This window comes from Mauremys mutica, chromosome 2, assembly GCF_020497125.1.
Source record: "Mauremys mutica isolate MM-2020 ecotype Southern chromosome 2, ASM2049712v1, whole genome shotgun sequence".
Taxonomy (NCBI): domain Eukaryota; kingdom Metazoa; phylum Chordata; order Testudines; family Geoemydidae; genus Mauremys; species Mauremys mutica.
Genome location: NC_059073.1, coordinates 287352100 through 287480150, shown reverse-complemented (window position 1 = coordinate 287480150; position 128051 = coordinate 287352100). Strand labels below are relative to the sequence as shown.

The window sequence follows — 128051 nt, the reverse complement described above, 5'->3', positions numbered from 1 at the left end:
GCTGCAGAGAAACCCTGGGGACTGTGGACAAAGCTGCATGTGGACCAGGCTGTGGGACTGCCGGCCATCATAGCCAGGTTCAGGGCTGTGCGGGGTTTATGGGGGAGCAGCAGCAGCTGGGCAGGAAGGCGCGGCAAGTGACCCAAAGCAGAGACACTAAAGCCTGGCTTGGAAACCCACAAATGTTTCTTTGTTGAATGGAGACTGGACTGACTCTGGAGAGCCCTGACTCTCCCTTGTTAGTTTCTGGTTAGTTTCTTTTCCTCCGCTGACTAATATGCTTAAATTCAGCGGGTCGCCACGTCTGAGCCAGTCTGGAGAGCCCTGACTCTCCCTTGAGCTGGCCTGAGCCCAGTCCAGAATTGTTCTTGCTCACTTTGAACTGTAGCTGTTTAAACCTCTGTATCTAGGGTGTCTGCAACGTTCCCTGTCCTGCCACCACTAGTAAAAACCTTTCCTTCAGCCATGTGTCTGAGTGATTATTGGGATCCATCAGGGCTAGTGTCTGCAAGGCCAAGCTGCTGAACCACCCGCAGTATTTGCCTCCAAGATAGGGACGGCCCCAGTCCTGCAAACACTCACGCACAAGAGTAGTCCCACTGGCAAATCTGCTTGAAGGTGAATTTTTTTGAGAGGTTGAACAAACTCGGTTCAGCTATTTTTGAGACTTTTCCCTTGCCACCATTTATTGAACAGCTGTGCAGCCAAAACAGCTGGGGTTAGAAGGTTCAAATTTGGAAGCTATTCCTCATTGTAGGAAGTGCCTTTGTTCTGGTGATCATTGGTTTAGATATGACTGCAGGAGGGTAGCTAAACAGTTTTAGCTTCTGGAATTTTTTCCATCTTTTTGGAAATTTTGTACAAAAAAGTGTTGTGTGAAATTTAAAATGAACAGCAACTTGTCAAATAGTGCTTGCTCTTAAATTTTCCATTGCAGTTAGATAACTTTACTGAATTATTTGTGGTATTACACAAACTTCTCTGAGCCTACTGTACTTGTGGTCTGTTTCTTGGATGCTGCATAAGGATCCATATAGAATTTGCACTTGGAGTGCTTAGCTACATAGGGCAGACAAGGAAATGTTTAGACATGGCCTTACAATACCTGAAATGTATCTGTGTAGGGCTCAAACCATTTGTATGAGGCTGGTTCATAACTGCATATTCTGCAGCTGCTCTACACATAAAGGGCCAGATCCTCATCTGATATCAATCAATATAGCTCCATTGACTTCAGTGGAATTAAGTCGATCTGCACCATGTAAGGAACTGACCCAGAACTCTCAGTGAGGCCTAGTGAAAGTACAGAATACCAAGGAGAGAACACACTGGACAATAGGAGTAGAAGTTTCATAGCTAAATCTGAAAACTTGCATTACAAAGAAGATCAAAGCAGAATCCAGTGTGTTGCCTGTAATTGTTTAGTCATGCAAAGACAGTTTTTTAATTTCTTCTTTCTGGAATGATAATATTGCAGTGCAGAATAACTTAAAAAGTACTTTAATTAGCAAATCTTCGCTGCTGAGCAAACAGGCAGTTAGGAGCAAAAAGCCAGCAGGCAGTTACCCATTAAGTAAATTCAAACAATGAAAAGGAACTTAATTAAAAATATCCTTGCCAGCTCTTGATTTAGGAGTTCAGAATTTTAAACGAAACTAAATGGCTTTGGGGTTGGTTCTTTCATATGGCAATTTGAAAAGCAACGTTAAAAGTCAACATCCAGGTTTATCATCTAATCTGTGGTTTCTGTTGACATGGAATGAATCAAGGCTGTCTCTCCAGACAAGGATCTTAGAGAGCAGCAGTTCACTAGATGTTCCATGGTTTGGATGTCTTCTCCACATTGTCATATCCAGCTGTCCTTCATTTTCCATTTGTGTAGTAGGTAATTACATCAGCTACCCTCACTTGGTTTAGCCCGCTCGTTGAAGCAGTTTACCAGAGTGTGGCCGCTGTCATATGCAAACAGCTACTTGGAGCCACGGGTGAGAGCTGGGTGTAGGTGGGGGCCAAAGCGGATGAACTAATCCATAAGGAGCATGACAGGTTTCTCCAACAGAGGTGCTACCCTTCCCTAGTATCCCCCATACACCTCATACACTATGAGGGTAGCCGATGGGTCTTTTGCCCTCAGCGAGATAGGGAAACTGCCTTTCTCTAGCATGCAAAGACTGTTCCAGTGGACTTGCTGGGGGAAATCAATTTGTGATTCAGTGGCCATGAAGGTGGTTCAGCAATGTGCTGTGGCACGTGGAGAGCATGACAAGGCACGGAAGATGTCCTGGTTCCACTGCAGCTAAGGAAGTCGCCAGCCATAACGATTCTTCATGCCGCTGGAATCTGACTTCCACAGCCGAGAGAGTGGGACTGCCCCTGTGCAACGGTTTTCTCGGACAGAAATTTCCCGCACAGGTTTTATCGCAACTCTCATCCCATGAACATCTTATCAAAACTCCTCATCATTATAATTCGATCATTAATTCAAGTCTTGCGGTGATGGGGGCCTGGCAAAGCAACAGATGGAGATGAACTGGCAGTCGTAGCCACAGTCCTGCATGTAGGCAGCCTTGGGCCATTCAGCTCTGTCCCCAGGGCAGCAGAGAAGTTCGGCAGCATCCTAGACGACTGAGCAGCCCTTTTTAGGGTAGCACTGTGTGACAGATTTCTGTTACCAATCTGCCCAGGGCGTCAGATGATCAGGCTGAGGCCGCAGGATCGTTAGGGGAGGAGATGACGGAGCATATTGAGTGTCTAAGTTTTAAAGCTTTATTAATAAAATAATAAAACAACAGCGGAGAGTGCTGGGGGTTCCCCACGTCACTCAGAGGAAAGAAGAAAGCGTTAGTGCCCCAAGCCCTAACCCACTTTCATACTCACACCCGCACTACTCGAGGCTGGCCAAGCCTAGGGGTAACATAAGAAGAAGAGGTGGAAGAGTGGACGGGAGTTCTTGTCCCGTGCACGGGTCGTCCAGGGTCCACTGTTCATCTCAGACTTGCTTTGGCTCTCAAGAGTGTTTTTAAGTCCTGGGTTCTTTTGGGGGGTGTTTCGTTCAGGGACCTCTGTTCCTTGTGCTCTTTGTAACAGTCCAAAGCGGCTTTCTGTGGCCTCCTCAGCTTTCCCAAAACACACCAGCCTCAGGGACGCGAAAACGGTTGTTTCCTCCCCCGCTGGCCTTCACTGTCTCGCTTGTTTTTGCAGCCCCTTCAGTCCTGTTCAGCTGAATCCTCCCTTCTCGTGGCTGGTCGGGGTGGAATAGGCCCTCGCCTTTCTTCGCCGGCAGCTGAGAGTCAGATGTGTGCTGCAGCCTTGGGCTGGAGTCAGCGTCTTATCTTCAGAGTGAGCTAACTGAAGCGTTGAGTTAACCTGTTCTCTGCTCTCTCCCTCCCTCTTCGGCCTCTTGCAACCTGCAAAAGAATCTTTCACTCCACACTCACACCTTTGACCCTTCGTGACACACTTTGCAATGCCTGCACCATTGTTAGCAACATACAAGGCTGATCTGCCTCCCCATGGGACCCCCTGAGGGAGGGGGCCACTGGGTTGTGACTGAGGGAGGGGGCACTGGGTGGTGAAAACTGCGGGGCTAGAAAAGGTGCCCAAAACATTGTCTGCCCCATAACATCTGGCCAGACTACCATGGCTGGCAGATCATCCTACACCGATTGAAAAACAATAAAGAAGAAAAGACTCACTCTAGAAGCATGGAATATCCACACCCTTATGGATGGAGGCGATGCACGAAGGCCTGAGAGAAGAACAGCTCTTGTTTCCAGAGAACTTACCCGCTATAATATTGATATTGCAGCACTGAGTGAGATTAGACTGGCTGGAGAAGGTTCCATCAGTGAGCTAGGAGGCAATTACACTTCCTTTTGGAAAGAAAAAGCAGAGGATGAAGACAGAATCCATGGAGTCGGATTTGCAATAAGACCGTCACTTCTGAAACAACTTCCTCACCTCCCTGTTCCCCTGAATCCTCTACAGCATGTCACTGTCATCAGTGCCTGTGCACTTACACTGACCAGCACAACGGAAAGCAAGAAGCAATTCTACTCTGACCTGGACTCCATCATCAGATCAACCCCTGCATATGACAAGCCCACCCTGCTGGGAGACTTTAACGCTAGGGTTGGGAGAGACAGCAGTGACTGGAGAGGTGTGATAGGATGAAATGGAGTGGGAAAGATAAACAGCAATGGACTCCTCCTCTTGGGTAAATGTGTAGAACACAGTCTGTTCATCACTAACACTATCTTTAGGCAAAATGATAAATATAAAGTGACATGGATGCACCCACAGTCCAAACAATGGCGCTTGATCGACTATCAGAGGGGTAGCCGTGTTAGTCTGGATCTGTAAAAGCAGCAAAGAATCCTGTGGCACCTTATAGACTAACAGACGTTTTGATCGACTATGTTATCACCCGCCAGCGAGACATCCATGATATCAGAATTACCAGAGCTATGTTTGGTACAGAATGCTGGACAAACCAAAGATTGGTAAGAGCAATGCTGACCCTGCATGTAGTCCCTTCACAGTGCATGCGTCCCATACTTAACAGAACAGCGAAGCTCAAGCACGCCAACTATCAGGTGCAGTTTCAGCAGTCACTTGATGACAAGCTTTTTTCATGCCCGCCAATCACTGGCAACCCAACAGAAAAATGGAAACAGTTGAAACATGTGATTATTGACACAGCTAAATCAGAGCTGGGGCCAAAGAAAAGGGTACACCAGAATGGTTTGATGAGAATGACAAGGACATCTCCAAACTCCTAAGTGACAAAAAGAAAGCATTTGTTGAATGGCAGAATAAACTCACCTCCATCTCAAAGAAAGATAGGTTTAAATACCTACAGTGCAAAACCTAGTCTGAACTAAGGAGGATGCAGTATGAGTGGTGAGAGAGAAAAGCTGCAGAAGTCCAGCATTACACACACAAAAACAATGCAAAGATGTTCTTTGACTCTCTCAAAGCAGTCTATGGACCATCTAACTCTGGCACAACCCTCTTGAAGTTGGCAGATGACACAGCCCTCATCAAAGACAAGGAAGGAATTGTACAGAGATGGGCTGAACACTTCAGTAGTCTACTCAATAGACATCCAGTTTGAGAACCCCTGCTATAGGGTCTTCTGAAGCATTCAACACTGGCCATTGTCAGAGGCAGGATACTGTATTGATCTGTTTGGGAATGACAATTCCTATATTCTGCAGCAATAGCAAAATACTCATTCAGGGAGTTCAGAAGCCTTGACCTCACTTAATTTGATACTAATAGATCCTTATAGGGGGCAGAAAGACATAAAATTGTCAATATGATCTAGTGAGAACCCTTGTTTATGTCCCTGCATAGGAACAATTTGATGATTAAGCAGAAGCTGAAAATAAAATAAGATGACTGGTATTTAGTTGACACTGTAAATTCTAGATCCCCAAATATATGCAACCAACATAAGAGTCATTGTCTGAAGTGTAGTCTGGGCTTCTGTGTGTTTGTTCCAACACAGAGCAATACTAATAATGCCTAAGAAATTGTAATCAGTGCTGCCATGTTCCTTCAGCAGATTGCATTTGTTATAAATGAGCAATAATTGCTTAGGCTCTTAACATCTGTTGCAAATGTACTTTTTACATAGAATTCCATTGTCTATGGCAGGAGCTGCAGCATCTTTCACTTTAATCATATTACAGTATGGAAGCAATTTTCAAAGAAAGAAATGAGGTTTCTAACTGTAACTATGAATTATTATTTTTTACAGTATGCACATAGAGCTGATTCTGGTCTCACTGAAGTTCATGACAAAACTCCCTTTGACTTCAGTGGGATCAGGATTTGCCACATAGGGAGCAGGACTGGACCTTTGATATTGCAAGAAGGGACTTTCAGTTTCCTTGGTATAAATCCAGGCATACACTGGTGTAACTGAGGACAGATATTAGCCTTAACCGTGTGTTAATATCCTAATTTAGCTACAACTAATCAGGAGAGTGATCTTGGAGTCATTGTGGATAGTTCTCTGAAGATGTCCACGCAGGGTGCAGCGGCAGTCAAAAAAGCAAACAGGATGTTAGGAATCATTAAAAAAAGGGATAGAGATGGAGAATATCTTATTGCCCTTATATAAATCCATGGTACACCCACGTCTTGAATTCTGTGTACAGATGTGGACTCATCATCTCAAAAAAGATATACTGGCATTAGAAAAAGTTCGGAAAAGGGCAACTAAAATCATTAGGGGTTTGGAACGGGTCCCATATGAGGAGAGATTAAAGAAGCTAGGACTTTTCAGCTTGGAAAAGAGGAGACTAAGGGGGATATGATAGAGGTATATAAAATCATGAGTGTTGTGGAGAAAGTGATTAAGGGAAAGTTATTTACTTGTTCCCATAATATAAGAACTAGGGGCCACCAAATGAAAGTAATGGGAAGCAGGTTTAAAACAAATAAAAGGAAGTTCTTCTTCACACAGCGCACAGTCAACCTGTGGAACTCCTTGCTTGAGGAGGTTGTGAAGGCTAGGACTATAACAGGGTTTAAAAGAGAACTAGATAAATTCATGGAGGTTAAGTCCATTAATTGCTATTAGCCAGGATGGGTAAGGAATGGTGTCCCTAGCCTCTGTTTGTCAGAGGGTGGAGATGGATGGCAGGAGAGAGATCACGTAATTATTACCTGTTAGGTTCACTCCCTGTGGGGCACCTGGCATTGGCCACTGTAGGTAGACAGAATACTGGGCTGGATGGACCTTTGGTCTCACCCAGTATGGCCATTCTTATGTTCTTATATGTTCTAACCCAAGGGTTTATCACAATCCAGGTAGTAATGAGTGAAAAAAATCCCATGGCCTGGATCCTTTATTTGGCTATAATTATTTCTGTAGCGTCAATAAGAGAGCTAGTGACTCCAAGTATAAACACAGAGCTGTCACTAGCTGAAGGTAACCTGTGTCTTCTGCATGCAGCTTGGAAAATGTATCCCGATTGAGTAGTGTGCCTCTGTCAGTCAAATAAAGATACATGCTGCTATTCTGTAAAGGTGAATATAGATCAATTGGGATATTAGCTGTGTTATAATCCCCTACAGTCCGTTTTGGTTATTTTGCTCAATGCTGGAAAACATTTATCTGGAGGTACCCGCTAGTCCTTATGAGAGGAATAATGAATAAATAGACCTTTTTACTATTACCAGTAATAAATTAAATGCTAACAGTGTATCAAAGAACAAACCATGTGGAAATTCAGCCATGCAGTTATTAGGGTCAACTGGAATCCTACTATGTAGCCAGATCTGTAAAACCTAATGTCACTAGATGTGTGTCTGAATGATATAATGGTGGAACAGCAATAAAAATAAATACAAATATCAGATTGTACATATCCTAAAGGTGAATGCAATGGCTTTGCTCTACGGTGTTTCATTTGTTGTTTATTTGATTAAGTGAACAATGTTCCAAAGCCTTAGTCACATATTCTAAGCATGTTACAATATCTTTTTGTTGCAGAGACTTCACCAACCTCTAAATTATGTACATTTAGTTTAGGAGTGGGAGACATGTTTGCTGTACCAAGGCTAAGATAAATAGCTTCCCTACGTGCAAAAAAAGCCTAACTTTAAATTATCTAGCCAGTGATTTATTTGTAGGAGGAAGCCAGGAATATTTAGTTCCTTTGCTATTTTCCCCACATTCTTTTAAACTGAGCTTGAATGTCAGTGGCCATCATCTGTAGATCAGGACAAACTGCATTCCGTACAAGAGAAGCAGGTTTAAAGTATTTTTTCGGAATCAGATGTAGACATGGCTAAGTCTGATCTAAACATCCAGGCCAAAGTTTTGATCAACACTCACTGAGGTCAACTGGAGTCTTTCCATCAACTTCATTAGTCATTGGATCAGGCTCATCATTTGTTCAAGTTCAGATGTTTTCCAAGTAGGACTCAGCCTCCTGGAGTTGATGAGGGACCAGATTCCCTGCTGGTGGCACACCATTGGGTCAAATTCCAACTGCAATGTAATTGAGAGAAGAATACGTATTGTAATCTCCACCTAATGTACTAAATACAATTGCTCAGCCGCTAAAACAACATCCGCCTATACCTCACTTTGTATCTTCTCTTTCTGATTTATCTTACCAGTTTCTTCCCACTCTCTCCTTTGCCAGAGTACTACCTCAATCATTCTGCACCCTCAAAGGCAGGGCCGGCTCCAGGCATCAGCCCAGCAAGCAGGTGCTTGGGGCAGCCAATGGTGAGGGGCGGCACATCTGGCTCTTCAGCGGCAATTCGGCGGTGGGTCCCTCACTTCCTCTTAGAGCGAAGGACCAGCCGCCGAATTGCCACCAAAGACTGAGGCGGCAGCGGTAGAGGTGATCGCGATCGTGGCTTTTTTGTTTTTTTTAGGGGCAGCAAAAACCCTGGAGCCAGCCCTGCTCAAAGGCTCCCTCCATAGGAAATTTGTCCCCCAACATCTGCATGATGCCCCTTACTATTAGAGAAGATCTTCTGCTTCCTTGCATTTGTTGAACTGGAACTGTGTTGTGACACAGATTCACTAAAAACTTCTCTCTGCACACCATTTCTTTGTCCCAGTTACAGCAAAATAAAGGATTAAACAAATGATTGTGCATCTTTGCAGCATCCTTAGGGAACAAACCACTCAAAGGAAGAGTGCTGAACAAGCACACTCAAATGGGAGAACTCTAGAGCTAATATGAAAACTTAGTGTGAGACACGTGGTAATTAGGGCAGCATGTGGCAAAGTTTAAGCCAAGCAAATGCTGAATTCAGTTGATGTATCCTCTTTTTCTATTCGTGGGGTTTTGAGATTTTTTTCCATTTGATTTGTTATTTGAAATGATTTTCTGAAAACTTTCTTCCAATCAGTCTCAGTCTGTATATTGCTCATGAACAGCTCATTGTTGGTATTTGATAGCCAAACACTGAACTGGGTTGGCTAGAATTGATTGGACATACAGGTCAGAGGTATTGGGTCTGTACCTTGACTGCATTACCTTGATTCTTAGGCCTGGTCTACACTACGGTGGCGGGGGGGGGACGTGACTTCAGCTACGCGAATACCTTAGTTCGAATTTCCTACCTGTCCAGATGCCGCGGGATCGAACTCCGCGGCTCCCCCGTCGACTCCGCCACCGCCGTTCGCGGTGGTGGAGTTCCGGAGTCGACAGGAGCACGTTCGGAGTTCGAACTATCGCGTCTAGATTAGACGCGATAGTTCGAACTCCGAGAAGTCGAACTCTCCGCGTCGACCCGGCGGGTAAGTATGGACCTACCCTTAGACTCATATTTCTGAAACAAATACTGTTTGTGAGTTCAGATGTCATGTTCTGGGTGAAACTGACTCCACTTGCATTCGTTCCAAACAATGCTCTCTCTAATTTTTTACATCCATGTGTGGAATGAATTTTGTTATGTGCACCAATATGGAGGTGATGTGTGGCGGTGGTGGGGCCGAGGGGTTCGGAGTGTGGGAGGGGGCTTAGAGGCTTAGAGGTGGGTGTGAAGGGCTGTGGCTGGGGGTGCAGGCTCTGGGGTGGGGCCCGGGATGAGGGGTTTGGGGTGCGGGAGGGGGCTCAGGGCTGGGGCAGAGGGTTGGGCTTCGGGTGCAGGGAATGAGGTCTCTGGCTGGGGGTGCAGGCTCTGGGGTGGGGATGGGGATGAGGGGTTTGGGGTGCGGGAGGGGGCTCAGGGCTGGGGCAGAGGCTTGGGGGGTGGCGTGGTGAGGGCTCCAGCTGGGGGTGTAGGCTCTGGGGTGGGGCTGGGCATGAGCAGTTTGAGGCGCAGGCTGCCCTGGGGCTGTGGCAGGGAGAGAGGACTCCCCCCAGCCCTCGATAGCCACAGCAGCCCAGGGCTGAGGTCGGGGAAGAGGCGCCTCTCCCCGCCTTGGCAGCTCTGGGGCTGGGGCCGGGGGAGAGGCACCTCTGCCCGCCACAGTCCTGCATGCCCCAACTTGCTCCCCTCCCACCCCCACCTCTCTCTTCTCCAGGCCCCTGGGGCTGTGCGGCTTTGCGGCCCTTCATAGCCTGCTGCGCGGATGTGCAGCTTAGAGGGAACTTAGGTCCCAAATACCTGAGCTCTGTGCAGGAAGACTGAGGAGTCCTCCACTGCTGTTCCAGCTCACAGGAACTGCATGTTTGCATGTGCTGCTGGAGCCATGTAAGTGTAGATTTGTGGCCATTTCCTTGGCCCATCCCAGCCTAGTACCCACAAAGTGGCCTTCTGTTGGGTGTGGGCATGCAGAACACTTCTGTAGCATGCAGAGGGTGTGCAGGTTCCAGGGGTGAAAGTAAGAATAAATTCTTACTGGTACAGGGACCAGCTCCGGCCCCCGGAAGGGGCAGGGGCCTTGGGCGGAAGGGGCGGGGTTGGGGGGGTCAGCCTCCCCCAGCCAGCCCATGCACGCTGCCTGGCCCCCACCGCCCAGGGCTCTGGCGGCCATTGCTGTGGTGGCGGTGGCTGGGAGCCCCCGGCCCCTTTAAATCACCAGCCCCAGGGCAGTTGCCCCTTTTGTTCCCCCCGTCAGGGGCCCAGGGAGGGAGGGGGCAAAAGGGGCAACAATGTTAAAGTGCTGTGGCAGCGCTTTAACATCTCTGCCCCTTTTGCTTCCCCTGTCGGCGGCCCTGCTGGTCGGGTCCATACCGGCCGGGTGGGGGAAGGGGCAGCGACGTTAAAGCTCTGCTGCGGCCGTGCTTGAGGCAGGGTCCTTTGCAGCAGCAGCGCTTTAACGTCGCTGCCCCTTCCCCGACCCCGTTGGCAGCCCTGACGGTACGGACCTTACCAGCAGGGTCGCCAACGGGGGAGGCAAAAGGGGCAGGGACGTTGAAGCTGTGTACGGGCCGGTACCGGCTCACTTTCACCCCTGCCAGGTTCCCCAGTGTGGGCACTCAGCAGGCAGATCTCCCAAGCAGCCCTTACATCAAGCTTAAGTGATGTGGGGAGTCTTGAGCCATGAAAATGTCACTTTCTGTGCATCGTCTCTGTTTGCTGATTCCCTGAGCATTCGCACCAGGAAACTCATTTGCTAGAATATTTGTGGGCAACGTGCGCAGGGTGTAAAAGTCCAGCTCCTAGGAACTAGTTCCTTTCACGTCTTCTTTTTAAGATGTGTCACTTTGTGCAGATGGTAAAACCTGCTATAAAGCCGTTCCTTTCCCCCCAGCAAAGAAAGTGGCAAACTGATTAGCATCAAAGAGATGAGTCACCTGAACTCTGCATACTCTCTCCCAATGTACACTTGCAGTATTGACAGCCCCAAGTGTTTAAAACTCATGAGACTAGGGTGACCAGATGTCCCGATTTTATAGGGCCAGTCTCGATTTTTGGGTCTTATATAGGCTCCTATTACTCCTCACCCCCTGTCCTGATTTTTCACATTTGCTGACTGGTCACCCTACATGAGACAGACCCCAGAAAATCGTGAGATTGGCTTAAAAGTCATGAAACTTTTACAATAATAAATGCTGGGGATTTTTTTAATTTGATTTCTGTTTTTGAGCATTTAGGATTCAAAGTTCCAAGCTTAAGTCCAGGAATGAGCCATGTAACCCCCACTCTTCTCTCTCCCTGACAGCTGGAGGATTGTCTAACCTTCAGACACCTTATCTGGAAGTTGTAAAAATGACACACCTATTCCATAAGGGTAACTGTAGATGTAAACTGGACTGCAATTCAGTTGATCAGCCAGATTGGCCACTGCAATTGTTAAACTACGGCTTTTTCCTTCAAGGGGCTGCTTCACTGGGAGTTGAGGATGCTGAGTAGGATTGCAGGATTGAGCTTTTAGTCTGCTGAACTGCTGTTGAAAAGACCCACGCGTATGTGACAGCCTGTGCATGTGTTTACTTCCTGCGATGCTTCAGATAAAAGCATCACACATTGATTCTTGAGTGAAACATAGATAAGAGGATTTTGTGTCTTTTCACTGCATCAAATCACTTGAATGAAAGGCTTGTACTTTCTTCTATTATTTAGAGACATTCTAGCTTAGGCAGGGGCTTTTTTAGCTAGTACAAGCTAAACAAGGATGGTGCTTGTAAGGAAGACCTCCAAGGAAACTCAGAAAGTGGTGTTGGTGATTCAGCAGCGGGATGCTCTTCTCAATTAGTCTCTACTGAAGCAGGTTTCAGAGCGGTAGCCGTGTTAGTCTGTATCAGCAAAAACGAGGAGTCCTTGTGGCACCTGAGTTTTAGCCCATGAAAGCTTATGCCCAAATAAATTTGTTAGTCTCTAAGGTGCCACAAGGACTCCTCATTGTTTCAACTGAAGCAGTGCCCCAGCATGGTGTTAGGGGGAGCTGCCAGAGGTGCCATCTTTCAGATGGGGATGCACAAGTTAATGAATACTTATGTTCGTCAAATAGCCTCAGACCAGTGGCACATTAACAAATTTGCCACCCCTAGGCCCACAAAACCCGCCCCCTGCGCCAGCTCATCTCCGCTCCCTCGCGGCAAGCCTGTGAGGGAGGCGGGAGAAGAGGAGTTGTGGCGCGCTCGGGGGATGGCAGCAGTGGAGCGGAGGTGAGCTGGGGTGAGGAGCGGTTCCTGGCCCTCGCCCCGGGTTACTCCCTGGGCCCGCGGGCCCCAGCTCACCTCTGCTCCGCCTCCTCCGAGCGCGTCGCTACTCGCTTCTCCCTCCCAGCGCTTTCGCATGGCAAACCTGGAAGGAAGGAGGGAAGCACGGCGCAGCACGCCTGGGGGAGAAGGTGGGCCGGGGATTTGGGGAAGGGGCAGAGTTGGGGAGGGGGCGTGAGCAAATTTGCCACCCCTGCAAATTTGCCGCCCTAGGCCTAGGCCTTGTAGGCCTAGGCGATAATACGCCGCTGCCTCAGACAGATAGGGTTGCTTGCTCTGGTGTTCTTGCCAGATTCTGATGTGGGTAACAACATTCTGCCTATGGACATTCCCTCTGCAATTTTAACTGGACGTTTGTTTGTTTTTTCACTTCTAGTCCTAACTTCTTGTTTTCTGTGCACTGTTGTATTACAAACAAGACTGCATTTAAGTGGCAGGCAAAGTTGTTTCTCTCCAGGAGATCTAAGCGTTAAGATCTTTTAGGAAGGAAGGTGTTAAATGAGTGTAAAATCTTATATTCTTCTTATTATACAAAGCTCTGCATAACACTGTTTTTGTACTATTAGGGCCACCAGTTTGAGTCTTTCTGGAGATTAGTGGGAACAAATTGTCCTGAATCTAGGTAGAGGAAAGTTAACATTAGAAACAGACTGCTTTCTGAAACCAAGTGAGAGATCTTTTTGGCTGTGGAGGAGACAGATAACCTCTCTACTGAATGAATGCATTCAGACATTATCTAACAGTGCTGCGGGGGCACTCAGATGCCTGGGAACCAAGGTCATTGCAACCTGCTTTTAATTATTATAGTGTTCATGCTGGTACAAAGTAAGTACCAGACATTGTACAAAGTGTACATGCTTTAGGCCTTCCAAAAAGCCAAATGAGGAAGCAGTCGTAGTCAGAGAAGTGTGTAAGAAGCAAAAATACAAGCACCATAGATTTTTAAGGCCAGAAGGTACCATCCGTCATGAACCAGGCTGTGGTCAGTGATGCCCAGTGGTTGGAGCAGAAGGCAAACCTACCAGTTGGGGTAGGAGCCAGGCCTAGTGTGTATAGCATGGTTTGGGCTAACAGAGGAAAGAAAAATCCCTGTTCACTGTGGACAAAGAAGCCGAGCTTCAAAAAGTCCAAGCAATGGCTGCTGCTTTGCATCCATGAAAACTGGACAAGAGCCATTTTAGGCATCTGTTTTTCACCCTGGTTGTTACTACATCACTGTCTAGGTCATAGTATGGACTGGGCCATTCCTCCCAGACGTGTTACCTCTGCTTCAAGGCACCTAGGAAAAATCTTGAGGTTTTCAGGGGGAAAGAATGAGACACATTCTTCAAACAAGCCATCGAGATCCCTAGATGTCAGGTGACTAAAGATTTATTCAGACTAACTCCCCCACAAAGGCTCATAAAACCAATATTAATGCTTGTTGACTCTGATAAGGCTAACTGACATAGCATGCTTCATTTATTATACTGCAGTTAGCCAAGCTGGTAAACATAAGGTAAGTTATGTTCACTTAAATTACCAGGCCAACCTGTTTGTTTTTACAATGTAAGGGCACAGAACAGTGTAATTTACTGCTGAAGATAAACGACAAATGACATGAGTTTTGGCTGGGAGTCAAACACCTCCACAAGGGCCAACCAGTAGAGGAACTGGATTTAGTCCTTTACCCCTAAATCAGAGGACTTTGCCGCTGTCAGATGGGGAAGAGAGGAGTTGGGTCTATGCTGGAAAGCAACAATTTCTATATTTTGCTGTTTCCTCTGTTCTCTTCCATATGGCATTGTGTTCACAACCCCACTTTTTGAATTGGATGATCCCTGTCATAATCAATATCAACAGAAACGATGGCTGGATCATTGCTCACATAAATCTGCATTTTTAAAATGTAGTGCATACAGTGCTCACAACTGCTAAAATATTCCAAACAGATGATCATCTGGGCAGCCGAGTGTAAATGAGATACAGCAGAGAGTTAAAAAGAAGGGGGTGCGCTGAGAAATAAGCTGATGTAAGTGGTGTGCATCTAGTCTTAAAACTAGAAATGGGACATGGAAGGACAGAAACAGGGAGCACAGAGAGTGTCTGGGTTTGCTGTTGTTCAGGAATGAAAACGGCATTAGAATGGATCCTTCATGGGGGAGAGGTTATCCCACATCTGCCTACTGTGGATCACCTCTGAAGCATTTGGTACTGGCCACTGTTGGAGACAGGATATGGGACTATATGGACCATGGATCTGATCCAGTCTACTAACTATACCTTTACATTGGTCCAAGACACATGTTCACATGGTCAATTGATTAGTATGACTTTCTAAATCAGCGATATGGAATCCCTAACTTTCTGTTGAAACAACCATCACGTATAATGGGGAAGGAGAGGGGGAATAAGCCTGTAAGGTAACACCCTGTATCAATGGAACAAATCATTTGTCATTAAATCAGAGATGAGAGAGATTCACAAAATATCCCGGACACGGACATTGTATAGGCTTGGAAGGAGCAGGGTTTAAATAATTTGTAAATTGTAACAGTTTGAGGAACAGGTAGTGATTAATTTGTGCCAGGGCTGAGCCCTGGTACCTCTAGACTTGGCACTTCATAGTCCCAGCATCTCTGGGCTTGCCGTGTCAGTTCTGAACATAAAAAAAAATAACTTGAGCCACGGCACCTCTTTCATTACAAATTAAGCACTGGGAACGGGCTCATGGAAACAGAGTCCAGGTAAATTCAGAAAACAAAAAAACATATGCAAGAAGATCCAGCTTATATTTAATATTAATAATTGTATTACTTTTAATTGATCCACTGAGGCATGCTGAGTAACTGCAGAACTTATTAATTCTACTTTCTGCATCCTGTCTAAGATTAGCCTGTAAATGCATATACACATAAGTAACTTTATTCTGTCTGTGAACAGATCCATTGACCTCAGTGGGACTACTCAAATAAATAAAGTTAAGAAAGTTTGTGTTTGCAGGGTTGGGGCCTTAGGTTGAAAACTTTTGGGACAAGGATTGTGTCTTCCTTTGTGTTCCATAGAGCACCTAGAAAACTTTTGATTGCTGTAAAAATAATAAAAACAACCTGTTGGATAGCCATTTTTTGTTAACAAACTCCCAGAATGTAGAAAACACACAGATCCAGCTCCTTTATTTTGTGGTTTGCTTTCAACGATGTTTTGGGAAGCAATGGTGAAGGGACTAGGACCAGAAATGATGATCATTGTAATACAATCAGGAACTGGTCTCCATGTTTGTGCTTGTTTGTCAGACCACAGCACTCAACAAATGTCTCCTGCACCAACGTGTGCAGGTTCCCAGACTTTTAGCCTTAGCTCTGGGTGTCCCAAGTGGCAGCATGGGAAAGAAAGATGGGAGCTGCTGAAACACCTGTTGAAGACTTAGATCCTGAATTTACCCTACCTCCTCCAGGAGGTCAGACTAGATGATCACAATGGTCCCTTCTGATCTTAGAATTTATGAATCCTCGATCATTACTAGGAGAACATCAGCACAATGTATCAGATAGGGTCGGTAATGCACACTTTCAACATCATGTCATTACCAAAAAACACATAGAATTAGGCCCTAATTCTGCAAAGACCTACACTCAGGGTTAACTTTACACACCATGAGTAGTCTTAGTGATTTGAACAGAACTATTTTCAATGCATAACATTAAGCTTGCATGGAAGTCTTTGTGGGATTGAGGCCTTACATACTTTGATATATTGGAAATTATTAATGTCTACTACTTAGCTACCTATCTAATATATAGAGGTGATATCCATATGATAAAAAGTATTTATCACTCATCTTTGACCATCTCACCTGAACTCTATCAGTTAATCCATCTTCCAGCCATCTGATCTAATGTTCAAAGCCCATGAGGAGCTTCAAATAGGTGCCCTTTAAAAAAAAAACCTACTAGAGAAATAAGAACATAAAAGCTGCCAAAGTGGGTCAGGCCATGGTCCTTCTTACCCAGTATCCTGTCTTTGACAGTGGCCAGTACCAGAGCTTCAGAGATAGTGGACAGATCAGGGCAATTTTGGAGTGATCCATCCCTGTCTTCCATTCCAGGCTTCTGGCAGTCAGTGGTTTAGGGTCACCACAAGCATGGGTTGCTAATAGCCAGTGATGGATTATCTTTCATTAATTTATCTAATTCTTTTTTGAAGCCAGTTATACTTTTGCTCTCCTTCTCACACCTATAGAATTTCCTCCCAAAATTACACCTGTTCAAGGACCAAGATAGGCAAGAATAAGTCCTGGGCCAGAGCCAGGTGTTCCCTACATCAAAATGTCATGCTTTCGAAGTTCAATATTTCATTACTCTGTAGGGCTAGAAATGGGGACTTTATGCCATTTGTAAGGGGAGATTTCCCATTTTCTTAATGGCACCTACAGCACTTGCTTCTAACCTTAGAGGGAACTGAGATAATGTACCATAAGGGCCTAACCCAACATCCACTGAGTCAATAGGACTTCACTGGGCTTTGGATTAGGTTTATAAGACATAATGTATTAACTATACTTACAGAAGAAGAAATAAATAGCACACACTGGGTCAGATTCTATGCTGGTATAAATTGGTGTAGCTCCAGGAACTATGCTGATTTACATCTGCAGAGAATCTGGCCCAGTGCATACGTTATCAGAACTATAACATTTGCATTTCTTGACTTTTTTAGTAAATGTAACTGAATACATTTAACAGTGTATTAACAATCTATTTTTTAAAGAAAGAGAGAGGGGAAAAAAAGAGGAGAAAAGGAGAGGAAATATCTGGAACTACGTAGCTTGTGGAGTTTAGAAGATATTGCCCTCATGCAATTTCTAAGCATTGTAATGGTGTTAAATCAAAATTAATTTGTTTTTCAAACAAAGCAAAACCAGTAGTCCTCAATGAAGATTATGTCGATGGCTCATATTCAAACTTCAGTTATTTTTATTATAGCCAAGTCTAAAAGCGTGGTTAGTGTCAAGGTGTCCTGCAGTGATTCAAGAATGTAAGTACCAACCTCAGGTCAGAATGTTAAGGACCAGGACACAAACTCCAAATTAGTTGTGAGCTCTATACTTAGATTTTACCAGTCAATTAAGTGTAAACTCCTCAGGCACTATAGCAACCTAAACATGGAGTCACAGACAGTCCCCTTGTGTACTCCGATTTGTCTTGCCATACAGGTGAGCCTATCTTTGTGATAGATGGTCCCTTACAGGGCAAGTCTACACTACAAAATTAAGTTGACCTAAGTTACATCGACATATAGCTACCGCAGTAATTCAACTGCTTTTGCATGTCTACACTACGCTCCTTGTGTTGGCGGTGCACGTCCTCGCCAGGAGTGCTTGCACTGATTTAACTGTCAGTGTGGGGCGTTGTGGAATGGTGCTGTAATGAGTTGCCCCCTTTTCGAATCATGACATCGTACTGTTGGGGAAAAAGGGAATTAAAGGGGGGGTATTAAAGGACCCCTGCTAATGACGGAAGTTTGGATTATCCCTGATTAAGGTCTGTCACCTATGGTCTCAGTGAAACAGAAGGACAAGATTAAACTTTAAAAGACAGTTTATTAGGTACAGGTAAGTAAAGAACACTCGGTGGTTTGGAATCAAGGGCACGAAGCCCAGGCCTTCCAGCCCTTACAGATGTTATGGACTAACAGTCAAGAAATCTATACTTTACAGATGAGACGTCAGTCACAGAGGGAAGGTCGTGTCCAACCGATTGCCTCAGCTCTGGTGCAGTGGAGCAATTCAGACCTTCTACTGTGCCTGGTGATGGTGATGTGCACAGGAGGAACACGGATCAAATCGGCTGCTGGACCAGAATCCCTCAATCTCAGGTAAGCAGGGTTGAGTTGATATGTTGCCTTTTGGAGACTGCTCATGACAACTGATGACTGACGCAGACATGGGCTGCCACCATGATGGACAGCACCCTATAGCCTGCGAGGAGCTTATATACTCTCTTGTCTCTAGGCAGAACTGTTGGATCATGTGACCAATCTTTTCCCACCTTACAGAAAAAGGTAATACCCAGTCCATTAACACCAGACCTAGAGTCTGTTCAGGCCCTTTCTTCAGGGAACCATTTACTGGTTGCACAAATGATCTTCAGGAAATCCCCAAATTCAACAGTTCAACATAAATCCAACAGCTACTTTCCCCTGGAGCTTCCTTGCCAGAGTCTCTTTGCTTTTGGTAGTTCTTCCCTAATCATCCCCCAGTCTATCCACTTGAGAGACCAAGTGTTCTCTCAAACTCTGCTACAGGGTCTGTCACAGGAGCCAACCTGCACTGTAGCTCTCCCTTCCCCACCAGCTGAGTTCTGACTCTTCTCAGCTGGGTCTGATAATCCCCTCTGTTAAACCTAAACACCTGTTCTTAAAAGGGTTCCACCCAAGGACAGGGCTGCCTGACCCAAATCCACCTAGCTTGTAAAGGGGCAGACCACTCTGTCACACGTGCATTCCAAATAATTTCAATAGATGTGTATATGGCCCCCATTGCAACATCAGTAGTTCACTCTCCTTTTCCTCAGCACTCCGTGAGTAGCACTCCTAGAGGCACCTTTAAAATGTGCTATATTTGCTCAGGGAAACCAGGGAAGTAAATAACACTTATTTACTTTCTCAACAACAGTCAGGATTTCATAGACCTCTATTGTATTCATTTCCCCTTTAGTTATCTCTTTTCCAAGTTGGAAAGTCCTAGACTTGTTAATCTTTACTTATATAAAGTTGTTCCAGACCCGATTATTTTTGTTGCTTTTTTTTTCTGTGCTTTTTTTTTCAGTTATGGCTGTTGCACATTAAGTGAATGTTTTTAGGGATCTATACACAATGATTACAGAACCTTTTTTCTTTTGGATGGTAGCAGCTAATTTAGACCCCATTCTTTTATATGTATACTTTGAATTATGTTTTTCCAACGTGCATTATTTTGCATTTGTCAGCACTGAATTTCATCTGCTTAGTCACCTAGTTTTGTAAGATCCCTTTGCAACTCTTTAAAGTCTGTTTTGGATTTGACTCTCCTAGTTTTGTATCATCTGCAAATTTTTGCCACTTCATTGTTTGCCTTTTTAATATATAGATCATTTAACAGTACTGCCTTTTCCCAGTACAGACCCCTGGAAATGCCACTGTTTACCTCTCTCCATTCTGAAAACTAATCAGTTATTCTTGCCTTTTGTCTTATCTTTTGAGCAGTTATTGATACATAAAGGACTTTCTCTCTTATCCTATAACAGCTCACCTTGCCTAAAAACCTTCAATAATCCTCTCAAAGAATTCTAATAAACTATTTTGTACTATAATTTCTTAACTGTAAAGATGAATGCAAATTTCTTTAGTTCTTCTATATTGGCTTTAGTCTTCTTGGGTGTTCCAAGGTGCTAAGGAAGCCTTAATTACCCAGTGGCCTCACTAGTTGTGTAGTAGGCTTCCTGCTTTTGATATACTTTCAGTATAGAAAAATCTCAAAATCCGAAAGCAGCCTCCAGGCTTAATTCTCTGAGGAGGGGAAAGTTTTAAAAAAGCTTTTGGAAAGTCTAAATTCCAGTATTGGCATAGATAATGGTGCAGATTTAATCAAAGTCTAGCCAGAGTAAACTTTACTTGAACAACTTGAAGTCAACCTCTGAAAAAATGTCCTGTACAAAAGTCATGTTAGAGCTGTTTACTCAAGCACCATTTATTTCACTAGGACCAAAGGGGAGGGGGGGGAGAGGCTAAAAGAAAGCAAAGTAAAAGGGAATAAAAAAAAGTCTATTTAGGTAACTGATTTTCCAGTATAAAAACTCTCCACAACTCAGTAAAGGACTATCCAGTTGCTAAAGCCGGTAAAGGTGGACGATAAGAAGGAAAAATGTGGAAGATGGGGAAACCTGGCACTCTATGGTAACAGAATCTGTCATTCCCTTTGAGGCCATAAAAAACACTCAGGGAATGTGGACATTTCATGTACCAAATAAGGCATGTATTTCTGTATAGTATAAGGATTAACATCCAAGATATTAACAAAAGGGTGGCAAGAAACTTCAGGAAAACATGCTTTAATAGTTAAGAGGGAATATAATCCAACTAACAAAAGGTGTTTAGGAACCTCAAGTGTAACACATAGTGCATATGCATTGGTGGACAATGTATCCCAAGCAATGAATACCAAAACTGGGGAATTGTGGGACCCACATACACCACATAAAGAAACCCCTCAGACATACCAACATCATCAGGAAAAAGCACCTCAAGAATATATAATTCAAGGGGCTTAGTTTAAAAATAAAACTAAAATTTCAGTCATAAATACAGGATCAACTGTAAAACTGTATAGCATCACTAAGAATATGAAAATGTGTCAATAAAAATGTAATTGCTGCACAAAGAACACATTTCTATGGGGTATGGTAACAAATCTGTATTTAAAGTGTCCAAACAAAAGTACCCTAAAATAAATGTGCTTTAAGATGCCACACCTCATATGGAGACAATATGTAATACATGGAAGCATAAACATGGGTTAATGTGATATTTTTGTGTTGATTTGGTTACAATGTTCCTAAACATATAAAATGGTTAATTTCAGATTGTAATTATAGTGTACGTATATATATGTATACACACACACACACACACACAATGAATCTAAATGTAAGATTTCAGTAATCTTAGTCCTTAAGGAGTGGATAATCAACAGTCTGTCACAGAGTCATCAGGCTAATGTTCTAAAATTGCTCTCTAAAAAGCCAGTCAAAACCGTGGTGAGGCATGCCTCCCCTCACAGTTGCCGGGGCAAAAAAGCCTAAGTGGTCTTGGCTTTCCCATGTCTGACCTCGGGGCATTTGGCATCCCTGCAGTGAGTCCGCCTGAGCGTGGCTCCTGGGGAAGCCAATGGGCTCTGTGCTTCAACTCTGTAGTCAGCTCTAACTCTCAACCAACACTGTAAAACGGAGGGTTTATTAATTAACAGGCACACAGTGTGGAACGGACTTGGTGGCACGGCAATCGGTAACTTTTAGCAAATCCATCTTGGACTCCCCACCTCTTTCCCAACTACAGACTGTCCAGCTTCTAGTGACCCGACCTCCAGCACGCCCATTGCTTCTCCTTCTGGTCTTTTGCTGACTTCCTGGTCAAAGTGGCACCTGGTTGCATCCCCCATCCTAGGTTTTAGGTTACGAAGAGCACCTTCTATAGCTTACGTACAGGCAACTGGAGTAACCTTACCTGCCCTCAAGAGTCTTATTGAGTCACATGCCCTTGTTCCTACCACCTAAGCATTGGTGCAACACACAGGAAAACTAAGGCACCACACAGTATTTATGCAAAACAGTCAAAACTCACATAGACTCACTTACAACAATAAGTGGACCAGGTAATATATGCCAGCACCTAGAAAATAAAACAGGGCACTGTGGAATAGTACCCGAAGGAAATGGATTATGGGTGAATACCCAACGTGAAATAGAAACAAATAATAGAAGCCCAGTAAGAACAGGGCACCTTAATCACAGAAGGAAATTGAAATTTGGATTAAAAAGGAGGTAACATCACCATAAATTTACAATTAAAAAAAAAGGGTTGGTGGGAATTATATAAAATAAACCAACACATATGTTGGTATCAAAAGAAAAAGGGTAATGTAGTAATAAATAACCTGGCCTATGGACTAAGGAATGTAATGTACTCGTGAAGATATCACTCATTTCCAGTACGAACAATATCAATGGCACCCTCAGATAACTAAAACCTTTATGACTTACCCTAGATTAACATTGCCAAATTTGAGGAAAATAAAGTGAAATGATACAGATTGGGATATGAAAATACAAACTAATCAAGGCACACTATACTAAATAGACTGGTTAACTAGACTGTAAAAGGTATGCTTGCTCGAAAGTATAAAATTGTTGAAAAGGCTGTAGAAAAAAGAAGATCTCAAATGTGTGCTTGGTATAATGTTGTGTCAAGTAACAGCATAAAATGGAGTTAAATGGGCAATGTTATTTTGAATTTGTAAAACTGCAGGGTTACTCCTTACATGTTTCTGTTTTGGATGCCAAATTGTAAGCAATATTAAAAAAAAAACACCCCAAAAAAGCTAATGAAATACAGTTAGTGGTAATGGAGCACAGTAAAAGGTATGCATAGCTTAGAATTGAAATTGAAGAATGCTATAGCCAGTTGAAAGTCACTTTTTAGGAAGAGTGCAACCCCACGCTAAACTATGACAAGGGCATTGTGTTAACATCCCTCTTTTGGAATAAAGTGCTGTGTGATCTTCAATGACCAGAAGTGATCAGGACATTGGTTTTAAGTTTTCATCCAAACACATGCCATTTCCAGCAGCACTGCGCCCTCTAACATCTCCCTGGGGCATTGATTTAGTATGGACTCAGAGCAGGGAATGCTGTTACCTATTATATCATCAGCACTTATGCATCTGCTGTTGAGTCTTGCTTTTTGGGGTACTCTCAGATTCCTAACTAACCTCTATGATAGAATAAAATATATACAACATATTATAAATGTCTGTTCATTTCTGTTTGATGTTGGCAGATGGGAAACAATCACATTAAAGGCTAATGTAGTGCACTGAAGAAGACTGCCTGAGCCAGGCAAATAATCCACATTAATGATGATGTCCAATGCAATAGGTAAACACAGACTTGGAAACACTTTGGGCAAAATTCAGTCTTGATGGAAGTGGGTGTCACTCTGATTGAAAGATTTGGCTTACTGAGGTACTTCTCTCTCATACACAAATGCATTGTGGTACCATTTTAGAAAACCATATGCAAAATACTTTGCATGCCCTGTTGCTTCTTCTGGGAATACAACTGCGTTGTACCTGGATAAAAGAGCTGGAAGTTTGGAATAGGGTTGACACACTGCTGTAAGGGACAGCTATTGCATACATTTTTCTAAGGTCAGTATTGTCTTTTTGTAAATCAAAGGATGAGGGGGAAAAAAAAGTGGAAATTAGTTGCTTTCAGACTGTAAACCAGGGCTGAAGTTGGCCCACGGGGGTGACATGTTTGATGTGGAAATGGGAGTTGTCAGAACATCACTGGGAGGATGGTTGTCAACCAATGATTACTTGGTGCATCCGGTGACTGCCAAAGTTGGTATCAATTAAAACTGGCAACAGCAGATTTTTCTCTAACCACAGACAGTGTCTGTCAACACTTCAATAATAATTATACATTAGCTCAAATTCAACAACACAAGTTCATATTATTTTACAGTTTTTACTCAGTCCTGACTTGTGTAAACCTCCCAGCAGGGTACAAATCCAGGGAGCTCCTGAGCACCTGCCTCTTTCATTACTCCCAGTGAGTCACAGGTTCCCAATAGTTCTCAGGGTTTGGCCCACTGGTGCCTGAGCAAGGATTGACCTGAGAAGGGACTTTGATCCTGTCCACTGACTTTAAGACAGTAAGATTATTTCTAATATTTGACATTGTCATTATCAGTCAGGGAATAAAGCCACATTATTTTTCACGATATTATGTTCACTTGTAGGGGTTATTCAATTTGCTCTTTAAATGGTCTCATTTAAGCAGCACCAATGAATGGAAGGAGGCAATTTTCATAAGCCAAAAAGACACTAAAGCCCCATCTAAAAGGGCTTGTTTTGTCATCTTCAGGGATTTTTTTGTATTTGACACCCATGAAGAATTGCCACATGAATTTACCTGATGCAGCCTGTAGCACTTTGGTCTGCTAGTTCCAACTGCCTTGCAGACTTCCTGCCCCAAGAAGAGCAAGATGTGGCCAGAATGTTTTGCCTTTGAGTCCAAGTCTGGACACTTCTCTGATGATGACAGATTTTCTATCAAAGACCTCAATGACTGCCTCTGCTTCTCTGGCCCCCTGGTTCTGATACAGGATTGAAGTAGGACATGCTCCAGTTGGTGGCATTGGCCACCACATCCCTGTCATTGTCCAAGAGACCCTGGGGGAAACTTTCTGACCTGCACAAAGTTCTAGTTAGAGCTGGGGGAAGTTTTTCATCCAAAACTTTTTGGGGTGCAAAAAATGAGGGTTGACAACACCGAAATGTGTCATGAATTTGTGTCCATTTCACTGAATTGTTCATCTCATTTTCCTCCCTACAGATCAAAACATGTTATTTTGACATTTTTAAAATGTTTGGATTTTTTGGGTCAAAACCACTTTTTGTTTTGGATTTTCCTTCCATTTTATTTTTTAGAAACCATAAAAATGTAAAAAAAAAACACACACTCAAAATGAACAAAATGTGTGACCCAAAATAACTTAAATTTTTGTTGATTTGCCAAAAATTCCTAAAAAATTGTGTTCATGTTGACCCAAACCATTTTTTTTGAATTGCCAGCAAACAAAAAAATCATTATTTACATAGCTCTAGTTCTTATCTGATTCAGGGATATGCTTAAAATATGATAAAGTTGGGTCTGCATTAGAAGATTCAATGTGTTCCTCTGACATGGGCAAACAACAAAGCTGTAGCAAAAATTGCCTTGGAATCTTTAATTACCACAAATGATCGAGAACTGAGGTTTACACATCCCATGAGTGCCCTTACCACTATGTTCTGCAACTGGTTCAGTGTTGACTCACAGGGGAAAGTACTACTATACCTGCCGAAACCCTACCGGTTTCCTTGAACACCATTTCTTTTGATCTCTCTCCTTCAAGCACTGATCCAATCTTACTCTGATTAGTTTATGAAGACTAAGGACATAGTCCATGGGTTGATCTTTTTCTATCAATAACACAATGTGCTTGTCAGCAATAAGATAAAGCTAACAGCTCAGCTTTTAATCTTCGCTGTTGGATGGACTCTGATGATGCTGTTCAGCCACTCTGTTAATTCTTCTTCCACAGCTACAAAATATGGGATCATCAGCTGCTCAACATGGTGGCAGATATTTCCTGTGCCATTTTTCTCTGATTTTTAAATGGCCTGACCATAGTAAATGCCACAATTTTGGGGTTTGTGGCCTGACTCAATAAGCCTGCTTGACTTCTTTGGGAGCTTTGTCTCCTAAAACTATCTGTACAGCACCCAGCAGTCCCGATCCACAACTAGGCCTCCTATGCAGTAAGGTAATACAGTAAAATAATATCATTTAAGCATGAGAATTGCTAGAATTTTAGATTGACCCCACCAAATAGTCCTGAATGCAAATTTTTATCTTGTGTGTATGAAATAAATTTACCATTTTAAATAGACACAGCTTTAAAAATTAAATTCACTTTCATTCCAATCATGCTTATTCCTCAGAGCTCATTGTGATCTACGGACCAAGTCACGTGCCGTTTCTACCTTCCAGGATGTTTGATTTATCCATGCCCGGAATATCTGATGGAGCACACCACTAATGTTGAACCGTATTTTCAGGCATATGTAACTCAAATAATAATTGAACCGATTTTGTTGAAAACTTTCCTGAATAATTCACCTGAGACCGAACGTGGAAAAAGTCACCCCTTCAGAAGTCTGGCTTCAGCTCTCACAGGTATTTAGGCACCTGACTCCACCACCCTCAGACCAATGAGCTGATGGCCAGATTTAATGGGATCCTGAAAATGACACTGAGGACTTCTATGGATCAGCATCCCCAGGACTGGAACAAATGCTTACCTACCTGCTGTTCATTTATAGGGAAGCGCCCTAGGTCTGTACAGGGCTCTTCCCTTCCCCAGGGTATAGTGAGAGAGTGAGGGGACCCCTGGAGTTGAGGAGGGCTGAGTGGGCAGGGATGGCCTCCCACGGTAATGTGCTGACCTTGCCAGAGAGGCTCCCTGAGCTCACGGGTTTTGTCAGGGGGAGACTCCAGGGGAACAGGCGGGTGGGGGAGTTGGGCGCCTCGGCACGGCCCCGGGGAACGGGCGGGGGAGGAATTAGGCGCCTCGGCCCGGCCCCGGGGGAACGGGCGGGGCGGGGGAGTTGGGCGCCTAAATCCCAGGAGGCTCTGGCCTCAGGCGCTGAACGTTGCCGAGACTGGGCTGGGCCAGGGGCTGAGGCAGCTGCCCGAAGAGATCCGGCCCGGGGCCGCCGCGGCGGCGGGGTGGCTCGGGAGTGCCGGGCGGGCTGAGCTCGAAGCCCTCGGGCCAGGGAGCGCTTCTTGGCAGAGGCCCTCCGGGGCCTGGCCCTTTAAGAGCCAAGCCTCCAGAGGAGGACTCACCTGTTCCCCCCCCCCCCCGTTCCCGGCATGCTCCGGGGTGGGGCGGACTCTCTAGCCGCCGTCTCGGCAGGAGGAAGGGGCGGGGCGGGTTTGTTGGTTGTGGGGCCGCCTCCTGGTGGTTGTGACAGGGCCCGCGGCGGGGAAGGTAAGAGCCGAAGAGCCCTTCAGCCGCCAGCGCGGGGGGCAGGCTGGGGGCGAGGCTGAAGAGGGTGAGGGGCAGGCTGGGTGTGGCAGGCTAGTGGCGAGGCTGAGGGGATTGGGGGCAGGCTGGGGGGTGGGGTGGTGGGGGTGGGAGCGGAGCCTGTACTGTCAACCCCAAATCTGCAAAACGCATGAGTCATTCTCACCGAAAATCATGAGATTGGCTTTAAAGTCAATTATTTCTTTCATTGGCTGAGGCAGACTATCAGCCTGTGATCTGCAGCTCTGTTCAATGCCGATGAAGCCGTACGCTGCCTTTGTTTGTTTAGACTGTTCTGTGCCTAATAGACCTAAAGGGGTTTTGAGCACCCCCAGCTCCCTCTGCAGTCAGTGGAAGCTGTTGGTGTTTGGTCCATCTCAGACTGAGATCAAAGATGTATTACATGTAGCCAAACACAAATTTTAATCAAATGCACAGTCAAAAAACCTCAACTTCCTCTAAAGCTTTCCTGAGCACTGATGTAACGTTACCAGGTTTCCCACAGTCTTTGATGAGATTGTGTAGGTCTGGCCAAGGGCAGAACTTGGCCCAGTAACTGGAAGTTAGTAAATCATGGGGCTGAAATTGGCCTGAATGCAGCTTTTCCATAGGTAAAAGGTGACTCAAATGAGAAGGAGAACAGATACTCGAGTCAGGACACTCCAGCTTTCTGAGTGCTACCAACCTCCCATTTTGACTAAACAAAGACAAACTTTTTCAACAATAGTGGAATTTTTTGCTTAAAAGGACACCCAGGCAGCTTGTCTGCATCTGTGCTCAGAGCGTTTTGGGTGAATACATTTTCTAAGTTGCAAAATATGAAAAAAATTTAATGGAAAATGTATGGCCTGTTTTATAAATGGGAGCTCTAATTTACCCATGAAGGGGGTGCAATAATACTACAGTAAATGTCATATTCAGTCATACACAATACACTGACTAGTCTTTATCTGAGCCTTTGATTAAAAAGCATATCCCTGGAATATTATTAGATGTACGAGTGTATTTCATTCATGTTGAAATTTGACGTACCTTAGTTCTTATGTAAGTTCCCACCTACTTAGTTGAAACGTCCCTTTAAAAAAAAAGTTTATGTGAAGTTATGTCCCGTCTATACTGGTAGTATAACTGGACTGGCAAAATATTTTTTTATTACATATGTTTCAGTAGAGTGTGGTGAGGTGCTATAAATGAAAATACTGTGAGCACGTTATTGCTTTCTTTATTTTGAGCACCAAAATGTATGATAGGTGTTTAACAAAAACAGTAATGACATTGTCCCTGGCCCAGATATGTTGTATTACCAGGCTTCAGTTTTGCAACTGGATCTTTGAATATAGCTGGCTTCAGAGAGGCTCTACATATGCGCAAGTGTCTGCTTCACAGATCCAGTGGCTGGATTGGGGCCTAAATTCAGACAAGTGATCATAGACAGAAAAGGGGACCAGGGAAGAGGAGAGGTAGACAAGGGCTAGAGTAATAAGATCGTGCAGTTACTCAGGCAGGTACACATCCTGATGAGTCCGTTAATATCTCTTAAGAACTAACTTTATCATGTCACCTGCAAGTGAATACATGCCATGATAATTTAAACAAGCAGAAGGGAGGTGGCTTGGGAAACAGGTTTTTGGAAGGCATTCTATGCCTGTGGGGCAGCATGGAATGAACACAGGTAAAAGTGAGAGCAGAAAAATGACTGGGGTGTTGAGGCTGGTCTTTTAGGTAGAGTAGGTGGAGAGAGCATGCCTAGTTTTCAGCCTCGTTTGGAGATGTAGGTGGGTCTAAGTGTTTCGTGTCTTGATGACAAGCTGTGGCCTCTCTCTGTGTATGACAGAAGCGTGGAACAAACTCGTGAGTTAAATCTTTGTAAGGTTTGGCCTGTATTTTATGGGGTGACATTAGTACTGACCTCTAATCCAGGCCCTACCAGATTTCTAACAAAACCCCAAATCAATCAAGAATATATGTCTCTATCTTCTGCTCATGAGTAGATGCTTTTAAAAGTTGTATACAATTCCTTAGAAAATGATGAAAAGTGGTTCATTTTAGGTAACGTAGCTATCCGTATTCTCAGTATCCATACAAATGTCTAATTCCTTTTTGAATCCTAAAATCTTGGCAACACTGGTTTGTTGAGGCAAAGAGTTCTAAGGGCTAATTACACCTCTACCTCAATATAATGCTGTCCTTGGGAGCCAAAAAATCTTAACGTGTTATAGGTGAAACTGTGTTATATTGAACTTGCTTTGATCCACCGGAGTGCGCAGCCTCCCCGCCTGGAGCACGGCTTTCCCGCGTTATAGCCAAATTCGTGTTCTGTCGGGTGGTGTTATATATAGGTAGCGGTGTATGTGATGTGTTAAAAGGATTTTTTTTTGTTTTAAAATTGCCGCCTTTCCATTTAATTGAATGTCCCCTTGCTCTTCTATTACAAGAGGGTAAGTAGAAGCGTCCGATGTACCTCATCTATACCATTCATTATTTTATATAGATCTGAAACAGTTATAGATGAATTTATCTTAATCTGTTAGCAAAAGCACCTAGTAAGTGAGAGAACTCTGCTGTTTTGAGGAGCTGATCTCAGTTGAAAGTTAGCAATGCTAATCTTTATACTTCTTCTGAACCAACAAAATTTTTTCAGTAGGTTAAAGTCTGGATGTTTGTGCACTGTTTGTTTTAAACATTGATATTACAGGAGCAGATGAAAGGTCAGTGTGATGTTTCACTCTCACATATCTTGTTTATCAGTGGAATGGGAGTAATTGTTAAATAGATGCTTACGGAAGTGTAATTATTTTGGGGCTTAGTGGTGTGGTTTTTTGTTTTTTTTTGTGTTTTTTCCAAAATCAGTTATTTTAAACACAAGCTGTGAAACAAATAGTATCAAGAAACATTAATTCCTTTAACTTTTTTTACTTTCCATCTTAAAAGCTCAACAGTAACACTTCTGTAGTGTCGTTCAATTTAACAAATGACTATTTTTCTCTTTTTAATAGCATGCAAGCCCTATGTGGCTCTTTCTTTGTTTACTGTCACCAGGGTCCCAGAGGGGACCAGCTGTGTTCACTCAGTTAGGGTGAACTGCAAAGAATGGGGCAGACAAACCCCAAAAAGCTGGTGGATATTCCAATACTTCGATTCACCAAGCCAGCATAAAACAGCTTCTTTATTACCTTGCTGGTTACGCAAAAGTGCAAACAATGCAGTTCCCTTAAAGTGATCCAGTCTCAGGCCTCCATCCAGGTATCTAAGTCAAATATAATGATTTCTGAAAATCTTATTTCATCATATAAAAGAAAAGGTTCTACCAATTCCAAAGTATCGGACACATTACCTCCCAGGTTATTGAATATTCCAGATCTTACCCAAATACATGCTACAGCCAATTTTTACTAACTAAACTAAAATTTATTAAAAAACAAGAGAATATGATTAAAAGATCAATATACAAACAGACATGAGTTCAATCGCTGAGGTTCAGATTCATAGCAGAGATGGTGAGCTTTGTAATTGCAAAGAGTTCCTTTAGAATTCAGTTCATAGGTTATAGTCTAATGTCTAAATATCATATTCAGGATGTACCAGCATAACTGGGACCTCAGTCTTGCGACTCAAACTTCCCCCGATGAAGCTTAAGCAGATCTGAGATGACAGAATCAGGACCAAAGGGTCTTTTTATACAGTGTTCTAGCATCCACTTGACCATGTAGTCCTGGTTAATAAACAATAGGCTTTTGATGTAACCTTTTGCTTAAACACCACCAGTAATTAGTTACACAAATTAACATAAGGCAATTTATCCATTAGGCAGTCTATCACAAACTTCAAAGAGACATATAGACAATGACATTATTTTACCAAAGATTCATCTAAATGTTAATATTCCATTTTGATCTCTGAATCAGTAGTTATAGTGACAGACAGGAACTGTCTGGATTACACGGGTAGCATCTAAGATACACACAATTAATATTACCTCTAACATCTAACAATGTAGGTTTGTATTTCAAAGTTCTAGTCTATTTAGCATGCAGTATACAATTCTGATTTCACACTAGATGATCCTTACGTCTAGGAACGCTAATATCCTTTGACTAGGAAGGAGTGCTGCAGAAAGGGATCTGGGAGTCATAGTAGATCACAAGCTAAACATGAGTGAACAATGTTTCTTTTCCTTTTCCTTTCTTTTCTTTTCAGTTTCTTTCAGTTCTATGATTCTTCCTTAGCAGGCCACCTAATATCCCATGGGAGCCAATTAAGTGTCAAGCTGTATCTGGTACATTCAAGAAACACAGCAGATATGTCCCTCAAAAATGTACTGTGAGACTTCAGAAGCAAAAATGCTAGAAGACTGACTAAGGTATCAACTTACACACCATCTCAGAAATAGAGAACTCAATGGATCATCTGAAAAAGCTTGCCAGTGAGCTGATCAGCGTACTCCAATATTCTAAGAGGTATGCTTGCCTACTAAAATTAGTTTGCTTCAGGACAGATTCTTTGTACAGTAAAATCACAGGACTGGAAGGGACCTTGAGAGGTCATCTACTCTAGTCCCTACACTCATGACAGGACTAAGCATTATCTAGATGATCCCTGATAGGTGTTTGTCCTACCTGCTCTTAAAAATCTCCAGTGATAGAGATTCCATAACCTCCCTAGACCAGTGGTCCCCAACCTTTTTTGTCTGGTGGGCGCTGGACAACGAGCCACCGAGGACCATGGCCGGTGGACAAGCATCTGCTGAAATGCCGCTGAGAAGCAGCAACGTTAAGAGGCTTCGCCGCTGAAAATCAGCGGCATTTCGGCGGTGATGCCTCTTGACGCTGCTGCTTTTCGGGGGCATTTCAGTGGATGCCTGTCCGCCGGCCAGTACGCGGTCGCAGATAGATGCCTCAGCAGGTGCCATGGCACTTGCGGGCACCACATTCAGGACCACTGCTCTAGACAATTCATTCCAGTGCTTAACCACTCTCACAGTTAGGAAGTTTTTCCTAATGTCCAACCTAAACCGCCCTTGCTGCAATTTAAGCCTATTGCTTCTTGTCCTATCCTCAGAGGTTAAGAACAATTTTTCTCTCTCCTCCTTGTAACCACTTTTTATGTACTTGAAAATTGTTATCATGTTCCCTCTCAGTCTTCTCTTCTCCATACTAAACAACCCCAGTTTTTTCAATCTTCCCTCATAGGTCATGTTTTTTAGACCTTTAATAATTTTTGTTGCTCTTCTCTGGACTTTCTCCAATTTGTCCACATCTTTCCTAAAATGTGGTACCCAGAACTGGACACAATACGCCAGCTGAAGCCTAATCAGCACGGAATAGAGCGGAAGAATTGCTTCTCATGTCTTGCTTACAGTACTCCTGCTAATACATCCCGGAATGATGTTTGCTTTTTTTACACTATTGACTCATATTTAGCTTGTGGTCCACTATGATCCCCAAATCCCTTTCCATAAGAAGAATTAGGGTTGTCCCCTCTTTTGATTTTTTTTATATAATATATAAAAAAGTACTGAAAGTTTCTGGACAAAAAACTTATTTCTTGTTTGTTTTTTTACATTAGGAATTTAGGACTCGTCTACAACAGTAAGAATACGTCTGCAGTGCAGTTTAAGGGGTGATTGCAACATGGGTTTTAAGTTAGCTTGTGTGAGTAATAGCAGCGAAAATGTGACAGCATGGACCCTGGCCAGGGCTAGCAACCCAAGTGTGTATCTAGAATCCCTGGCAGGCCAGTACTGGGGTGGCTAGCCTGTGTCGAAGTTCACACCACCAAGGCCTCACTACCACTGTTACTCACACCAGCTAGATTAAAGCTAGCATGGGTATGTCTAACTGCACTGCAAACACACCATCATTTGTGGTATAAATGTACCATTCGATGACTGACAGGAGGGCTTGTGGAAATTAGAACTAGTCAGTGTGAGTTAGATGTACAAGTGCTATTTTTATCTTTGAATATCTCTTCCAAGGTTCCTGAGATTTCTAGAGTAAAAAGCTATCAGGAAGAAATTGGTGAATTCTTTCAGGGAGAGAACATTTTCTGGTCATTATTATACATCAGCAAGAAGCAGAAAAAGAGACAGTTCTAATTTAAAAAAGCAAAAAAAAAACAAAAACCCAAAACAAAAAAAACCCATGCTTTTTAGATCATCTTTAAAAGATGATGGCAGTACAAGAAGTATTGTTGAGAAGCAGCAATGAAAGAGTTAAATCTATGCTTTACCCCAATACATCCTTGTGTAGTAGACTATTATGTAAATGGATGCAATCTTAATTTAATACATTTATTTCCAGGTTGTCCTCATGAATACTCTTGTGGAGGATGTCCATGATCCTCTTTGCTTGTGTGGTGAGAGTGAGGGACGGACTTCCACTTTCAGCCTCCACGGATTTTCATCTCAACCAGGACTTTCTGGAATGCAGGAAGAGACTAAAGGCATTATCCTTAATTTTGGCACAGTATCCTGATCGAGGCACAGCAACAGGACGTGGCTTCAGCATACAGTAAGACACCACATTCATTTGGTTTTAATTTCACAGAATTATTTATCCTGGGATTAATTTAACGTCAAGGGTTGGCTATCATTTTTTTTTCCATCCTATAATATAACTGCAACTTGAACATGTGCTACAGGTACAACATGAACTTTCAGTATTATGTGAAAATGAGTGTTTGCATTATCATGTTGTTATATAAACGTTACCGCTAATTTCCTCCTGCTATCTTTTTGCTTCCAACCTGCAGCTCTTCTCCCCTCCCTGTCCTTCATGTTGGTGTTCCCACTTCTTTATGGGAATGAAACTCTTTCTGTCTTAAGCATTTCTAAAACAGCCATCACTATAACATCTAGACGAGTTTTCTCTAATCTCAAATTCCTCATTCGCAGTCATGTGAGTTGTATTACCTTTAAATTGTACATTTAAAAAGGTAATCTTGTCAAGACAGGATTATTTTTATTATAAATATTTTTACCAGAGTATACTTTTTAAATTAGATTTTAAAATGGTTTTAATAGGCTCTTCAGGTTTTTTTCCTCACTTAACTTGACCTGCAAGACTATTCAGGGCTGTTGATAATCAAAATTCCCTTCCCATTGAATCATGGGAAGCTACATTTTTCTTAGGCTTGAGAACCAGCCCAGGTCATTCGTGAATGAAAGTTAGCTTCTGGTAGTTGTTTGGTCTCAATACAGGACAGAACTCAGAAGACGGGAAAGCCCTCTTCATTGTGTCTGACCCATGCGAGCCATCCAGACTGGTGAATGCCCATGTCTGAGAAATAATACTTCAAGGATCCTAGTCTTGACCACATATTACAAAATTCCTTTTCTCTGTTCTGCAGCCCATATGTTGTTCTCTTAGTTTACATAATGATCAATATTTATTTTTTTTTCACTACATTTCCTCCATTGGACCAATCTTTGTGTGCCCATCTCCTTTAGGCACTTATGAAAATCCCACTCCATGTGTCTGAATTTTAAACTGCTACCAACGTTCCTGGGTGGGACCTGTGATTATCCAGTATTTTGATTTGCACCTCAGCCATGCAATTCCTACCTAACACAGCAAGAGTGATATGAAAATTCACTTTTTTTAAATAGTGCCAGTTGTTTTATGCATGAATGTGGGTGCTTCCTAGGATCAGAAATCACTCCAGTGAACAGGGCCATTTTGCTCAGACTTACAACAATGGATTTTCAGTGGGAGTCTCGCACAACTTCCATAGGCATGTCTGAAAATCCTACTGGTGGCAGAAGAACTGGTGAGACTCCTGCCAATAGGATCCCATAACCCCTCCAGATAAATATGCCATGACACACACAGTGGCAGCAAATAGTTATCTAGCAGTTTAATAAGACCTGAGGAACCACAAAAATTCCCCTGCCAGGAGCAAGAAATGTTGCCTCACAAAACTTAAATTGTAGATTGTTGGGTCTTAAAAATTATGGACAAGAAATTGAGGAACCGGTTTTACAGGAAAATGCTTTCTCGTTTCATGCACAGTGGCTTATTTTCTAAAACCTAGAGTAGACTAACATCTGCTTCCGTTGCTAGAAAAAGCATAGCTTTAATTTGTAAGAAAAATATAAATCTCACGTTCTGGATATTTGCAAAAGGGACTATTAATGAATTGTTTAATTTTGTATAATCTAAATTGGTTGGATTTTATTTCTTAAGTGATCAGAGCTCACATCTGAGACTGCACTCCTGGTTAGAGATTGTAAGGGCTGGTTATTGGAGACCTAACTATAAGTGATTGTATGTATGTGTATAATAATTTTTGTGGCGTGGAGGGTGGCTATGAATTTAGATTGAATGAATGAATTGAGAAAGGAAAATTAGAGTTGTAATTGTTTTTTCTTCAAAGCCAGTGTAACAAGGCATGAATTTCATGTTATGTTTAATCTTCAGCATTGTCAGGTGACGGTGATAACTTTAGCTCTAGTGCCTTTTATAGAGGAAGGGACCATAAACAGGTATGGGGGATAAAGGCTATAAATAAATTGCTGCTGCATACAGAGATCGGTATATTTTCTTTAAATAGAACTACAACTGGGATGAAAACCAGATGGTTTTTTTCAGTACTCTTTCCCAACTAATGCAGCCAAGATATAAATATTTTTAAGAGACCGTACAGTTGATGTCCAGCATAACTCTAATACCTCTTAATTGTGACTTTTAAAATGGATGTTTTCTTTTCAGTTTTCATTCTTCTGGGGACATCGCTTGCATGGGGATCTGCACCAGCAGTTGCCCAACCGTCATGGCATTTTGTTTCCTGGAGGAGCTCCAATGGAAATTTTCTGCTTCATATGACTCTACGAGCATAAGCTTGGCTACCAGACCCTATGCTTTTCTTGAATTTGGTTTGTAGATTTACTCTCTTACTGTTAGAATCCTTTGTACAGAGCATCATATTTGAAATAATTAAACGAGGTGACAGGTTGGTAATGACAAGGAGCCATGCTAATTCCTGATCATACAAGGTGGCTTTATGTGGCAGGAGAAGGGTGTACGAAAAATATTTATATAATAATATGAAACTGTACATTGTGATATTTCTTAGGAGTCTTAGTCGTAGACCTGGGCCCTGTTGTGCTAGGTGCTGTACAAACACAGAACAAAAACAGTCCCTGCCCCAAAATGTTTACAATCTAAGTATAAGACAAGACTGGGAAAAAGACCGTGTGAGCAGCACAGAAAACAGTGAGATGACGCAGGTCAGCATGGTAGACAGTTTCACTTTCCACGTAGCTTCGGTTCAGGTAGCACTTTGTGATCATACAGGGTGTCCTCTGACCTGTGATTCCTGACATAAATAAATGGCTTTTTTTTCACCTACCAACTAGGGCCCCTTGTAAACATCACATCTCTGGAAAAATATGACTAGCTCTGTAGGATTGGTTCCATTAGTGAGATATCTATACTCTGTGAGGGGTAGGGTGGTGAAATGGGTTAATATACTAATGTCCAGTTCTGAACAAGAGATTTCAGATCTTGCTTAGAAGAAAGAGATGCTTAAAGGGAAACTACAGTATGCAGCAGTTCTTGCATTGTGAGTGAATTGTCTGCCAGCCACGTTCTAATTTCTTCATAAATCTATGTTGAAATTTGCATTTTGTTGTCTCTCCTTCATTTTGGCTCGGGATTTCTAGCTTATTTTAATCACACATTGGCCATGTACTATGAAAACAAAATGCAAAAGTTTTGGTTCCTTGCATTTTTCATTTTCAGTATTATGTTTCCCTCCCCTCTTATGCTGTTGCATGATCTTTTATACATTCTTCTAGATCTAAGTTGCACTGAATAAATTGCAAGATCTGAACTATTGCCTTAGTAGTTATTGATCTTTGTAACTGTTTAACTCTTGGGATATTGCAACACTAATATGATCCCGTAGTTGTTGCTTGAAATCCCCTATCTTTGCCTGATGCTGTGCACTCTGGGTCATAAAGCACTCTGTAGTCTTGCTGTTCTGTAGGAGCTGCCATCAACCTAAATGACATGTTGTAACTTACTGTTTGGATGTATTGCCTTTTAAGTTTTTTTTTTTACTGCACTTAAAAAACAGATTTCTTTATAAATATGCTTCTACACTTAATTTGCTTCATTACTCATGATTATTATAAAAAATAATGTAACAAAACCTTCACCCTTCATAGTATAGAGATAAGCAAGTAAGCTAGGCTAGAGAACAGTTAGCAATATCCTTAATGGGGAGCTCCAACTCTGGAGATGTGGATGATTGTTACTGAGATGCTGCTGTAGGTTGTAGTTTTAATGCTCTGTACTTGACTCAAACCTGTGGAGAGGGATATTTTTATATGAGAACGCTGTTATAAAATCTAACTACGGGGGGAGGGATAGCTCAGTGGTTTGAGCATTGGCCTGCTAGACCCAGGGTTGTGAGTTCAGTCCTTGAGGGGGCCATTTAGGGATCTGGGGCAAAAATCTGTCTTGGGATTGGTCCTGCTTTGAGGAGGGTGTTGGACTAGATGACCTCCTGAGGTCCCTTCCAACCCTGATATTCTATGAATATTTGTCCGAGTCATTTGTAGCACAAGTCTCAGGAAAATCCCTGTGCATCCTGGTCTGAGAAGTTGTTGCTGTGACTTTGAATAGTAGGTCCCACCTTGCACTGTAAAACTAAAATCCCTGGCACTGTTAAAATACAGTTCAGTTGTGCGGAGTAGATGGGACATTACAGCGTTCAAAGCTTCATTGTGATTTATAGACCCTGCTAAACCATGGTTAGGTCATCTCTATGTGCAGAGTAAAGCCATGTTTTAAGCATATCTGGGATGGTGAGTGTGTGTGTTACAGCATCCAGAAGTCTGATAGATGCTCCACACAACAAATAGAAAGCAAAGTATTTGACCCAAACAGTAAACAATAACATTTTAGAAATGCTACAATTAGGGTTAAAAAAACAGGATAGTAAAGTCCGGGATATCAATTAGCTCATTAACAATCCCAGTGTTTAATTAAAAATATTTCTTGATACCCTCTTATAGATAATATTATTCAGAAAGTGAAATACCATTTCAACTACACAAGTTGCTCTCAAATGAAGAACAGCCTGGAGAAAATTCAGGAAGAGCTGAAGTTCCATCCTCCTGTGCTTCTGAAACTAGAGGATATAGAGGTGATGAACGGGATGATTAATGGGTACACAGAAGTGCACATGGGGTCTGGTAAGTTATTGGCATACAAAGTTGTTGTTTTTTTGTGTCAACAGTTCTTCTGATAACTACCTTTTAACCTATGATGAATAGTTAAAAATCCCAGTTGTGTTTTTCTGAAATGAGAAATCCATGTTAACATATATAAACCTCAGACAAATAGTTCCTGTTCAAGGCTAGCTTTTTCATCATGATGAAGAGGACAGAAACCCTTGTGTTATAGCAGATAGATAATGAAACTAATGAAGTACTTACAGTAGTTCATCTTTAACCATAAATCATTTTCTCTATGGAAGTTCGTTATAACTGGAATTACGAATTGCACATTCCCCTGCATTTAAGCAAGTTGAGGCTTTAATTTTCTTTAAGAGAAAGAGCTTCATTATATCATGTGTTCCATAAACAAAGACCCAAAATATATTTCCAGTCTAGAAGATTTATTTTAGATTAAGGAAGAAAATGATTCAGAGAATAGATATGAGACCGCAGGGTGATGTCTCACTTAAGATTATCCATCTTGAATTGTTTCACAGCATCTCACCTTTCCCTATTCCCCAGTAGCCAGGCAAGATAACCGCTTACATTTAAAGTTGCTATACATAAAAACCAGAATTAGAGCTATTTTACAGTTATGATAAACATCTACATAAATATCATGGAGAGCTTTCACACAGATAACACTGTATAACAAACACTGAAAAACAAATAGATACATTTTAAAGTATCGTCTTTCCATGCAAAAACTCAGAACACAGCTTGACTTGCCTATTTCAGGGTGAATCTGTACGGCTAACAAAAAAAACCCATTTGTTTTATTTATAAACCAAGCAGATTTGATTGGCAAGTTATATTAGTGATCAGTTTTCAGAACCACATGTGAAAGGACAATATCTTATGACCTGCTAGGCTTAGAAATGCTCTGAACTAGTACGGATACTTTCAAGACCAGTAAACATTTCCAAGCTAGACCTGAACAAATGATCTAGATTTACTCCTGATTTACTCTGGCCAGAGGGAACCCCTTTTGCACCATGCTAAAGAACAATGCTTGAACCCAGTTCTTGCTAGCAAGGTGCTTGCATTGTTCCCTTGGTCATTGTCTTACTGGAAAGCTTAACTTCTGTCTTGATGGTGTTTATATAGCCAGTGAAGTTCTGGCGTGGTTTATTCTCTTAAATATGGGAATAAGCCGTACCACTGTAAGTGGTACAACTTTTATGAGTGCCTAAGACTTTATATAGGAATAAAATTAAAACTTTTGTCTTGGGGTATAAAGATCAATTCCTAGTCAGAAATAAACCAGCCCCACATGATCAGGCATAGCAATCTCCACTCTTTTTCTCCCATGATATTAACCCTTATTGCCTCCTGTATAGAACTTCGAATTTGTAAATTTTCCAATCTAGATTCTTCATCATATTCAAGTCTCAGTATGTGGCTTCCATAGTTTCTCACTGGGGACTGGAAGCTGATGACATGCTTACTTCAAGCAGGGAAGAATTACTCTTATATTAGTTATTGACAATTCCTGTTTGGCTCTGAAGTGAATCTTGGCAATGTATTTATTTATTTATTTATTTATTTGGCATATGCAGGCCGGTCAAGCCAAGCCACAGCGTTCTTATCAATGATGTTCAAGGCATGAAGACCTCCAGGAAGTTGAGTCATTTTGCAGTCCTCAAAATATGTGTCCTAGTTTGTGGCTGCCCACGTTGACATAATGGACTGTCTATAAAATGCCACTGAAATTTTGCTGCAGCACAAATTCCATGTCAGTACGAAACCAGTTCAGAAGGCTCCATTGCCTTCATGGTAAATCAAACCCGGGATGACATTGAGTGGGGTCCGAGACAAGATAATTATTTGTCACTCTCCCTGAAGCCCACGGAGCTCACCACGTGTCCTCTACCGTAAATCCCTCAATGGGCAACGTGAGGACAGACGATCATGTGGTGGATTAAACAAGTCTTTAATTAACAGTGGATGTGGCATATCCTGCAGTGTCATCAGGAGCTTTGCTACGCTTTCCTCTCTGCAAACACTGAGTGAAGCAATATTGCAGAGAACCAGTAACCATGGTAGATGCATCCGATGAAGTGGGTATTCACCCACAAAAGCTCATGCTCCAATACGTCTGTTAGTCTATAACAGGGGTAGGCAACCTATGCACAGGCGCTGAAGGCGGCACGCGAGCTGATTTTTCAGTGGCACTCCCACTGCCCGGATCCTGGCTACCGGTCCAGAGGGCTCTGCATTTTAATCTAATTTTAAATGAAGCTTCTTAAACATTTTGAAACCTTATTAACTTTACATACAACAATAGTTTAGTTATATATTATAGACTTCTAGTAAGTGACCTTCTGAAAACATTAAAATGTATTACCGGCACACACAACCTTAAATCAGAGTGTGAATAAATGAAGACTCGGCACAGCACTTCTGAAAGGTTGCCGACCCCTGGTCTATAAGGTGCCACAGGACTCTTTGCTGCTTTTACAGATCCAGACTAGCATAGCTACCCCTCTGATACTGACATGGTAGAGGAGTAGATTTAAGTGTGCCTGAAATAATACGCATGGTGGAATTAAGTTGTATGTCAATCATCTTTGTGTGAGACAAGTGAGCCCATACCTGAGTGCAGTACTCTGCCACTGAATAACACAGTGCCACGGCTGAAGTGCGTAATGTTTGGGCTTTGGTACCCCATGACATTCCGGCCAGTTTTCTGAGCAGGTTTGCGGTGTTTTGACCTTAGTCGCTGTCTTTATAAAATGGTCATGATATGTGAGAGTTCTGTCCAATGTGACACCTAGATGGACCAGGTGTGAATCATGCTTTATTCGCTGACCATTGAGAACTATATTCAGCTCTCTGCCCACTTGTGTGTGATGTAAGTGGAAAACACTCAACACAGTCTTACTTCCACTTGGTATCAGGCACAGCTGATGACAATCGGTCATAGCCACCATATCTGTGTTTAGAACACTCTCTTCGGTATGTCAAAGGGGTGTGACGGAGTGCCAAGGCATATGTCGTCAGCATGAACAAACTTGGCGACTTGCAATCAAGGGATAGCCAGACGAGGCCGGGAGAATCAATGCTCTTTTTGGGAAAATTGTGGGGGGGAGGAATATGCACTATTGCTTATTTTAGTAAAACTTAATCCATCAAGAGTAATGTACAGTAAAGTGTGTGCGCAGATCATTGAGAAAATAAAACATGCTGGTGCTGCTTATCAGACTAAACACTGTTCAGTGAGTCACTTAGATGTTAAATTTCCTTGCTGGTTTTTTATTATGCAAAGTCATATTTAAATGACTGAGATACCTGCACTGTTGATTTCAGTGGACGCTTGTGTACAATAATGTTGCATGATGCTGACATGTTGCATAACAAAATTAATGTGGCTGCTGCCACAGCAGTGTCTGAAATAAAAGCAGGTGTGTGGGGGCGAGCCAGATGAGTTAATTGCATAGCCATTTATTAGCGCTAATTCACACCGCTGTATTCAAATAGCATTGAAGCTTGTTGTAAACCCATGTTGTCAAGGAAACCTCTGTTATAGGATAAGACTTTATTTGGATGAAATTCCTACGTTAAACTGTTCAGTATCTCTGTATTAAACAGCTGCTGCATTCCACTAAAGAGTGAAATGCAGTGATACGCATTTATCCTATAGGGGAGCTCCTGTCCTGGGGAAGTGTAATATTTGTACTGCATTTTGAGACAGCTGGATTAAAGGTGCTATAAAACATACATCATCATAGTTTTGCATCCCTATATTGCTATTAGTGTGTATTTTTGAGGTGGAGTAAGATTACTTCTGTTTCTGAGGCCCTTCCAATTAAGGAATTGCTGCCTCTTAACTCCTTGCTCTTGTGTGTTTAAGTCTGATATTAACAAAGTTAATATTTAAACTTATTGTTTGTATAGATTTATATAATGCTTAAATATGACTTGGGTATTCTGTATTTTTCATGATTGCAGTTCTGTCCTCTGCTGCTTTATAAATACGTTTCTAGCCCTTATGGGGATATGGAAAACTTTGTCTATTTTGTTTAGTCTTCCTGAAGCTGCAATGAGCATAAAATGGTGCTCCACATTATCTTCCCTGCTTGTAGGCTCTTTGCTACCTTAGCAATGCAAAGATGCTGGAATCCAGCTGCTGAACTGAGACCCTACTTGGTAGAGAGGAATTCTCAGATGGCATAAAAGCTAGTGGAGCTACCTCCTGTGCCAGCTGCCTCTGTCCTCCTCTCCTCCAGGCATGAGTGGCTGGTGAGGGTGCAGTGTGGAGCTCCTCTATGCTACACAGTCTGGGGATAACAGCCAGCTACTGGCTATATCTGGGCTGAGGCCAGAACATCGTAAGAATGGGGGAGACTCCTTGATGACCCTTCTCTTCTTTCTTGCATCTAGTGGATCTTGGTGTTAGAGAGAATTGGAGCCCAATATCTGAGGTGTGAACTTAGCCAACTCATCTCAGTGCAGGAGTTCCTTCTGAAGCCTAAGGGCAAGTTAATGTTGGCAGATAAGGTGCTTAAACCATCGATGTTGCATGTGGGTACCAGCAGTGCAGCTGTTGAGGGTTTGCTGGGATCAGGAACTAAAGCTAGGTCTACACATCACACCACTTTTCGTGAAGCTGTGCAGTGCAGAGTGGACACGGTGTGCTTTTCACTGCAGTGAAAGTCGGGCAGAGGGCAGGCAGTGTGGAAAGACTTCAGCTGCTCCCTGTTGCCAGAGCCTTTCACTGCAGGGAGGAAGTACTCTGGAAAGGAGGAGCAGTGGGGAAATGCTGAGCCTTTTCTCTTCTGCTGGAGCCTTTCCCTGCAGTGTGGAAGGGCTCCGCAGCGGGATGCTGCAGTGTAGATGGGAGGCACAGCTTGGGCCAGTAGAGAACATATCTATGCTGCTATAGATACCTGTGCTGGAAGGCCTATACAGGTATGTATACTACACACCACCAAAAGAATCCTGCAGTGTAGATGCACCCTAAGAGTTAAAGCCCCTTTCCATCCCTATGTGTAAAGTTATCTCTGCCTGCAAGGAGCAGCATAGAGGAGATACTTCTCCTCTCCAGTGTCAAAAGCTGTAACTGCTTCTTGGGTGCCAGAACTGTAAGCCACCTGCCATGAATTCTGGATGCCAAAACCTCCGGCTTTTCTGCTGACAAGGAAGTGCAGGATCTTCAATACAAAAATCTGTAGCATGCTGGCAATTGAAAATTTAGGTGTGGCATAAAATAAGTGACACAATATCCAGATGCATAATGCAAATGCTAATGGACTAATCTTATCATTCAGTCCATTAAAAATCACTTCAGCTTATTGGTAGCTGCTATAGAATTTCCAGGTGCCCTGAGAACTCAGCAATGCAGTGCAACAGAAACTCTGGGCGTCTTGGCACAAAACTAAAGTCCATCTTGCCAGAGAGTACACAAGGCCTTGAATATACAACCCACAATTCGACTGAATTTGAGTTACCTTATGAAAAAGGAATGAAGTAATTGGAATTAATTTTCAATAGTATCTCTCTTTTTTTTTTTTTTTTTATCTGAAGCCCCTATCTACAGAATGCAACCTGTGACTCCTTTGGGGATTCTGTCCCTTGTTCTCAACATCATGTGCGGGGCATTGAACCTCATTCGAGGAGTTCATCTAGCGGAGTATTCTTTTCAGGTAACCTTTTATTGACTTTTGAGTTGTACTGTGGGGGCAGGGAGGGGAGGATTAGAGTTATACAGGTATCAGATCATCAGTGGCTATTGCACACCATAGCTTTTCAAGTTATGCTTTGTTTATCCGGAGAGCATTATTCACATGAATGAATATACTTCATGCACTCTGATCTGTCAGAGCCTGAATTTTTTGAGCTTCAGGGCATGTTGCAAAATCTTTTTTCCCTGGAGGGAGTGGAGTGATGTAGTTCATTTGAAAGGTGGAGGAGAATCTTACTTTTGACATCCTGGAAGGGTTTTATGTGGACATACTGTCCCACTTTAAAATGTCTGTTTTGATAAATTGCATGTGTTTCTTCAGATAGTGCATTTTTATACCATTTAGAAAATGTATTGTGGAATCAGCATAAAGTACCTCTTTTAAAAAAAAGTCTAAATCAGTTAGTGTTTCGCAGTTTTTATTTTGTGGCATAAATTGATCCATACATCTCAATTTCTGGTATTTTGTTCAATGAAATTTTGTTTGATTTAACTCCAGTCCGACTTTGTATTCTGAAATTATGATATTCTCATTCTACTGTGGTACTAAGTACTTCTATAAAATGTCAAGCAGCACTTTTTGCATCAACTAAAACTCAGTAACTCTTAAATTCTTCTTTGTTATCTTCCCCAAACAGGAAGACTACGAGGGAATTGGAAATGTAATAGCATTTCTCCTTTCTTTTCTAGCCTGCATTTTTCAGGTATGATCAATTTAGCTATTGTGCTCTGGCACTCTTCCTGCATTTTTCATCTACTGCGCTGCATCTAACAAACATTTGTTGAGTACGATCAATGAGCAGAATAGGAGACTCAGAAGCACATTGGCTGTTCACTGAGTGAAATTCTGCGTTTGGATGCATACATGACACAGGAGCAAAAATTGGCCATTGGGTAGATTCAGTTTACAAATGGAGCCTTCACACTTCTAACCCATTATGCACCTATTGACAAATCGCTCCTCTCAACCCCTCAGCTGTAGGTTTATCTATCCTCTTCATTGTACAGATATCTCAAGAACTATTCTGGTTTAAAGTAGCCCCAACACAAACCACTAATTAAATGAAAACTCCCCAAAACAGCAATAGATATGCTTTGTGCTATTCCAGCATTGTAGCGTTTTCTTTAAACCGCTTGAAAAAGCGAGGCCATACAAACTTCAAAAGCCTTGAGCCATAGTTTTAATTATATTAACTAGTTTTAAAACTCTTTCACACTTAAACGTTTTCTAAAGAGAATCTTTAAGATACTATAGCACAGTCCTTGTTTTTTCCATTGTTTCATTGCCATAATGTATAGTGAATCACCAAAATTGTTTGTGAATCTGAGACAAATCCAGGGCCTGCTAAGTTTTATTCTAACTCTGCCATTGACTCAGTGCAGCCTTGAATAAATCTCATAACTTCTCAGCCTTCGTCTTCCTATCTGTAAAATGACAATTATGCGCTGTAGTGGGGTGCTGCAGGGCCCTGTTGGCTCCTGCCCCTGTTGTGCTGACAGTCACTCAGAGACCCTGGGCTTCAGCAACCACTGGTGCCGTTTATTTACAGGTTGTGCTCCCACCATCTTTTCACCATACACCGCTTGGGTTGTAGTGTCTGCACCCAGGAGGGAAGAGCTATTGCTCTGCTTCCACTCCCTTGCTCCTCCTCTTGGCTTCCTTCATCCCAGCCTTTTATATAGCCCCGGGATAATTGGGCGGGCAGCTGTCTCCCAGTTAGTTGCAGGTTTTCTCTAGCCAGCTCCAGTTTACTTCCCTTAATGGGGGCTGGTGTGACAGAGGGCTGAGCCAGCAGTTCTTGCCCAACACCCTGCCACGTGCACATCTGTTTACAAAATAGCTTTTATGTCACCCAGCTGTGTATTTGACCATTGTTCTTGCATTCAGAATCTCCTCTCTCTTTTTGCCAATAAACAATCCTGAAGTCATATATGAAGATCCTTTTGCATTGCAGTCATGTTGGATATTGCAACGGACTCCTAGTCAGTAGGTAAAAGGAATTGCTAATGTTAATGATGTAACTTACACTGATCTGGCATTTGATGGAGTGGAAAAATATGTTACTGCAATTTAATACTACCTGTGGACCAATTTTGGCATAAACAGGCACAACTCACACAAAGATTTGTAACTTACTTTCTACACATCACTGCTGAACTTGGCTTAGAGACAAATCTCTGTGGGAGTTGGTCCTGTTTCCAGGCTGTTTTAGCATGAGCTTGGCCCAATATCCAACCTACTTCTTTAATAGCATGTGCAGCCCTCATCTCCTCATTCTTTTAAGGTAGCTACCAGATAATTATTCCTTCTTGCATTATTTCAAATGGTAACCAAAACCGCCTTCTCTTCTCTGAGAGCTTTGCAAGAATTTGAGTAATCTTTTGTGCGGTATAGTGGAAGAACAAGCATTCATGTGTGGCATTCCTTAGAGCTTTGGCATATTCATTTTCTAAATTACGTTCTTGATTTTCTGATTCACATGGACACAATGGATGAATGCTCGTGTCTAAACAAGCCAACGTACAAATGAAACAGCAGTCATCCTGATTTCAGGGTCATGTGGTGCTTGAATTGAGCTCAATTATTTGAGGAACTTGGACTTTGCATAACTGGGAAAATGGATTGAAAATGGGCAAAACTACATGCTCCAATTTATTTAAAAATAAGTCTTGAAATTTTAAACTGTATCATCTGGTTTGGCTGGACCACCGTTTTGGGGGGGAAAAAAATCAACATTGCTATTTAGTCTCGTCTTTGGAAACTAACCTTCCTTGCTAAAATAGAGAAATTCTAGACTATAACAAATTAACATTTAAACTATTAAATGCTTTAAAAACCTTGCTGTTTGTCCAGCTCACCCTTTCTTCAAATGAGGAGTTACTTTGGACACGCTCTCAAATCTACAGCGGAAAGAGCCAATATATTTATTGTGTATAAAATGCCATGTTGGTTTCTGCATAATCTAAGGTTTAATCGGAAGACCATGTTGTGTTCTGTCACTACAGCCACTCAATTCCACTGATTTAAGTGAAGTAGCACGAATATGAGGGCAGAATTTGACCCTTGTTAAATAGTAATTACAGGCTTGATACAGTGCATCTTTGCTGTAAAGTGCCAAATGCAGCTCTGTGATAAATGAGTCTTGGCACAGAGATGACTGGTTTCCAAGAGGGGTGAAGTATTATTTCTTCCAGGAGCTGAGGTCTTGGATTTAGGCTAATGCATCATTGCCCTTTAAAAACCTCAAAGTTTTTATAATTGGCATAAAGATCAAGTTCTAAGTGTGAATAAAACTCCAGACCTCTTTCAAAGAACACCTTGCAAAAATGTAAATTAGTAAAGTATCACTTTCAGTATTTGTGTGGTGATTGATATGCTAGAAATATTTAGAAAACTATTTGCCATGTTAGGTTACCCTAGGTTGATAATGAAATGTACCTTTAATATCTGATTTGTGTTTTGTCCAATCACAGAATTTCAGGAACTTAGTATTCTGGGCTTAGTCCTTTATTGTACCACATGGCTTCTAGCTTGGCTTGATTCTCTGACTGTGATTGAAGTTTATTGCCCTTTAAATTCATTGGATTTTTCTGCCAAAATAAGGTGGGAGGCAGTTAAAGTGAAACAACTCCTCGCTCTGGTACACGTGTAACCCATTTTTACTGTGGTTCTCTGTCTACTCTAACGGCTGGACCACTTAGAGGTTTGGATCTGCTGCTGGCTTTGAGATAACAGGGCCTGGGTGTCTTAACTCAGGAAGTAGAGTCTGATGCTTATAGATCCAGAGATCCTACCCTTGGTCCTGACTGCTGGTGACCCACCCCAGGGTGATATATATACATACAATAAGAGAAGTAATCATGTAGCTTATACTATTTTTTGTGCCGTATTTCATAGTAGAAACTTTGTATTTTTTGTGGAGACGTGATCTGCTCCATAACTTGATGCCAGTCAGTTTCACCTTTTTACATAGAGTAGCTCTTTCTTGACTTTCCTAACTTCTCACCTGAGAGTGGAAAATGCTAATAAACATTGTGTTTTGGGCTCTTTGCCCTCTTAAATTATGGCAGAACAGCGCCATGAAGTGACCCTGCATAATCATACTCGGTGCTAAGTGCTGTGTATTTAGCAATCCCACTTGTCACCAGCAAGGTTTGAACCCAGGACCTCCAGCAGACTAAAGCGTGAGTCTTGACTGCTTGAGCTAAACAAGTAACTCCTCTAGCTGGCGCACGTAATAGGCTCTTACCCTGTTATGTGGACCAACCACTATAGGAGGACACTTAAAATATACTGAACCAGTGGACTGTACCTGCACTGGGAATTTTTTGGTTTGTTTTGTTTAAATCTTGCTCTGAGTCTCTTGTTAGAAACTATATATCCTGTAATATTAAAGTGAATTCTGGGATAAAATCGCTGTTAATTTAGCCCTTTATTTATGCCCAGAATAGGTACAGCAGAAGTGAGTATAGGTTTGCCTCGTATCTCCCTGCCGTTGAAGTTCAGCCTTAACCTACAAGGCTCACATCTGAGTCTTAGAACGTAGTTTAGCTTTCATACTTGTTTAATTCTTGCTAATCCTTTCTAGACTATCAACAGGGGTGCCAATTGTGCTGGCGGGTTTCTTTTGTTGTGGATACGATACCTGTTCAGTAGGATCTGGATTGAGGCCACCGATTCACTTCTGTTGGATGGATGGTCTTATAATAGACAAGACTTGAAAAGAGCTTTAAGCTTGTTGTGTGCATCCCTAAATCATAGGTGCCAGTAATTGTAAACTGTGATCCTTGTCTGTATATATTCAGTTTGATGTTGCTAATGTTGTTTCTCTGGTGCTATTCCAGTGTTATTTGTACTTGTTCCACGGTTCATCAAGGAAGATGAAGGCGTTTGTATTGTTTTTCTCCATTTGTCTATGCAACATTTACTTGTATGGATTAAGGAACATCTGGCAAATACTCTTTCACATAGGAGTGGCTTCTCTTTCTTCATATCAGATACTGACAAGGCAACTGATGGAGACACAGCCTGATTTTGGAGTATGAAAACACACGTGGGATTCATCACTCATATTTTAAAAACTCTTGTATTTACTTACACTGGCCAAAAATACTGTGGGGAATATTTAAAAAATGCACAACAGCGGTTATCACGAGGGAGAGATCTTGAAACGAAACAACTCGAAATAAACTGTGCTCTTATAATTAGTGTCAAATAGACCTGCAGGGGATTAGTGGTAGGTCAACTGTGCATTGCAGACCATTTGCAAGCATTTGTAATGGAGGTTCTCACTGCCGTTGAGACTCTTCAGCATTCAATCATTTCAGTGTACTCCTTGACTAACACCAAACAGTCAATCTCTCTTCATTTGTCTCATTTGCTTTGCAACAGTTCACTATTTCACTGTGTTGCCCTGGGAGTTTGACAGAAAACATTGAAATTGTACGTTAAAAACAAGATTATTATCCCCAGTTTTAATCAGTGGTTAGTACTTTCATCTATAGATCTCAAGTTGCTTGACAGATGTAAGCTAAGGAGGCGTTTGCCATAATTAGTCCTTAATTGGTGGGGAAAAATGCTTTTAGTAGGATTACCCTGACGATCCTACTAAGGTTAAATAGAATTATAGGGGTCTGAAGAAAAGAAAAGGGCAGGGTCCCTTTTAAAACCATAAAGGATGTAAAATGTCTCTTGAGTAAACTGTACATCTTAATTGTTGGTAGGGTGTGAGCTCATTGGGAAATTATCAGTAAGTTTGAAGCTGCATAAACCAAACCAAGAAAACACACAACTGACCTTTCAGTCCAAGTGGCCTTTATTTCCCTGTTGAAGATCACATTGTTTGAAAGGGTAATAATATGTTTGGCTTATACAGATAAATAAGCTTGGAAGATGTATTTTGTGACAACCCAATAAGTTTTTTCCACCTTTCAAAAGATACATTATTAGCGATTAGAAATTCATTCCTCATCCTGGAAAGCAAGAGCAGGTTCTCTTTATTTTACATTTAAGCTCTCATGCGAAGGTTAATTTATGAGCATGCACTTTTGAATATAGTCATTAGGAGCTGAATTTGTCCACCTCTGCTGCAGTGTCTATTCTGGTATTTAATGTGCTGAAGTATATACTGACATTTAAAATGTATATGAACACCTTTTTTGATACTTTTTTGGTAAGTTGTTTCTGTATAAGAGTGTCTAATATTTTGATGCAGCTGTCTTTTGGAGGGTTAGTGGAGAATCATGAAACTGAGAAATTACAGGAAGCTTGTAGGTGTAATATTGTGGAGGTACCTTCTTAATTTTTTCTCACTTAACCATTTTATGCTAGCCCCATGTATTATGTAGAATTTCATCCCCTCGCTGAGGAATTGTTTTTTCACTTAATGTCTCTACCTTTCATGGTTGCAAAGAGATTAAATTGATGGAGAGTTTCCTTCCTGGCTCTGTAGGCAGCTTAAATGTTACTCAGTATTATCTATTTCACTACTGACTATTATAGCAGGAACATCCGGCTAATATTTTAAACCACATTCCCACACATTGTGTGCTAAAAGCCCTAACAACTGACTGTCCAGCTGCCGAAACCTCCATCTTCCTCTGACAACTTGTGTAATGAAACTCTGTGCAGGCAATGCATAAATCCGTACATAAAGACTTAAGTGATTGGATATTGCATTGATGTCTGCTGTTCTCAATAGTACAGCCTTTACTGTACCTTTACTGTACAGTGAAATAGAAGAATCATTTGCTGTGTTTTTGGGACATGGAAAGGCACTGTGTTGTAGAGGAAACTGAGCTGAAATTCCAGGGGTAAATAAACTTTAAAAAGGGAAAAATAGATAAGAAGGAAAGGGATAAAATGAAACATCAGAAACAGCGGTGGGGAGAAACCTAGAGACCAGTGGAAACTTTAACTTGATGGGAGATAGTAAATTGGATGTGAAATTGCAAGATGATATGGCAGCCAAAAAGGCCCTATAATTGTAGGCTGCATGGGGCATGTCTCAGAGCAGGGAAGGATCATAATCCTTCATACAGCTTGGATGCAAGCATTCATGGAATTATTTCATTCAGTTCCAGATATCCGTACCAAAGACAGACACTGAAGGGAGTCCACAGAGGACTGTCCAGGTATTGATATTTGAAGAGAAAAGGGAAAGTCACTGCTTAGCATAGTAACGAAAGAGGTCGACCTTTCTTGATGTTTGTCCTTCAGATATTGGGTCAGATGAGAAAGAAGTTGGGGCACAAGGAGGCATAACTAAGGGTAATCGAATGAAACTGAGGAAAGGGAACATTTAGGTTGACTTTAGCAAAGCTTTTGATATAGACTCCCACAGTATTCTTGCCAGCAAGTTAAAGAAGTATAGTCCACTGAATGAGTGGACTATAAGGTGGATAGAAAGCTGGCTAGATCGTCGGGCTCAATGGGTAGTGATCAATGGCTTCATGTCTAGTTGGCAGCTGGTATCAAGTGGAGTGCCCCAAGGGTCAGTGCTGGGGCCAGTATTGTTCAATATCTTCATTAATGATCTGGAGGATGGCGTGGACTGCACCCTCAGCAAGTTTGCAGATGACACTAAACTGGGAGGAGTGGTAGATACGCTGGAGGGTAGGGATAGGATACAGAGGGACCTTGACAAACTAGAGGATTGGGCCGAAAGAAATCTGATGAAGTTCAACAAGGACAAGTGTAGAGTCCTGCACTTAGGAAGGAAGAATCCCATGCACTGCTACAGACTAGGGACCGAATGGCTAGGCAGCAGTTCTGCAGAAAAGGACTTAGGGATTACAGTGGACGAGAAGCTGGATATGAGTCAACAGTGTGCCCTTCTTGCCAAGAAGGCTAACGGCATTTTGGGTCGTATACGTAGGGGCATTGCTAGCAGATCAAGGGACGTGATCATTCCCCTCTAGTTGCCATTGGTGAAGCCTCATCTGGAGTACTGTGTCCAATTTTCGGCCCCACACTACAGGAAGGATGTGGGAAAATTGGAAAGAGTCCAGCAGAGAGCAACAAAAATGATTAGGGGGCTGGAGCACATGACTTATGAGGAGAGGCTGATAGAACTAGGATTGTTTAGTCTGCAGAAGAGAAGAATGAGGGGGGATTTGATAGCTGCTTTCAGTTACCTGAAAGGGGGTTCCAAAGAGAATGGATCTAGACTGTTCTCAGTGGAAGCAGGTGACAGAACAAGGAGTAATGGTCTCAAGTTGCAGTGGGGGAGGTTTAAGTTGGATATTAGGAAAAGCTTTTTCACTAGGAGGATGGTGAAGTACTGGAATGGGTTACCTAGGGAGGTGGTGGAATCTCCTTCCTTAGAGGTTTTTAAGGTCAGGCTTGACAAAGCCCTGGCTGGGATGATTTAGTTGGGAATTGATCCTGCTTTGAGCAGGGGGTTGGACTAGATGACTTCCTGAGGTCCCTTCCAACCCTGATATTCTATAAAAACTGCTTGATACTAAGATCTATTAAACTGTGTGGAATAGGCTAAGGCAGCAGTTCCCAGACTTCATCATTAACATAATATTTGCTTACAAATTTGATGTTTGAAGTACCACTTTCAAATTTTTCCTTTTTTATTTTAGGATTTAATTGGTTTTTAATATTTCTGAACTCATGAATGCCCAAGGAAGCCTAAAATTATAATCTCCTTTTTAAACATTTCAAGTTTTTTATCAGTGAATCAAAAAGCACAATGAAACAGCAATTGGTGTCTTTTTTTGTATTACTCAAATGACAAGGGACAATTAAATGTCAAGTGACATGTTGTCGTAGCTCTATCTGCCGCTAAGCTATATCAAGGCCTGACTTTTTAATATATCAATTCAAAGTTCCTCCTCATTCTTATCTGGACTATTGTTGAACGTGGGCCAAAGTTCTTTACTTACATTTTGACAATATTTAAAATAAGAGCTAATCAAAATGTTTTGCATTTTCTGATAAAAATATAAAAGTACCATTAATGAGAAGGGTGTTCTTGCTTCGCAGATCATGGTTGCTTTGTGTCAGGTAAGATTTTGCTGAGCTTCAGCTGAAGGTCTGGTCCTGCAGACCTAAGTTTCATCTTGCACTTCTTTTTTTAATGGTGATCAGGGCAGAAATCCAGATCTGTCAGGGAAACCATTCTTAACATTCAGCCCAGTAGCACTTGTAACATATTCTGTTCATATGAACGGAGGTCTTATTGGAAAATAAGCCACAAAGATGACTAAGAGTAAACTTGTTTTTTAATAATCTGTTTTCTAAATTTCCATACTAGGCTCTGCCTTGCTGAGGTTATAGGACATGGTGCGTATACCTCTGGCTAGTCATCTAGGCACTCGTAACCAGGTGGCAGCGCATTGACTTAAATAGGGAAGGCTGTTTCTGCTAGGCAAAGGGGTAGGAGATTTACTTTGTACATGGACAAACCATTGTGGGGAGTAACCTTAATGACAGGATCTGATTTCTATGTCTCTCATGCACCCTGATCCTGGTAGTGTTGTACTTGTCTCCACTAAACGTATTTGAATAAAGCTAGTCTTGCATAGACTTGGGCATCTAGAACACTTAGGTACATCAACATTACTGTCTGGAGCTGTGAATTCCAGCGCAGGGAGGACATACCCGCAGTAGCTCTCATTCAGCTGGCATGCATAGCCCAGGTGTTACAAGTGATGGGAGGGCTAGCTGCCTTGAGTACATCCCGTCCGAGACGCTGAGTTTAAGGATAACGAAATGAATCACTGGATTTGCCTACTGGAAGGATCATCCAACCCCAGAATCTTTAGGAAAGCAATACAGCAAAATCTCTCAATACGACGTCTGCCTGTCCCATTGGATCCTATGTCTGGTGCATGGACAAACACCTGGTAGAGATTTGTTACAAAGGAAGCAGGATTGGCAGGGAACCATTCACAGAGAGATTTGGTTCTATAATGTGGGTAAACCTGCCTAGAAAATCCATGTTAGGGAACATACATTTAGCAATGTACGTCCATTAATATCTGAACACTTCTTCCAGCTTGGGTTGTGATTCAGAGACCAAGGAGAGGTCAAGTTAAGCACTGACTGTCCTACTTTTTTTTTTTCCTGTAAATGTTTACACTGGCTTCTTGGTATGTTAATTCTGTGCACAGAGTGTGTATAATATGTTTAAACTTTCTTTTGCTAAAACAGGAAAAGAGATAAGTTTACATTTGAGTCCTTCAGGATTTAATAAAATGAGCGTTTTACTGTTTGAGAACAGAAAATCTGGATCAGAACACTAGGATTGTGCTTGTATTGAATCAAATCTTTTTAAAAGGAATCAATTTTTTTGTCAGAACCTTAGACCATTTAAAATAGTTTGTTTATCCACTTAATTCTCACTTCCAATTTTCACCTTAAGTCCCTTGGAAACTCTGTTCATCTAGAAATACAACACAAGAAAATAGGCCAAGAGTAAACCTTCTTTACAGTTAAAATATTGAGAGTGCTTTGCCAATTTATGAAATATTGACCCATTCTCCCCTGCCTTTTTTAACCAAAGATCTGTTAAGGTTTCTTGAAAGGCTGGCTGGTACCTTTTTTAAAAAAAACACTTTTGCACTGCATTAACAATTGAACCTGTGTATATGTATGTAAAGTCATTTTTTGCACGTGTGTGTATATATGTACATATCTAATATGATTAGAGTAAAAAATAAATGACTTTTTATAATGGCTGTGTTCATTTATATCTTCAGAAATTAGTGAAACACATCAAACAGGATAAACAAGCTTTTCATCAATGTTGCATCATAAAATATAAATATACATACCAAACTCTTGACATACATACTGAAGGCTGGAAAATATATCTTGAGAATAACTTGGAGAGAAGTTGAGCTTATTTAACAAATACATTTTAAATCCAATCTGGTTCAAATGTTGCCCTGACACTTGCTGGGCAATCTGTGTGGGCTCTGTTTTTCAGAGAGAGAAATGTCTGCATGTAGTCATGATGGGCTGCTTCAGTGATATGTTACACCCTCTAAAAGCTGCCCTTCAGAGTGATGGATGCTCATCCCTGGGGCTGTTTAAAATTGGACTGCACAAAGCACTAACAAGATCTATCTGATCTTGCGACCTATTCTGTTATTTAGGACCCAAAGCAACTAATTGGAACTGCATCTGTGGTGCAGAGCAGCAGCCAATCTTTAGCTAAGGTCACATCAAAATAAGTTTTTTTTGTTTTTGTTTTTTAAAGACAATGGAATTGTTAAATTCCGCACAAAGGAGACCTTTTTTTGTCTCATTAGAAAGATGTGCCCATAATTTAGTACACTGAATTTCATTTTTTAAGACAAGTCAGACTCCTTTTAGATCACTTGGTGACTGTGTAAGGGAGTTGGGGTGATTTAATTTGAGCCATAAGTGTAACTTGAATTTTCTTACACTCTCCTGTTAGCTTTTTATCCTACACTCCTCTCTTCCATCCCCTTAGCAAGAACCTTATATCAACCTAGGTTTCCTTAGAAGCAGTGATCCAAAGGTGATAGGTCTAAGTTACTGAGTCCTGTGCCCATTTTCCAATGTGTAAATATAAGGTGTTTTCTAAATTCAAGGCCTTGCCTTCGCTAGGAGAAAAGGTGTGTTTAACCCTTTAAAAACCTAGTGTAGACAAGGAAAGTTGTAGTTTTAACAACTCTTAGCTGGTCAAGGTAAACCCTAGGCTCCCTGATAGCGTTTTTTTGTGGTCAGCTAACAATTTTTGTTAAAATACAACTGCCTTTTCTACTCTAGGTTGTTAATGCATGTTAAAAATCGGCCCTTTTCCTAGTGTAAACATGACCCAAGTTGATGTGGGAAACCATGTGGGTGACTGGGCAACAAAATGGCAGATGAAATTCAGTGTGGATAAATACAAAGTAATACATGTTGGAAAACATAATCCCAACTATACATATAAAATGATGGGGTCTAAATTAGCTGTTACCACTCGAGAGAGATTTTGGAGTCATTGTCGATAGTTCACTGAAAATATCCACTCAGTACGCAGCAACAATTAAAAAAAAAAAAAAAACAAGGTTGGGAATCATTAGGCAAGGGATAGAAAAGACAGAAAATATTATATTGCCTCTATATAAATCCATGGTACTCCCACATCTTGAATATTGAGTGCAGATCTGGTCTTGCCCATCTCAAAAGAAATTGGAATAGGAAAAGGTACAGAAAAGAGCAACAAACATGTTTAGGGGTATGGGACAGCTTCCGTAGGAAGAGAAATTAATAAGACTGGGACTCTTCAGCTTGGAAAAGAGACAACTTTGGGGGTATACGATAGGGGTCTATAAAATCATGACTGGTGTGGAGACAGTAAACAAGGAAGTGTTTACTCACATAACACAAGAACTAGGGGGCACCAAATGAAATTAATAGGCAGATTTAAAACAAATGGAAGTATTTTTTCACACAACACAGTGTCAACCTGTGGAACTCTTTGCTAGAGGATGTTGTGAAGGCCAAGACTGTACCAGGGTTCAAAAAAGAACTAGGTAAATTCAAGGAGGATAAGTCCATCAATGGCGATGGGCAGGGATGGTGTCCCTAGCCTCTGTCAGAAGCTGGGAATGGGCATCAGGCAATGGATGATTTGATGATTACCTGTTCATTCCCTGTGAAGCGCCTGGCATTGACTACTGTCGGAAGACAGGATACTGGGCTAGATGGGCCTTTGGTCTGATCCAGTAGAGCTATTCTTATGTTCTTATACCCATAAATGCACTGAAAGAGCCAGGTTACTGCAATTTCAACTCTAGCTTCACTTTTGAATGTACCCTAGTGTAGTAAGGAATGGTGTCCATAGACTGATTGTTTGTCAGAGGGTGGAGCTAGATGGCAGGAGAGAGATCACTTGATCATTACCCGTTAGGTTCACTCCCTCTGGGGCACCTGGCACTGGCCACTGTCGGAATACAGGATACTGGGCTAGATGGACCTTTGGTCTGACCCAGTACAGCCGTTCTTAGGTTCTTATGTTCTTATTTATCTTCAAAAGTTGAAGGGCTGAGTCAGCCTTGCTGAGATGCTAACTAGCGGTGCTGGAGTGTATAGATATTTCCAACCTGAAGCTTAATGGAAGTGTTTCTGCTGTAATGAGGTACAATGTGGTAAAACGTAGCCGGTAACAAGAGAGTCTTATTCTTCTGAACTGCTCCACCCTTAGATTCTATTTTTCTGGTAAATAAAGGACTGCTCAAAGCACGTTTCTTCTTGGGATGCCAAATGGAAAAGAGCAGCTGCTTTGCCCTTTTTTCTTTTCCCTCAGTGTTATGGGAGAAAGCAATTGCATAATGAAGATTCTGAGAAGAGGAGGCAGGAGGATGAGAGGAGCGTCATGCCAAAGGAGGAACAATTCCTCTGGTGACGAAAGTGCAATTTCGTGATAAAGCCTGCACATCTATGCCTTACCCTGGGCGTTTGGCAACTCAACTTCTGTGCTGATGCTTTCCTTTGAATGTGACCAGTTACATCTAGAGCTACGTTTGGAGCAGTAATGGTCACTAGGGAAAGATCAGCTTGGAATGCATCATTTGTTCCTGAGGCAGGTTTGATGAGTGTCCTGGTTAAAAGTGAAAGAATCCTGCCATTATAACAGCCGTTGGTCCTTAAATGGATCACAAACATGGTGGCACACAGCCTGTTTAGGCCCCCAAATTTGTTTCCCTTAAGGGCAAGCAGCAGTGGATACCGTCTTAAGAACTCATCAGTCACTATGCCATAGACCTGCGGTATCCACAGTATGTGCCTGGGGCTGGCAGAGCAGAGAAGTTATTACGCTCCCTGTAGAATAGCCAATGAGTTTTCCATGGTGGCTACTGTTTACAGTATCTCAGAAGATGCCTTTTAATCTATGTCAGAAATGAAAACAGCACGATTGCTGGGAAAATTGGTTAATATGAAAGAGGAAAAGTGACTGGAATGTGGTTGCACTAGCATTTTGCATTTCGAATTTTGTGTCAGAATCTTCAAACTTGAAATGTTTTGACCAGATCGTCAACTGGTAGAAATCATGAAACAATGGATGGACATGTATATAATATTTTCCATTGTCAAGTATTTTATTACGAATTTGAAAACTGACAACCAACTATCCAGCCCGGGGAGGGGTGGTGGTGGGACTGCAGACACACGACTTGTAAAAATTGGGATGACTTTTTCATATTTGAAAAACTGAATTTTGGGATTTGCAGACCAGTTTTCATGCTTAGGTTTTTCATATCTGATTCTTAGACCCAAAAGCTGCACTTTTAATTTTCACTGTGTGTTTTTTTTAGAATGTCTTTTTTACATTTGCTTTTCAGGTAAAGAGGAACACTAGTTTTGGATACTTGAAACAGACAATTTTGAATAATTAAATGGTGAAAACTCTGATTTCTGTTACTACTAAGAATAAAAAGTAATCAAAACACAGGACCATGCCTAATTACATTTGGTAGAATAAAAGTCATTCTATATCAGAGGAGGTGAGAAGGAGCAGAGAAGATAGAGGGACTGAAATAATGGCTATTAAAATGTAAAGCAGTAGTCAGCATAGCACGGCACAAGTTTAGAGAGAGCGGCTGAGATTCATTATTTCATTACACAATGAAATATATTAACATACAAAATCCTTTCTTTCAAGGGCTCCGGTGTGGAACAGTTAAAAAAAAAAAAGCAATTATGCAAAAAGTTCAGCTATGGAATATATTAGCGCACATAAATATGTATTAGGCCAGCCAATCAAAGAGCCCTGTCCTGTGCGGTGCTGAACTCCATCAACTCCCACTGACTTGACTGAAAGTTGGGTGTGCTGAGTCCCAGGCAGGATCAGACCTGAACAATCTACACTTGCCTGATGGCGAAGGCCAAAAAAGTCTTTCAGTTCATGCAGCCCATTCAGATGTGGGAGTGCAGGATGTGTGACCTGCCATTCCCCATTGCTTCCAGCACTCAAGACACACGGTTGCTGGGATGGGCATACCCTCTGGGTGTGGAATTCCCATTGATTCCAATCGCAGATGGAAGCTGGGAGGTCTTAGCAGAGTGGACCCTATGTATCCTAAATAAGCATCTGTTTTACATGTTCAGCCATCTCTTAAAGGTATATAACCATTATTCATGTAATATCCATCCGGGTACTTCTATGGCTCTTATCACCAGCTCTGAGCACCTACGTTTATGTTATGGTAACATCCAGAGTCCCTAGTAAAATCTGCAGTCCCATGGTGCTAGGTATTGTAGAAATATTGAGGCAGACTCTGCAGAGCTTAAATCTGCGAAGGAGGAAAAAGTAAATATTCCCAGTAATATTAGGCCACTCTGTGAGAGAGATTTTGGTCTGAGAAGTTTGTGTCTTAACAGCATGGAATTCCCTTCCAGAGGTGGAATCCCTCATTCATAGTATTGCAATATTAATTTATTTACTAAATTCTGTGCTGCTTTATGACGATCCAACTTCCAATTGTGCCTTCCCATCCCCCGGTGCAGTGTATTCTTTGTCTTTGGCCCTTGGAGGTCAGGACCACGGTTTCCTCTATAACCTGGGTTGGGCAGAACAGTCAGTGTCTGACAAATGATATGATGCCCATTCCATGTGATCTCTCAGTGACTTGCTAGTGCAGAACTGAGTCCATCACGCTGTATGCAGTGTTGTTGGTTGTTCCCAAGATATTAGACAAGGTGGGTGAGGTCATATCTTTAATTGGACCAACTTCTGTGTGTGAGAGAGACAAGCTTACTGTCCAGTTAAAGATATGACCTCACCCACCTTGTCTCCCTAATCCAGCAAGCTGTTAGACCTGGGCGCCTTATTTATTCCAGCCGGTCTTGCAGCATTTAAAGTTCTATTTCTTATTAGCTCTCTACACAGTCTTATGCCCTGATCTGCATAACCAAGCCTTTGCACTCACATGGGGCCCGTGATGTCAGTGGTTTCCACAGAGGGGCTCTCCTGCATGGAACTCATTCCTGCATCAGTGCCATAAATTGTGCGGTGGGGATTGGGCTCATTAGAGGGCCAACTTCCAGGGCACCTTTCTGCTAATAACTGAAGTCAAGGACACAAACTGCATTGTGTGATGCAGTGATTCAGGCAGGCATCTGCCAGGCAGTGCAGATAAAGCCTTCATCTCAGATTTGTAGGAATTCCTACAGTATTTCCTTTAGTTTATTGTCCATCTCCTTAACCTCCTGTAGGACATTGCATCTGTGTGATGGCGCAGTGGGATGCTGCACACAGGTCTGACAGGAAGGGAAGAAAAAATACCCTATTTAATTTGAAATTTGAAATTTGAGACAAAGCGCAACTGAAGAGTGGGGCCAAAATTTTCAAAAGTGCCAGTGTCTTGGAAACTTGTCACATTTTCAGAAGTGACTTAGGCTCAGATCCACAAAGGTACATGGGTGTCTAACTTCTAATGATTTCAGTGGCAAGTAGGCACTTGAATACCTTTGAGGATCTTGGCCCTATGGCCAGCTTTTCAGAAGTATTTTTGGGTGCCTAAAGCTGTAGGTAAGCACCTGGTGGGCTTTCCAAGAGCAGGGAGTCGACACCTTACCTACTCGCACTTTTGAAAACTCCCAGTGAGTGCCTCTCTGCAGCTTTAGGCACCTGAAGCTACTTTCGAAAATCTGGCCCTGAGGTGCGGAAGCTCCCTGGAAGTCATCAGGTCTTATAGGCTCCTATCTGTCACTTTTGAAAATTGGACTTTGGTTCCTAAGTCACTTAGGTGCGTTTTGGTATTTTCTCCCTCATTCCAGCTCTAGTATAGGAGTTCTAAAGCACTGAGGTAGCTGAATTATTCCTTACATTGCCTCATTTTCTAATGAACGTTTCATGTACATCTATCTTCTTCCTTAAGGAGAACAAATGCTATAAACACACACACACACACGCTTATTGCTAATAAGGCTTACTCCTGCTCCTTTTGGTTCATTAGTGAGGTTTCCATTGACTTCATTAGAAGCAGGGTCACCTTAGATCACTATTAGCTGGTTCCATTGTATTTCACTCCTTGGGTACAGAGACGGTTTCACTAGGAAACGGGGTGCATTTTAAAACGTTAACTAACCCATGTTAACATTATGTCTTACCTTGTCTAGGCTAGGATTTTAACACCTGTGTAAAACACCTTTTCCTAGCGTAGATGTGGCCAAAGTGAAATGTGTTTTGAAGATAGCTCTAGTTACATTTCAGGCTTTTTTAAGTGCCAATCGCTGTTCTAACCACTAAGAGGCGTCAGCGTACAAGCTAATGCTGCATTTCTCAAGCCACTGGGGAATCGGACAGATGGAGAATTATCAGTGGGTCTTTAAAAAAACAACAACCCAAAACCTGCTTATATGAAGCATACGATTTCCCAGATAGATTTTGTTTTGGAGTTTACAAAATATAAAGCACTTCAGCCACATTAAGGGGAACACTCCAGTAAGACAAGTCCACTTACCTAACTGCATTGAGGCAATTTGTCAGACCTAAAAAAATTGCAGCCTCTTTTTGTCCTTTCCCGTTTTGGGTTCTTTGATGAATGGTTGTGCTAAATATTAACCCTCTGGTTCCTGATGATTGGGGCTTTCTAGCTGAGCTCTAAGGACTCAGGAAGGAAATTGATTGTGCTCGAGAAACCACTCCAGTAAGGGGGTATAAATATCGAGGTGCAAAACATATGCCTTAAAAAAAAGTTAACCAGTGTTTGAAAATTTAAGCAAAGCAAAAAGGAAAACGACAGTATTTATGTTTTGGTTCAAGGGCAAAATCAGTGCCTGTACCTTTGATTTTGGTTAACCTGAAGGCAACATGCTTTCCTAGCCAGGACAAGTAAGTCACTTTGTAGCCTAGCGGTTAGCGCACTCCACTTGGACTCAGGAAACCTGGGTTTAATTCCTGACTTGGCCTCAGGCTTCTTGTGTGACCTTGATACCTTGGGCAAATACTATTCTGTGCCTCAGTTCCCCATTTGGGGAACTGACAGGGGTATTATGAGGATGAGCTAATGATAACATATTCTTCCATGCACAAGCTGATTATGTGGTAATACTTAAATGCCTTACAAGTAACATAGGAATAATATTTACTTGCCTTAGAGGGGATGCTGTGTGGCCTAGTGGGTAGAGCACTGCCCTGCCCTGGGACTCAACAGCTGTGGGTTCTATTCCTGGCACTGGCTTGCTCAGCGACCTCAGTCATGTCATTGCTCTGTGGCTTAGTTTCCCCATCTATAAAATGGGGATAATGACACTTGTCTAGCTGTGGAAAGTGCTTTGAGATCTACAGCTGGAAAGTGCTATATAAGAACAAGGTGGTGTTATTAGTTCATTACTATTCCTATTTATCAGTCTGTATGAGGTACTAGCTTAGCTGTTTGTAGAGACTTGGGATACTCAGGAGAAAGGCAGCAGGAGTGAAATCCTGGCCCTCTGAAGTCAGTGGGAATTTTGCCTTTGATTTGAATGGGCCCAGGATGTCACCCAATAAACTTGCAAATGATTACAAATAAAGCTAATGTGAGAGTTAGATAAGAAGTCAATTTTCAGGGGTTTATAGCCCAATCCTTCTGCCACTGAAGATAACGGCAAAACTCCCATTGATGTAGAAGGGAGACAGACCAGCCACACACGCAGTCTCCCCGATCGATCGTGAGGTAGGAACTCACTCCAGCAGAGCAAAAATACAAGGTGAGAAAATCCATTTGCCTCTTGGATGGGCTAAACGGATCCTTCCATCTTCAGAGACAGAGCAAGAGCCCCAGCCCTTTAGCGGAGACCTGTATATAATGCTGGGTGTTTTAGAGAGAACTACAGGGCTTGGCAATGCAACACGGTTTGGCTGCCTTCCAGCTCTTGGATCCTCTCCACCTGCTGCTAATGTTCTTGTGAGGCTCAGGAGCAAGGACTCTTTGTCTTTCTCCAAAAATATTAGGCTTTTATGGAGATTTCTATATATTTTCCTCCCTACTTTTTAAATGAATGAGTGTGTCTTTCCGCCACATCCAGTTGTTTCTGAAGACCCAGCATTCAGCGGGCCTCGAAACTCCTGTTCTTATACTGTGGAAAACGTGGTTCTTCCACCTAAAATTGTCTATTACTGTGTTAAATGCTCTTGGGACTCCAAACTCGAAAGTGGGCTCAGAAAGATCCCGTTCACCATCAATGGCTTTGCATGCTAAGGGTGTGTCTATGCTGCAGTTATAAACCTGCCGCTGGCCTGTGCCGGGCGTGCGGGGCGGGGGCTGAGATGCTGTTTAATTGCGGTGTAGACGTTCAGGTTTGGGTTGGAGCCTGGCTCTAGGACCCGTCCTGGAACAGGGGCTGCAGCCCAAGCCCAAATGTTTACACCACGGTTAAACCACATCAGCTGACACAGGCCCAGTCATGGGGGTCTAATTGCAGAGTGGACATTCCCTAAAGAACTCATCCAAATTCCCCTGACTTCAGTAGGCTTTGGATTAGGTGCTACAGCCCAGATCCTGCAATCAGGTCCCTGGGGAGCTGATTGCAGGAAAAAACCACTCTGCTATTCTGCTTGAGATAGCAACACGCTGAGGAATCCAGTGACCCTCTCGAGGGGGCTGCTGCTTTTCAGGGGGTGGCTAGATCCAGCATGGCCCAGCAGAAGGAGACACGTGTCCCGGCAGCCCACATTCTAAGGACCTCATGCTGCTCCCCTTCCACCAGTGCACCTCCCCTGGCTCCACTGGGGTTACTCCTGATTGACATCAGTGTAAGTGAGAATCACAGAAGTGTAGGACTGGAAGGAACCTCAGTAGGTCTCCTTGTCCAGTCCCCTGCACTCAAGGCAGGGCAACGTAATACTACACCATTCCTCCCAGGTGCTCGTCTAACTCTTCTTAAAAACCTCCAATGATGGAGATTCTCCAGCAGTGTTTCTCAAACGGGGGGCTGCTGGAAGTGGCGCAGGCCAAGGGACTTAGTGGCTGCTGCTTCCAGCAGCCCCCATTGGCCTGAAGGGGCGAACTGCGGCCAGTGGGACCCGCGATCGGCTGGACCTGCGGACAGGGCAGGTAAACAAACCGGCCCGGCCCGCCAGGGGCTTTCCCTGCACAAGCGGCGACCCCAGTTTGAGAAACACTGTTCTACAGCCTCCCTATGCAATTTGTTCTAGTGCGTGACCACCCTGACAGGAAGTTTGTCCTAACATCCATCCTAAACCTCCCATGCTGCAATTTAAGCCCATTGCTTCTTGTCCTAGCCTCCGAGGTTAACGAGAACAATTTTTCACCCTCCTCCTTGTAACAAGAAGAGAATCACGCTGCCCCATAGAAAGTTAGTCCCATCCCGAATAGGATCTGTAGGTATCTTCTGGATTTTCAGAGCTGGATTCTTTGCCTCTGTTCTAGGTCCAGTTGTCAAACTGATAAATCTCCCTAGTGGAGGGGAATTCTCCACTGGCATTTAGCTGGCAGCACTGATTTTTGTGCCATTGCCTGTCTGTCACCGGGTGTAGGGGGTATTTTGGGAATGAGAGGGGTGTGCCAGGGCCTGTAGGGGGCAGAACTCTGCTATTCTAAGCCAATTTGCCATTGGCATATGGTCTCCTACAGAACATAGCTAGCTGTTGTAAGTTAGAGTAGTGCCTAGGCTGCTCTAACTTTTCTTGAGGCTGGGGCAGCTTGAGAACCCAGGTCTGACCCTCTCCTGTCCTGTGCTGAGTAGATCTTGGTGCAGGAGGAAAGCTGGACCGAAATATATGTATTTTTAAAATATACCCTTCACTACTGAGAAATAGCCATCATTAAAAAGCCTCCATTTTGGGAGTAACACACCAAGAACGCTCCCCCCCACCATAGGCTAAATGTCCAGAAAGATGCATTACTATCACATGTAAAACCAGCAACTGTACGTCTGGAATGTCTGTTTATCTACAGAAATTCGACTGGCTGATAATATCATGCCAAAAATCCATACAAGGGATGCAGCAAATAAGAGCATTACAAGCCCTATTTTATTTTTAATTGCAATCAATTCATTTCCTTCTTCAGAATCAATTCATGTTTTTAACAGTTTTTAATTGTAAAAGAAGTTTTGAACAGTTTTCAAGTACATAAATATTTGTTACAAGGAAGAGAGAGAAATATTGTTCTTGTTAACTTCTGAGGATAGGACAAGAAGCAATGGGCTTAAATTGCAGCAAGGGAGATTTAGGTTGGACATTAGGAAAAACTTCCTAACTGTCAGGGTGGTTAAGCACTGGAATAAATTGCCTCGGGAGGTTATGGAATCTCTGTCACTGGAGATTTTTAAGAGCAGGTTGGACAAACACCTGTCAGGGATGGTCTAGATAATACTTAGCCCTGCCTTGAGTGCAGGGGACTAGACTAGAAGACCTCTCGAGGTCCCTTCCAGTCCTCTGATCCTATGTTCTCTGGGCTCCATCCACCAAGGTGACACCCTAACAAACCTAATCGAACCCTAAAAGAGCATAGGACCATCTCACCACCCCAGGCATCCACCTAGGAACTGACCCAAAGTCCACTGAAGGCCACGCTAGCGCTCACAGTGACTTCAGTGGACTTTGGATCAGGCCCATGGTAACTCCCTGGCTACTTTATGGTGTCTTGTGGGGGCAGTCTGTGACTCACATTCTGTGGGAAATCAGTGTCTTCCCTTCGGCTCATGCAGTTCAGTCCAAATCTTGTTACAATAAATTAAGTTGTGGACTTTCCAACTCTCCTCTGGGCTTCTAGGTGCAGTTTGACAAAGGTATTTAGGCTCCAAACATCCATTGAAGTCACTAGATGCTCTGAACACAGCCCTACTCTCCATCCTGTCTCGCCAACACAGAGGTGCTGTCATGGTGCAGTTAGCCAGTTGGACTCCTTGCCTGGGCTTCCGTGGGATCGCAGTGAGGATTAATCAGTGCCACGGACCTGCACTTGGAGCTTGTCTTCACTAGGAAAAACAATGTGCTCTTACCATGTGTTCGCTAGCACGTGGTCACTAACACCAGATAAAAGCCCAGTGAAGACGAGGCGGTTGTAGTTTTAACACGTCAGCAGGTAAACCTTAGGGCAGGGCTTCTCAACCAGGGATACCCAGGGGTCTTCTGGGCGGTTCTTCAACTCATCAAGATATTTGCCTAGTTTTACAACAGCTACATAAAAAGCACTAGCTAAGTCTGGACAAACTAAAATGTCATACAGACAATGACTTGTTTATATTGCTCTCTATATACTATGCACTGAACCGTAAGTACAATATTTACATTCCAATTGATTTATTTTATAATTACATGGTAAAAAAGAGACAGTCAGCAATTTTTCAGTGCTGACATTTGTGTTTCTATGTCTGATTTTGTAAGCAAGTAGTTTTTAAATGAGGTGAAACTGGGGGGTACGCAAGACGAATCAGACTCCTGAAAGAGATACAGTGGTCTGGAAAGGTGGGGTGCCACTGCCCTAGGGTCTCCCCCATTAGAGAACGGCCCTAGGCTTTTTCTCCCCCTGGTGCTCACACAGACTATGAAATATGAGTTGCACACGCACCCTTGAACATCTTCCTTAGAAACTTGGCACATCAGCCAGTTCTAAAATGAGTGCCGTTGTAATTAAAAAAGGAGACATTATTGCTGGCCTAAGCAGTTGTGAGTCAGTGGATCACACGGGACTCATTTATGCATTGGCAATGCCAGCACTGAAATACCAAGCCATCAAAGTAATGGAAAAGTTATCGGGGTGAGTGATTCATCCGCAGAATCTGCTCGAAGGGCTTCAGCTGGGTGATGATCAAATAAACCGGACAAGTCCTAATTAACTCTGGATTTGGTTTGGTTTCGAGGGGTAGGTCGTTATCATTATTGTGAGTCCGCCAGCATGCAGGGGTGTGCTAGGTGCCTTCCAGGACTTAGCCCAGATCTTTAAAGGTACTTTGGTTTTGCTCCATCAGCATTGCAATGCCTAACCCCTCTGGGTAAGTCAACACAGCCAATGGTGGCCAGCCTCTGAGTCCGGGGCGACGGATTCAGGCTCGAAGGGCGTGTGCTGCGGAACTAAAACCAGCAGTGTAGATGTGATGGCTCTGGCTGTGAAGCCAAGGGAGGAGGGGTGAGCGCCACCCTGGCTCTGAGACCTGCTGCCACTCGCTGTGTAGAAGTACCCCCCACCCGGAGGAATGTTCAGCCCCAAGGAAGGTGTCCAAGCTCCCTATACAATGGACGGGGAGAGCTAGGCACCTAGGGAAGGGATTTTCAGAAGCTGGCCAGCTGAGCAGGGGCTAGCCAGGAATGAAATGCCAAGGAGAGGGGCTTTGGTGCCTATGCAGTTTACCCAGAGTGCCCGGCTGATGGGCCAGAGAGAGATGTCTCCTGCCGCGTGGGCTCCCTTCAGTGCTTGATCCAAAGCCCACCGAAGGCAAAGGGAGGCCTTCCAGCGACTTCTGCTTTCGCTCAAGCTGCAGCCGTTCATGGTTTAGTGTCGGCGTTCCCCTGTTCGATCCCTGGCATGTTGCCTGTGAAGAGGAGCGTCTGTCACGCTTAGTCTAGAAGAGACAGCAAAGGGCTGGGGTGGGATGAGGTGTGTGCGGTAAGGGTGTGTGACTCTACACTTCATAAGGGGACAAGTTCTGACTGTTGTTATGTTGGTGGCTTGGGGGAGATGAGATGTGGTCTGTACAGGGGAGGGGAGAGGCAGCAGGAGCCCCAGAGACCATTCTTATTCTGATTTATTGTTATAACATCTAAAGGCCCCATGGTGCATGCACAAACTCATAGTGAAAAAGAACCCGGGCCCCAAAGAACTTACCATCTAAATAGATAAACAGACCCAGGTAATATCCTAAGCCCCATTTTACAGAGGGAGAGTCGAGGAATACAGAGACTAGTGACTCAGCCCAGGTCTACTCTACAAAATTAAGTCAACCTAACTTATGTCGGCATACAGCTACTGCAGTAATTACATCACTTGTGCCTGTCCACGCTACGCTCCTTGTGTTGGCGGTGGGCGTCCTCATTGGGAGCTCTTGTATCGATTGTACTGTCTGTGCAGGGCATTGTGGGACAGCTCCTGAAAGCCAGCAACGGTCAACGTAAGCAACGCAGTGTCTGCCTTGACACCATGTCAACCTAACTACAGCGACCATGGCTCTACGCTGCTCGTGGAGGGGGAGTTATTAAGTTGGTGTAGCTGGGCCGTTACGTCGGCAGGAGCAAAATGTAAGTGTAGACGCTTCCATGGTTAGGTTGACGTAAGCTGCCTTGGGTCGACCTCACTCTGGAGTGTCGACCAGGCCTCAGACAATGAATTTGTGGCAAAACTGGGTATCGAGCCCCAATCTCAGGAGTCTGAGCCTGCCATTTTAACCACAAGGCCAGCCTTTCTCAGGTTCCAAGCTTTGGAAATAATTGGCTTATTGTATGGCAGAAAAGAATATTTCCTGCTTAGAAAACTGATGTTTAAACCATGTCTTTGACTACAAAAAGAAAGTCATTGTGGGCAATAATAAACACCATGCAGCTGCAAAGACAGGGAATCACTGGAAGCAGGGGCATATGCTTCCTTCATAGAAAGACACCTCTGGAGCTTGGAAAATAACTCACCCAGAGAGCTGTTGACCAGTCAGCTTTCCTTAACAGCTTTGTCACGATGTGTGGGGTAACGTGCAGAGCTGGATAATGCATCTGGAGGGGCTGTGGCTTTAATCTCTTCAGTGCTTGCTTCAGTGCACTATTCTGCATTCCCTTTGTTAATGAAAAGCCTCTCCTGTCTCTTGTCTTCTGTTCGCCTTGTCTCCCCAGTTCCTGTTTACTTTGGGTTGACTGGAAAAAGATCTGAGAGGCCACAGGCATAGGCGCCGACTCCGTGGGTGCTCCGGGGCTGGAGCACCTGCAGGGAAAAATTAGTGGGTGCTCTGCACCCACTGGCAGCCAAGCTCCCCTCCCCTCTACCCCACCTCCTCATCCCACCCGCTCCTCTGCCAAGCTCCCAGTGTTTCCCGCCCGGCTGCTGCCAAACAGCTGTTTGGCAGCGTTAACATGCTCTGGGTTGTGGGGGAGGAGCAGGAACACGACGCACTCAGGGGAGGAGGTGGGGAAGAGGCAGGGCCGGGGCGGGGATTTGGGGAAGGAGTTGGAATATTGGCAGGGAGGGGGCGGAGTTGGGGCGGGGACCTTGGGGAAGGGGTTGGAATGGGGGTGGGAAGAAGCGTTGCAGGGGCGGGGCCTCATGGAAGGGGTGGAGTGAAGGTGGGGCCAAGGGCAGAGGGTGGGAGGGTCAAGCACCCATATGAAAGAGGGGAAGTCGGCACCTATGGCCACAGGAGGCGGGTAGGTGCTCCAGTGGTCTTGGCTTGTCAGAGAAAGCAAACCATCCGAACCTCGTGTGTGTGAGAGAATAAAGTAGCGTGACCTCCAGCCTGGCTCCCTTTCAGAAGATTATGTCGGGAAGTTCAGGCCCCAAACGTAGGGTTTATGGTAAAAACCAAACAGATTTTAGGGACTGATTCAGTTAGGCCAGGCCAACAATGCCACTTACATCGGCAAAATTTATGTCACTCAGGGGTGTGAAACAAACACCCCCTGGAGTGACATAAGCTGCGCTGGTATAAGTGATAGTGTGCACAGCGTTATGTCGGTGGGAGAGTGTCTCCCACCGATGTAGCCACCGCCGTTTGCTAGCGGTTGTTTAATTATATTGACAGGAGAGAGTTCTCTCCTGCCGGTATAGAGCAGCCACACAGGAGATCTTACAGTGGTGCAGCTGTAAGGTGTCTAGTGTAGACACAGCCCTAGTTACGCAGAGGCCCCTTCACACCACACTGACCTTGTGAAGGGCTGTTGAAGTAAGTGTGAACTGCATTTACACTTTCAGCCACTTTAAGGCTCGTTGATGGTATCAGCGCAGCAGAAATGGTAGCTGACTCAAGCCCTTAGGCTGTGTCTACAGTTAAACAGCTCCAGTGGGGCAGCTGTAGCGCTTCAGTGTAGACACTTCCTACAGCAACTGGAGAGGTTCTCCCTTTGCTGTAGTTAATTCACCTCTCTGAGAGGCAGTATTACTAGGTCTTCTGTCCACCTAGCGCTGTCTACACAGGGGGTGATGGGCCGGTTTAATGACGTCGCTCAGGAGTCTGGATTTATCATGTTAGAGATTAGCCAAACCTAATGTTAATCAACATGTTTTCATTAATTTAAAAACAAAGACAACCTTTCTTGTGCCTGGAATTATCCATTTTCCAGCCTTTTTTTGCAGCATTGTAATTGTGCACGAGAGCCAGAAATAAAGTGAAACGGACCACTCTATTGTCATTGCCCAACCAACCTAAGCTATTTATATGGCCCTCGTGACTGTAATATCAGAATGCCTCACCATTTTTAATGTAATGCTCTTCCTAACACCCCTCTGGGGTAGGGAAGTGCTATGAACCCCCTTTTAAAAAAGGGAAACTGAGAGACGAGCCAGAGGTCACACAAGAAGCCCATGGTAGAGGAGGAACTTGAACCCATCACCCACATCTGCGGCTAGCACACAAACCACAAGACCATCTTTCCTTTTGCCTCTAGGTTTGGTGAAATACAAATCCATAGGAATGGAGGAGTGAACATCCTGGATCAGAGCAGTGATCCATCTTGTCCAATATCCTATCTCCTATAGTGACTGGCACTAGTGAACATGTAACCCACAGTAGCACAGTGTGAGTCTTTGTCCCCCTCTAGTGGCTAGTCTGTAGAAGTGGATAAGAGACAACTATTGCCATCCACAAGATCAAGTAACAAAAAGTCTCAGGTTCAAACCTCCCTAGTGATTTAATGTGACGAGGCTCCCTCTATATGCAATCAAGCTCAATATTTTTGGATCTGTTTGTATCTGGTGCTAAGTTAGTGACCCTGTGTATTTTTGTGTGTGCCCTGGCCAGTGGCACTGGTTCCATTCAAGCCCTGATTAGAGCCAGGTATTTGGAGTACATGATGTTTGCCTGATTTCCCTGCACTCCTCAGGCACAGGCTGGTTTCAGGGCGCTTGCTTAGATTGCAGCAGTTCACCCAAACTCAGAGAAATGTGCAGGGGGGAATTTGGAGGGAGCCACATAAGATTGACTCTTGAGGGTGGGAAGGAAAAGGAAGAATAGAAATTAACCTGAGCAGGGATTTGATTTCAATTTAAGATCCCTGCAAAACTCTCATGTGGGAGTATCATCCAGGAGAACTGCTCAGATTAATGTTTGCCATTTCACCCACCCATGGGTAACGTCTGAGCATTTGCTCTCTCTGCCTTATTTGGTGTGTTGCTGTCTTGAGTGCTGTGAAACATTCAGCCTCCAGTCAGCTTCATTTTTTTCCAGTGCCGCATGTCTATTAGACAGGCTCTGGAGTTCTAGACACATCACTAGCTGCAAAAATCAGCTAGCTGAGCATAAAAGGTACCCAACTGCCTTCTGCTAAGACTAGAGGCTAAAATTCATCCCTGCACAGAGGCCCAGCATAGAGTCTATGCATCACTTACATACACAAACTGTAGGCCAAGGTTTTCCAACATGACTAATGCTGTTTGGCGCCGCCATTTTTGGGTGCCCAACTTGAGGCATCTTAAAAGGGCCTGGTTTTCAGAGGGCCAATGCTCAGCACTCCCTGAATATCCGGCCCCTTTAAAGTGTCTCAAGATGGGTCCCCAAAAATTCATTAGTCACCTCGGAAAAGCTTGGCCATTGGTTTAGTTTGAAATGCATGCTGGGTATTAGAAGACTTCTGACAGATGCCCTTCCTGCACTGGTGTGACAGTCTATACTATTATGTTCACCACTTTTACAAGACTATGATAAATTGTATGCAAAGTATGCCTTGTAAGGCATACTTCGAAACATCATAATTTGCTGAACATTACTGTCCTCGTAAAATATGTGGATCAACATTGTATGTGAAGTTATAAGATTCTACTACGTATCATTGCCGTAACATGCTCCAAGTTTAAGAAAAGCAGGCCCAAACCATGTTTCTCAGGGCTTGTCTACACTTACATTTTATAGTGCTCTAACTTGCTGGCTCAGGAGTGTGAAAAATCACCCCCCCGAGTGCAGCAAGTTTGAGCGCTTTAAAGTGCTAGTGTGGACAGGCTCCAAGCGCTTGGAGCTATTCTGCTCATGGAGGTGGATTACCAGGAGCGCTGGGAGAGCTCTCTCCCAGTGCTCATGCATGGGGGGGAGGGATAGCTCAGTGGTTTGAGCATTGGCCTGCTAAACCCAGGATTGTGAGTTCAATCCTTGAGGAGGCCACTTAGGGATCTGGGGCAAAAATTGGTCCTGCTAGTGAAGGCAGGGGGCTGGACTCGATGACCTTTCAAGGTCCCTTCCAGTTCTAGGAGATTGGTATATCTCCAATTATTACCACACTCACACTTCAAAAGGCTGCCGCGGGAGTGCTCCTGTAGCAGTGCTTTGACATTTCTAATGTAGACGTAGCCTCAGAAACAAAGGACAGACCAGCAACCAGCCAGGTGTTAAAAGACTGTCACCTACGTAAGTGTCCAGTCTCTGAGGGGGGAAGATGTGAATAAGAAATTTACATTCCATCACAGGGATAGGTCAGACCTCATGTCCACAAGAGACTACTTGTTATAAGAACATAAGAACGGCCATACTGGGTCAGACCAAAGGTCCATCTAGCCCAGTATCCTGTCTCCCAGCAGTGGCCAGTGCCAGGTGCCCCAGAAGGAATGAACAGAACAGGTAATCATCAAGTGATCCATCCCCTGTTGCCCATTCCCAGCTTCTGGCAAACAGAGGCTAGGGACACCAACCCTGCCCATCCTGGCTAATAGTCATTGATGGACCTACCCTCCATGTGTTTATCTAGTTCTTTTCGCCTGTATCCCAGCTGGGGGTAATCCTCAAAGAGGGGAGAGTGGTATAAGAATGAGAGACACTGGCCTCCAAATCACTTCTCTCTCCCCCATCTCTACTCATAGCAGCTACAACGCTTGAAAGACAATGGAAACATCATTGAGGTAGGGGAGGGGTGGTCCATATGATGAGACAAACCCTTTTTGCTTTTAAGTTCACTTAGCTTGTTAAGTTAAATATTAGCTTCTGTTTAACTTTTTTATTTCTTTTGTAACCAGTCCTGACTTTTATGCGTCATTACTTGTAATCACTTTAAAAATAAGTTTCGGTAGTTAATAAACTTATCGTATTTTTCTAGCTTAACCAGGGTGTTTGGTTAACGTGTGTGGGGAAACTCCATTTAAGATAATGAGACTGATTCATCTCAACTTCCTTTGATGAAATGATGGACTTTCTGTGAACTTGTACTGTTCAGATGGGTACTGAGCAGTACAAGATGCACATTTCTGGGCACAAGGCGGGGACTGGGAATTTGCTGGTGTCTCCTTATATGTAATTCATGAATGGCTGCCAGGGCATTCATGTAACGTCGCTGGGAGTGATTTTGCATGTTAGAGACTGTGTGTGAACAGGCCAGGAGTGGAAGTTCTTACAGCACAGCAGTGTAAAAGGCATCGTAGGCTAGAGAATTGAGGGGACACAGCTGTTCAACAGTCCAGATTGTATCCTGGGTAATGTCACAAATGGAAATGAATGGGTGTCTCACAATACAGGGCACCAGTGATACAAGGACGTAAATGTATTTGGCTGGACGCCCCAAGTTGAAACTAAAAGTGGCCCCCACATCCCTTCAAAGTAATTAAATTAATGAAAAACCCTCCCTTCTGCTCCCCTGATGGTGTCACTTCCAAGCACCAGGCACAGCTTGCCATGTTCATGAACTAGTTAACTCTGTTGGAAAGACTCACTGAGCCGACCCCAAAGAGCTTTAGTAACTGACAGACATTACATTGGAGTTTCCACAGAGGTGATAATCAACCCTATCAAGCCATCTTCCTTGCATGTGATCTTCAGACCTTACTTGATATGCTATAAACTGGACTGTGCAAACTTCATGGGACTGTATTTGCAGAGGACAAATCTTTCCTTTAGGCAGAGCTGCCTGTGTCCACCAGCACATTATGGCAATGCCTCTGGCTGCATGTTGTATTCAGGGTAAATGGCAGAATCTAGAGGTGCTATTAGCACAAATTCAAGGCGGTAGATTAGATCGCGTTCAAACAGGAGTGAGAGAGGGAGGGTTTCCATCAGACTCAGACCAACCTCCTGCCATTGTTAGGGTGGAAAGGGGTTCGTCAGGAACAGGTTAAAGAGCACCTATGGGCTCGTCAGCCCTGTTCATAGAATCATAGAATCATAGAATCTCAGGGTTGGAAGGGACCTCAGGAGGTCATCTAGTCCAACCCCCTGCTCAAAGCAGGACCAAACCCAACTAAATCATCCCAGCCAGGGCTTTGTCAAGCCTGACCTTAAAAACCTCTAAGGAAGGAGATTCCACCACCTCCCTAGGTAACCCATTCCAGTTCTTCACCACCCTACTAGTGAAAAAGTTTTTCCTAATGTCCAACCTAAACCTCCCCCTCTGCAACTTGAGACCATTACTCCTTGTTCTGTCATCTTCTACCACTGAGAACAGTCTAGATCCATCCTCAAGCAGCGTTTTTCTCATTTTGCCTATCCGGACATTTCAGTTACTGAGAGAGATATTTTTTCCATCAGTTTGTGTGTGCGCGGCGAAATTGACGCTTACCAATATTTACCCGTAAAAACTGAATTCTTCCAAGCCTAGATATACAGTAGCATAATAGCCCGTTTTCCTCTCTTCTGCCATTCCTACTGCACCGAGATTCTGGAATACTCATCCTGTAGGAAGCAACTGATGGGAGGGTGTAAAGCTTGGTGCTGGGGCCCTGTGTGCTTCATGTTTCCAGATGCTAAATTGCATTCAAAGAAGCGAAATATATATTCAGTGCTCTCTTGGTCCTCTGAGGTGGTGGTCCAGGGGATTGTGAGTATTCGGGGAGACACCCCATGCTATTGCAAAGGGGAGAGGAGGTTTTGATGATTATTATCTGCTATTTACATTGCAATAGGAATAGTGCATAAGACCCCCAGACATGGACCCCGATGCATTGTGCTTGGTGGTGTACAAATACAGAACAAAGGCTGTATCTACTCTGCAGTCGGGAAGTCTGACTGCAGCCCATGTAGACAAGCCCAAGCTAGCTCTGCTGTAGCTGAAGCTGTGGTAGCACAGGGAATGGCCACTCAGATGTATAGCCAGGGTCTTGGGCGGATAGGGCTACCCCTTGCAGGGACCCTGGCTGCTGCAGCTTCACTGCTATTGTTCCTGGAGCCGGCTTTGTTCTAGCTGGATCAAAGTTAGCTCAGGTATGTCTACACACGCTGCAATCACACATCCCGACTGCACTGGGACATCTTGCTCTACTGAGATGTGGTTCACCTGTTGTCAGGGTTAATCCAGCAATGAGGCTGTGGTGGAGGGGGATAGTGTTCTTGTCCCTACAAAGATTGGATATTGAGTGAGATTTCACCCTTCTGGAAACAGGCAGAACTGCAATGACTTTAACAGAGTTACACTGGCTTACAGTGTGGGTAAATTCAGCCCAATCTAACTGCCATGGAGATAAATGGAAAGACGCCCATTGACTTCAATGGGTTTTGGGTCAGGCTTGTAGCCTTTATTTTTATTGAAAGTTAATTTTAGTGATCTTATATCACACCAGCGAGGGTTCAGCTCTGGTAGCTACCATCTCAAGTTCAGCAGAGTTATCTCTGTCTGTTTTAGATCCAGAGCTCATGAAACCACCAGCCAGTAACTCATACAATCACAAGAACAAGGTCCATTATCTTTTATCAATTTTATTCAAGTTACCAACAAAGTTAGGTATGTCACAGCATAAATAACTCCTAGGTATAGCCATGCACCAGTCATAACTACAGACATACTCACATCCCCCTAGATAGTGTTAGGGTCTGATGGGTCCCTCGTGGATTGATCATCAGTAGAGGGATGGTTCCTGCTGGAGTTAGGGGGAGGGATAGCTCAGTGGTTTGAGCATTGGCCTGTTAAACCCAGGGTTGTGAGTTCAATCCTTGAGGGGGCCACTTAGGGATCTGGGGCAAAAATTGGTCCTGCTAGTGAAGGCGGGGGGCTGGACTCGATGACCTTTCAAGGTCCCTTCCAGTTCTAGGAGATTGGTATAGCTCCAATTATTACCTTTAGTTTTCCTGTAGAAGGCTCAGTTTTCCCAATCTGGGCACCCCCTTTTATAATGTGATTCTGCCTATACCTACATTCTGTGTATGAACATGGAAGTGTCAACTCTCTTATCCCTTGTTGGTCTGGTGTCCCTTGGAAACTCAAGGTACCCCAATTCCTATAGGTTGTGTATAGTTCCTGTTATTTTCGTTAGAACTGATGCATGACCTAGATCTGGTTGTTAAGACACATGTTAGAGATAGATGTGCCTCTAAAGCATTTTTTTGTGATTTAAAACCAATCTTCCGGCTAATTTTTTGCAATATTACCCCTTGGTGCCTCTCTTCCCATAATCTTATGGCATCAGGTCATTCTTCGGTCACTCGTGTCAGCATTTCTTACGTCCAAGACCTAAAATAGCTAAGTTAAAATCTTACAGGCCTCAGCCCTCCTTACTTAGATATCTAATACATAATTATTCCTTCTAAATACTGATCACTTCTATAATCCTACAATTTTACTCTATTTAACATGCAATTATTATATATGAGATAACAGGTTAATTAATCATAACATCACACAATAATGGAATAATAAACTAAAATAGTTGGCTACAGGCCCTAAATAGTTTCTTTCCCTAGATAAAATATGGTGTGAGATTCTTACGGAAGGGTTCGGTGGGGGTAACAGTAGCACCATGGTTAGCAGTATGCTTGCCCTTGTGTTTCTCCTTCTAGGTTTTTGCAATTTCTTTGTCTGGCGTGTGCATTATTTTTAATCCAGTTGTCAAATTGGGCAGACAGATGCTAGAGAGACTGGAGAGTTGGCATGTGCCACATGGCACACAGCAATGATGGATTCTGGCTTATTAGAGATTCATTTGTCATTGGGGGTTCTCAGAAGGGGCCTTGCTGGTTCATAAGAAGTTCCCCTTCACTTTCCTTTTGTTGTCGCCCTTGCTGCATTGTGCAAGGAGGAAGAAATGGCAGGTGGTGTGAGGTTGTTTGACTTTCCTCAGAGCAGGCAGTGAACAGGCCGGCTAGTGTTTGTGACACTTTCAAAATGCCTGGGGGTAGAGGGTGGCATAAAAATCCATTCAGACTCTCCAACCATAATTTTAATGGTGCCACTGTAAATATTCAGGCAATAAGAGGGGAACAAAGATGCATTATTCTTGTGTAATGCGATCTTTCTCCTACTCTGAGACAGGCCGTCTCCCTCTCATGCCCTGCTGAACTAGGAGCAAACAATGAAATTGTCATTGGAAGCAAACGCCTCTCCTCATACATGTGTGATGGCCGCCATCTTGGCTGATCCACCGGGGGATTGGCCTGGGGGGCCTCTGGAGGTAGAAGCACAAACTGCTACAGCTTGAGCTAAAGCTCTTGTAACACACTCATAGCTGCTGCGGATTGTGCACAAAGGGGGACCTATAACACACATGTCCTGTCACTCCCGAGCTATAGATGCCTCAGTGACCATGTTATCTCTCTTCGCCATGTGCTCGTATTAGAGTGAAGCCCCCGGATAGCAGATTCTGCAGCATTCACCACAGAGATCAAGAACAAGACCATGTGGTGGTGCCACTGGGTTTGTTACTTGCTATTGTGGCACCTCTTTGTGGCCGCATCTGGAGATTCGCTCTCGACCAATCCGATGCCCCCTCCTTCAGTTGCTTGCCCCATGTCTTTCCCTCCGGACTTGATTGCTCCCTCTTCATAACTCAGGGTGATCCCTCTTCGTGGCTCGGCCCTCCGGCCAGCTCACTATAGTTCTCCCCTTCCAGGGTAACAAAGTCTCTTTGGACAACCTGTCTCAGGCAGTGTTGTGCCCCACTGCCCAGATTGTGCCACTTCCCCAGTGTTTGGCAGGGAAACCCAGGCCTGCCCGTACTCTGGGTTCCAGCCCGGGGACCCTATGCCAAGCAGCTACGGTCTAGTCAAGCTCCGCTCTTGTTGCTGTTTCCTTGGGCTCCTTCCTACCTTTCTTCTCTTGCTCTGCCCCATCCACTGGGTTACCATTGGAGCTTCCTCTGCTCCCTGTGGCTATTTCGGAATGTCTTGGGTTCTTGCTAGAGTCTGCATTCCGGGGCAGGATCTCATTGGTGCATCGTTGTGACAGTCTGTACCCTCATGCTCACCCCTTTTACCAGACTATGTTACATTTTGTACAAAGCAGGCTGTATGTGGTATCATTTGAAAACTCATGAATCACTGATCATTATTGTCCTGGTAAAAGTTGCATGGCAACATTGTATGTAAAGATACAGGATTCCACTGTACAATATTACGAAGACATGTGCCAACATGTTCTGGAGGGAAGTCAGAAACAAGTTCCCCAGAGACACAAGGCTAGCCAGTGCCTCGGCCAATTTCAATGAGATCAAACGGACCACCACTTGGTTAAGTGGCTCTCTTTGACTGGAGAGAGAATGTGGGCAAAAAATCTACATTTTGACAAAGAAAGACTTGCTGTCTCCTGAACAACATCTGGAGATGATTCTTGTGCAAGAGAAAGGGCTATAAGAGTAGAGACATATGCCCAAATCCTCTCTCCCTTGCTGTCCACATACGGCACCATCAACCTCTGAAGAAGCAGCATTGGACCAGGGGTGGGGAGATCCAGACTGAAAGATTCAGTCAGTAAGATGGTTGGAACTTGTGGCGAGAGAGACCTTTGCTTTGTATTCACTTAGCTTGTTAAGTTAGTTGCATTTTACCATTTATTTCCTTGTAACCAATTCTGACTTATATGCCTCATTGCTTGTAGTCACTTAAAATCTATCTTTCTGTAGTTAACAAATTTGTTTTGTTGTTTTATCTAAACCAGTGAGTTGGGATTGAAGTGTTTGGGGAAACTCCATTTGGGAAAACAAGATTTGTGGATATCATTTTCTATTAATAAATGACGGACTTTATATAAGCTTGTATTGTCCAGGAGGGTGTTGGGCAGTACAAGACACACATTTCTGGGGGAAAGTCTGGGACTGGGAATTTAATGGTGTTGCCCTGCAATGTAATTCAAGGTCACTGGCTATAGATCTCATACAGCATAGCTGGGAGTGATTTACACGCTGGAGGCTGTGTGATAGCAGATCAGGAGTGGTTGCTCTCACAGCAAAGCAGGGTAAAAGGCACCCCAGGCTGGAGAACTGAAGGGACACAGCTGTCCATCAGTCTGGATTGTATCTTGGGTAACGTCACAATAGTAACAAATGTATATGAAGCCCAGGTGAGTAATTAAAGTGCTACATCCACATTACTGGAGTGTGCCTGGCATCAAGGCACTGAGATGCCATGGTTGGGTATGTGATTATGAGCATTACAGACAGGGGTGAAAGTAATATTAATCTCTTACCAGTATGGGGGCCAGCTCTGAGCCCCCGGAAGGGGCAGGGCCTCTGGTGGAAGGAGCGGGGCCTCTGGCAGAAGGGGAGGGGCTGGGGGGGTCAGCATCCCTCAGCCAGCCTGCCAGTGCCGCCTGGGGCTCTGGTGGTGATTTAAAGGGGTTCGGAGCTCTGGCCACTGCTAGTAGTGGCAGCTGGGAGCCCCAGGCCCTTTTAAATCACTGGCCCTGGGACAACTGCCCCTTTTGCCCCCTGCCACGGCGGTCCGGGGGAGACAAAAGGGGCAGCAATGTTAAAGTGCTGCCATGGCAGCGCTTTAACGTCGGCTGTGTACAGGCCGGTACCGGCTTCTTACCGGTACGCCATACTGGCCCGTACTGGCCTACTTTCACCCCTGATTACAGATCCGTTTCAGTATTCCAGATTCCTGTCCATCATCCACTGAGCTCAGTGTAAAACCTGGGATGGATTCTCCAGGTGTAGCTTTCATTTCTTTGGCCCTTCCAAAGTCTTCATCGGGAATCTGAAGGGATGGCCCCAGGATTCTTATTCAATCTCATAATGTAAGCAAGGGTGGGTCTGCTCAGTGATTTGAATGAAAGACAAACAAGGAAAACCTGGGGCATTAGAAAGCATGATACTGCCGAAGATGCCATTTGTCAGGTGAGATGTAAAACACGTCTTGACCACAGTGGTTATTAAAGCATCATATGGTGCTTTTGGTCAGAGTAAGGGTGTTAACTCCAGTGTGCATGATTACAATCTGCCTACTCAAGATCCCCTTGCAGTGTCAGTTGGAAAAGGTATTTTGTAGGGATTGTCTGGTGTGTCTGGGGAGGGGTTAATGTTAGAGATCTGCCACAGTCCATCCCAGAGGTGGCTGCATTTCAGTGGGGGGGTGAAATGGTACCTACAAATAGAGAATATAGTTGGTCAAGGGTGTTGGGATCTGTCAGAGCAAACATGCAATATAACTTAAAATATGATTTTGAATTAGATGCCTCTCTCTGACTCAGTGAGAAGACATAATCAGGAGACTTTTCAATGGGGATCTGTTGCTGTCAGCTTTCCTTGAAAAACCTATGTGTTTAAAGGTCAACACCTTATCAAATTTCAAAGAAACGTATCTTTTCATTCCAAGTGTTTGTTGGCAATCACACGGCCCTCCTGTTATATCCCTGCTCTTCCTGTTGCGCTCTGGGTTCCTGAATCTCTTCTCGCTTTCACTAAGTCTACACTGCCGGGAGTCCATTGACATCAGTGGAATTATTCCAGATTCACCCTGGCGTGAGAGCAGAATCAGGCCCTGCGTGATTGAATTGCTCTGGGGGCTTGTCCTGAGGTGGCTGCACACCGCAGCAGTAGCGGGCCAGACATCTCAGATTGTTTTGCTGTGGCTGGCTGTATTTGACTGGAAATGTTACTGTTCCAGAGCTCATTCCCGCCTTTAAAGGAGAAACAATAGAAATGATGAGACAACATAAGGCGTGATTATCCTCTGGCTTACGCTAAGCAGCTATTTATGTGGCTCTCATCACGTCTGTATCCACCCACGTCACTATCTTCAATAGATTTCATCATCCCAACACACCCCAGAGGTAGGGAAGTCTATTTGGCAGTTGTACTACCAGTAAGGAGATTAATTGACTTGTCCACAGTCAATCCATGGCAGAAGCAGGCAGTGAACTCACATATCCTGAGGCCCAGTCTAGTCCTTGCACCACTGAACCACCCTTGACTTTAACGGTAACACTCCTCTTGTACATCAGCATAAGCAACAGGAGACAGAGGCCCACAGCCTATTGCCAACCACCCGGTGCACTACATATGAACAAGCCAGCTCTGTAGCGGGCCACCTCCCCAAACAGGACAGTCCTCATGTTTAATTTCATTGAATTCTAGACCCTAGAGAGAGGAAATAATCTACTGAGCCAACACACTCTGTCTGCCTTTAAGTCTGTAGTCAATCTGAAAGGGCGAGTGATTTCCTGAACGACAGCTCTTCCGCAAAGATAAGCTGCAAAGCTAGAATGAAGTTTAAACCATTTTACTGGGCATACTGAACGCCTTCACTAATTCGGCTGTGCAGGGCACTCAGCAGAGATTTATACTCTCTGGAGGTGCAACATATTGCTGTATTATTATTGCTGTGACAGTTACATGGAGTTGGATGCATGATTTAAACAATGAGCCTCATCGGATCTTTAGTATAGCAGAGGCCCCAGCTGAGATCATGGCCCCATTGTGCTAGGTGCTGTACATTCAGACACTAAGAGACAGCCCCTCTCCAGAACAGCTTCCAGTCTAAACAGACAAGCCAATGGAAGGATCACTATTCCCATTTTACAGATGGTGAACTGAGGAACAGAGAGACTGAGGCCCACATCCTCAAAAGTAGGTAACTAACTCCCATGGGAGGATGTGGGCCTGAGTGACTTATTTACAGTCACAGAGGAAATCTATGGTATCACCAGGTCCCACACTCGGAAATTCTGAGTCCCATGCTAAGACCATAAGACCACCCTTCTTATCTTTCTAGGAGGCCAAAATATACTTCCAGATGCTACATTAGTGGGGCCTATGTAAGTACCTACGATACATCTGGTAAATCATACTGACTTTGCTGGGAAATATCTGTGCGCAGCATCTATGAAAATCAGAAAATTATTTAGGTGCCTTAGTTATAGATGTCTAATTTCAGGCACCCAAGAGGAAAATCTTCACCTCACCGTGTCTTTCCGAAATTGCGTTGGTGCAAAAAACTGGAGAACTTGAGACTCGGATCAGCTGACAACCGACGCGGTAGGATTAAATCCACTCATCAGTCAGCGACTGTAGATAAAATAAATCAGCTTCTTCGAATGAACATAGTCAATAAAAGGAAAGGTCACGGTATTTCACTGCCTGTGTTTGGTCTTGGGCGAGGGTTATGCCCAGTAATGTGTGTCTTAAAGGAGTGCCGGAATACATCGTTGGTATTAAAACCCTTGTTTTTGTTGACAGTTCATCTTTGTAGCACACAGATCCTTAAACAGAGGCTGCTCTTGGATGGCTATTTTCCCCAAGCTGAATCTGCATGTTACTCTGCCCAAATATTGTTCAGATACAAGGCCCTTCCCCTTATCACACCCAATTAAGTTAATGGAGGAATAAATTAAGAGGAGGACACTGTAGAAAGGCTTATGCCCTTTTGCAGCCTCTGACTCTAGGCAAAAGGAAGACGGTGTGGATATTGGAGCGGGAAGCAGGCGAGCTGGGTTCTTGTCCCAGCTCTGCCACTGATTGGCTGTCTAATTTTGGGCAGGGCTCCTCTGCCTCAGTTTCCCTTCTGCAAAATGGGGATAATGGGACAGCCTCTTTTATAGAGTGCTTTGAGATCATGGGGTGGGACATGCTAGATGAGAGATAAGCATTAGTACTGAAGGCTGATACTGAGAGATGTTGTAAGAGGGGAGAGCTAGAAGCAGGAGATAAGTGAATGACTGAGCAATACAAAGGATGTTAGCCGCCCGAAGGCTACTTGGGAAATCCAAGAAACCTGCAGTAGAACAGAGAGTAATAAGGGCCTGGTGGACTCACTGAAGTCAATGGGAGTCTAGTCTGGATTAACACCCTGACTGTGCCAGTCAGTGCCTGCTGCAGGCTGTTCAGCTACGTGTACTGCAGCCTGGCTTGTGGCGCTCCCAGTCCTGCTCTTGGAACCCAGCCACTGTGGCAGGTTAAATCCCCCTCACGTGGAAGTGCTAGGAGTAGATATGCAATGGGACCAAGCCCAGAAGTCAGGGGAGCCTAGAATACATAGCTGATGTACCCCTCCTGGGATGCTTGTACCAAGGCATAGGGAGCTGCATGCCTAGAGGAAGGATGGCCCAGTGGTTAGGGGGGTGTCCTGGGACTTTAAAGCTGCAGTTCCTGGCTCTGCTACAGACTAGTTATGTGACCTTGGGCAACTCACTTAGTCTCTCAGTTCCTCCTCTTTAGAAGGGAATAATAGCACTGTCCTCACTTAGATGAGTGGTGTGAGGATAGACCCATCAGTGCATTAAAGGGGTGTGAGGTTCTCAGACACTAGGATGATGGGGCCAGGGCCGGATTAACTCTCCTGTGGGCCCAGGGCTATTAGATTTTGTGGGGCCCTGGTATACCACAGGCGACTCCCGGCTGGCGGCGCAGCAGGGCTCAGGCAGGGTGCCTGCATGCCCTGGCCCCACGCTGCTCCTGGAAGCGGCCGGCTGCTGGCACGTCTCTGCGTGCCCCTGCGGGGAGGGGAACAGTGTGTCTCCCGGTGCCACCCCGGCAGCTCCTGTTGGCCAAAAACCGGCCAACAGGAGCTGCGGGGTTGGTGCTGGGGGAGTGTGCAGAGCCACCTCCCCCGTGCCAGGGGCCCCAGAAACATGCCAGCAGCCTGCCGCTTTTAGCGGCCGGGAGATCGCGATCGACGGGTTGGTGACCACTGATTTATTTTTGTGGGGCCCCCCTTAGCCCGAGGCCCTGGCCTGAAGCCCCTAAAGCCCTTGCGTTAATCCGGCCCTGGATGGGGCTCCTATAAGTACCTAACGTCTCTAACCGGCAGTAAAGGCAGAACTAACTATGGGTGTATGCAAACCCTGAGCTAGATGTGTCCGGCTTAGGAGGAGAGATTTAGTGAGAGTCTCTGGGAGCTGCTATTCAGACTTCTGCTCTTCCTGGTCTCCATAAATAACCCAATAAAAGGGGCTCAGTTGTAAACCTAGGCCACTCTATGAGGCTGTAAGCGAAGGGGCGTGTACACCCTGGGAGCCCTTTCCGATGCTCCCCTCCCTCACCGGAGAAATACATTAAGAACAGTGAGATGCTCCGATACCATGGTAACGGCGGCCAGGTACGTCCCACGGCTGGCGTATTGATACAGAGGAACCGGTGGCTGCAGTTCAGTAAGACTGACAGCGAGATGTGCTGTTCTGCTGGAAATACCGGCAGAGCGTTGTGGTGTTAAGATCCCCTGGCCTTTCTCTTCAGAGGAAAGTTGTTAATGCTGGTGTCCTGCACTAATCCCAGTGCAGGTCATCACATGCTGCCTTCCTACATTCAGGGCCGGCTCCAGGTCTTCTGCCGCCCCAAGTGGCGGGGAAGAAAAAAAAAAGGCCGATTGGCGGCACATCGGTGGCAGCTCAATCGCACCGCTCCATTCTTGGGCGGCGGGTCCTTCGCTCCCTCTCTTCCTCTTTGGCAGCACTTCGGTGGCAGCTCAATGAGGAAGAGAGGGACTGAGGGACTCGCCGCCAAATTCCCGCCGAAGAGCCGGACGGGCCGCCCCAATAGCGGACGGAGATCTGCCCCTTTGTCTTGGCCGCCCCAAGCTTCCTTAGCTGGTGCCTGGAGCCGGCCCTGCCTACATTCCCCCTGCAGAGCGGCGATGTCCAAGCTGTGCTCTGCAGTCTCTGGAGAGGCAGCTAGTCACATGGTACCAGCTCCTCCTCCTCGTTTCCAGCTACAAGTGTCAACCCTGTGAGACTGGCTTCCGAAGAGGCAGCTCCCAGCTACAGAGACAGCAACAGCTCTATATTTCGCATGGCACTGTTCATCCAAGGACCTCCAAGCACTTCATGTTAGGGACCCTCACAACAGCCCTTTCAGAGCACTGTACAGGTAGACAGGCCACCTAAGGAATACCTGGATCCGGGGAATTGTCCCAGGTCTCACCAAGTCAATGGCAGAGGATATAAGTGAGGAACCCTGACCCCCAGCTGCTTGCTCCAACCATTAGACTATGCTCCTTCTGCATCACTAGCCCTTGTCGACAAAGAGGCCTGAAGGTTCAAATGAAATAAAAATTGAACCCGAGGCAAGAGTTTAAAAATGGGGCTCTGAAGTCAGGCTCCAAAGTCCATATCTAGGTACCCGAGTAAAATACCAGATTCTTCAGAGTACTCAGTGAATAATTATGGATTTAGGCGCTGAAGTCCAGGCATTTGTTTTACACACTATTGGCCATAATCATTGTCCAAACTTTCTCCAAGTCTGAAAACTTTTGGAAGTTCTCTACTGGATTCACGTATGGACTCCATAAGAAGAGGGGATGGATGGACCTGGGGGTAAATCCCGGGCTACAAAGGATCTGGGTTCAGTTGCCGCTTTTGCCACAGACTCTCTGTGGGACCTGGGCAAGTCACTTAGGCCCAGATTTTTTATGGACATTTAGGCAATGTGGCACCTAAGTCCCACTGACTTTCAATAACACTTATGCTCCTAAGTGCCTAGGTTACTTCTAATAAGGACACTAAGGGTATGTCCACACTATGGGATTATTCCGATTTTACAGAAACCGTTTTTTTAAAACAGATTGTATAAAGTCGAGTGCATGCGGCCACACTAAGCACATTAATTCGGCGGTGTGCATCCATGTACCGAGGCTAGCATCGATTTCTGGAGCGTTGCACTGTGGGTAGCTATTCCGTAGCTATCCCATAGTTCCCGCAGTCTCCCCTGCCCATTGGAATTCTGGGTTGAGATCCCAGTGCATGATGGGGCCAAAACAGTGACGCGGGTGATTCTGGGTAAATGTCGTCACTCAATCCTTCCTCCGTGAAAGCAATGGCAGACAATCATTTCGCGCCCTTTTTCCCTGGATTGCCCTGGCAGACGCCATAGCATGGCAGCCATGGAGCCTGTTTTGCCTTTTGTCACTGTCATGTGTTATGGCTGCTGCTGACAGACATGGTATACTGCAGTGCTACATAGCAGCATTCATTCGCCTTTGCAAGGTAGCAGAGACGGTTACCAGCCCTATATCACTATCTGCAATTGGAAATTGGCGATGATGGTTATCAATCCTTTTGTACCGTCTGCAATTGGAAATTGGCGATGACGGTTATCAATCCTTTTGTACCGTCTGCTGCTGTCATGGGTGCTCCTGGCTGGCCTCGCTGAGGTTGGCCGGGGGCACATGGACAAAAATGGGAATGACTCCCCAGGTAATTCCCTTCTTTATGTTTTGTCTAAAAATAGAGTCAGTCCTGCCTAGAATATGGGGCAAGTCTATTAGAGAACCAGAGAGCACAGCCGCTCCGGGTCAGAGCCCCAGATATCCCGCAGAAATGATGAGCTGCATGTCATTCTAGGGGGTGCCCCTGCAACAACCCCACCCATTGCTTCCCTCCTCCCACACCCCTCCTGGGCTACCGTGGCAGTGTCCCCCCATTTGTGTGATGAAGTAATAAAGAATGCAGGAATAAGAAACAGTGACTTTTTAGTGAGATAAAATGATGGGGAGGCAGCCTCCCGCTGCTATGATAGTCCAGGCAGTACAGAATCTTCATTAGACATGAGGGGGGGGGTTAGGCGCTCAGCCTCCAGTTGCTATGATGAGGACGGTTTTCAATCCTTTTGTACCGTCTGCCGGGAATGACAGGGAGTCATTCCCATTCTTCTTCGAGTGATTGCTCCTATGCATTCCATTGTAGGTGTGCGCGCCGCGCGTGCACGGTTCTTCGGAACATTTTTACCCTAGCAACTCCGGCGGGCCGGCTGGCGCCCCCTGGAGTGGCGCCGCCATGGCGGCTGATATATACCCCAGCCGGCCCGTCCGCTCCTCAGTTCCTTCTTTCCGCCCGTGACGGCTAGTAGGAACAGTGGAGTGCTCCCTTACCTCCACAGCCCTAGCGTTTCTCCATGGTTTAGTGTATATAGTTGTTAGTATTTCGTTACAGTTTCCTGTTATAGTTGTTCAGTTAGTTGTATAGTGTAATAGTTAGGGAATTAGAGGGGTTAGCCCTCTTCTTCCGCCCCGGTGCGGGCTTATGCCTGGAGCACCGGGATTCAAGCCCTGCGTGGCTTGCCAGCGGCCGATGCCAGTGAGTGACCCGCACGACTCCTGCCTCCGCTGCCTCGGAGAGTCGCACAGGACAGATAAGTGCCCCATTTGTGTGGCTTTTAAGCCTCGTACGAGGAAGGAGCGAGACTCTCGTTTAAAACAGCTCCTTATGGAGTCGGCTCTCCAACCGCCGGCACCAGCTCCTTCGGCACCGAAACCGGCCTCCGTGAGCAGCGCACCGGCAGCACCGAGCCGCTCCGGTACCGACACGTCTCGGCACCCTGCTCCAAAGACCCGGCACCGCTCACTCTCTCCGAAGAAGAAGCAAAAGGTGCCGAAGACGGCCACTGCGAAGCAGCAAAAGCCGTTAGTCCAGCCACCACTGACCAAAACAGTACAGGCTGAGACAGTGCACCAGAAGTGCACCGGGCCGTCGACTCCGGCGCCGCAAGGGCCGTCGAGTCCGGCACCACCCAGCTCCCCGGTACCGACCGAGGAAGAGCTGAGGCTCCCGTCCACGCCGGAGGCGTTCGCGACGGCGAGGGAGCTGATCGACCTCACGGCTGATACGGGCCGTCAGCTTCCGGCACCGCCGGTGCGGACAGTGAGGTCCATCGGAAAGCCGTTGATGATGCGCCCTCCTTCTCCGGGCGTCCGAGGTGATCGGAGCACCATGATCCGCTCTCGCTCCTGTTCCCCCTCTAGACGGCAGTCGCCAACACACCGGGGCCGAGCCGCACGACGGTCAACGTCGAGACGCCGCTCCCCATCTCGTCACCGGTCGCAGTCCCGGTACCGCTCGCAATCGTGGTACCGGTCGCACTCCCGGCGGCGCTCTAGGTCCCGGTCGCCGAGTCGCTGGCACCGCACCAGGTCCGGCTCCAGGCACCGCGGGCGATATCGAGACTCTCGCAGCCGCTCCCGGCGACGTCGATCTCGATCCAGGTCTGATTCCCGGCACCGCCGGTCGAGCTCCCGGCACCGCCGGTCGAGCTCCCGGCGCCGTAGGTCAAGCTCCCGGCACCGTCGGTCGGGCTCCCGGCACCGCGCTTCGCACAGGTCCCGTTCGCCCGTCAGACCGCATGACGACCGGCACCGTCCGTCGGCACCGGAACGGCAGCTTACTCCGGCACCGGACGTCCGCCCGGGACCTGCAACGGCTCCTCCCTGGCCTTCCAGGGAGCCCTCAGTTGCTTCCCCTGAGGGCAGCGCAGTAGACTTTAGAGCAGGGTCTCTGCCGCAGGACCATGGACCCCAGCAGTGGGGATTTTGGGTGCCCTGGGCTCTCCATGAACAGGGAGCTCCCCTTCCTCCGAGACAGCCGGGCTCGGTGCGCTCGGTGCCGGTGGCCACGGTCAGCAGGCCACCCCTGTCTCCAACGCCACAGACCGCCACTCATGGCACGCCGTTGGGGCAGGAGACGCTGGCACCTGATCGCCCGGAGGCAGAGCAGGCACCTGAAGAGGTGCTTCCAGGTCAATCCTCGTCCTCCTCTCCCGACGAGGCTGTGGCAGGGGCGTCACCATCGGAACCCCCACCGATTGACCTGAAGGCGCATCAGGACCTTCTGCGGAGGGTGGCAAAAGCCATCAACTTACCCGTTGAAGAGGTCCAGGAGGTGGATGACCCCATCACGGATGTCGTGGGAGCTGACGCCCCCGTGAGAGTGGCGCTACCGTTCATCCGCACGATTCAGCGGAACAATGCCGCTATTTGGCAGTCGCCATCCTCCGTCCCTCCCACGGCACGCGGCGTGGAGAGGAAGTATTCCGTGCCACCTAAGGGGTACGAGTACCTTTACGTGCACCCCACGCCGGACTCCTTAGTGGTGCAATCTGTGAACGACCGGGAGCGTAATGGACAGCCGGCAGCTGCGCCCAAGTCTAAGGAGTCCAAACGCATGGACTTGCTGGGACGCAAGATTTACTCGGCGGGCGGCCTACAACTTCGCATCGCGAATCAAATGGCCTTGCTATCCAGGTACACGTTTAACATCCTGGGATGCCTGGGGAAGTTCGCGGAGCTCACCCCACAAGACTCCCGCCGAGAATTCTCGGCCCTCCTAGAAGAGGGCAAGCTGGCCTCCAGGACCTTGATTAAGGCAGCGGTCGACTCAGCGGACTCGGGGGCCAGGACGGTGGCGTCCGGTGTAACCATGCGACGCATCGCGTGGCTGCAGTCGTCCACTTTGCCGCCGGAGGTACAATATACCCTCCAGGACCTCCCTTTTGAAATGCAGGGCCTGTTCTCCGAGAAAACGGACACACGAATTCAGACCCTGAAGGACGGACGAGTGGCAATCCGCACGTTGGGGATGCATACTCCAGCCACTCAGAGGCGTCCCTTCCGGCAGCAGCCCTATCGGCCCGGGCCACAGGCCAGGTCTCGGCCATTTAGTTGGGTTTGGTCCTGCTTTGAGCAGGGGGTTGGACTAGATGACCTCCTGAGGTCCCTTCCAACCCTGAGATTCTATGATTCTATGATTCTATGATTTAATAACCGCAGGGCCCCATTCCGCCGCAGACCATCAGGCGGGCGGCGTAACCAGTCCCAAGGCTCGTCCAAGGCCCCTCAAGGTCCCAAGATGGCCTTTTGATGGGACGCCCGAGGACGGCGCACCACTCTCACCCCAGGATCCACACACTAGACTAGAGAAGGAGGGTAGACTGCCTCCATTCCCGGCTAAACCCTGGGGATTATTTTGCCCCATAACCGTGGGTTCGCCCTAGCTAAAGATCCAGCCGATGAGGAGGCCTTCTGTCTCTAGGTGGATTACGGCGAACTACTGGTGTTATTGCACCCGAAAGCACTAGGGGCTCAGGGTCCGCAGCACGAACAGGTGAGGAGGTGGTATCAGCTCGTGCTGGGCAAAGGGGTATCTCAGCCGCCGGCAGTAATGGAGGAGAACAGTCAGAAACAGGTGACTCGTGATTCGATCCCTCACCAGAAGAGGTGAAGTCAGACCCCTCAACTGCAGATGGGTCCTGAGGACTGGCATGACCTGGCAACAGCTGATCTACATGTCGCCACCAGGTAAGATTCTCTGCAGTCCGGACTGTGTAGGAAACAGGTCCTGTTTGAGTGATGACTGTGGCCGGAACCCATTTAGCTCTGGAAGTATAATTCCGAGCCAAAACTGGCTGTCCCGGGCTAAAGGTTCGGTCTTTTGCTCTGGGTGCCCGTCTGATGACTTGATATTGCTGCTGATGTTGCACAATTTGTCGGGGTTCAGAAGGTTTCAGCAGATCAAAGCAAGTGCGCAGCTGTCGTCCCATCATTAGAAAGGCCGGAGATGCGTGGGTCGTAGCATGAGGTGTGTTTCTGTAGGAAAGTAAAAAGGTATCCAGACGCTTTTGAATGGAGTGTTGTCCCCTTGCTGATTTCAAAGCGTTTTTCATTGTCTGCACAAATCTTTCAGCTAATCCGTTGGTGGACGGATGATATGGTGCTGACGTGATGTGGTGTATCCCATTTGCTTTCATAAAATTTTGAAACTCCTGAGAAACGAACTGCGGTCCGTTGTCGCTCACAAGTTGTTCTGGCAGACCAAAACGACTAAAGAGTCCTCGTAGTTTTTGGATAGTACTCTCTGCAGAAGTGGACTGCATTATAGAGACTTCTGGCCATTTAGAATGGGCATCTATTGCCACCAAGAACATGCTTCCTTCAAGGGGGCCAGCAAAGTCAACGTGAATACGTTGCCACGGGTTTTCAGGCCAGTCCCATGGGTGTAGGGGTGCCCACTGGGGTGCATTCCTCACACCCTGACATGACATACAAGCTTTTGCCTTCTCTTCAATAGCGCTGTCCAGTCCAGGCCACCAAAAATAGCTTCGTGCAATTTCCTTCATGCGCACTATTCCACAGTGACCGGAATGTAGCTGTTCTAACATCTGTGATCTCAGTGGTGGTTTTCAATCCTTTTGTACCGTCTGCCGGGAATGACAGGGAGTCATTCCCATTTTTGCCCAGGCGCCCCCAGCCGACCTCACCGAGGCCAGCCAGGAGCACTCACGGGACATATATCCTGAACCACCCGGGACAACGCTTTTGACCCTTCAGGCATTGGGAGCTCAGCCAAGAATGCAAATGCTTTTCGGAGACTGTGGGGACTATGGAATAGCTGGAGTCCTCAGTCCCCTCTCCCTCCCTCCATGAGCGTCCATTTAATTCTTTGGCTTTCCGTTACACTTGTCACGCAGCACTGTGTTGAGTCCCTGCTGTGGCCTCTGTCTGGAGATTTTTTCAAATGCTTTGGCATTTCGTCTTCTGGAACGGAGCTCTGATAGAACAGATTTGTCTCCTCATAAAGCGATCAGATCCAGTATCTTCCATACAGTCCATGCTGATCAGCGCTCCACGCTGGGCAAACAGGAAATGAAATTCAAAAGTTTGCGGGGCTTTTCCTGTCTACCTGGCCAGTGCATTCGACGCCAGATTGCTGTCCAGAGCGGTCACAATGGGGCACTGTGGGATAGCTCCCGGAGGCCAATACCATCGAATTGCGGCCACACTAACTCTAATCTGAAATGGCAATACCGATTTGAGCGCTACTCCCCTCGTCGGAGAGGAGTACAGATATCGATATTAAGAGCCCTTTATATCGAAATAAAGGGCTTCGTTGTGTGGACGGGTGCAGGGTTACTTCGGTTTAACACTGCTAAATTCGGTATAAACGCGTAGTGTAGACCAGGCCTTAGGATCCTAAGTCAGGTGTTGCAACGTGGAGCTGAGCAATGGCTAAATGCCTTTAAAAATCGGAGCTTTAGTCTCTCTGGGCTTCAGTGCTCCACCTATAAACCAAATCAAATCCTTCCTTTCTCCCACTTGTCTATTTAAAGGTGGAATTCTGAACCGTGCTCTTAACTGTAAACTCTTGAGACAGGGGCATTTTTTACCCTGTGTATGTACATCTCCTAGCACCACGGTGCCCTGATTTCAGTTTAGGCCACTAAATATTATTGTAATGCAAATAATTAACTACCCCATGGGTATGGCATCACCACAGTTGGCAGGGAGCCTCCCAGTCTACATAGGCAGACTCAGGCTAGCTCGGCTTGAGCTAGCGCACTAACAATAGCAGTGTAGACGCTGCGGCTCAGGCTCTCAAGCCCACCCAAGCCCATGGGTCTGAGCTCAGCTGGCTAGCCCAAGCTGCCGTCCTAGCCACAATGTCTACTCTGCTATTTGTAGTGTGCTCGCTAGCGCCCTCTAGCATGAGCCTGCCTCTTGGGTTGGTAGACTTGCTTCCCGGCTGCAGTGTAGACATACCCTACACAGCCAGTTCCTCAGCAGCTGTAAATGAGTGTAGCTCTGTTGAGGTCATGTTTGACTGAAGTCAGTGGAGCTGTGTTGATTTACACCAGCTGAGGATCTAGCCTATAGGTTTCTTGACCCAGTCAGCATAGGGTTTGACTGGAAATCTCATGAGAATAGCCTCATTTCATTTCTTCTCTTTCTTTCGCTTGTTTTTTAGATCAAATGTAGCTGGGCCATGTTTGTTGCAAACGGAGGAGTAATTACATTTACTGGAAATGCTCTCGGATCAGGTATTCATTTACCAGCTGCTAAAATAAAACAAAGTGCCACTAGAGAGTTGGATTTGTAAAGTGGAGAAGGCAAATGAAACACGTAACCAGGGCTCAATTGCTTCCTTTGGCCTGTAATTCTTCCTCCCTGTCTGCTCATCTGAGTTTTGAAAGTTATAAAGCATCCAGGTCAGCGGACTGGGAGGAGGGAGTATTCCACGCTATGCTGTAGCAGCTTTTAGCTGGGATCTCAATGCTCTGGACAAACATTACCCAATGAAGCCTAATAAATCACACCAACCTTACGATGTTAGGTATGGAATTACATGACTTCCACCATCTGTAGGGAGCAGCTGGTCCTGGCTTTGTCTTCACTGCAGAAACAGTGTGTTTTTTATATCAGGGTAGCAATCTCCGTGGAAAATCATAGTGCAGACAAGGCACAGGTGGCTTCTACCTTGACCTGACATGAGGAAGCCAACCCTGTACCCCGCCGGGGTTTGGATTGTCTAGCACCATCCAGGTAAAAATGACAGTGTCTTGTTCCTACTAGGATTTCACACAGCGAGAGCTATTGCCATGTAAAAACTCATCTCTCTTGAAGTGGAGACGCAGCCTACTGCAAAGCTAGGCCTCACCACAGGTCAGATGAGCAAGTAAAGAAAAAGTTGTCTACCAGGGGCTTTCAGACTTTCTCCTTTCATATTAATGGAGAGATTGTTGCATGATTGCTGCCCATTCGCCATCACGCAGCCCAGCTCCCTTCCCATGGAGAATCTCCTAACACTCCCCGGTATTTACAGCCTTTGCTAGCCTGGAAATTGTGTCAAAGGCAGCTAAAAATCCATTAAGCAACATAACCGCTGGAAATGAGGAGGAGGAACCAGCACCATGTGACTAGCTGGCTCTGCAGAGGCAGCCGGTGGCCTGCAGACCACAGCTTGAGCGTCGCCACTCTGCAGGGGGCATGTAATGACCTGCACTGGGACTAGTCCAAGACACCAGCATTAACAGCTCCTAAGAAAAAGGCCACGGGATCTTAACAACCGCAAGTGTTCTCCAGGATTTCCAGCAGAACAGCACATCACGCTGTCAGTCCTACGGTACTGCAGCCACCTCTGTACCAATGCAGCAGCCGTGGGATGTACCTGGCCCCTGTTGCCAGAGTATCTGAGCATCTCACAGTTTTTAATGGATTTCTCCAGTGAGGAAGGGAAGTATTATCCCATTCCCCACCCATTTTACAGACGAGGAACCGAGAAACAAAGGGCCAGGTTGACAAAGCAGCTTAGAGATGCAGAGAGGTGCCAGGTGGAATTTAAAAAAGCTCCTCATCTGCTCAGGCACCTACATCCCAGGTCACCTTGGAAGCCTGTGGCAGAGGAGGGAATAGCACCCAGGGCCCCTGAGTTCCAGCTAGCTCCTTAACCATTGGGACAACCTTCCTCTGTTAGGCTACTACCCTATTGTAGTTTTTAAAATACTTTGGGATGCTTGGATTTGATGGTGGTGGGAGCCATAAAAGTAGGCAGAAAGGGAGCATCCTAAAAGTCTGGTTTTCTCAGTCAAGGGTGACTCTGTCCTTTGCATTTTTAATTTAAAACATGGTTGATAATCTTGCTACCATCCAGTGTGTAACAGGTCCTTTGCCAGCATGGCTGCACTGCAGCTATGTCAAGCAATTTAGTCAGTGCCTTTTAATATTGGGATATCTTATGGGATTAATGAAATTCACGCAGAAGATGATAATGCAGCAAAGCATATCTATTGGCATGAGCGCCCACCACAGAGACACAGTCACTTGAACCAGATAGATAGGGGCTTAAATGGCAGAGATAAAACTTATCATAATTGTCATTTTTCTTCTAATGTGAGAAGTCTCAAAATACAAAAAGCAGCAGCCCAAAAGGGAGTGGTTGGTAATAAGCATGATGTGGTAAATGGATGAATATTAATGTGACTCTGATAGGGTTGTTCAGCTATCTCTAGTAGCTGCACGTAAACACCAACCTGTGCACAACCCCCCGCCCCCCCCCACAATATGCAGAGCCCTAATTCACCCCTTTCCTAGGGTTTGGCTTTTTTGAAATCAGCAATAACAAAATTCAGGCTTGGCTGATCCTAGGGTTCCTCACCCAGGACTGCTCAGCCCACAACCTAGATCCTCTCTCCTCAGGTAGCTACTCACACTTATCTCAGTAGGGAAATGAATTGCTGATCTCAGAGTCTGCAGAACCCACCAACAGTTATCAATTGCTAATAGGGAGAGGTTGTTTAAGGCAAACAGCTCCAGTCGGTTAGTGCCCTTTAAGGTTGGTAATCCTTTAAAACCTGCATCCTGGGCCTTTTTGGGTTTGGTGTCATTTTGAATTTTGCTGGAGGACAATGATGTATTATATGCAGTCACATGGGGCTACTCCTATGAATCATAGAAATGAGAGCTGTAAGAGACCTATTTGGTCTCTGATCTATTTTCCTAGCAATGCAAGAGTCTTTCCTGATGTACATTTGGTAGTGTTTTACACGGTGAAGCTTTAAATGTTTTAATGTTTCCATGTCTTCCTTTACTCATCAGCTAGCTAGACTGATGGGTCCCTGCCCCAATCCCTGTGCAAACAAAAGGAGATTCCAATCTACATTGTTCAGAGTATGGCAAGGGATGACGAACAGCAGAACAAAGAGCGGATGGAAGGATGAGGGTGACAGCAGTGGGAGATGTGGACTTTCTCATTATCAATATGAAAGGCCAATTCTTTTTTGAATCCTACTAAGCTCTTTTCCATGATAGTATCTAGTGGCAATGAGTTCCACAAGCCCCCAGCCCCCTGCCCTGACCCCTGCACCGCCTCACACCTCCCCAGCTCCCTGCCCTGACTCCGGCACCCCCACACACCTCCAGCCCCCTCCCCTAACCCTGCACCCCCTCACACACACCCTGCCCTGACCCCTACACCCCCTCACACCTCCATAGCCCCCTGCCCTGACTCCTGCACCCTCTCAACCCTCCCTGATCCCTGCACCCCCCTCACACCTCCCTAGCCCCCAGCCCCGACTCCTGCACCCCCTCACCCTCCCAGCCCCCTCTGTCCCCTGCACCACCGTCACACACACTCAGCCCCCCTGCCCTGACTCCTGCACTCCTCACACCTCCCCAGCCCCCCCATGCGCTGACTCCTGAACCCCCTCACATCTCCACCCCCATCCTGAACACCAAACGGGAGCTCCTGCAACCCCCCCATTCCCACCTGCACCTCTCGCAGGTAAGCGCTCCACACCCCAACCTCCTGCCCAACCCTGAGCCCCCTCCCTCACCCTAGCTCCTGGCCAGACCCCAGCGTTTTTTTGCAATATTTGGAAAGATCATTAAGTGGTCCATCGAGACTCTCCGCAGTTTTCAAGTGGTCTGTGGAAAAATAAGTACAAGAATAACCAAAGTATCTCCCTTTATTTTCATTTACTTGCTATTACTTATAGGAGGAGGATGAAGAAAACAAGAATGAAAAACGGGGGCAGCGGAAGATGAGAGAATGTTCTTTTTCTTGGCTGGATCCCAAGGAGGGGCCCCAAAAATGAAGCTGAGCACAGGGCCGGGGGGCCCCCACTCACTCTAAATCCACCACTGGCTGTCACATCACCTGCACTGGGGATACTGCGTCAGCTGATCCCCTCAGTCTCCAACCTACCTGGGCAGTACAGCAGACATGGCCCTGCCCACTAGCGCCTCTCCACTCCCTAGCCCACCCACCCCTTGCTTCCCTCACTTAAGGCTTAGCCCTCTCACTTTTAAAATTGATTGCTTGCCCCTCCCCAGGCTTTTCTGGCAGCCCTGTTGCCAGGTATCCAGTTTTAAACTGGAAACTCCAGTAGAAAATGGGACCTGGGTGTCTGGTTAGCAACTAAAAGTCCGGTTATAGGAGTAACCACATTACCCTCCGCTCCTCCCACTCCTAACACCCACCCCCGAGGGCTGGAAGAGAACCTGTCCTGCTGCTGCTGGATGTCACCGAGTGTGGGGGAGCCAGGGTCCTGCACCCTCCACTTCTGGCGATTCACCAGGACTCTCAGCCAGCCAGTAAAACAGAAGGTTTATTAGACAACAGGAACACACTCAAAGCAGAGCTTGTAGGTATGGAAAACAGGACCCCTCAGCCAGGTCCGTCTTGTGGGGTAAGGAGCCCAGACACCAGTGCTGGGCCTCCCTCCGTTTCCCCAGCCAGCTCCAAATGGCAACCCCCTCCAGCCCCTCCTCTGGCCTTTGTCTCTTTCCCGGGCCAGGAGGCCACCTGATCTCTTTGTTCTCCAACACCTTCAGCTGGCACCTTGCGGGGAGGGGCTCAGGCCATCAGTTGCCAGGAGACAGGGCGTCGGCTATTCTCTGTGCAGCCAGAATCACACCTGCCCTCTAGGGCTCTGCAACAATCACACACCCTTATCCCACTACCTAGATATTTAAGAACTGCACAGGGGAAACTGAGGCACCCACACAGTATTCAGAGAAAACATTAAGAACATTCCCAGTTTGTCACACTGGAGGAGGGGCAGCTCAGTGCAGAGAGAGACGAAGAGAATGGGCTAGAACCCCTGGCCCCTCCTTTGCTCCAGGGGCTAACCCTAGCTCCCGCCCCAATGTGCTTTTACCCCCGGCCCCTTTTACAATCATTCCCCGGGGGGGGCCCACAAATATGTTTGGAGCCGGGCCCACAAAAAGTTAATTCGGCCCAAGGAGCTCCCAGCATCACAGCAAAATACAAGGTGGAACAGATTGTTTAACAAAAGTAGTTAGTCCATATTGTCAGGGACCAGTCTAGGGAGAGTGGCCCGTTAACACCTCTGTAGTCATAGGACAAAAAGAGGGGGTTAGAGGGTTACGGTTAACCTACCTTCATAGGCTATGTCTGCATTGGCACTTGCCTTGCTAAAACTTTTGTCACTCAGGGGCATGAAAAAACACCCCCCTAAATGAGAAAAGTTTTAGGGACAAAAAGTGCCAGTGTGGACAGCTCTTCGGCAGCGGGAGCCACTTTTCCAGCAGTGAAGCTACCTTGTCTCTCTAATATCCTGGGACTGACATAGCTACACTGGATACATTCAAGTGAATTATCTGGTGGCTTCATGCTAGAATGTGTACTTCATGCTAGACAATAATGCTGCAGCAAATGCAGCTGAATTGCTTCTTGACAAAGCCTGAGAAAACCAATTAATCAGTTGTTTAAGTGGGGTGTCAGGTCTAATCCTCACTTCGCAGTGTATTTTTATTGTGAATTCACCTCTTGTCCTTGACTGCTAGCCCTGGAGACTGAAAGCCTCTTCATTGATGGAATGTGTACAGCAAGGCAGCAGCTGTGCAAACATCCCTTGTACTGCCCTGCCTATGTGTCTTGACCCTGTCCTCAAGGGACTTCTACTAATGAGAGGGCTGTTTTTTCTCCATGGCCTTTTCAAACTTTGGTCCCTGCTCAGAATGCCAGCAAGGCAGCCAATTAGTATCAAGTAGTTATTGATGTAGGCAGCTGTTTGCTGTCATAATATATGGAATCTCAGACCTTCTTAAACAGGAGGTGTTTATTAAAGAAAACAGCAACAAACGAGCAATGCAAACAGGCTTCTACACAGCTTGTGTTCCAGCTTTGTATCCTTTGTTTACCAGGGATGATGCCCTACCTGGAACCCTACACATCACACAGCATCCATCTAGTGGCTGAATAATATACTGCAAAAAAATACTGCACCATTAACTGGACTGAAACAGTTCATTTCACGCAGCCCCCCAAACAGCCACTGTCTGACACACCTGGGCACCACGCAGCATCACCGGCCTCCTTAGAACTTGCTATTTTCACTCAGTCTGAGTGAAAATAGCTTCCTGGGAGTGCTGACTGTGACGCTTCCTGGGAGTGCCCAGGGCTGTGAGACACCTCACTACCAGCTGCTCTTCACATGAATAAGCCTTGTCTGTTTCTGCAGGCATCAGCTCTCCAATGCCACCGGCTATGGGCAACACAAGCACTGCCCTCTAGGCCTTGCAGTCTCTCTACAGGTTACTGATAGGCATACTCCAACCCCCAAGCCTTCTGAGCAACTCTCTGGAGGGTCCAGTCCCTGATTCACTGGACATGCACATCCAGATTTGCTGCTTCCAAAGAAATAGTACACCCCATGTGAATGGGTCCGTGGTCCACAACCATGTGGTCGTCTGGCAGCCGCTTCACCCAGTGGTCACAGTCTCAGGAGGAGTAGGGGAACCCAGACCCTCCTGCTCCACCAGGTTCCAATTCAGGGCCTGGTGAGGCTTGTCCGACACCTTGCACCCTGAAAAGCCTCAAGTCAGCCACCCTGGCTCACTTCCTGCCTCCCCTTTTCCTGCATTGGGCTGCAAGGTGTCCACGTAAGCACCAGTTTGTGGGCCGCCTACCCGCCTCCAACTCATAGAGCCTGATCCTGCAAACACATGTGAGTAACTTTACTCATCTCACAGCTGTCCCATGGGAGTAAAGTCAGTCACATGCAGGAGTGAGCTTTTAGATCATATTTTTACTTGCCTGTAAAGAGCCATGTATACCTATTGTGCTAGTTAATGACAGTAACAGCTATAGGTCTCTGCTGACTTGGGCTGAATTTGGACCAGTGTCCCACCACAGCAAAAAGTTCTAGCTGCCAATTGTAACTTCTTGAGCAAGACATTCTAGATGTTAGGCATTATTAGTATTCGGGCACGCGAGCATCTCGCTGTTGAAGCAGGGTTCAATTTGTCACACAGAGCGGGGATTTCTCAACCTCTTTGCTCTGTATCACAACTATGATGTCACAATTCAGAGAAATTGCACCTGATTTCCCCCCTCTGTGGTCCCGGCTTCTAGCTCGCCAGCCACCACCTCTCTTCAGCAGAGACCTATGTCTCTCTCCCTCCTGACTGGGTCATTTCCAGGTTGCATAGTTCATGGCCTACACTGTGAATCCCCCAGCAAGTCAGACTGCTTGAGCAGGGCTGCTCTGGTTTTCTCCTCAGAAGCTGTAAACAGTGTAATTGCCAGCAGTAATAAGTTAGTAACCCTCTAATTTTTTACATCCCTGTGTGGAATGAATTTTGTTATGTGCCCCTATATGGAGGTGATGTGTGGCGGGGGTGGGCCTGAGGGGTTCGGAGTGCGGGAGGGGGCTCAGGGCTGGGGTAAAGGAGAGAGAAAAAAGATTTGGATTTTTCAGCTTGGAAAAGAGACAACTAAGGGGGGGATGTGATAGAGGTCTATAAAATCATGACTGGGGTGTAGAAAATAAATAAGAAAGTGTTGTTTACTCCTTCTCATAACACGAGAACTATAGGGGTGACCAAATGAAATTAACAGGCAGCAGGTTTAAAACAAACCAAAGGAAGTATTTTTTTCACACAACGCACAGTCATCCTGTGGAACTCTTTGCCAGAGGATATTGTGAAGGCCAAGACTATAACAAGGTTCAAAAAAGAACTAGATAAGTTCATGGAGGATAGGTCCAGCTATCGCTATTAGCCAGGATGGGCAGGGATGGTGTCCCTAGCCTCTGTTTGCCAGAAGCTGGGAATGGACAACAGGGGATGGATTACTTGTTCCGTTAATTCCTTCTGAAGCACCTGGCATTGGCCACGGTCGGAAGACAGGATACTGGGCTAAATGGACCTCTAGGTCTGACCCAGTAGGGCCGTTCTTATGTTCAAATGTACAGTTAAGAGCCAGTATTGCTAAGCCCATGCATTCAAAAATCATGAGCCAGACCCCAACAAAATCATGAAAATGGCTTTAAAAATCATGATTTTAAACTAATAAATGGTTCTTTTGTTTTGGTTTTTATTTCCTTTCTGTTTTTTGAGCCTTTAGTATTTGTGGTTTCAATTTCTTCTCTATAACCAAGAGATACATTTATGAATGGGATTATATGACTGGTTACTTGTGATAGCAGGGAACTGAAGTTGATGACCCCGGAAGTCCCGCCAGTCCTGTGCTCCCAGGAGGGCTAGAATCCTCCCTTTTTAAAGTGAAAGCTGAGATTCTTGGGTAAGCACCTGGCTTCAAGAGCCGAGTTAGTAGCACAGAAGAGGTCTGGTCTATAATTTGGTATTTCCTTGCTTATTGGGGTTTGTCTTGTGGCATGTTGCACTTAACCAACCTCAATTGTTTTGTTTTGTTTTGTTTTTTTAAAAGGTTTTGTCTGTGGAATGTATATGAAGTGTTTTAAAAAAAAATCAATAAAACTCATTTCACTTTCAAAAGTGAGAGCCGCAAAAGTCAATATTGCATTATCCTCTGCACAGTTCATTCTTGGTTTTTAATTACATCCATTATCTTTTTAACAATCTAAAAATTGCTTGTAAAAAGCCCAGACCAACAACTATGTTCTAATGAAGTTTCTCACAGGCTGAAGAAATTGTATTGACTCTGAAATGCCCCATCCCATCTAGTAAGTATTGACTGGGGGGAAAAAACATGGTCAGCTGAGGTTCTGCTCTGTTATATCCACATACATCCAGGGTAACACTATAGAAGTCAGTGAAGTAGCACTGATGTTGGTGGATCTTAAATTAGGTGGGATGATGGAGGTATTTGAAGAATAGATGAGAATAGATGAGCTGAGAGGATGACTTTAGGAGCTGTATTTTCATGGATAGACAAGTGATTCCATGTGTGTGGCCAGAAAGGAAGGCTCTGTAGTCAAGGGGGGATAGAATGCGTACAGCTGGTAGAAAATGGACATTTTAGTGGAAACTTTCAGTTTTGAGCGGGAAACTGAAATACTGCTGTGGTGCCATTGGAAGTTGTAGTCCAGTGCCTCATGCTCCCATTCTCCTCCATAGGCCAGACGCTCTGGTTGGACTACATCTCCCACGATGCACCACACTCTCCTCCGTTGGGGCGGTTATGTTGTATTATAGCAGTAGCATGGCTGTGATGCATCATGGGAGATGAACTATGGCAGGGGAATCCAGTCCATAGAGGAGAACGGGGTCATGAGGTGTGTGAGCTACAACTCCTTTCAGGCACTGCAGCAGCACTTCCGAATTAAAATATTTCATTTTTGGCTAAAACCTGATTTTGGGGTGTTTTTCAAAAAAAAAAAAAAGAAAAAAAAAAAAGAAAAAAGAAAAAGGGCATTTTTTCCATGAAAAGGAGGGAATTCTGCCAAAAAAAGAAAATAGTGACACCCCATTTTCCAGCAAACCAGTTTGATGGAAAACTTTCGACCAGCCCTAACAGGAAGGGCCGGAATGAACAATTTGGTTGCGGGGCTGTCAGAAGGTAGAGCACAGGGAGTTGTTGTAAAGGGGCATGTTCAGATAGTTTCCGAGCTGGGATCGATCTCTTTGAATTCGATCTGTTGTATCTTCAGCAGAAAGTGCCAATGTTCTGCTTTATCTCCCTATTGGCAGACTGCTTCCTGGGTTGGTGTGTTGGAAGGGGTCCAGGCTCTGGGCTGGGGGTGTGGGCTCGGGGGTGTGGCTGGGGATGAGGGGGTTGGGGTGCAGGAGGGGACTCAGGGCTGGTGCAGGGGGTTGGGTGTGGGCTCTGGGAGGGGGCTCAGGTGATCCATGACTGAGGTAATAGACCCATGGGGATTATTACTACGTAGCATAATTTAGAGCAGCCCTGAAGCTGCTCTAATGTGCGAGGAGGTGGAACCAGCCCCTGGCAGTCAGGGATTGGGGACGTGTAAAGCCCTGAAGCCATTGCACCTTCACCTCAGGTCTTTGGTCAGAGCCATTGCGCTTTACCAAGCTACCTAGTTAATCCTCCTAAACCCTTCAGCCAGGGAGGGAAGCATGAGCTCCATTTTACAGATGGGACGGCCGTCACTAAGGGTACATCTAAACAGCAATTAAACACCCGTGGCTGGCCTGGGTCAGGGGGCTCAGGATGCCGGGCTGTAAAATTGCTGTGTAGATGTTCAGGCTCAGGCTGGAGCTTGAGCTCTCTGACCCCACGATGCGGGAGAGTTCTAGGGTGACCCGACAGCAAATATGAAAAATCAGGACAGGGGGTGGGAGGTAATAGGAGCCTATATAAGAAAAAGACCCAAAAATCAGGACTGTCCCTATAAAATTGGGACATCTGGTCACCCTCGCAGAGTTCCCAGAGCCCAGGCTGTATCCCGAGGCCTAACATCTACACTGAAATTTATAGCCCCATGACTCTGAGTTAGCTGGCCTGGGCCATCTGTGGCTGTGCAACAGGTATTTAATTTCAGGATAGATGTACCCTGAGATGCTAGGGCTAGACTCTAGGCACAGCCCTGAGGCCCAATTCCCTCTCTCCTTGGGTTGGTGGGGGTATTGTTTGCTCCTGGCATATACTGGCAGCGTAGAACACCCCCATGCACCAGTTCAGCTGTGCTGATTAAGGGGGGGAGGGGGCAGGCAAGGGCAGAAGCAAAGCTCCACCCTTTGCTACTCACCTCTTCTCTAAGCAGGTGAATGGGGGAAACATAATCATAGAATATCAGGGTTGGAAGGGACCTCAGGAGATCATCTAGTCCAACCCACTGCTCAAAGCAGGACCAATCCCCGGATTTTTACCCTAGTTCCCTAAGTGGCCCCCTCAAGGATTGAACTCACAACCCTGGGTTTAGCAGGCCAATGCTCAAACCACTGAGCTATCCCTCCCCCCATGCTGCCCCTGCTTCTTCCTGTGTGCCTGAATGCAAGGTTTCTGGATCAGCGCAGGGTATATGTCCATGCCTTGCACCCAGGGCTGGCATTGCCATGCCATAGTGGGGCTGCGGCAGTGGAGCTGTGCCGTTAGATATTTGAATCACATTTCCTTCTGGCTCTTTTTTTTGGTCAGACTAGGAGATGTTAAAAGTCCCCCGGTCCTTCCACCAAAGGGCGACCTTTGTGCCTCAGCCAGCCCCGCCTCTCTCAGTTACACGCATTCCCGTGTGCAGTGGTTTGAGGGCAGCATCTCTGTGTGCTACCAGAACCTGGCTCATTACTCTGAAGCCTGGGATACCCTGAAAGAAACAAGGCAATCTATAAAGGGCAAGCCTGCTCTGGTCAGTGCTGTCCCCACAGGAGGAAACCCAACCCCTTCCCAAACCCCAGCTCAGAGGAAAAGGAAGCCCAGTCGTACAGCATGTGTACCTCACTGTGAGGGTAACAGAGGCAGGCGCATTGCAAACTCACTTGAGAGCTGCACTAGGATAGCTTGAGGACTGAATTTAGACCGAGTCAATGAAAGTGGGGCTAAAAGCCTCATGTGGGGGAATTCCTGGGCAGGGAAACCTAGAGCTGATTGAGGGGAATTCGGCACTGGTGAGGCCACATCTGGAGTATTGCGTCCAATTTTGGGCCCCCACTACAGAAAGGATGTGGACAAATTGGAGAAAGTCCAGCAGAGGGCAACAAAAATGATTAGGGGGCTGGGGCACATGACTTATGAGGAGAGGCCGAGGGAACTGGGCTTGTTTAGTCTGCAGAAGAGAAGAGTGAAGGGGGATTTGATAGCTGCTTTCAACTACCTGAAGGGGCGTCCAAAGAGGATGGCACTTGGCTGTTCTCAGTGGTGGCAGATGACAGAACAAGGAGCAATGGTCTCAAGACAGGGCCGCCCAGAGGGGGGGGCAAGTGGGGCAATTTACCCCAGGCCCCGGGCCCAGCAGGGGCCCCCACAAGAGTTTTTCGGGGCCCCTGGAGCGGGGTCCTTCACTTGCTCCGGGGGCCCTGGAAAACTCTTGCGGGGCCCGGGCCCCCGGAGCTTCTTCGCTCCTGGTCTTTGCTGGCAGGGGCGGGGGGGTCCTTCCGTTTCGGGACCCGCCGCCAAAGTGCCCCGAAGACCCGCGGTGGGGGCTGCACTTCGGCGGCGGGTCCTGCTTTGGCGGTAATTCGGCGGAGGGGGATCCCCGCCGTGGGTCTTTGGGGCACTTTGGCAGAGGGTCCCGGAACGGAAGGACCCCCCGCCGCTGACTTACCGCCGAAGCGGCCCCCCCTCCCCCCGCCAAAGACCCCGGGCCCCCGGAATCCTCTGGGTGGCCCTGTCTGGGCGGCCCTGCCTCTGGGCAGTGGGGAGGTCTAGGCTGGATGTTAGGAAACACTATTTCACTCAGAGAGTAGTGAAGCACTGGAATGGGTTACCTAGGGAGGTGGTGGAATCTCCATCCTTAGAGGTTTTTAAGGTCAGGCTTGACAAAGCCCTGGCTGGGATGATTTAGTTGGGGTTGGTCCTGCTTTGAGCAGGGGGTTGGACTAGACGACCTCCCGAGGTCTCTTCCAACCCAAATATTCTATGATTCTAATTCCTATATCAGCTCCTTCCTGGTGTGGAGACATGTCCGGAGCATGCTCGGAAGGAAGCGGGTGTGACTGGAGTGTCGCTGTGCTCTGACGATCACTGTCTGGCATTTGGGCCCCTGGGGGGCACAGTCAGCTTGGCTTAGCTTTGGAGTGGCTGGGGGGAGGGACAGCCTTAGACCTGAGGAGCTGCAGCGGTTCCGTTATGGCTCACCTCCCTCCCCTGCGGTCAGTTCTCAGTGGGTGCAGTGGCCTGGGAAGTGTAACGGCATCGCTTCTCTAGTGCGTAGCGTGATCTAGAGGCTGGGTTCTCTGTGCATCACAGAGCCTTCACACCGACATCAAAGACAGCTCAAAACTACCACCCCCAGGAAAGGCAACGTTAGTAAAGAGCGATAAAAGGAGCAGGCAGGCAGGTGTACATTTTCTCTGCGTCCCTGGTGTGCCCCCCGCCCCCACCCTGCAGGGAGTTGCTTAGTAACAGACAGCTCCATTGTGTCACCAATGCCATTTGATTTTCCAATGTAACTTTTTATAAAAGTGCGCTCCAAGCAAATATCTTGCCACTTGCTGCCTTTGTGCTATTGTACATCAGTGCCAGCCTCTTTAGCTGGTCCTTGATGGAGGAGAGTGATGGCAGAATCTTATTGCTAAGAGGTAGGAGAGCTGAGGTGGCCTAGTGGTTAGGGCATGCACCTAGGAGTTGGTATACCAGGGTTCAGTTTTGTGCTCTGCCACAGACTTCCCGTGGGACCTTGGATAAGTCACTTAGCCTCTCTGTGCCTCCACTTCCCATCTGTAAAGTGGGGATAATAGCACTGCCCGGACTCCCAGGGGAGTGGCGAGGATCAGTAATTACAGGTGACGAGGTGCTGAGATACCATGGTAAAGGGGGCTAGAGAAGTACAAATAATATAGACAGAAATGAGGGTCTGACGTCCCCACACTCAAGCCAAGAGGAAGCCAGTCAGTCTTCAGCTCCACTGAATTATTGTGTCTGTTTCAAGGAGGGTGTCAGGCTTACGAGTTTCTCCTTATCTTTACACTCAGGCCCCTTTACATCACCAGTGACAGACTGATGCCAGATTCAAAGCGCCAAACCTTTCCTTGTTTCATTCCAATGCTGTTGCTTCTTTCTTGGTTCTGCTGGCACCCGAGGAGGGCGAAAACCCTCGATCTTTAACAGGATTGATAAAGACCGGAACAGGGTGACATCAACAGCTTGAGGCACCTTTCTAGAGAGTCTGTAGCCTGCTGCTGGAGGAATTGGCGTGTGATTATTATTGGGATGAGTGTAAGGGCAGTGAAATGTAACTACCTTGAGTAACAAGGGCAAAAGAGCTGAATGAAATCGGCCTGGGTGAGGGGACATCCTCTCCAAAACCGCAATCCTGTATGGCTGGGAAGTGGAGCGTCTCAGGAGGGTCTGACTGCAAGAGGCCAGGACTCCGTCCACACATTGCTCTTTCTTCCCGCCTAGGAGAGCTAGCTGCTTGAAGGTCATGTGGCCTGGCAGTGGTGTAGAGCTGAACTGGGTTGCTCTGCAGAGAGGCCTCATCCAGACCTGTGTAACCCCTCTGCCAGGCTGAAACGATGGCAGCAAGGGCCAGGTTCAATACCTAGGGGTCCCTTCCCCACAACGTAATGCAAACCAGCTCGAGCCCCCACCCAGTGACCTGGGAAAATCTTACACACACCCCTGGGCGCCTCAAGGAGGCAATACTTCCCCTCTCGCAAGCACAGACTCTTGGTGTAGCAGAAAAGGTTTAATTACATAAGATAAACAACAACAAGCATTAAATTTGGAAAATACCTTAACTAGAGATCATGGGTCAAACCGTGAGCAAAGACCCACCCCAGCAAATTGGGGCGTGTCCTTCTCTCGGGGCCCTTGAGTCCAGCAACCCCCCCCAAATCACCCACAGTCCCAACAGTCCCACAATCCAAAAGTCTCTGTCCCGGGTCAGTGCAGCCCCAGAGTTCAAGAGTCTCTTTGCAGAGGTCCCCCTCCCCAGCCTGGGTAGAAAGGGGCACCTTACGTGGTTCGGGGCCAACTGCCCTGCCTTTTCGTGGGGTTCTGCTTCCACCAGCCGTCCCCGCAACCGCTCAGCTCCGCTGGCTCTGTGGGCTGCTCTGCTCTGCCAGCTGCTCTGGTCCACCAGCTGTCCTGTGATCTGCTCCGGCTGTCCTCGCGAGCTGCTTGGCTCCACTCACCCAGGGCTGCACAAACTGCTCCACTCTGCTCTGCCAGCTGCTCTGCTCCACGGTATTGCTTCAGGCTCCCCCACTCATAAGCACAGTACTCAGTGCTCTCAGCTCAGCAAGTCCAGCTCTTCAGTGATTTCAGCTCTTAGTAGGGGAGCCCCAGTGAGTTCAGCTCAGTAACCTGTATCTAGATTCTTATGGGAATCAAACATTAACTCTGACATTCCACAGTGGAGAGAGGCACAGGTGGAACTGGTGCATCTGGCTCACACAAGAAGCCTGCACCACTCAGTACAGATATCTGTCCCCAGCCTCTCTCTTTTCAATGGGTTTTGGAACCCATGTGCCCCATCTAGCAAGCGCTATCCAGCTGACAATGAAACCCCCCATCACAAGACAATTTTGTAGTTCCCCATTTACCCAATCAGGGTGACAACATTTCATTCCTCCTGCCCCAATAACAACGAAATTGGGGCTCCCACAGCTGTGAAAATAACCATCCCATGCTGCTTTGCGGTATGCTAAGTGGGGTGGGAGTGCCCATGCAAATAACCGAAATACCAATGCAACACTTTCCGCACTCCCCATAATTTACCACCAGATGTCAGGGTGGGGCTCATCCTGACTCTGCTTACACCTGCAAAGCACATTCTTTGGAGAGGTGACACGGACTGCTGGCTGTGGTGATGGAGGGACTCGGGGTGGGCTGGGGGCAGCAGTGGCAGTGGAGAGGACTCCAGATGGCTAGGATGGGGCAGAGGTGAGCTGATACGACTTTACAGGGCCTCAGCTGGAGCTGGCTGGGAATCTGACCCAAGGACTCTTGCTGGAAAACGCTGACTTGTCAAAATAGAATTTCCCCCAGGATTTGTCAAAACCCTGTGCTGGGAAAGGTTCTCGGCTCCCGGAGGTCTGCAGTCTAGGATAGCCAGTAGCGTGATGGTCGGGGCATTTCTCGCCCAGCACTAGCTTTCACCCTCTCAGAGCTGGGGTAAACTGGACCTCAAGCTGGGCTTGTGGCTACACCTTTGGGTGGGGCCTGGCTGGGCTGCAGCACCAGAGGGAGCCAGTACCTGCAAGGGGCATCATCCCTGAAAGAGCTGGGCTACCCCGAATGGACTCAGGGAGTGGGGTGCCAGGTGGGAGCTCCAGGAGGCAGATGGCTAATACTGAATATTGGTAGGCTGAGAGGCGGGGAGATGACTAAACTCCCTGCACATCCATGAGGATTTCTCAGTTTTCTCTGAGTACGTAATAGTCTTGTTCTTTCCTTTCAAGGCAGTTCAACATAGTCAAGAGCTTGTGTGCTGGGAAGACCCACCTGATCAGGGTCACCAGAGACGGCTTTATTTCATTTCCTAGAGCAGAAATTCCAGTGGGCTTCTGGCGTGGGGGCTCGAACCTGTATTAAAGTAGCTCCCTAGCTAGTTTGTGCTAAGGCCTTGGTGCTGTCTGCACCACCTGGCAGACCGGTTCTGTAGGCAGAGGAGTTCTATGCAGCAGCTAAACCAGAAAAACAGCTGTTATGGTGCACTGGCGGCTTGCATGGAAAACTCTGCCCAGTTTTAGAGTTTCAGGCCAGGAATACTTGTGTTACTATCCTGTTCTGTCACAGAAGCTTTGTCACCTCCTGTTAGGGGAATCAACAGCTGTCCCAGCAGTAAAAAAGTAATTACACCGGGCCCTGAGTACTTTGACAAACAAATGTCAAGGAGAAACAAATCAGCTGAAGGGACAGAGCAGTGATGCCGAAGGTGAGGTTAGGAGAATATAGTGTGGCCTGGGGTCAAGGGACAGGAGGCGTTCGGTAGGGAGGAGTATCACAAAATGTACTTTATCCTGATGGCTTGCCCATCCGTAGGGTTTTCAGCATCAAATGTTGGGGTGGCTGAATTGCATTGCACATAACTCAGGGGGTGGATTGAGCCCCTGTGGCGCAAGCTGGCATGGGTGAGTAGCGGTTAGGGAATCCTTACGCAGTGTAGGCATGGTGGGTGTAATCCTCGCCTTGCTGAAGTCAGTGGGAGTCGTGTCATTAGTGCCAGGGTTTCACCTCTGACAATCCTCAGTCACCACAACGTCCTCTTGCAGCACCCTTGCAAGGGGTTATAAATTAGAGCAGCAATGAGGCTGCTCTGGAATATATCAGCAGCTGAGCCAGCCCCCAGTAGCCTCAGGGAGGTACAGCTACTTTCTCCTGCCTTTCTGCCACTTAGATCTTGGAGTGAATGCAACCAAGCTGGTCCTGAGGATCAGGCTCCTTGAGGTGAAGAAAAATCTGTCTTCTGTTACCAAATCCTGGAGAGAGAGGTTTTTCCCATTGCCCTGAACATTGTTATCACTTACATCTGTGCAAAGTGGGTATAAAATGCTACCATTACAATTTGATGGCATTTGCCCCGGTGCAACATGCTTATACAGTGTCCAAGGCAAGGGAGGATCAACCATCACTGAATTGACAGAGGTGGATTTATTGCTTGTTTAGCTCTGTGTTCAGAACAAACAAGGAGTAATCAACTGGCAAAGGCTGCTCCTCCCAGCCTAAGAAACCCAACAAGTTCTAATTCAAGGCCCCATGAAAAGCCAAACAGAGCTGTTAAACAATAAACCGAAACAGGGCTCACCTCGTTCCGGGGTTCACATGACACTGTTGCATTGGTCAGAGGGTGTCTTCTGAGAATCCAAAGGCTCCTGCGGGAATTGTTTAAGGCCAAAGCTTGTGGTGCTCATTTGAGGCTGGATCCTCCATGTTGCTGAGCACCCTTTGTTCTCTTTGACCTTGGTGAATGTTGAGAGTTCAGTGTTACTCAGGATTGTTTGATGCCTTGCAGGATTGAACCTCAGTCCTCAGGCACAACTCCCATGGAAATCAATGCCTGTGTTGCCTGAAGAAGGACTGTAGAATGGGACCCTTTGTGATCACAAAGCATGAGAGGAAAGGCACTCTGTAATTGCCCCGTAATACTGAGCAGAAGCTCTTTGGATCAGTTCTTTAATCACCAGAAAGAGACAGTATTATTCTGTGTCCTCACAGCTTCGGATAACAGCCCAGAGGATTAAGAACATAAGAACGGCCGTACCGGGTCAGACCAAAGGTCCAGCTAGCCCAGTATCTGTCTACTGACAGTGGCCAATGCCAGGTGCCCCAAAGGGAATGAACCTAACAGGCAATGATCAAGTGATCTCTCTCCTGCCATCCATCTCCATCCTCTGACAAACAGAGGCTAGGGATTAACAGTGGCCAATCCCTTTCACCCAGCAGTCTCCTCATCCCAGGCCCTGGTAAGAGCTCCCTGTTTCCAAACAGTCTGCCACATTGCTAACCTTACTAGCCGTGATTCAGACCCAGACACAGGTCAGTGTCACAGGTCCCGCTCTGTGCTAATACACAGAAAGGGGCTGTCACAGGCTTCTATCGGTGGAGCTTCAGCTCAAGTAGCTTGTGCTTTTTTCCATCGGAAGTTTCCTGATTCAGTCCCAGAGGGTGGCCAGCACACTCCCATACTGTGGTGATGGAGCCATATAAGTGTCGGGCGAGAGAGAGCAGTTCAGCAGGCTGACAACTGCAGTGTTTTCCTTACCATGGGAGAACTCCAGTCCTTGCTGCTGAATTGCAGGGGCTACTTTGGTTACTGTTGTGGGACTGAAAGCTCTTTCCCGCTGCACACCCCTCAATGGCTGGGTGCAATTCTTCAGTGCAGGGGAGCGTGCGGAATGTTGCCGGTTTCCCCTTTGACTTTATCCTGCTCTGTCACTTGCTAACCACGTTAAAGTGCATTATTTCCTCTGTTCTCTACCGCCTGAGAGGGGGAGGGGTGAAAGGGAAGCTCGGTGCTTGAACAGAACTCACGGGCCCTTGGCAGTAGCACAAGCTGAAGCAAGGAGATGGTCCTTGGATTTAGATTGTAATCTGTTTGGGGCAGGGGCTTTTGGTTCTGGTTGTACAGCACCTAGCACAGCGGGGTCCTGGTCCATGACTGGAGCTCCTAGGCACTGCTACAATACAAGTAAATCGTAATAAGTCCAAGTTGAAAGAAGGAGCTGACAATGTGTTCTAGTTTGTAAGGTCTTTAAGACAGTGACTCCTACCGTTTGTTTGTACAACACCTGGCACAAAGGGGTCCCAATCCTGGGAGCCTCTGGGTGCTAGTGGAACATTAGTTTATTATTTCTATTCCAACTGGTGGTAGAGTTTAGTGAAATCCAGTTATCTCCTGTAGTCTGCAGAGTTGTGGTGTGCATGGGTCCTTCCTGGGGATGACCATGGGACTTCACCTCTGAAGTGATCTGTTCTAAGTGCTAACTGTTGGTTAGAACATAAGAACAGCCATACTGGGTCAGACAAGAGGTCCATCTAGCCCAGTATCCTGTCTACCGACAGTGACCAGTGCCAGGTGCCCCAGAGAGAGTGAACCTAACAGGCAATGATCAGATGATCTCTCTCCTGCCATCCATCTCCACCCTCTGACAGACAGAGGCTAGGGACACCATTCCTTACCCATCCTGTCTAATAGCCATTAATGGACTTAACCTCCATGAATGTAGCTAGTTCTCTTTTAAACCCTGGTATAGTCCTAGCCTTCACAACCTCCTCAGGCAAGGAGTTCCACAGGTTGACTGTGCGCTGTGTGAAGAAGAACTTCCTTTTATTTGTTTTAAACTTCCTGCCCATTCATTTCATTTGGTGGCCCCTAGTTCTTATATTATGGGAACAAGTAAATAACTTTTCCTTATTCACTTTCGCCACACCACTCATGATTTTATATACTTCTATCATATCCCCCCCTTAGTCTCCTCTTTTCCAAGCTGAAAAGTCCTAGCATCTTTAATTTCTCCTAATATGGGACCCATTCCAAACCCCTAATCATTTTAGTTGCCCTTCTCTGAACCTTTTCTAGTGCCAGTATATCTTTTTTTGTGATGAGGAGAACACATCTGTACACAGTATTCAAGATGTGGGTGTACCATGGATTTATATAAGGGCAATAAGATATTCTCCGTCTTTATTCTCTATCCCCTTTTAATGATTCCTAACATCCTGTTTGCTTTTTTGACTTCTGCTGCACGGACGTCTTCAGAGAACTATCCACAATGACTCCAAGATCTCTTTCCTAATTAGTTGTAGCTAAATTAGCCCCCATCATATTGTATGTATAGTTGGGGTTATTTTTTCCAATGTGCATTACTTTACATTTATCCACAGTAAATTTCATTTGCAATTTTGTTGCCCAATCACTTAGTTTTGTGAGATCTTTTTGAAGTTCTTCACAGTCTGCTTTGGTCTTAACTATCTTGAGCAGTTTAGTATCATCTGCAAACTTTGCCACCTCACTGTTTACCCCTTTCTCCAGATCATTTATGAATAAGTTGAATAGGATTGCTCCTAGGACTGACCCTTGGGGAACACCACTAGTTACCTCTCTCCATTCTGAACATTTACCATTTATTCCTACCCTTTCTTCCCTGTTTTTTAACCAGTTCTCAATCCATGAAAGAATCGTCCCTTTTATCCCATGACAACTTAATTTACATAAGAGCCTTTGGTGAGGGACCTTGTCAAAGGCTTTCTGGAAATCTAAGTACATTATGTCCACTGGATCCCCCTTGTCCACATGTTTTTTGACCCCTTCAGAGAACTCTAATAGATTAGTATGACATAAAGCTCTATTTCCTTGTGGACTAATAAATAACATGCATCTGTTAGTGCGCTGCTGGGATGTATAAATAGGGATGGGGCTACCTTCTTCTGCCTAGGACTGTAGCATCCTATCCCGAGTGCAGGGTTTCTCAGGCCCATCTGGGGTGTGTGTAATTAATTCTCCGCCCCTCCCAGCACACAGCATCAGAATCCGACAGAAGTCAGGATTTCTACGAAGAGGGGTTCCCCTCTCTGGAGCTGGCTGAACAGAGCCACAGGTCAGACCAGTGGTCCCCAAAGTGTGGGGCGTGTCCCCCTAGGGGGTGTGGAGGAATGTTTTGGCGGGGGGCATGCAGCAGGCCCTGGGCCAGCCCACCCAAGCTCCGGGCCCACCCCCATCTAGCTCAGGTCCGGCCCCTGCTGCAGCTCTGCCCTCATTCCCTCTCTGCCCCCAGGCCAGCTCCGCCTCTAGCACCGGCTTCTCCCTCACCCCCAGTTCTCCTCCCAGCTTTGCCTTCAGCCCACGCGCCTCTGCTGAGCCATCTGTGCAGTAATGGGCTTGCTGCTCTGAGGGCCTGTCAGGGTCTCTCTCTACGCGCCTGCCAGTGTCCAGGGGTGCTTTCACTCTCCTCAGTCCCATGCCATGTTGAGGTGAACCTGCTTTCGCCAAGGCGTGCGCTAGAATTAGCTTATTTCCACTCGGATAAGAGAGAAACAGCGGGAGACACAACATAACACACAGTATGGATGTCAGAACAATTTATCGCCCCTTCTGCTCAGCATGGGCCCGAGTGTTGATGAAGGCAACTGGGCTACCTGCCAGCGAACGCAATCTGTCCCCCGGCTTTCCTGACAATAGGGATCCCAATCAGTCATGTCAGACTTGTATCTGGGCTGCCCGAGCATGAGTGTAGGGCATTGAAAAAGTTAAAGGGTTAGACATTTCTATAAGTAAGACTGGCCCTTACCAGTAACTAGGAGAAACATTAGTGTTAGCCACAGATAGGATGCTTCCGGGCATCAGCTGACCGTCAAGGATTAGGAAGAAATTTAATCTCACTATGAAGGCCCATATATTGGCCTTCTGTGTAACTTGTGTGGTGCTGTGCTCTAGGGAGACGAAGTTTCTCAGTCCCCTGAATCCAGCATTTAGATCTACAGACTGTTGCGTCCCTTGGATCAGTTTTGTTCCTTTCTGCTGTCTTCACTGCTAACAGTTATGCTTTTTTACGCTGCAATAACCTTCTCCCAGAGGAGATAAGGCATAGGTTACTTCTACCCAGGGGTGTGTACGTGACGTGACGTGAGGTGGATGAAATCAGGGGCAAGGCCCCGCCCATAAGCGGCAGGGGCACAGAACTCCTCTGGCTCTGGGGCCACGGTGAGGGCACAGAACATGCCCCTCCAAAAGCGATAACATTTAAATTTCTGTGCATGTCCCTGCTTCTACCTCAGTGTGGCAAATGAGGCAGTGTGGTCTAGTGGGCAGAGCACCAGCAGGGTTTTGGAAGATTTGGGTTCTGTTCCCCGCTCTCCTGTTGGCCTGCTAGGTGACCTTGGGCAAGTGGCTTTATTTTTGGGGTGACAAAATGCAACATGGATGAGTGAAGCATAAGACATATGGGCAGGGCGGAGCAGGAAATAATCTCAACTATACATATACAATGATGGGGTTTGTACAATTTAGCTGTTACCACCCAAGAAAGATCTTGGAGTCACTGTGGTTAGTTTGCTCTAAACTTCAGCTCAGCATCCAGCAGTGGTCAAAAAACTAACAATGCTGGGAATTGTTAGGAAAGGGATGGAAAATAAGACTAAAAGTATCAAATGCGACTATATAAATCCATGGTGCACCACACCTCGAATACCATGTGCAGTGCTGGTTGCCCCATCTCAAAAAGGATACAGTGGAACTGGAAAAGGTTCAGAGAAGGGCAACAAAAACAAGAAAGGGTGTGGAACGGCTTCCATATGAGGAGAGACTAAAAGGATTAGGGCTGGTCAGCTTAGAAATGAGATGACTAAGGAGGGATATGATAGAGGTCTATAAAATCATGAATGGTGTGGAAAAAGTGAATACAAGAGTGGTTACACTTTACCACAATGCAAAAACCAGGAGTCACCCAATGACACGAACAGGCAGCAGGTTTAATACAAACAAGAGGACATACTCTTTCACACAGAGCACAGTTAACCTGTGGAACTCATTGCCATGGGATGTTGTGATGGCCAAAAGTATAACTGGGTTCATGGTCCCTCAATGGCTATTAGCCATGATGGTCAGGGACACAACCCAATGCTTGGGGTGACCCTACATTTCTAACTGGCAGAAGCAGGGTGGGGAAAATAGGGGTGGATCCCTCCAACCGACCTGCTCTGTGTACTCCTCCTGAAGTTCTGGCACAGGCCGCTACTCGAGACAGGATGCAGGGCTAGATGGTTCTCAAACTTTTGTATTGGTGACCCCTTTCACACAGCAAGCCTCTGATTGTGACACCACCCCCTTATAAATTAAAAACACTCTTTTATATCTAACACTATTATAAATGCCGGAGGCAAAGTGGAATTTGGAGGTGGAGGCTGACAGCTCACAACACCCCATGTAATAACCTTGTGACCCCCTGAGGGGTCATGACCCCCAGTTTGAGACCTGCGAGGCTAAATGCACTAAGGATCTGAGCAAGTAGGGTAGTTAAAGTCTGTGCCTACATTTCCTCATCTGTATAATGGGAATAATCTCTTTTTGTAAAGCGCTTTGGAATCTACTGATGAAAAGTTCTATAAAAGCAAAAACATGCTGAAGAGCTCTGTGTGGCTTGAAAGCTTGTCTCACCGACAGAAGTTAGTCCAATAAAAGATGTTACCTCGCCCACTTGTCTCCCTAATAGAAGACACAGGCATAACTGTTTATGGTCAAATGTACAGTAGAACCTCAGAGTTGTGAACACCTTGGGAATGGAGGTTGTTCGTAACTCTGAAATGTTTGTAACTCTGAACAAAACATTAGGGCGGCTCCTCCAAAAGTTTACAACTGAACATTGACTTAATACAGCTTTGAAACTTTACTACGCCGAAGAAAAATGCTACTTTCCCTTAATTTTTTAGTGGTTTAACACAGTACTGTACTGTATTTGCTTTTGCCACCCTCTCTGCTGCTGCCTGATTGCGTACTTCCGGTTCCAAATGAGGTGTGTGGTCGACTGGTCAGTTTGTAATTCTGGTGTTCGTAACTCTGAGATTCTACTGTAGACCTTCCACCAGGGGTTGCCCTTGACTAGCTGCCCCAAGGTAAACACAGTGTCTTGTCGCTATGATTTTATGCTGAGATAGCTAACCAGAGTTAGCACCCAATGTAAATACACCGCTACATTTTGCAGGGAAGACACACAGCCTTAGAAAGCACCAGGCAGTAAATATCTGAGATGTTACCAGCAAAAATCCCAGTTTGCTTAAACGAATGAGCAAACAGGATTTATTGACATATTACAGGATACAGAGAGCGTGTACATCAAATACTGTAAATTCATGCCTTTCTAAATGAACACGCCTGAAAAGCATCTTTAGATTGTCTCTCAACTTTAAAGTACAGGGTTCGTGACAAATCCATGCTGACTGTTATTTATCACCTTATTATCTTCTAGGTGTTTGCAAATTGATTGCTTAATTATTTGCTCCATTATCTTTCCAGGTACAGACGTTAAGGTAATTGGTCTATAATTCCCCGGGTTGTCCTTATTTCCCTTTTTATAGATGGGCACTAGATTTGCCCTTTTCCAGTCTTCTGGAATGTCTCCCGTCTTCCATGACTTTTCAAAGATAATTGCTAATGGCTCAGCTATCTCCTCAGACAGCTCCTGGAGTATTCTAGGATGCATTTCATCAGGCCCTGGTGATTTAAAGACATCTAAACTGTCTAAGTAATTTTTGACTTGTTTTTTCCCTATTTTAGACTCTGATCCTACCTCTTTTTCACAAGCATTCACTATGTTAGACATCCAATTGCCACAAACCTTCTTGGTGAAAACCGAAAAAAAAGAAGTCATTAAGCACCTCTGCCATTTCCACATTTTCTGTTATTATCTCCCCACCCTCATTGAGTAATGGGCTTACTCTGTCCTTGGGTCTTCCTCTTGCTTCTAATGTATTTGTAGAATGTTTTCTTGTTTTCTTTTATGTCCCTAGCTAGTTTGATCTCGTTCTGTGCCTCGGCTTTTCTAATTTTGTCCCTACGTACTTGTGTTATTTGTTTATATTTGTCCTTTGTAATTTGACCTGTATCTGATTTATATGCTCTCTCTATCCTGTAATATGCCATTATATCCTGTTTCATTTGTGTTTGTACAGCACCTCGCACTTTGAGGTCTGTGGTCCATGACTGGGGCTCTTGGTCGCTATGGGAATATTGCTACTCATATTTCGTTCTTATTGCTACTTCACAACTGAGTACACCATAGACTTTTTTATGCCTTCCTTTGAAGCCTCTGGCTGAGGCTGAAGTCAGTGGGGTTATGCACAGATGTCAGGTGAACCCTTGTGGCTCTAGCTGCAAGATCAGGGCCATATGCAGCACTAATCTGTTGACACAGGTACTTGATATTAACAGATACTAGCATGCTGCTCAGGGAGTAAGCCAGGCCACTTTCATCAGGAAGGGCGAGTGGCTGTGTTGCATTTAAAATGGAAGGATGAGCTTGTGATTAGGTTCATGGACTGGGGCTCAGGAGCTCTGCATTCAGTTCTCAGCTCTCTGCCGGACTCCCCTGTGTGCCCTTGCTCAAGTCACTTTGTGCCTCTGTTCTCCATCTGTGAGATAATATTCCTTGACTCCCAGCTTTTGTCTCTTTGGAGTGTTAGCTCCTCCAGGGAGGGGCTGTCTGTCAATTAGAATCACAGAATCATAGAATCTCAGGGTTGGAAGAGACCTCAGGAGGTCATCTAGTCCAACCCCCTGCTCAAAGCAGGAGCAATCCCCAGCTAAATCATCCCAGCCAGGGCTTTGTCAAGCCCGACCTTAAAAACCTCTAAGGATGGAGATTCCACCACCTCCCTAGGTAACCCATTGCAGTGCATTAAGCACCTGCAGTTGGCCTGTGTCAGCTGACTAGAGCTATGGGGTTGTGTAACTGCGCGGGACTGGGACCCTCCCCGCTCACAGGGGACTGGGCTCCAGCCCGAGCCTGAACGTCTACACAGCAGTTTTACAGCCCGAGCCACACGAGCCCGAGTCAGTTGACGTAGGCCAGCTGTGGGCGTTTAGTGGCAGTGTAGACACACCATATTGTCTGTACAGTGCCTGGCACCATGGGGCCCTGATCTTGGTTGGAGACTCTGAAAATCCGTCTATACTGCAGTCCCCACTGTGACTGCATCTCAGGTAGATGTAGCCCGTGTCAGCTTTACCTGCACTAGTGTTAAAAACCGCATTGCAGATGCAGCATGATGGGCTGTACAAGCCTCCCTGGAACCCTAGATACCTACTCGCCTTGCGGAAGCCCACCCCACTGCATCTGCACGGCTTCTTTTATCCAGGCTAGTGGGGGTAAAGCTAGGATGGGCATATCTACCCAAGCTGCAAGCACACCTTGGATTTCCATGTAGACATAGGCCTTGTCTACACGACCGCTTAAGTTGATGTAAGTTACTTTGCTCAGGGTTGTAAAAAACCACCCCACTAGCGACGTAGCTTACATCGACTTAACGTGGTGTCTACACCACACGATGTCAGTGGGAGATGCTCTCTCATGGACATAGCTTCTGTCTCTCATTGAGGATTAATTAAGTCAATGGGAGAGCGCTGTCCCATTGACTTACTGTGTTTTCACAAGACCTGCTAAATCGAGGCTGTTGCATTGATTGCAGTGGCGCCGATTTAGCGCTGTAGTGAAGACAAGCCCATAGTCTCAGAGCTACCAGCACCCTGACCTCTAGGTAACAGTTTGGCAGAATCTCAGTGCAGTTTTTTTCCCGCCATTAGGTGGCACTAGGGGAAATAGAATGAATACAGACTGGAAAGGCTAGTGAAGATTCAGTAACAAACTTCAGATGGTGATTTCTGAAAGCTTCCCGGAACAAATTTTCCTTTGCTGGGCCTGTGAAGCCAAATAAAGAAAAAGATTTGGCAGGGACCATGATGCTCTGTGTGTGTGCGTGCACGTGCCTCAGAGGGAGAGAGACTGTCAAAGCACATAGGATTCAATCAAATTGAAACTGTCAAGATAAGTCATTAGTGCCGGGAAAATGAAGTGGCTGCTGGCCTAATTGTCCTGTAGATGGCCGGGGGCATATGATAACGAGGGCTCCTGAACTCAGATAAACTTATAAATGGTGAGATGTGAAGGGAGGGGGGATGGGGGGGGGGAGGCCGTCTTTGCCAGCAATCCGATGAGAAAAATTGCAAGTGGAGGTGTTTGCGTAGGAGGAAGGATAATACCATGAAGACTAAAGGAGGGTAAGAGAAGGAGACAACTCTGCAGCTGCATCTTGGGAACCAAATGTTTCCAGCTGAACGAAACACGGTTAGACTGACGTGTAAAGACTCCTGGTGAAAAGCAGTTGTGCACGAATCTCTGCAAATGTATGTCATATTGATGGCATGCTAGAGAAAGAAAGGTAAATCCTGTATTTACCCCCTGGATGTGCCGTTTGGAGCTACTCTGCCCTGGCTTCAAAGTACTCGTTTGATCTGGATAGGGTGACCAGATGTCCCAATTTTATAGGAACAGTCCTTATTTTTGGGTCTTTTTCTTATATAGGCGCCTATTACCCACCCCCCCACCCCCATCCCGATTTTTCACATTTGCTGTCTGGTCACCCTAGATCCGGACTGCCAACCCCCGACCAACATTTGAGGCTGTGTTGGATGTGGCTTGTTGGTTAGGCCCTAGCTGGACGTAAAATGGTTCCAAACAGATGGTGTGGAAAGAGACCCTTCTGCTCACCCCTGTTTCTTTGACTGAAATGGTTTGGCTTAGCTCCTGGGAAGGAGAAGACGTCAGGAGCTTTCTGTAGAGCCTGGTGAAAAGCCGCTCTCTGAAAATGGTACTGTGGCGTCCCATGTTCGTTGTCTCTCCCGTAACTGCCCAAGCAAATGTGCTTCGGTCTCACAAGTGGGCTTTGCTCTTACCTGCCAGTTCTTCAAGCTCCTGCTGCCGTCTGAGAGTCAAGCTGGGTTCTTCGCTTCTTGTGCCATCGCCATCAGTGCTAAAGGTTCCGCTAGCTAGCTTGGGTCCTCAGTAGCTTTTGTGCGGCCCCATTGCTTTTAGTGGGTTTGCATGAATGCAACTGAGTAGAAGTTACTGAATAATCCTGTTGATGATACACCCAAAGGAACAGATTCCTGCCCAGGGGCTGACTCGGTGGGTGCTCTGGGGCTGTAACACCCACATAAAAAAATAGGGGGTGCTGAGCACCCACCAGCCACAGCTGTTTGGTGGGGCCACTGATCAGCTCTTTGGTGGCTGGCAGGAGGTGCTCAGGGGAGGGCAGAGAGCAGCAAGGGGCAGCAGGTAGGGAGCCTCAGGGGAGGGGGCGGAATGGGGACTGAGCCCTGGCGGGAGTTGGGATGGAACACCTGCCTGGAAAAATAAAAGCCAGCTCCTGTGGACTCCTCTATTCTCTCCTAGCCATTGGGTTCTGCAGGGCCAGCACGAGTAGAAAGAAAGAAATCTTCCTCTGACGTTCAGATCTGCAGAGATTTGAAAAGGGCGAGATTTTGAAGAGTCGCTTCTCAGAGCCCAACCATGCTTTAAACATGGTTAGATTTCAACTGTCTGCTAAAAATTTCGGCTGAGATTCCAAAGGTGCCTAAGGGAGGTAGGTACTCAAATTCATTGGGACCCCAACTCTCCTAAGGTCTGTCTACACAGCAAAGAAAACCCTGTGGCTGGCCCGTGCCTGCTGACTCAGGCTGCGGGGCTGTTTCATTGCTGTGCAGATGTCTGGGCTCGGGCTGGAGTCGTGTTTCTAGGACCCTGCAGGGTGGGAGGGTGCCCGAGCTTGGGCTCCAGCCCGAGTCAGGAAGTCTACACAGCAATGAAACAGCCCTGCCGCCCAAGCCCCACGAGCCCGAGTTGGCTGGCATGGGCCAGCTGTGGCTTTTTCTTTGCTGCGTAGACATGTGCTTCGGCTCTTTGGCGGATCCCAGCCTCAAACAACTCTTCCAGTTCTAAATCTGCAATCTCAACAATGGAACATGGGTCTGATCCAGTCTGGCAATTCCTTAGGTCCATCTTATCCGGTAGTCTGTCTCTGACAGTGGCTAATTACTAGATGCTGCAGAGGGAGGTGTAAGCACCACTGTCAGCAGATGGGTGATAATCTGCCTCTGCGTACACCCCTAGCCATTAATCTGGTTTAATGCCTGAAGAACAATGTTTAATGTTGTTGGTTGTCATGAATTACAATAACCCTGGATATTCTTGTTACCCATATAAACATCCAATAACTTTTTGAATCTTAAGTCCTTGGCCTCAATGTCCTCAGTGGCTGTAGTGCACTGGAAACTGAAAACTGTAACCTCTCACTCTGAGCGTGAGATGCTTCCTGATCCTGCTTGCAGGCTTGGTGGCTCTGTAGGGAAACATGTGAGCTGGGCCTAGCAGCACTTTAGGGTGGCTGTGGGCAGACTGAGCTGGGGTGGCGAGTTGTGTTCCTCTCCCTTAGGGAGCAGCCTGCTTTCTCTCCAGTTTTGGTTCTCGTGTTCTGAATTCTAAGAAATAACATCATGTTACACTGCAACCTTCCAGCAAGAGTGTTTGGTTTTTATCTACCTTCTCTGACCATAACAATGGCATTTATTTCTCTGTAGGTTCTTATACTGCATGCATCAGTGTAGTATCTGAGTGACTTGAGTCTTTGGAAGGTTTGTCTTGACTCTAAGAGCTGGCCCAAACTTGGGGAGAGCTGTTAGAGTTTGAGAAAGAAACAGGCCTCTGTTATGGGACTGCAACTTCACCAGCTTCTAGGTGCGTTTCACTGTCTCCTAGCTGTCAATGTGCTATTTCGGTGGCTTCTGCCCTCTTTTTTAATAAGAGCTTGCTAGGTGAGGGAATAAAAACTCCTCCCGGCTTGTGAAGGATGCTATTTTTCAGGAGCCCCTGGTGGCTGCCTGGAAGGCTTTCCAAGTTGTGTTATGCAAATGTGAAGTGCCTTAGCATTAGACCGTGAGACTTGAATCCCAGAAAGAGATCAAAGCACCACTAACAGACAGAGTGGGGGGAATTCACGCAGCGTAGGGAGAAATAAAAGCCTGTGTCTGAGGAGGAATGATGGGAGAAAAAGCAGAGTTGGAGTCCAGTCTCCAGAACCAGATAAGGTCCCGGCTTTCATGTCGTCTGACGCCTTGAATTGCCTGTGTTCTTTGGGTGGTTTTTAACCTGCTTCAGTGAGGGCTCTGTGTTGAATAACTGAGCCCCTTCCGTTGTCTCTGACCGCTTGTCATGAGAAACACGGAGGCTCCATTTTGAACCACGCTGTCCTTGGGCTTCTTCAACACTGATAGAAGGTAGAAGAGACCCCCCCAAACCATTGAGACTGGGCAGGGGGGTTGTAACGAGATGTGTTAGACCTTTTATTTCAGCAATAACTGGAAGCTGATGTACTTCCCTCCTCCCCTCCCACGCCCAAACTGTAGTGCACCGTGTCTTTAAAGGGCCTTACACCAGCAAGTGCAGCTGTCTGGATGTGGGGGTGGTATATGCATTGTGATCGGAGAGGCTGTAATAAATCTTGGTTTGTTGAAGCATCCGGAGTTGTCTGTTAACTGACCCTAAGTGATCAGCTGTGACTGCAGCACCGGTACACATTCCTGAGCTAGCTTTGATCTAGCCACCACAAATAACAGCTTGTGCGGCTAAATTGTCACTGGTACACAAGTCTGCCTGGCTTGCTACTGCTGTTCAAGCTAACTAGATCAAAGCTAGCTTGGATAGGTGCTGCAGTCTCACCTCCGATTGCAGTGTAGACATACCCTAAGTCTGATACCAAACCAGCTCAGACCCTTTTCTCTGAGTCAGTGTTGTACCAATATCCCCTGAGTGCTACGAAGGAGTCTGGAGAAGTAAAATGGAATTCTTGGCCACCTGTGATCATTAAAAGGGTCACTGGTGTCTTAGTCCAAATGACGTCCTTGTACTGAAGTTCCCCCTTTCTTGCACCTAGACTTGCTCCATCTAAGAATGGGAATTAAAGAAGGGGGTGCTCATATAGTCCAGTGATGGCCATGGAAACACCTGGATAGACAGCTGCCTCCCTTTGCAGGGAAAGTGTGTAAGGACTGTTTATCTGTTTGATGAGGGAAAAGGATGGATAAGGACTGAGAATACTGCTAGTTGGTAGTGATATAGAGCTTATAAGTAGGGCTGGTTTGGAAAAAAGTAGGAATCTTTTTTTCTAAAAGTTTGAAGAAAAGTTCCAGTGGCAAAAAGTGGAGGGGATGGGGGGAGGGAATGAGTATGAAGCACATTTTTTTTTTTAGTTGTTTCACTGAAAAACTGGAGAACTCTGAGCAGAATGCAAAACTATCCAGAAACTTTGACAAATGTTTGACCACCCTTACCTGGGATATATAACTTAGCCCTGGTCAACACTCGGGGGGCAGCGGGGGAAGGGATTGATCTAAGTTATGCAACTTTAGCTACGTGAATAACGTAGCTGAAGTCGACGTACTTAGATCGATTTACCATGGTGTCTTCACCGCGGTGAGTTGATTGCTGACGCTCCCCCGTCGACTCTGCCTGTGCCTCTTGTGGTGCTGGGGTACAGGAGTCGACGGGAGAGCACTCGGGGGTCGATCCCTGCTGGGTCGATGGTGGGTAGTGTAGACATACCCTTAGTTTTGTAAGCTGTTTGGGAACAGGGACTGTCCTTTTGTCCCGTCTCTTTGTACAGTGCCTAGCACAACTGGGGCGCCAAGGAACAATGATAATATGAATGATAAGCAGCAATGATTCAGTCCAGCAACCGGGAGTAGTACAAATACACGCTGGCTGGCTCATTATAGTACAGCTATTGTATCCTTTCTGCTGAAGTCTGTAGCTTCTCTTGTGACTGTGGTGTACACCGGTGTGTTGTTTTTCTCTTCATCACACCCCGACATTTCTAGGAGCCTGCTGGTGAGTGACATTTTGTGCTCTCACATGCAGCATGTAAGAGGGTGCACAAACACACCAGAGACTTGACTTGTTTCGTTTGTCTCTTAGTCAGGAGACACCGAAGTATGACTGCAGTGGCTGCCATCTTGGCTGGTGCTGGGGATTGGGTCAGGCACCTCCATATCTAAGAGCTTGAGCAGCCCGAGCTAAACAGCTGGTGCTATAACTCCCAAAGCCTCTGTGGATTGGGCGTAGCGGGGGACTTGTTACAGACAGTCACCAGTGGGTCACAGCTGCTCTCTGAGGGCCTGATCTAATGTCCATTAAAGTCAATGGAAAAGCTCCCACAGGTGTCTGATTCTAGGGTCCGAAGGGACCTCTCTGATCAAGATTGCCTCCCGTGTGTTTAAAAACAGCGAGTGCATTTGTACTTAGGATGAAAATTTAAAAGTGCCACTGCATCTTTTTTTGGCCAAAACCAGCCAAAAGGCAGAAGTCCAATGGTTTCCCTTTGTCTGAAATGCATCATGCCTAGTCATTTCCACTCCAAGTAAACAAAGGAGTGACATTTTCCCTTTCTGTTATTGCTACAGCCTAGTGATAAAAAGCATTGAGTTGGCACTTCCAGGCCAGAGAAATTTATGATGGTGTCATGTCTCAAAACAGCTTGTTGTATCAAGCAGTGGAGCGATTCAGCAGTAGGCCGTGTACAGTGGAGATAACCACAGGGTTATAGTGGGCAGCTGTGAAGCCAGAAATCTCACTGAGTCATAACCATTATAGATAGGCAGGCCCCCTGCCAGGGCTTGGAAAGAGGAAGACTAAGGAGTGGAATGATTGTCGTGACCGTATGGACTGATTGCTGCAAGATGGTGTTTCATGCTTAGAAGGAAGGTTGAGGCATTCTAGTTTCTTATGAGATGGGGAAAACCATTTTGAAAGCATTTATTAAGACGCCCCTAGGTATTTCATTGTGTCTTCTCCCTTGGTTTGTTTGTTTATTTATTTATTTGCGTTCTGGGTTAACTCCTAGGAAAAAAACGTTCAATAGAACATGCTGATAAGCGAGCTACTCCGCGGCAAGCTGCAATCTGGGAACTAAGATGAATCCATTGGCACTATTTCCACTTGGGTCTGTCTCCACAAAGGGGATTTCTACTCGCGTCTCGACTCAGCAAATTGCATGGTGCCCCAGTGGTAGAGTAAGTGCGGTCTGTGAAAATGTTCTATTGCAACAGGTGAAGAATGAACTTCGGAAATGAGTGGCGGTTCCCCCACTCTAGCAAGTCCTTAGCTCAGGGGTTCTCGTCCAAGAAACACCTGGCGACGCGACCTTCAGGGTGATTGCACAAAAATGGGCTATACCTGGAACCAGTTAGAGCAAATGGCCCAGGATAGAGGACTCTGGAGATCTGTTATTGGCGGCCCATACCCCGACTGGGGTGACGGGCATGAATGAATGACCCCTTTCACACAGCAAGCCTCTGAGTGCGACCCCCCCCTTATACATTAAAAACATGTTTTTATATATTTAACACCATTATAAATGCTGGAGGCAAAGCGGGATTTGGGGTAGAGCCTGACAGCTCGTGACCCCCTATGTAATAACCTCATGACCCCCTGAGGGGTCCTGACCCCCAGTTTGAGAACCCCTGCCTTAGCTGCACAGGCAGAGACCCCTGGCTGCTATAATTTTGCCTGTTTTGGATGCTGCACACACTCGGTGGTTGTAACCAGTCACTGTATTCGTCTAGGTATACATTCAGCTAGGATATGGGTTGCTGATGGTACCAAAGTAGAGGGGGATGGCAAATGGAGGAAGCATGGCCCAGGGGTTAGGGACCTTGTCTAGGATTTTGGAGATGCAGGTTCCATTCCCTCTTCCAGCCTACCTGCAGTTGTAGTTACTATTTGGCAGCTTTCTGGTGCCCTGTAGGGGAAGGAATTTGGTGGCAAATATTAAGGTCACCAGAACACCACCACAACTCCAGACCCAACATAGAGTCAAGGACTGAATGGGCTGTGGAGATGCTAACCTCAGGAGGGGGTCCCTCCAGGTTGGAAATGAGCCATATTGACAGGGCAATGTGGAGAGCACCTGACGGTTCAGTCTCTCTGGCTGTCAATCCAGCAGCTTTAATGAACACTAAATTCATACCTACATAAATGTTTCCTTCCCTGATAGGTTTTTACAGGATATTTAGAGACATTCTCCTTCTAGGAATTGTCTAACATTTGAACTTCAGACACTGCTGGAAAAAAATTAAAAAAGGGGAAAACGTGTACACGTGCAACTTGTGTTGTAGCAATTTTACAGAAGTTTTTTTAATGTCAACTCTTTAAGGAAACTGCAAACGGATGGCACCTGGTTCTGTGAAAATGGTAAAGAATTCATTTCCTACTGAATAAGGAAAACGGTATATTCTGTAAAGCTATCCTCTTTGCTTTGCTATGGGTATGTCTACACTGGAGCTGGGGGTCTAATTTCCAGGTCAAGTAGACGTACCGTGCTAGCTCTGATCAAGCTAGAGTTGCATGACAGTGTGATGGTGGGAGGTATTAGCCACCCTGACTGCAATCCCGTCTGAGAGCTAGGTATGTTCTTGGTGCAGCTAGTCTCTCCCACCGTGGCGACACTATTTTTAGCACACTAGATTGGTCAAAGCCAGTGCAAGTATGGCTCCTAGAGCTGGAAATCACACCTCCAGCTCTAAGTTTAGACATATCCTACATGGTTTCTGCTTAGAGCCATTCCTAGCCTTGGAGGGCCTGCTATGTTGTAAGAGACAGCACACATAACCGTACATCATAAGGTATAACTGGGACCTCTCATGAGGCACACCTTTAACCTTGGCGGGGGGCTTGCTCTGCCACTCTTATTCATGCTGACTAGCTCCTTGCTTCCAACAGGACACAATCAGAAGCGAAAACTACAGGAAATAAGACAGCCAGAACTGGTTCTGAAGAGATGCCTTATGTGAGAAGTTGCAATCTGGATAGGAATCCAGGTTTGGAGCTCAGGTCCACTTCTAGTGACATCCAGAGACTTCCAGCTCAATTCCACTGCCCCAACAGGTTCATGTGTTTCAGATCAGCCTTTGAATTGCTGGTTGTTTCTCAATGTCAGTCAGCACCTTTGAATCCTTGGAAGTTGGCTCACCACTAGCTAACATGTCTCATGGCATTTCAAGCTCGTGCGCCAGGTCACTGGCTTGCACAGATCAGAATAGTTCCAGTGGCTGATCTGTCCGAATAGTTATTTTGAAATAGAGTAATCCTCGCATTCTGGGGTTTGGGGGGTATTGATCTGCTCACATTTCCTCAGCCTCTGCATGGATTTTCTACTTGCTTAGCTCTAGTGATGATAGTATTTTACCAGTGGGATTTTCCCTGCCATGTGCTGGGCGAGATGAACTACAGAAGCAGTAATATACCGAAGGATTCTATATAGGAAACATGAGCGTGACCACAAGGCTCTGATTCTGATCTCACAGGGGTGTAAATCTGGAGTAACTCTACTGAATTCCAGTGGCTTTACACTGATGTAAAATCAGTGTCAAGGAAAGAGAATCAGATCCCCAAAACATAGTATTGATTTGACTGTAGCTTAAAGTTATGCACAGTGCAGCAGAACTTAAAGTCATTTAGTGTCGGTAGGTGGAAGACGCCTGGATTTAGGCTGTGGAGCAACGTGAGAAATATTGCCAGCATTTAAAAACAGGAAGAAAACACAGACTAGCAGAGGATAGACAAATGGACCTGTACATGGCTCTGTAAGTACTACTAAACGACAACACCGAGGAGCTAAATCCTTACGTTCCCGTGAGTATATCCTAGTGATAGAGAGCCACAGTGGGCTGGAATTATCTTTCCTTATTGGCCCAAAGGAACAACATAGAACGGTATCTGTAGATTTACTGCTAGTAACCCGGGGTGTTATCTTTGTTAGAGGGCTTTCCCTCCACCCTCCCGCGCGCCCCGATGCTTGTCCCGCAGACAGCAAGCAGCAAGAGACCAGACGTCTGAAGTGCAGACAGTGTGATGCTTATTGGGGTTAGTTTCCAAACAAGCATATTCCGAAGCCCTTCACAGTCAGGTTTATCTCTATATACGCTGATAAGAGTCTGTTCCCCAGTGTTCCCGTCCCAGCTCTGATGCCGCAGAGTGTTTACCACGCGGCCCCCTTCCCAGCTCCAGAGCCTTGCCTGTGTCCCTATTCCCTGTTCCCTGTTCCTGTTCTCCAAGCATGATTCCAATTTCCCTTCCCCCCACTTCCTG

The 128051-nt window shown here is 45.8% G+C and overlaps 1 protein-coding gene across 9 annotated transcripts; it reads left to right on the top strand.

Moving 5' to 3' along the window:
- Positions 1–26841: 26841 nt before the first annotated feature.
- SEC22C (SEC22 homolog C, vesicle trafficking protein) lies at positions 26842–82137 on the top strand. Of its 9 annotated transcripts, none has more exons than XM_045005083.1 (8): positions 26842–26924; positions 31158–31417; positions 33260–33469; positions 35669–35832; positions 37981–38160; positions 43711–43829; positions 44506–44571; positions 48713–51302. In XM_045005083.1, exons 3-8 carry the CDS (start codon positions 33288–33290, stop codon positions 48911–48913), a joined length of 912 nt encoding a protein of 303 aa, XP_044861018.1. In that variant the 5' UTR covers positions 26842–26924; positions 31158–31417; positions 33260–33287; the 3' UTR covers positions 48914–51302. The 9 variants fall into 9 exon arrangements, with proteins under 9 accessions (XP_044861018.1, XP_044861020.1, XP_044861022.1 ...); XM_045005085.1 differs by having other exon boundaries at positions 26846–26924; positions 31187–31417; XM_045005086.1 differs by lacking the exon at positions 26842–26924 and adding an exon at positions 30068–30203 and having other exon boundaries at positions 31187–31417.
- Positions 82138–128051: the final 45914 nt, after the last annotated feature.

Coding starts and splice junctions, on each gene's coding strand:
- SEC22C (XM_045005083.1), top strand. CDS start 33,288: ATGTCCATGATCCTCTTTGCTTGTGTGGTGAGAGTGAGGGACGGACTT. Junction 38,161..43,710: donor AGAAGTGCACATGGGGTCTG/GTAAGTTATTGG, acceptor TTTTATCTGAAG/CCCCTATCTACAGAATGCAA. Junction 44,572..48,712: donor TTCTAGCCTGCATTTTTCAG/GTATGATCAATT, acceptor GTGCTATTCCAG/TGTTATTTGTACTTGTTCCA.